The sequence below is a fragment of the Vulpes lagopus genome, chromosome 2 (assembly GCF_018345385.1).
Source record: "Vulpes lagopus strain Blue_001 chromosome 2, ASM1834538v1, whole genome shotgun sequence".
Classification (NCBI taxonomy): Eukaryota; Metazoa; Chordata; class Mammalia; order Carnivora; family Canidae; genus Vulpes; species Vulpes lagopus.
The window spans coordinates 160,337,291-160,481,469 of NC_054825.1; the positions used below are offsets into that span (position 1 = coordinate 160,337,291).

The window sequence follows — 144,179 nt, forward strand, 5'->3', positions numbered from 1 at the left end:
CTAGTAATTATTTTTAAATTATAAGAAAATGGTGTTCATGGTGCATGGAGATTATTGAGGCAGAGGGAGGAGAACACTACCTTTCTATAAAATAGGAGTTATCTTTAATGAGCCAAAATGAAAACATTATTTTAAAATGAAAAACACTTATCCTTCAGAAATGCATACTTTAAAAACTATGGAAGGATCCCAGATGTCCATTGACAGATAATGAACTAAGAAGATGTGGTATATTATATACAATGGAATGTTACTCAGCCAATAAAAAGAATGAAATCTTGCCATTTGCAACATGGATGGAACTAGAGGGTATTATGCTAAGCGAAGTAAGTCAGAGAAAGATAAATACATTATGATTTCACTCATATGTGGAATTTAACAAAAAGATGAACATAGGAGAAGGGAATGAAAAATAAGACAAATACAGAGAGGGACTCAAACCATAACAAATTCTTTATAGGAAACTGAGGGTTGTTGGAGGAGAAGTGGGCAGGGGGATGGGGTAATTGTGTGATGGGCATTAAGGAGGGCACTTGATGGAATGAGCATTGGGTGTTACATGCAACTGATGAGTGACTAAATTCTACCCCTGCAACTAATAATACACTGTATGTTAACTAAATTGAATTTAAGTAAAAAATTTTTAAAAAAAGAAAGTGAGTTTGGGCAAATCAATTAAGACAAGGCACGAAGACACACCAGCTAAATCGGAAAAGGGCCTAGACTGTTCACAAAAAGATTTTTAAAGCACTTATGAATTTAAAAAATTCATTAGTAAGCAAATAATCACTTTTTTGGCTTATCAAATAGGCAAACTTTTTTATTTATTTTAAATGAGTTATCCACCCATCGCTAGTAAAGTTGTTCAAATGCTTATTTATACCAGGCATGGTAAAGACATTGCATATACAAACTTTGCTTAGTTTGTCTTGTCTGTCCAGAGTGCTGTGTTGTGAAAGATTCTTCCAGTCCAGTGGACCCAGAGGGCAGAAGTGATGAGCAACACTTGTTATTGACTCAGGAAGGAAGACAATTTGTCACCTGTTTCACACCCCTGGACCTCCCTTTGCAACAAATGGCATGGCCCCTCCAATTTTAATATATGTGCTGCTGAAGCGAGCACGGCATCGCCCCTCCAGAAAGAAATTCATTAGGATCTTTCAAGAGACACAGGAGTGTTTAAATCACATCTCATATAACATCACTTTTTGGAAATCTGTCCTAAGAAAACTATAAATACAATCCTTTATTCTGTTAATCAAACCTTTATATAATTAGTCATTTAAAAATGTTTTTACAGAGGATACTGGGTGGGGCTCAGTGGTTGAGCATCTGCCTTCAGCTCAGGTCAGGATCCTGGGGTTGCAGGATCTAGCGTCAGGTTCCCAGCAGTGAGCCTGCTTCTGCCTCTGCCTATGTGTCTACCACTCTGTGTCTCTCATGAATAAATAAAAATAAAATCTTTTTTTAAAAAATGTGATTACAAAATGAGAAAAGGAGAACTTCAAATTTGCAACATGTATATGAGAAACCCTTACACACAGAAAAACTTATTTTATTCCCCTGCAGGGAGCCTGCTTCTCCCTCTGCCTGTCTCTGTCTCTCTCTGTGTGTCTCTCATGAATAAATAAATAAAATCTTAAAAAAAAAAAGTAAATGAAAAATACCTGAAAACAAAATATTCCATACTAGCAGCTACCGGTAACTGAGTACCTACTATGTACCATGTTACTATGTTAAAATTAGGGTTCTGGAGCACCTGGATGGTTCAACCAGTTAAGCTTCTACCTTTGGCTCAGGTCATGACCTTAGAGTCCTGGGATGGAACCCTGCATGGGGCTCCCTGCTCAGTAGGGAGCCTGCTTCTCTCTCTCCCCTGCTGTTCCCCCAGCTTGTGCTCTCTGGCTCTCTCTCTGTTAAATAAAGAAGTTAAATATTTTTTTTTTAAATTTTTATTTATTTATGATAGTCACAGAGAGAGAGAGAGGCAGAGACACAGGCGGAGGGAGAAGCAGGCTCCATGCACCGGGAGCCTGATGTGGGATTCGATCCCGGGTCTCCAGGATCGCGCCCTGGGCCAAAGGCAGGCGCCAAACTGCTGCGCCACCCAGGGATCCCAGAAGTTAAATATTTTAAAAATAATAAATAATAAAATTAGGGTACTAACAAACTACTTTTCCTGTCACTCTTTCTGAATCTGACTTTAGTCCTGTTATTAGATGGGTTCATAGTGCAAATTCTTCAAGAAGAAAAGTGGGAAAGAGTTGAGTAATTTAGTTGTCCCCCAGAGAAAAAAAATCACAACTTTTAGACTTTCCTGGGCTGAGGCCAGGAATGTTTCTAAAACCTTTCAGATGCACATACTTCTTGGTCCAGAAATTCTGCTGCTGGGAATTTCCTCTTAGGAAACATGACTATATGCAAAGACATTAGAGCAAATTGATAAGGGAAATGCTAAGACCGAAGAGAGAACAGGGAAATGTAACAATAGCAGTAATGTACACATACAAGATAAATTATAAGCAACCTTAATTTACAGTCTTAGAAGGCTAGTGTTAGAAAATAAATAAATCAGGACACATATATGTAACCAGGACTAGGCAGCTCTAAAAAACAAAAGTTAGGGGATCCCTAGGTGGCTCAGCGATTTGGTGCCTGCCTTGTCCCCAGGGCACGATCCTGGAGTCCCAGGATGGAGTCCCACATTGGGCTCCCTGCATGGAGCCTGCTTCTCCCTCTGCCTATGTCTCTGCCTCTCTCTCTCTCTCTCTGTGTTTCTCATGAATAAATAAATAAAAAATTTTAAACATTAAATAAATTTAAAAAATATAAAACAAAAGTTAGAGGCATAAATATGGATAGAAATTGGAAAGAAATTCATGATATATTAGAATAAAAATTACAACCTTCAAAACAGTGCTAATGGTACAATTCTATTTCATAAAGCTATTTTTATATAAAAACCTATATAGATCTATATATTGGAAAAATATCTGGACAATTTTATATCCCTTTTAGCAGCAAGTATATCTGGGAGAGAGAAATAGAAATATTCAAAGAAAAACATGTTATTTTCTAATTCTTCAAGGAATATGCATTACTTGTGTAATCACAAAAAATGCTTAAAACGTATTTCTAATTAAAACAAAAATTAACCTGAGTAAAAGAGCAGTGCCTTGTCAGATGTTAGGGGTTGGGTGGGAAAAGCAGGGAAGCAGAAAAGCATTATCCTTGGGAGCATACTAGAATAGCAGCAAGCTGAAAGCCAAAATAATAGTCTGAGGTATGTAACATCTCAGTCAGGTGAAGTTCGTAAAATACAGAGGCAGTGGCTTGTATATTTCCATATGTTCTACATAGTTCAGGGGTGAAAGGCAGAGTGAACTAGCTCATGTTGTCACCAATGCCAGTTTTCGCATGAAAGAAGCATCAGGACAAAGTCAGTCAAAGTTAGTCAGGTCGGGCTCCTTGACTTTCTCTAGTTAAGGCTCCTCAAGAAGTCTGAAGCCCTGGTCCAGGGTTCTTAGCAAATGGCCCACACCCAGATCCGTCACGGAGTCTCCACCACTTCTTAATTCAAGTGCCTGAAGACCAAACTGAAGTGATGGAGGAATGTAGAGAAAACCTAGAAGAGGTAATAAAGAGGGAACTAAAGCAGCTGGCCTATGTATAATCCAGGGATGGTAAATGCTTTGAAACCTCATTGCCTCTGACTGGTGCAGTGGCTTGGAGAATGACTTTAAAAGGTGGGGTGTTGGTAGGAGATCCCTGGATTGCTCAGTGGTTTGGCACCTGTCTTCAGCCCATGGGGTGATCCTGGAATCCCGAGATCAAGTCCCACTTCGGGCTCCCTGCATGGAGCCTGCTTCTCCCTTTGCCTGTGTCTCTGCCTCTGTGTGTGTGTGTGTGTGTGTGTGTGTGTGTGATGAATAAATGAATAAAATCTTTAAAAAAAATAAAAGGTTGGGTGTTGGAAAAAGCCAGCACCATATCGTGTTGGTAAAGCATATAAAACTACCTAAGAGGTATTCTTGCCAAAGAAGTTGAAGATGAATCTATGTCTCTGATATACTAACTACCATTTACAGAAAATACAGAGAGAGGAACAAGCATAAGGACACCACAGAAGCAAAGAGAAATATTTAGAATGGGAAACATCCCACAGGACAATTGGCAGTTTCTTTCAGTATTATTTACATGATCACACAAAGCTTTAACAGAAAAAGAATGCTGGAATGATGGTTGCCAGGGCTGGGGAAAGGGAGAAATGTGGAGTTACTACATAATGAGTATAGAGTTTTTGTTCTGTAAGATGAATAAATCCTGGGGAGTCTGTTGAACAATTATATGGCTATAATTAATAATACTGAACTGTATACTTAAAAATGTTTGAGATGGGGCAGCCCGGGTGGCTCAGCGGTTTAGTGCTGCCTTCGGCCCAGGGCCTGTTCCTGGAGACCCGGGATGGGGTCCCACATCAGGCTCCCTGCATGGAGCCTGCTTCTCCCTCTGCCTGTGTCTCTGCCCCTCTCTCTCTCTCTTTCTCTCTCTGTGTCTCTCATGAATAAATAAATAAAATCTTTAAAAAAAATGTTTGAGATGTTATGTGGGGTTTTTTTTTACCACAATGTAAAATAAAAAGTCTTTAAAAATAAGTGCTTCCAAATTAAAAATTAAACCAGAATATAAGAGGAGTACCAAAACTGTTAGATATATTAAGAACTGAGTGGGGAGGTATATTTCTACATTATCCTTGGAGTCACACAAGGCATTAAGAAAAGAGGAGACTCCTTTAGATTAAGACTCAAGAGATCAGACAACCAAATGCACTTTGTGGACCATGTTTGGATCTGGATTCAAATGAGCCAACTGTAAAAAGACATTTTAGTGGCAATCAGGGAAATCTGTTTATGGCCTGGGTAAAACCATTTGAGGTGATTTAAAATTTTCCTTCTAAAGTACATGTATTAATGTTTTAAAAACAGAGAGGAAACAGTTGGGGGAAAATGTGTTAAGTGAATCACAATCTGGGTAGAATATAGATTTAGCAAAAATGGTGAAGGGAGAAATGACTGAGATTAACAAGAGCCTGAGGAAATAGATGGCCCTGGGGAAAGAAGCAGATTTCACAAGATGGAAGGTAGAATCCAACAAAAGGTCAGGACAACGTTTACCTGGAGGAGAAGTGAGAAAAATTAAGGAGAGTGTAGCAGGTTAGACGTGTTCAGAAAAGGATGGGAGCTTGTCAAAAAGGCCCAGGAGCTAACCTGAAAGAGTTCCCAATGGCCAAAGGTGGAAGAATGTGAACAAAATGACAATAGTATTTAATTAGAGTCCATAGAACAAAAGAAATATCCATGAATTCATACTGATAAAAATAAATTACTGAATAAATAAATAGGGAGGGCAACTTTTCCTCACAGGAGAATTCTAATTACTAAATGTAGAAGGAATGAAAGAAGTAAAAGAGTCACTATTACAATACCACAGAGATCTGGCTGTAGGCAAGATCCACTTCCGAGATGCTAAAATTTAGTGGGTAAAAGTTTGAGGAGAAACTGGGTACAGGGCAGCACAGGTGGCTCAGCGGTTTAGCGCTGCTTCAGCCCAGGGTGTGGTCCTGGAGACCCAGGATTGAGTCCCACCCACATCAGGCTCCCTGCATGAAATGGAGCCTGCTTCTCCCTCTGCCTGTGTATCTGCCTCTCTCTCTGTGTCTCTCATGAATACATAAGTAAAATCTTGAAGAAAAAAAGAAAAAAGAAAAAAAGAAAGAAACTGGGTACAGATGGTCCCTGACTTGCTCAATTTTTGAGTTTTCAACTTTGCAATGGTGCAAAAGCAACACACATTCAGTAAAAACTGTACTTCAAATTTTGAAGCTTTATCTTTTCCTCAGTATGCAGTACAATACTCTCTCATGATACTGGGCAGTAGCAGCGAGCCCCAGCTTCCTGTCAGCCTTGCAACCACAGGATAAACAGCTGATATACTTACAACCCTTAAGTACCCATACAATCATTCTGGTTTTCACTTTCAGTACAGTATTCAATAAATTACATGAGAATTTCAACACAATCATAAAACAAGGTTTGTATTAGATAATTTTGCCCATCTGTAGGTAAGTGTAAGTGTTCTAAGCACTTTTAAGGTTGAATATGCTAAACTATGATGTTCAGTAGGTTAAGCATATTAAATGCACTTTCAGCTTACACTGAATAAGCTTGCACTTTTCAGTTTATTTTCAATTTATGATACGTTTATCAGGATAAAACTTCATCGTAAGTTGAGGAAGATCTGTACTTGCATAGTCTCAAAGTTCCTCCTGCAAGATATTTATTAATTACAAATAATAACTTTAAAGAACCCAGCAGACAGTACTTTAAATCAAGGTATCAAGACTAACTGACATCACCATCAATAAGATGCATTGACATCCTGTCCCTTTATGGGAATGGTGGCAGGATTAGAAACCAATTTACAGTAGGTTGAAGAGTAGACTGTTATTAGGAAATAGGGCCAGCCAATGAGGGCTATTTCATCAAGAACTTTGGAAATGAAGAGGAGAGGCTGTGAGGCTAACACTCATTTGGCTTCTCAGGTTCTGCTGAGTCATGTTTGTTTTTAATTTCATGACTTTGGGCCACACATAGTAGATCAACCTCAAAAATGGCTGGATGAAAAAAAGCAGGGTAGTGAATAACAACAGCAACAACTCACCCTACCTGGCAAAGAATCAGGTTCTGGGACTTCAGATCCAACTGGTTACCAAGTGTCTTTGTAATTGACCACCAGTCAAGGCAGTGATGGAGAGCTTTTAACAATACAGCAATATGGTATTCAAGAGATTTTTATGCAATTCAGGGCTCATACCTTTAAAGAGTGAAGTGTATTCTGCATCGAATTAGGATTTTAGATTGGCTGTGCTAATGATGCCACAGCCCAAGAAAGTTCTCAAACAGAATTTTTTTAAAGGCAGGAAAGTAAGAAACCCCAATCCCTCAAACAACTACAGGAAACTACAAAAAGACTCTCTTTGATCAGTAACTGTTTTACGATAACAATTACAAGCGTTTAGCAAAAATATACTTCTCTGAATTAGTGTCTCAAAAAATCATCCTCTAATCGTAAGTCTCAAGAGAAGTGGCTATCAATACTTCACCCTAAGAAAGCTTTCTGAACCTCTAATACTGTAGATGTCCTTGCCTGATTTCATGTGAAACAGTGCTGGGCCTACCACAGAGGAAGACAGCTGAAGTCAGTATAGTACTGTACCTTTTCTTCAGAAGGGATGTGGCAGGAATAAAGAAAACCAGGCTTGAACATCAAGATATGAAATAAATATCGCATGAAATCTCAACATAAAACAAAGCCTGAGTTCATTTTCCTACTTAATTACTTATAACCTAGGTCAGATCAACTGATAACTTGGGAGTTTCAAGTTTGCTTTACCTGTAAAAATAGAATAAATATGCTCACTAGGTACACTGCAACATTCCTTAAAAGATCAAATAAAAAAAGTACATGACAATATTTTGTAAATTATGAAGTACAATGTAATACATTACCAATTATATCAGCTTTGTGGATGAATCAATATTAGCACACCTTGAAAATCTTTTTAACATGGCTCTGTGTTGACACATCCCATGTGGCAAAGACACCATATTAAACACTTCTAAAAAAACTTGGGAACAGATTGCCTATTTGTAGTCCAACTGCCAAAGATGTTGAGAATGTTCTCTGGTTAGAGGTTTTCAGTAATAATTGCCCCATCAGGTTTCTCTTGAGAATGGAGTTGATAATGCTGAGTGAGGTATGAGGGTCGGCTGAAACATTTCCCACACAGCTGACACTGGTAAGGCCTCTCTTGAGCATGGATGCGATAGTGTTGAATGAGATGTGAACTCCGACTGAAGGCTTTGCCACAGTCACAACACTGACAGGCTTTCTCTCCAACATAGTCATGTTTCCGCTGATAGCGAATTAAATATGTCTTAATGCGGGGCAACCCAGGTGGAAGGGCTTTTGCTGCTTCATGGGCTTGGAGGTGTTGAAAAAGATGTACATCCTGAATAAAGGCTCTGCCACACTGGAAACATTCATAGTAGTCTTCCTGACTATGAATTCTTACATGGCCAGAGGTATTTGTATGCTGAATGAAAGACTTTCCACCTTCATTGCATCCAGAGGACTTCTCATTGGAATGAGTCCTCTGATGTCTGGTGAGGTGTGGCATGAGGTAGAAGGCTTCTCCACATCGTTTACATTCAAAGGGTTTCTTCCCAGTATGGATCTGCTCATGTCTCTCACAAGCTGTTTGGGTAATAAAAGTTCTTTCACAAAATCTACATCTGTTCTCTTGGTGGAAAGGCTCATCATCTGCCAGCTGGGGACTAGTGCAAATTTCAGGAGTAGTACATTCCTGGGGATCCTTTACTGGAGACCCTTCTGATTGTTTAGTAAGATCTGAGCTTCTCTCAAAATCATCACTGTCGTGGCTTCTTTCTTGAGCGAGGGTCTTGGGCTTACTCATTATTACAAGACTCAAAAGTTTCTTCTGGTTGTCCTGGTACAAATCTGATGGATCATCAGGAGAATACTCTCCTATGTTGACACTGCAGAAGTTATCTACCTTCAGATCCTCCATTCCTACCCCCAAGGATGACTTTTCCATAGGCAGGCTTTGCTCTGGAGTTAGATCTTTGGTTTCAGGTCTTTTCTCCCAATCTAAAAGAAATGTTAAAGTTCCTTCTATTCTTTCTTGACAGAGACATATCATTATAGCAGAAACAGAAGAAAGAGACCCAAAATAACAGAAAAGATCTTATGCAGATTGGGAGAGATCTAAATGTTTTGCTAAAAGTTTGGATTTTCTTTAGAGACTAGAAGTAGTTAAAACTTTGTGTTTTACAAAGGCAACTCTCTGTGTGGGAAAGAAATGGACAAGAGACAAAGATGAACATAATGTCCTGGAAGATACAAAGTATCTGAGCAAAAGGTTGTGTGAGCAAAGTACAGATGAAACAGTAGAGCCAGAATACAGCTTAGGAAATCGTCAGGAAAGGGATAACTGGACCCATCACAGCGGATTAGATCTTTAAAGGAAGTGGTCTTTGAAGAGAAGACAAACGTGGAAGACTAAGAGACAGCTGTTCTGCCAGTTCTCCTCATAGAGAATACCTCAAACCTGTACCCTACAATCACAGCACCAGCCTCCATCAGCTTTAGTCTGCAATAGCAGGCTCCCAGCTGGTTTCTCTGCTGGTCTTCCTAAAGCCCACTTTCCATAAACGGCCAGAGACATCTTTCAAAAACAGTGCTGCCCAGTGGAATGTCCTACAATGAGGTCAATAATGTATATTTTTTGTCACCTGATACATAGCCACTAGCGACATGGAGGTAATGAACACTTGAAATGTGGCTGGTATGACTGAATTTAAATTTATGTAATTTTAATTAGTGTAAATTCAACTATGTGTGTCTAATGACTACCACATCAGATAGCACAGTTCTAAGGAGTCAGTAATACTACCTCATTCCTGGCTCAAAACCCTCTAATACTTTTTTCACATCTCACTTGTAATGAAATCCACATTCTTTAACATATTCCTATGTGAGCTGGCCTATGTCTATCTCCTCAACATCATCTCCTATCCCCCTTCACTTGACTCAGGCCATATTGCTTTTCCTCCTTTTTCTGGAACACCCAAGCACATTCCAGACTTGGGGCCTCTGTATTTGCTACTCCCCCTGCCTGCAACACTCTTCCTCAAGATTTCAACATGGTTCCCCCTCCATCTGACTATCCTTTTTTTTTAAAAAAAAAGATTTTATTTATGCATTCATGAGAGACACAGGGCCAGGGGTGGGGGGCAGAGACATAGGCAGAGGGAGAAGCAGCCTCCATGCAGGAAGCCTGATAAAGGATTCAATCCCAGGACTCCGGGATCATACCCTGAGCCAAAGGCAGATGCTCAACTGCTCAGCCATCTGCTGAGTCAGGTGTCCCTGACTATCCTGTCTTAAGCAGCCTCCCATTTATCACTGTCTGCTTTATACTCAGACTCTATTATTTGTTTGTGTATCAACTATCACCCCCATTAGAATGCAAGCTCTGTGAAGGAAAGGATTTTGTCTGACTTGTTACTGTATCCACAGAATCTAGGACAGGGCTGGCCCACTACAAAGGCTCAGTAAGTATCTGTGGAATGACTGAATGAGTCAAAGAGTGCATGAACTAGATTAAAGAAGACAATGAAAACAACAGAGAGGCGAATAGAGGAGTCCCCTCCGTATGTCCTTGAATTTTGTTTGGACATCCACTTCTCTGCCCACACAGGAAAAGGCAGAGAGAGCTGTCCTGATTGGCATTAAACTGGGCACAATTACTGGTTCGGGGATGGGATATGACCCAAATGAACACTGAAAAAATGAGGTGAAGTGTGTCAAGGGCTTCTAGGGAAGAAGTGTCCTCGCTCTTGACAATGCTTCTTGAACATACCTGCTTGTTTGCATACGCTCTCTCCCCACCTCCCCGCCCTTGGATGGGAACAAGAAAGGACACCTAGGATTTGTTGGCAGCGTGAAAAGAAAAAATTAAAGTAGGCCCTGATAACATCTTTGAGCCCCTAAATCCAGCCATCCATGAAGCCTAAATGAGTAGTATCATAAGCGAATACAATCCTCCTATGGCTTATCCCAGTTTGCATGTGGTTTTCTGTTAATAGGACCTGAAAGGCAACAATGATCCTGGCTGATACACATAGTGACCCAATTCAGAGAAGGAAAGGATTTCATAAAGATGGCAAATGTTATCATACTGTAGTCACAGAGTTTGGAGAAGGGTAAAGTTTGGAAGGTTCTTGTCCTTGAGCCATAAGGATATTGGTAGGGAACTTCTGGGGGCTGTAGCACAGTGTGGCAGTGAGAGACTGTGTGTGTGTGTGTGTGTGTGTGTGTGTATTGGCAGATGTAGGGGGATGGAAACCAGATTGTGGGGGTTAAGGACGGAAGAGAAAGGGAGTCTCTGGGTGTCAACAAGTCTCAAGAGCTGGCAAAAGGAAAGCAAGTGGAAAGAAGAGTGGTATCACACCAAGGGTTTTTGTCTTAGTTAAAGAGGAAAAACCTAGGATTTCTAGCTGCAAGGCTAAAGGTCTGAATAAGCACAGGAGTTGAAATACCAGAGGAAAGGGAAATGGGCCTCCCTGGAACTAGGCAGGAGAGTCACTCAGACTGCAGGAAAAGAAGATGAAAGTAGTTGTAGGTGCACACTCAGTGGTGAAGCCTTGTGAGCCCTGAGATGAAAGCGTCGATCAGCCCTGTCTCTCCCTTGCCTGAACAGACAATCCCGAGTGACTGGGGGTGTCTTCCTATGATTCGTCTCCATGGGCCTCCCCCTCACTACTCACCTTGACATTTGTCTGTATTGATGTCTTCCTCCCTCACATGTGACTCTTCCTTTTCCAGCTGTGAGATAATGTCGGGCTTAGAGAACTGGTACCCTGTTGAAGAAGGAGACTTATAACTTGGGGGTTCTGCCCTGCATCCACAGGAACTCCCAGCCAAGGCTCTAAAGACTCTGAGATAATAAGGAAGATGCAAATTCACACAAAAGAAAAGTGAAGGGGATCCCTGGGTGGCTCAGCGGTTTGGCGCCTGCCTTTGGCCCAGGGCGCCGTCCTGGAGTCCCGGGATCAAGTCCTGTGTTGGGCTCCCGGCGTGGAGCCTGCTTCTGTCTCTGCCTCTCTCTCTCTCTCTCTCTGTCATGAATAAATAAATAAAATCTTTTTTAAAAAAAAAGAAAGAAAAGAAAAGAAAAGAAAAAAAGAAAAGTGAAGCCTGTTTCTAATGCTTTGGGCCCAAATGGAGACATTTTTGATCATCATAAATTCAGGGAGAGGAAGGAAGGCTATGGATATCTGATCTAGTACAGAGGCCGAGGATGTCGTTAAACAGCCTGCAATGCCCAGGACATTTCCCCACAGAAGGAATGATCTGCCGAAATGTCAGTTGTGCCAAGGTTGAAAAACTGCTCTGGGGAACCCTGGGTGGCGCAGCAGTTTAGCGCCTGCCTTTGGCCCAGGGCGCGATCCTGGAGACCCGGGATCGAGTCCCACGTCGGGCTCCCAGTGCAAGGAGCCTGCTTCTCCCTCTGCCTATGTCTCTGCCTCTCTCTCTCTGTGTGTGTGTATGACTATCATAAATAAATAAAAATTAAAAAAAAGAAAGAAAGAAAAACTGCTCTGGAGTAAAAAACAGGACAGTGTGCTGGGGTCTCTACTTCAGCATGGGGGATCTGATGTCATAGCTGCTCAAAATGTAAACAACATGCGGTTCTTTTCCTCCTATAATACCTTCATTCTCTTTGTCTGAAAATGCTCCTACTCCCTCTCCCCTAGTTCTGTTTTCCAAACTTCAGTCATTTGCAGACCACCTGCCATGGTGTTCTGCAAATGTTTGTATGTTTGTATCCCCCAAAATTCACCTATTAAAAATCCTAATGCCCACTGTGATGTTATTAAGTCGGCCTCTGAGAGGTGCTTAGGTCATGAGAATGGCACCCTCATGAATGGGATTAGTGCCCTTATTAAAAAAAAAAGGATTCAGGGAGAGTCTCTAGCCCTTTCAGCCTAGTGAGGAGACAATAAGAAGCCTGTGACCTAGAAGAAAGCCCTCACTTGGCGGTGCTGGCACCCTGATCTTGGACTTCCAGACTCCTGAACTATGAGAAATAAATATGTTGTTTAGAAGCCGCTCACTGTGTGGTATTGTTATAACAGACTGAACAAGCTAAGACACCACCTCATTATTTCCTTATTTATTATATGTCTCACCCTATTAGAATTAGTAATACCCACCAAAACAGGAATCCTCATCCCTTGTGTAACCCCAACACCTATACCAAAACCTGGCACACTGACAATTTCATGGACAAACTTATTAATGACCCTCACATTCTGGGGCTATCTATGTGCCACTCATAGTAACATTTAGTATTTGATACTTTTATTTAGATTATCTCTTTTAACAAAACTACACTTATTTAAATGGCAGCTTTTTATCAACTTTAAAAACAGAAACTGATGCCAATTACAAAAAAGAAAACAGCTCTGAAGATGATACAGCAATAAATTCAACTGAAATTAATTTTATTGCGCACTACCTAGTTTTGGTTGCCTATCTACAGCTCAGAGCTTGAGGTCTGCTCTCTTTACTAAAACATAAGGCCAATGAGAGATACTACCTAAAATAAACTTCTGTATAACCCACTGTACTCATTCCACACCTGGGAAGATAGAATCCTGAGTGACATGTAAGATCTCTATTAACCCAAAAACAACAGTGATACAAGAAGCCAATGCCCCACAAGAAGACAGAAATGCCTCCACATCACTGCATGAGGGCAAAAAAGGTAAAATTGATTTATTCCCTCTATTTAAGTCATAAATGTGGTAACTGAGAGAAGAGTTATATTGGAAAAGGCACTCCCCATTGCCTTCTTTGTGACCAATAGAAGTACCAGTTCAAATGACACACTCTTTTTAAAAATATTTATTTATTCATTCATTCATTCATCCAGGAGCGGGGAGAGCATGCATGCATGAGCTGGCGGGGCAGAGGGAAAAGGAGAGAAAATCTCATGTGGACTCTGCACTGAGCATAGAGTCTGATGCGGGGCTCAATCCCAGGACCTTGAGACCATGACCTGAGCCAAAACCAAGAGTCAGACCCGTGACCTACTGCACCACTCAGGTGCCCCTCAATTATACACCCTTGTGCCAGGTTTGAGGTAGGGCACTTCTATCTCCCCATACAGGTCTCTGACATCACAAGAACTAGAGCACCAGCGTGCTGCCATTGGAATTGTTTGGTTGCATGTGTCAGGAGATTTCAGGCCCCCCAAAAAGCCACTGAAATGAGGATCCTGGCACCAGTAACAAAAAATATTTAGTTTGTGGCAAGAGGTAAACAATCTTACCTCTGGATGTGAAGAGAGACTGGCTCTTAAACTTTAAGTCTAGTAGAAGACAGTGGAGGTCCTGAAATTTTAATCAATTCCTTCACCCATTCAAAAAGCATCACTAGGAGTCTTCTACTATGCCAAGACCTGATGAAGCCCACCCTTGTCTGGCAGTACAGTCAATTTAAGGGAGCAGATTCTAGAGCTGAATCACTTAGGGTCAACTCCCAACTTGCCACTTTGTAGCTGGGTGGTTTTAGAATAGTAACTTAACTTTCCCATGACTCTGCTTGTAAAATGGCATTATAATAAAAGTAACAGGAAATATACCTCCCCCTCATAGGACTAGTGCAACAATTTAAAGAATTAGGACATGTACAGTGCTCAGACTAATGCCTGATACATATTAAGTGTTAGCTTACATATTCAGTGTTAGCTCTATTATGAGTAACTGAATTTTTAATTCTTTTTAAAAGATTTTATTTATTTATTCATGAGAGACACCGAGAGAGGCAGAGACATAGGCAGAGGGAGAAGCAGGTTCCCTGTGGGGAGCCCAATGCAGGACTTGATCCCAGGACCCTGGGATCATGACCTGAGCCAAAGGCAGACACTCAACCACTGAGCCATGTAGGTGCCCCTAAGTAACTGAATTTGATATTAAAATATTGCCTCTGATTTGGGTTGATATTCACTGGTATGGTGAACCACTATTACTGACATTCCTGATGTGACAACAGAAGAGTTGAGAACCACTCCCTAGTGGGAAGAACCAAGTTTCATGGAGAAGGCAGCCTTACCTAAGAAGACCAGGTTCCTATAATTCTCTAGCATCACCTCCCGGTAGAGGTTCCTCTGAGCAGCACTAAGGTAGGTTAACTCCTCTGGGCTGAAGTCCACAACCACATCCTTGAAAGTCACCAAATCCTAAAATACCAGAAACACTTCAAATTATCAAAATCCAGAAATTATCCCAAGGAGGGTGAAGGATCCTCCTTCATGAGGGGGGTGAGAGAGGACTGAACATAAAGCATTCAAACTGGCAGAAAGCTTCTTATCCAAGTGTTTTAATCCAGAGGGTACAGGGACCTAGTACTGTACCTTTCTTTGTCTTACAGTAAGAAGGGGAATATTTCTGAGAGTTCTGCTGCTAATTACTACACATTTGGATAAGAGGCAAAAGATTCTTTTAAGCCACTTTATAAGGAAATAATGAATGTGCATCATTAAAGCTAAGCAGCCTCAGCCTCAGGAATCAGAGAGAGTTAGATTTAAGTCCTCACTCTGGTTCTTGCAATCTTTGTGAGTGTGGGTAGGTTAAGTCTCAGTGACTCATCTGTAAAACCCAAAGAGCTCATAAAGAAATTTTCCATCTTATTAATAAAAAGAGATATTCAATCTTATTAATAAACAGAGACATGCAAATCAACATGACAAAGAACGATTTATATTTATTCAACTGACAAAAATTTTAAAAAGTATCAGTAAGTCTGGCAATACCAAATGTTGTCCAGAATGTGGACCTATGGGATTTCTTATTAGATGCTAAGGGAAATGTAAATTGGTAAACCACTGTCAACCCAGAAATTACATTCCTAGGTATATTTTTGCTTGTGTGTACTTGAAGACATTTACATTCTTTTTTTTTTTTTTTTTAGCTAGAGAGAAAGAGAGAGAGAGAGAGAGAGAGAGAGAGAGGGAGGGTGAAAGCACATAAACATATGTGAAGTGGAGGAGGGGAGAGAGAGCGAATCTTAAGCAGGCCACACATCTGCTGTGGAGCCTGATGTGGGGCTTATCTCACAACCCTGAGACCATGACCTGAACCAAAATCAAGAGCCGGATGTTTAATCAACTAAGCCACCCAGGTGCCCCTGATGTTTATATTATTAACAATGTTGTTTGTAACATCCAAAACCTGGAAACAATCCAAATGTCCATTGAGAGTAAATATATTACAGTATAGTCACATAAAGGAATAATAGTCCAGAAATGTAAACCAATTAACTATAGTTACAATAATCTTGGTAACCTATGGTTAATTAATTTTTAGATTTATTTGTTTGAAAGGCAGAGGGAGCACACTCAGCAAGCATGCACACGTACCCTGTGTGGGAGGAGCAGAAACGTAAGGTGACTCCACAGTGAGAAAAAAGCCCAACATGAGCCCCATGACCCCCATGACCCCAAAAAGCCCCAGATCATGACCCGAGATCATGACCCGAGCTGAAACCAAGAGTTGGACACTCAACCGACTGTGCCACCCAGGTATCCTGAAGGTTGAATTTAAAAAGCAGATACTAGGGACACCCAGGACTCCAAGATGGCGTCGCCCATACCAGTGAAGGAAAAGAAGCTCATGGAGGTGAAACTAGGAGAGCTGCCAGGCTGTATACTGATGCGGGATTTCACCCCTAAGGGCATTGCTGGAGCATTTCAAAGAGGTTACTACCGGTATTACAACAAGTATATCAATGTGAAGAAAGGGGGCGTTGCTGGGATTTCTATGGTGCTGGCTGCTTATGTGCTTTTCAACTACTGTTGTTCTTACAAGGAGCTCAAACATGAACGGCTACGCAAGTACCACTGAAGAGGGCCCAGTGTGGAAGCACATTTGACATTCCTGACCATGACTTTTGCCTGGCATCCTTGAATCCTTCCATTGCTTAATTCACAATTAATATCCAATAAAAGTTGACTGGTACTTGAAAAATAAATAAAAAATAAATAAAAAAATAAAAAGCAGATACTAGAAGACTACATAAGAATTTGATATATATTTTATTAATATACATCTTCTATGTTTTCAGGAAAACATTATGCAGATCAATGGACAACTCATTTAAACTAGAAGTCATACATTGGCTGCCTAGCTCCTACAGAGGGTTTATTTGGCTTTTATTATGGGTTTATTTTATTATTGTATTTAAAATTCGTATTAACTGCCAAGCACAAAAAATTTATAGATTTACTATTATTAACTGGAGTTTTAAAATCAGAAATCAGAAGATCTAGAGTCCTGGACCCACATTCTCACATGGCACCGACCAGCTGAAGCTAAGTCATAGCTTCCCGTTGATGGACACTGTAAGGACACAGGGCTATTCTCAGGAGCAAGTCTTTTACAACAGTGTTTCTCAAACTTTTTTCCTTATCTCCTCCTCAAGAAGTCATTTTAGACAATTTCTTCTAATTGCCAACCTCCATGAGGTTTTTTCTGGTTCTAAAGGAAATGTAGCATATTAATTTCATTATCTCTTAGGTTTCAAAATATGATTTAAGGGGCATCTGGATGGTGCAATCAGTTAAGCATCTGACTCTTGGTTTCAGCTTGGGTTATGATCTCAGGGTCGTGAGGTCAAACCCTGTGTCAGGCTCTGCACTCAGTGTGGAGTCTGCTCAGGATTCTGTCTCCCTCTCCTCCTCCTCTCCCCCTCTAAAGTAAATAAATAAATCTTTTTTAAAAAATGATTTAACAAGAACGTTAAGGAGAACATTTTTGAAAAAAATAAAAAAACCTCATAACAGTATCATGTGCCTATAATAGCTGCCAATTGTTTCACATATAAAAAGGAGGATAACAGTGCAAACCACATAAGGATTGTTTTGCATGAGCCAACACTGGGTGTAAAATGGAATACTAAAACAAAACAAAACAATTCGAGATAGAAAAAAAGGGAAAATGTTAAGTGTGTGGTATGTGGGATGGTCTAAGTCCAAGAGAGAAAAATAAAGCAGAGAAAGGGGACATAAAGAGTCAGAAAAGGATTTTAAATAGGGTAGCCAGGGAAAGGTTAAGTGATATTTATATAAAGACTTAAAGAAAATGAGAATGTGGTTTAATTTGATAGGGAAAGTGAGATCCCCATATTGGAGAACCAAATCAGAAGAAAGCTTGACTTACCTGGGATCCCGTAGATACAGGACTGTCAGACATCTCTGTGTCCTCCTTTTGCTGTTCTTTGCTGTTCCTCTCTTCTGCAAGTACAAAGTCTTGAGGAGAGAAACCTGCAAGAGACAAAGGAATGACCATGGAACTGAGTCCCATCTGGCAGTACCCAGAGACATAGAAAGCCACCCACACCATCCTTCCTGTCGTGGAAGACAGCAGCCGTCCTGGACTTCCTATAAGAGAAAAGCCATAGACATCTTTTCTCCTCAGTATAGCAAGTTCCAAACAAGAGCTCTGGGCATTCCCCAGCTCAAAACTCCTCAATAGCTCCCCACTGCCTTCCAAATAAAGTGGAAGTTCCTTCTTTATGTCTGCTTGTAATCACCAGGGAACCTCAGTTTCTCAATTGTACAATAGAAATAATAGCTATACTTCTAAGGGATCTTGTAAGGATTAAACATTACATATATAAAGCACACAAGCATTTTTAAAAGGGGCTGCTCTTAAAGCTTTTCCTCCATCTTTGTCATTCACTGACCTACAAGATGGCTACATTCCCTACAGAAACCTGAACCTTGAAGCCCTTCCCTGCCCGTAGTCTTCCCAAGTGCACCTTTCATTAATCTGTTGTTTCATTCTCATATCCTACGGAGCTCTCTTTCCTTTCCCCCAAATTCCAGCTCCATCAATAGCCCAGGGCCTTTGGCCAAGTTTTTAACTTCTGGTACAATGTCCCCTATGTCCACCTGAGACAGTAGAACACCAGGATCAGAGTATAGATGCTGGAGCCACGTGCCCAGGTCTGAATCCTGACTCTGACAATTACTAATCATGGGGTCACGGGCAAGTTCCTCAACTTCCTTGTGTGTCTGTGTCCTCATCTATAGAATAAGTGTAACACCTATTTCAAGAGCTATTAAGAAAATGAAATAAATTAGTATTTATAAAATGCCTAGAACAATGAATATATTCAACATGTTCACTATTAGCATCTTCAAAATCCTTTTAAGAAATGCAGGTGCACAGAATTGGATTAATAATAATCCTTAATTCATAATATCCATATTAAATCATGTATGACCCTATTTACTTTAAATTTATTCATTTATATGTTTAAGTATAATTAAGAAATGTGAATTCACTACCCAACCCCCAATCTAGAAAATTCCCAATAATTTACATCCACCCATGTGCTTTTTCCTGTCCACCCCCAGCCTTCTCTCCAGAGGTAACTGTGGTCTCATATTCATATTTTTTTGTCCCCTTGCCTGACTCTGTCTATCCCTCTTTCTGTCCATCTCTCTATAAAATACCCCTAAACAACCCTTTGTTTTTAGTTAGTATCACTTTTATTCAAAGGACTAGGAGGAGTAAATATCTTTCTTCTATTATTAAAATACCTTTAGCCCAAGCTAATAACTTGAGTTTCCAAGAGGTCAAATTTTTGTAGAGGTTAAATTTCCAGGTCTCATATCTCCCACACTTTATGCCCTCCTTTTTTGGGCTGTGTTGTTTTATTTCATGTTGACACTAAAGTTTAGGCTGATTAAGAAATAGAACAGGAAGGAGCAAAGCTGGAGAGAAGAGGTACTCTCAGAGAAATAGTAAATATTAAAGGCAAAAGCCAAACCCCAAATTTCTTTCTTCTTATATAAGGCAGATTAGAATGGATTATAAAATTCATTCTTTTAGGGATCCCTGGGTGGTGCAGCGGTTTAGCGCCTGCCTTTGGCCCAGGGCGTGATCCTGGAGACCCGGGATCGAATCCCACGTTGGGCTCCCGGTGCATGGAGCCTGCTTCTTCCTCTGCCTATGTCTCTGCCTCTCTCTCTCTCTCTCTCTCTGTGACTATCATAAATAAATAAAATTTTTTTAAAAAGGTTAAAAAAATTCATTCTTTTATTTAGTCATTTGACAAATTTTTATTCATCTCCTATTGCATCCAGAGGATGTTCAATTAATGGAAATGGTTAGTTGCTTCCTTTCTCTCTCTCACCTTTCTCTCCACATGCTTGTATCAAATTGGCCACCAGGGTTCCTGCCTCCATGCTGTTCTTAGGCTGTTTTGACCTCACCCAGGTCTGAAGCTCCTCTGGTAGGGTGTTCAGAAACTGTTCCAACACCAGCTGCTCCATCATCTGCTCCTCGGTGTGGGTCTCTGGCTGCAGCCATTGACGGCAGAGCTCCTGGATTTGGCTCACAGCTTGGTGAGGCCCAGTCACTGAAAGATACTGAAAATGCCTAAACTTCTGATGAGAAACTTTCAGAGACTCTGGATTTCTTAAGGAGATGGCTTCTGGATTCTCTTCTTGAGCACGTAGATGGAAGAGCTGGGGATTCTTCAAGATCTCCAAAACGCCTGTCACGTGCAGCATCTTTGCAGATTGGCCCTTCACAGGATAGAGGTACTCTAAAAGGCAGGCTGCTCTAGAACACACTGTTGTGGAAGATGGTGGGTAGAGTTGTAGCATATGAAAAAAAGATATAGAAACCCAGGACCTGTAGAAATTACATAGAGAGACTTACATATGGACTACACAGTTAGGACTGAACAATGGGGTGGAGGTGATTTGAAGCAAAAGGAATTACTTAATTTCACACAAATGCCTAAATACACATTCACAGAAATTTGCACATCTCCAGATAAGATGCTATCTCAGTCCCATCCCCAGGTCTGGAAAATCCACAGGCACAGGCTTGAAATATTTCAAAAATAGCACTGAAGGGAAAAGAGACTTGAACCCCAAATAAAATACACTGAATTAATTTGATGAACCGCAGAAGAATTTCACTTTAAAAAAAATGAGTTAAAATGGTTTTGCATTATACAAAGTAAGTAAAGAGCCTTATAAAACATGTGTCCTACAAAGGACTGGATTCATATGCAAAATATTTAAAGAATTCCTACAAATCAGGAAGAAAGAGTCATATTAACAAGAGAAAAAAGTTAAAAGATCTGATCAGGTATTGCACAAAACATAGCTAAATGGCCGACATGAAATGGGGCTCAACTGCATTACAGAAATAGAAATTAAAACCACCATGAGTTGGGGATCCCTGGGTGGTGCAGCGGTTTAGCACCTGCCTTTGGCCCAGGTGCAATCCTGGAGACTCAGGATCGAGTCCCACGTCGGGCTCCCGGTGCATGGAGCCTGCTTCTCCCTCTGTGTCTCTGCCTCTCTCTCTCTCTCTCTATGACTATCATAAATAAAAATAAAAAAATATATTAAGAAAAAAAACCACCATGAGCTATCAGTACACATCCTCCAGAACGTTCTAATTGAAAAGAATCAGACAATAGTGTTTGAGGGGAGAAAGAACCATGGTAGAATAGTACATTCATACAAGGAAGGCTTCTACTAATTTTCTCTTCCAATCTCAATACATAAGATTACATAGCCATCTTGCAAGCCAATAGGCCAGCTTCATTGGCATGCAACCAATGTAGTCATACAAGGCCCTATGCTAAGAAAGGCCTCAAGCTTCGTTTAATGTTCTGCCATTGCTATCTTGAGATTTTTCATATTTTAAACAAGGGGCCTCATATTTCATTTTGCATTAGGTCCCACAATTATGTAGCTAATTCTGCCTAACAAGAACATTATCATTCCTCAAAATCTGTTACTAGATGAAAAATATCTTTTCACTTTTTAATTTTGCATTTCTTTAAATTAATAATGAAGCTTACCTTTTTATTCAGACTTAACTGGCCCTTTATAAATTACACCTATTCTTTACCTTCTTTCCACTAGGGTGTGTCTGGTGCTGATTGGTAAAGACTATATATAAATGAAGGATATTCCTGGGACACCTGGATGGCCCAGCAGTCGAGTGTCTGCCTTTGGTTCAGGGCATGATCCTGGAGTCCCGGGATCGAGTTCCACATCAGGCTTCCTGTATGGAACCTGCTTCTCCTTCTGCCTATATCTACGCCTCTCTCTCTATGTCTCTCATGAATAAAAAAAAAAAAAAAAACTTTTTAAAAATGAAATATATTCCTTGTCCTACTTGCTTTAAAAAAATTCTATCTATGCCACATCTTCTCTTTAGTCTTTGTAGAATTTTAACATTTTTTAAAAAATTTATTTATTTATTCATGATAGACAATAGAGAGAGGCAGAGACACAGGCAGAGGGAGAAGCAGGCTCCCGAAGGGAGCCCGATGTGGGACTCAATCCTGGATTCTGGGATCACGACCTGAACTGAAGGGCGGCGCCCAATCACTGAGCCATTCAGGTGCCCCAAATTTTAACATTTTAAAGTATAATTTATCACTATTTAGAAATAAATAGGCAATTGCATTTCATTATTGCTTTATTTAAACATTTCATTTTAATTCTTTGGCTGGAATCCATTCTGGGATAGGGTGTGAAAAGAGTGTCCTTCTTTTTCTAAAATCTTTCCTGCCACTACCAATTACCAAGTTTGCTATCCTCCTTCCTTTTTGGGATGTGTGATGCCCTGCCTGAATTTAAAGTACAGGTCTGCAGTTTCCAGGAAAGGATCCTGAGAAAGCATTACTGGAAATGAGTGTGAGATCACAACAGCTTGTCTCCCTAGACTAGCTAAGTTCATGGGCAATGGGGTGTAACAATCCTTTCTCCTGTACCAGAAAGGGGAACTACGACCATGAAAGGCCAAGGCCTCCAGTTCACAAGTGCTGAAAGGAAACCCATGGGCCTCCTCCTCAGAAGGCACCTTTAGCACTCCTTTTTCATACATTCTTAGCTCTGCTTCCCTTAGGTTTCTATATTTTGGATTTCAGTCTTATCTTATTCTACATCCATATCATCCAAGTCTTAACCACTTACCTCAGTAGTTCTCAACATTTTATTGTTCTTCCTAACATTTTTTTACCCAATCTTTATTTTCTAACTCTCAGTCCCACTGAAATAATCTGGACAGAAGGCTCTCTAACCAGTCAACCAATTGTTTCACAACTTATTTCAGTACTTTTCAATGCACATTGGTCTATTAAGGTTTTCCACTTTTTGACCTCAGTTTTAAGAAATCTTCTTCCAGAAAAACCATCCATTTGCTTGAAACTGAAATATACTAATACATGATTGAACATAGTATTCTTATAATATTAAATCTCTTAAATATGCAACTTTATCCTTTATTAAAGAATGATGTTGCTTTATTCCTAGCTTTAAAATTATTTCTATTGTTTGTTCTTTATTGCCACTTTTCTTTTATCCCAAAGAGATATTTATTCCAGCACTAGCTGCCAATTCCAATGCTACTATTTTTGTTTTCTCATATATTTATTATTATTTTCTTATTCCTGGTTTCTTTTTTTTAGTTTTATCAATTATTTTTTGTTCATTTATCTGTTTGGGGGACTTTGGGAACCTCCTGAAACAAATGTATATTTTCATTCTTCTTGACTATTGAAAGCTGTTAATTTGGGTCCTGTGTTAAAATTTAAAGGATGTCATCCCTCTTATTTTCACTATTTCTGTAATAATTCATAATTGCACTCCTGGGAAACATGGAGGAAGTCATGTGAAAAAGTAGTAATGGGGCACCTGGGTGGCTCAATCAGTTAGGCATCTGACTCTTGCATTTCAGCTCAGGTCATCTCAGTATCCCGGGACAGAGTCCAGGATGGAGCTCTGCACTTAGCTGAGAGTCATCATCCTCCTTCTCCCTCTGTCCCTCCCCCAAAATAAAGAAATAAACCTTTTTTTAAAAAGTAGTAACAAAAGTAGCTAACACATTAAATACTTAAAACAAACAAAAAGGGCACCTAAAAAAAAAGCCCGTATTTAACATGTTAAATACTTTTTAAAAAAAAAAAGTGCTTGATTTCAGAGTGGGGAAGAGCTTTCAGAGAAGGGAATGGAGCCAAGCCATCCTGGATGAGCAGAGGTTATGGTGGAAGGAGGAAGCAGGGACGGGAAGGAACAAATGGAAGAGAGGTTCCAAGGCTAGAGAATAGCAGAGCAAGGCAAGGCAGAGAGCAGGGGCAGACCTGAGGACTGGGGCAAGGAAGAGGGGAAGAGCAGATGGGAGAGGCCAAGCTGGGAAAGGAGGGGCGTGTCCAGGGCAGAGGGGAGAGACTGACAGAAGAGGGAACTGAGGTGGAGGGGAGCAGGGAGAGAGATGCAGGAGCAGCACAGCGGGGCAGGACAGAAGTGGGACCCAGGAGCCACCATGGGGAGAAAAAAGTGGGAGCGGGGGTCCTGGAGCGGGGCCTAGGGTGGGACCCTAGAAGGGTAGGGGTGTGGCCTAAGCTCAAGGTGGAGCCTGGAATCCAGGGGGACGGGGCCTGAGGTGTCATTCTTGGGCTCTGTGTGGGAACCGGGTCTGGGGCAGATGCCTGGAATGGGTAGGGGCGTGGCTTGAGCTCGAAGCAAGGCCTGGGGTGTCAGAGGCTCTGGGGTTCCGGGATGGGGCCTGGTGTGGGGGCGTGGCGGCCCCAGCCGACAGCCGGTGGTCCCACAGGCCCAGAGAGGGCGTTGGCCCGGGCCTGCGAGGGCTGCCCACGGAGGCTGGGGAACTGAGGCGCACCAAGGCGCGGTGAGGCGGCCCCCATGCCGGCGCTCCTCAGCACCACCCCCACACCCCGGTCTTCGCAGCCTCCTTGTCCAAGCCCTTTCCCCATAAGGGTCACTACTGCCGCTGTCTCCTCACGCGGAGGAGCACCCCCGCCCTCTCCCTGCACTGTCGCCAAGTCAGCCCAACAAGCCTTGGCCCCTCAGGGAGGCTCCACCGCCGGCCAGAGGCTCGCGCCTTCAGGAGTGCCCGCCCCTAGCCCTCAGGTCTCTTCCCGCCACGTTCCATCCCGGGCTGCCCGCGCGCGGCTCACACGCTCGCCCGGACGCCCCCACGCGCCAGCTCACCTCGTCCGCCCGGCGCCTCGCCACACTGAAAGACTCACGCTCGGACTTCGCGCCCAAGCCCCGGCGCATGCGCACTGCCATGTCTGCGCGTGCGCTCTGCAGGGTTTCTAGAGCCCGCGTGTGGCAGTCCGGAGTGCTCCCTGCCGGCTCCACTGGGGGTGCTCGAGGGCGGGTCGGCGGGAGGGTGGAGAAGGGGGGTGAGGGATGGGCGCCAGGTGGCCTACTTCCTCAAAATGCTTTCATTCAGGTGAATAGGTAATATATGGTTTATATGGGTTTTTAAAAAGATTTTTTCATGAGAGAGAGGCAGAGACATAGGCAGAGGGAGAAGCAGTCTCCCTGCAGGGAGCCCAATGCGGAACTCGATCCCAGGACCCCGGGATCACCACCTGAGCAAAAGGCAGACGCTCAACCACTGAGCCACCCAGGTGCCCCTGGTTTATATGTTTTTAAGTAAATCAACAGTATGCAGTGAAAAGTCTTACTCCCACGGTGTGTGCAGCATCCACTAATTTTTTATGCCCGTAAACCACATCGTAACCACTGCAATTAGTTTGTCCTTCCACAGATCTTTCATGCATGTGTGTATATGTGTATACTTATATAGCATACACACGCGTGCATAGTGTACATATGCACATACATGTGTGCGATTATCATTGATATTTTATACATGTATGTTCCCATTCATGCGTATATACCTCCAATGTAAATGAATTTTTAAAAATACAAGATTAATATTTTTATAACTACATAAAAAGTATAATACAATATTTACATATACAATATATAATAAAAACATATAATTATATACTTGTAATATATATTGTTATATGCAGGTTCATTCATATAAATATAAGAAATAATTTTAGGGGCACCTGGGTGGCTTAGTTAGACATCTGTCTGCTGTTCAGGTCATGATCTTAGGGTCCTAGGATCAAGTCCCATGTGGGGCTCCCTGCTCAGTGGGGAGGCTGCTTCTCCCTCTCCTTCTTTGGTCTCTCTCCCTCTCTCACAAATAGATAAATAAAATGTTTAAAAGAAAAAAAAAGACAATTTTAGGTCTGTGTAAGCATTCGTATTCTCATGTCCTCTCTTTTTTAGACAAAAGGTGGCACAATTTACACGCTGTTCTATGCCCTGATTCCTTTGTACTTACCAGTAAATCTTGGAGAGCTTTCCATATTAGTGCAAAGATAGTTGCTCACTGTTTTTGGACAGTTGTTTGGATGATCTTGTATGGTTATGACCTCACTTATTTAACTAGTTCCTGACTGCAAGATGGTTGAGTTGTTTTCAGTCTTTTTTCCACTACAACCAATGTTGAGCACATGCCCCTGACCTCAACAATTGTGCTGACATGTAATCTACAGGTAAGATAAACCCCCTGAATTGCTGAAGCAAAACATGTATGTGTCATTTTTTTAAGGTTTTATTTTATTTTATTTTATTTTATTTATTTTATTTTATTTTATTTTATTTTATTTTATTTTATTTTATTTTATTTTATTTTATTTTATTTTATTTTATTTATTTTAGAGGGAGAGGTGGGGGAGAGGGAGACAAAGAATCCCAAGCAGGGGCCATGCCCAGCACGGAACTCACACAGGGCTCCACCTCACACCCTGGAGATCATGACCTGAGCCAAAAATCAAGAGTAGGGTGCTTAACCCACTGAGTCACCCAGGCTCTCCAAGGTTTTGTTTTTAAGTAATCTCTACACCCACTCTGAAATCAAGAGTCACATGCCCTACCAACTGAGCCAGCCAGGTGCCCCATGTATTTGTCATTTTGATAGAGGTTTCTAAGTTACCTTTCATGAACTCTATTGCATCTTAGACCCCACCACCCTATGTGAGCTTGTCTGTCCAGGGACTCCACTCAGGTGAGAGAGGAAACCCCTGGCTGAACCAGGGCTGGGACAGAGCCGCCTTCTTGCCCAGGAAGGCCTTGAATGTCATAACCAGGCTGCATCTCACCATTGTGGGAGCACAAGCCCAGAGGAACCAAGGAACTGATGACTCTGGGATTACTTTGAAAACCATACTGATTTTGTGGATATCAAGAAACTGAGAGGCAAAAGACCCAGAATGGCCAATACGATATTGAAAGAGAAAAACAGGGGCACCTGGATGGCTCAGTGGTTAAGCATTTGCCTCCGGCTCAGGGCATGATCTTGGGATCCTGGGATTGAGTCCCGCATCAGGCTCCCCTCAGGGAGCCTGCTTCTCCCTCTGCCTATGTCTTTGCTTCTCTCTGTGTGTCTTTCATGAATAAATAAAATAAAATAAAATAAAATAAAATAAAATAAAATAAAATAAAATAAAATAAAGAGGAAAAACAAGGGCACCTGCATGGCTTAGTCAGTTAAGCATCTGCCTTTGGCTCAGGTCATGATCCCAGGGTCCTAGGATTCATTGGAGCCCCACATCGGGCTCCCTGCTAATTAGGGAGCCTGCTTCTCCTTCTCCCTCTGCCCTTCCCCTCCCGTCCATGCTCTCTCTCATGTACACACTCTCTTTCAAATAAGTAAACAAATAATCTTAAAATTTTTTAAAAAGAATGAAAGAAAGAGAAAAACCAGGTCAGAGGACTTCAGGACTTGACACTACTCAACTTTCAATTTTTTTTTAAATTTTATTTATTTATGATAGGCACACAGTGAGAGAGAGAGAAGCAGAGACATAGGCAGAGGGAGAAGCAGGGTCCATGCACCGGGAGCCCGACGTGGGATTCGATCCCAGGTCTCCAGGATCGCACCCCGGGCCAAAGGCAGGCGCCAAACCGCTGCACCACCCAGGGATCCCACTACTCAACTTTCAAAACTTAACTCGTGAGAAAATTAATAAAGGGAAACCCCACTAAAATAGAGTTAGGAGACCACAAGGGGGTGCTCTCACTCCGTTCCGCAGAAGCCAGCAGAAGAATGTCGCACAGGGAAGAATCAATTACAGGCCCCAACAGGAAAAGATGGACATGGCATCTCCTGCAAGAAATCGACCACCCTTGCAACCCAGCCAGTGAAAAAGCATCACCACCTTGAGCCCCTACTTTTTTCCCAATGGACTTTCATTCTAAATGATCCCTCTCAATTTCCTCTTTCTCTGTAAAAAAAAAAAAAAAAAGGACTAGCCTATGCTTTCTGCAGCAGCTTGCTTGTCTATTGCTATTGCTATTGTCTATTGCTTGAATTGCTATTCACTATTACCAAATAAGAAAGACCTTTTCAGTTGGTAAAATAATTGTTTTATTTTTAAGGTCAACACCAGAAAGCTATAGTAATCAAGATAGGGTGGTACTACTGGAACAATAGACCAATACATTGATGGAACAGAATAGAGAGCCCAGACATAGACTCACATAAGTCTGATCTTTTAACAAAGAAGCAAAAGCAGTACAATGGAGAAAAGATAGATTTTTCAACAAACAGTGCTTCCATATGCCAAGATGCCATGTTTAGGGGTATGTTATCCAGAACCCCATCACATAACAAGTGATTACATGCTGTCTGTCCCCACTACAGGCACTTTATGTGCTGCCTACAATTTTACCATTATTAGTGGGTAAGGATCAGGAAGCCTCTTTCTCCACCTTCTTTCATGGACCCCAGCTATCTTGGATCATTGCCCCTATAGTTGGGGTCTTCATCTACCCTCAGATATCAGATCTCTTTGCTTAGTGCCACTCCCCCAGAGTTCCACCCACAGGGTCTCAGCCAGGACTTACTAAAAGAAGTATATTACAGTTGAAGGCAACGAAAGATCAGAGAATGTCATACATCAGAGCAGCAGAGAGAGAACGGCCTAGACTCCTGGTCAGGGGTGGCTGGTAGAAGGGGCTGAACACTACATGATCATCCCTCATATAATTAATGACGCTCAGGCTGGAAGAGAGCTTCCTCACAATGTGCAGAATTCATATCATGAAAAATAACATAACTAAGATAAGGAAATGTTAATTTGGCAGGGATTATCACTTCAAGAAATATGCTTCTATAACTCATATTGTACATGTAAAGATGTACAATTTTATTCACCAAGGATAAATCAAAAGACAGAAAACAAATTAAATTTGCTTTAACTTGTGGAGACTCAAAGACAGAATTATAGCACCACCCTCCATTACCAACACCGCCGGCATGAAAACTGAAGGAGAGGACCCCTTTACCTAGTCGCACACACAAACGTATGCCTAGGGTGGGAAGAAATCATTGGCCATAAAGGCCTCTTCTAAAAATGGACAAACTGGGGATTCCTGGGTGGCTCAGTAGATTAGGCATCTCAGTTCAGCTCAGGTCATATTTCAGGGTCCTGGGATCAAGCACTTCATCAGGCTCAAGGAAGCAAGAGGCCTGATTCTCCCTCACCCTCTCCCTCTGCAAAACCCTCTGCATGGGCTATCTATCACTCAAATAATTAAATAAAATATATTTTTAAAAATTGAGATAATGGCCAACTACACCCACACATTCTGCACACCAGGGCAAAAACAAAACAAAACAAAACAAAAAAACACAACACATAAAAACACAAACATTAGTTGAACACTGAGGAAATCCACACATCCGGCCCCAACATGTCTGCAGAGGCATACCAAAGGCAAGCAGCCAGACACGCACACATACACCCACCAGCAGGCCTCCCCGGACTCCTAGACCCCTCTTCACACACACGGGCACGGACATGCATGCGCACACGCCCGGGGAGACACACACCTGCAACCGCGCAGCTCAGACACCCCTGTGCACACGCACACGCCCTTGGACTGACCCCTAGGGCCTATGCTCAGCGCCGCGGTTGCACCCACCCCCGCCCAGGGTCCCCTCCTGGTTGTACACCCCGGCAGGTTCCCAGCCCCACCCCAGTCGGGCATGCGCACATAGATTCGCTGAAGGCTCCAGAGCCTGTTTGTGGACGCCCTTTCCATCCTCAGAAGTTCATCCACATCCAACTCAGAAGTCTGATCCCCCTCAGTGCCCAAGGGCTCCTGGTGAGGGTGCATGTGTGGAGGGAGGAGGTCCCACCGGCCCAGAGGCCCCCACTTCTACTTCCCGGCTCAGTCTGATTTGGGATTATCTCCAAATTCCTTCTCCTGGGTCCCAGCCAGCCAAGTGAGCCACTGTGTCCCCTGATGGCTGGCTGACTTCTCCAGAGTCCCTGAGGTCCTGAAGAACCTCCGTCTCTGCCATCAGACTGCCTGGGACCAAGGTCTGATCCTCCCGCTTTCTCAAGCCCTCAGCCCCAGGCCCCAAGTCCCCCCGCCCTCAGGCCCTTCCTGGAGGGACACTGGGTGGTCCCCTTTGCTGGCCAGCCCAGCCTCCTCTGTCCCTGACACTCTTCTCTCCTGCCCTTGGCCTCAAGAAATCCTGGGAGCTGGAGTACATAGGCTGTTCTGAGGTGTTCAGACAAGGGGTCCCCTCCCTGCTCCACCCGCAGAGGTGATCCTGGGTCCTGGGCTGGGCTCAGGGGCCCGTGTGCACACTGGTCTCAGCGTCCCCTGGACACTGCCTCCTGTCCTCGCAGCCAAAGGCAACCACTTACCTACTCTGTCATGGGGCCATGTTCCCAGGGCCCCTCCGCCAAGGTCCAGCACCCCAACTCCCTGCACACATCCCCCCCTCCATTAGCAGAGCCATCAGCCCCTGGGAGATGCAGGTGCTGGACTGTGCCCTGGGCCGGCTGTGATTTAGGCACCATTGCCCTGCAGGCTGCTCTGCTCTGCTCTGCTCCCTGGCTTGCAGGGGTGAGGAGGACTGGTTTAGTGCGTCTCTCAGGAGCTGTCTCCCACCCCTAGGCTCACCCCATGCCCAGGAACATCCCTAGACAAAGACATCACCAAGGAAGGGGCTTCAGATACACTCAGTGACACATCTCTCCCCTCTCCCCACACACACCTAGGCACACATCCAAGAGAGGAAACCTCCCAGGACAGAGTGTGAGCACAGGATTCAATGACAGAGGACATACACGTTCTTTCATTCAGAGCATGAGACAGAGTTGGGGCACCTTCTGTGCTGCTACCGTTTTATTGTTCTTAGGAGCTGAGGATCAGAGGGGCTCTTCCCCCATCTTCTCTCTGTTCTGACTGCCCTCCCTCAGTGGTCCTGTGCCCAGGTCACAGAGAGGTCTCCCCTCCTTTCTCCCTCCCTGCCCTGACCCCCAACCCCTCCTTACCATCTATCCCCAAACATCCAAGGAACCTCCACCACAAGCACAGCCCCCGGAAGGACAAATGCCTTCCATAGAAGGGCAAAGGTCAGTTGCTAGGGGGGATGGACAGGCTCAGAACTTCATGCTCTGGAGCAACAGAGGCAGGGCCCCTGGCTCCATGGATCAGGGACAGCTGGGCTATGGGGGCCCAGCACAGGAGGATCATCAGACCTAGTGCCAGCTGATCCCCTAACAGAGTGACCTGAGGGTGTAGGTGCATGTGCACGCGCACACACACACACACACACACACACACACACACTACTGCTCTCCTGACCTACTTCTAAAACTCCCACCCACTCCTTCAGACTTCGAGAACAACCTGGAAGATTGGACCCCCGCTGGAAAATGCACACACAGGCACCTGCTCAGCCCTCAGGCACACGGGGCCAGCACACACACAGACACGTGCCTCTGAGGAGGCCCATCCTGAAGCTCCAAGTCCCCCTGCAGGACAAGCAGATGTCCTGCCCTCTCTGACACCCAGGGTCCATGCTGGCTCTCACCCTGGGGCCCATCCCCCCCCCACCCCGGGTAGCCCTCCTGGCTGCACACTCACTTGAGGGTCTCTCCCAGCCCCCATGCCAGGCTGGGTGCCCACACAAACTCACTGGAGGCCCGAGGCTGGTTTGCAGGTGCACTGCTCCTCCACGATCCTTCAGAAGCAGCCTCCAGGATCCTTCAGAAGCGGCCTCCACGGATGCCCCCAAAACCAGTATTCCACCCCCCCTCCCCGCCTCAGCCGCTCCAGTCACTCACCTCTACCCCCATCCTGCCAACTTCACACAGGACTCGCCTCTAAATTCCTTCTGTGCCCCAGCCAGCCATGTTCATAACTTTTTGGTCTGACTCCTAAGTGACCAGTCTAGCGTCTTGAACTCCTCCGGATGTGCCCATCCTCCCCCACTCACTAGCACACTAGCCTGGAGTCTGCCTGCAGCCATGTCCTCTAGGCTGGTCCCAGAATTCTGTGTTCCCTCTGTTCTTCTGTCCTGCAGGTGGCAGGAGGGATCCACACAATTCTGGGTGGCCTGCATCTGGGAAGTGGCTTGGAAACTGCCAGCAGTACTGGGGATGAGTCCCTGGTCCTCTGCAGGGCTCCAGGCCTCCACTCCCACTGCAGATGCTCTTAGGCAGCTAGCTGGAGCCCCCAGGGCCCCAAGAGCACTGGTTGTGCTGTACTGGTCCGCAGCTGTTCTGTTCTTCTTGAAGCCACCATGGGCAATGAGATTGAACCTAATTCCTATCAGGATCCTGGTCTTGGGATACCTGGGTGGCTCAGCAGTTGAGCTTCTGCCTTTGGCTCAGGGAGTGATCCTGGGGTTCAGGATCAAGTCCCACATTGGGCTTCCTGCAGGGATCCTGCTTCTTCCTCTGCCTATGTCTCTGCCTCTCTCTGTGCCTCTCATGAATAAATAAATAAAATATTTTTTAAAAACAAAAAGGATCCCAGTCTTCATCCTCATCCTCATCCCCACCATCACCCCCACCTAATCCCCCACCTGTTCCTGCTGCCACAGGACTGACCCCAGATCAGAGCCCCAGCTTTGAGCAGAGCACTGGCAGATCCCTTCAGAGCCAGGGCAGCAGCCTGGGACTGTCATTCCCACTCCAGGTCTGGGGTCTGACTTGGCCCCTTCTTTCCAGCTGGGCAGGGGCAGGGTGGGCTCAGAGCCTATCTAGTGGTCTGCAGAGGGCTGCCTGGGGAGAGGCCCAGAGACAAAGAGCATGGCAAAAGAACTGGTTCTCACAAAGCTTAGGGACACTCCCCACCCCCACTGCCCACATTTGTGCTCCTAGGACAAGTGATTCACACAGTGATGAGAAGGGCAGAGGCTGCCTTGGTGCTGCAAACAAGTTTATTGTGTTCACAGGTTGAGGGGCAGGAGGTCTCTTCCGCAACCTCCTCTCTGTCCTCTGGGTTCCCTGAAGTACTGTCCTGGTCGCTGGGGTCTTCTTAGGGTGCCAAAGTATAGGGGCTCTTCTCCCCACCACCCCTCCCTCAGGTGTCCAGCTCAAGGCCCCGGCTGGGCCTTCCAAACAAAGGCAGATCCCTGCCCGTGGAGAAGATGCCAAGGTCGCACACCTCATACCTGCCGGCTGCGCTTTCCCTAGGGTCTGGCTGCCTCCCAGATTGGGGCTGCTGGCCCCCAGGACAGGGCCCTGAACCATTATGAGTCACATGGTGACCCCAGCACAGGGCCACTCTCTCAGGCACTTGCATACCACAGTGGCATACTGTCCAAACTTCTGAATCAGCCCCTCAAGTTCCTGGGCCCCCTTGTAAGAAGAAAGACCCACAAATGACCACAGATGTGCAGGAACATCCACTTGCTCAGCCACACTCAGGCACACACACATATACACATGCACACACTTCCCTAGAACCTCAGCGACAATCGCTAGGGCTGGAAAGCCTTCTTAGATACTTAAGACACTCACAGACTTTCCCACGCAAATGTTGGATACATAGAGCTTTACACATTGGCACATTCGGGGTTACACACACACTATTTTTTTTTCCTGGAAAAGTTGTTTTCTTTTATTAAGGAATATATTTGGCTGGCATGTATTTTGTCCATGATAAACTAATTTTAAAAGATGAAATTTTATTAAATAAGTAGGTTGAATGATATTACAAAGAAGAATGCATTAGAAAATTCCAGCAGTACAACCTCTTCAAGAATTAAAATGACAGGCTAAAAATAATAAATAGTCCCTCAGGAAACATAATTTGCTGCTGGCAATCTATATTCTTCTTTGTTTTAATGGACGACTTGAATGCACATCTTCCAGCTTGTCTTCTGGAGGTTTTGGCACAGATGAAATTACCTCTTGAAGTTTATTCCGAATTAAATTTGCTGTGGTATTCAACGAATCGTCATGCATGTCCACTTTAGGTATGTCTGGTAACAGAGGCCCAATCAACACACACACACATACATACATGCAGACTCACTGGAGGCTCTGAGGCTGGTTTCAGGTGCACTTCTCCTCCAAGAATCTTCAGAAGTGGCCCCCATGGATGCCCCCAAAACCAGCATTCCTTCCCACTCCTACCTCACTGGCTCATCACCCACCCCCACCCTGCCAACTTCCCACAGGAATCTCTCCTAAATTCCTATTCCTGTGCCAGGCCAGACATGTCCACAACTTTTTGGTCTGACTCCTAAGTGACCAGTCTAGCGTCTTGAACTCCTCCGGATGTGCCCATCCTCCCCCACTCACTAGCACACTAGCCTGGAGTCTGCCTGCAGCCATGTCCTCTGGGCTGGTCCCAGAATTCTGTGTTCCCTCTGTTCTTCTGTCCTGCAGGTGGCAGGAGGGATCCACACAATTCTGGGTGACCTGCATCTGGGAAGTGGCTTGGAAACTGCCAGCAGTACTGGGGATGAGTCCCTGGTCCTCTGCAGGGCTCCAGGCCTCCACTCCCACTGCAGATGCTCTTAGGCAGCTAGCTGGAGCCCCCAGGGCCCCGAGAGCACTGGTTATGCTGTGTTGACCGGGAGTGTCCGCCTCTGCCTCAGAGCCTCCGTTGCTCTTCTGGTCTTTCTGAAGCTACCCTGGGCAGCAAGATCCATCTGGATTCCTATTAGGATCCTGATTCTCATCCTCATCCTCAACACCACCCCCATCCCCATCTGGATCCAGCTGCCACAGGACAGACCCCAGATCAGTGCCCCAGCTCTGAGCAGAGTGCCAGTGGATACCTTCCGAGCAAGAGCAGCAGCCTGGGACTGTCCTTCCCATTACTGGGGTCTGACCTGGAGCCTGCTTCTGTTCTTAGCAAGGGTGGATTTGTCTGGTTTAAGTCGTCTCCTGGGTTCAGTGAATGTCCTTCAGAAAGTCTGTGGACTTTGTATTTCCTGGAGTTCAGGCTGAATTGGGCTCTCACTTCTGGGGTCGCCAATTTGTTTTATTTTAGATTTTATTTATTTGAGAAAGAGAGAGAAGAAGAAGGAGAAGGAGAAGGAGGAGGAGGAGGAAGAGGAGAAGGAGGAGGAGGAAGAGGAGGAGGAGGAGGAGAAGGAGGAGGAGGAGGAGACGAGAAGAAGAAGAAGAAGAAGAAGAAGAAGAAGTAGTAGTAGTAGTAGTAGTAGTAGTAGTAGTAGTAGTAGTTGTTGAGGGAGGGGCAGAGGGAGAAGCAGACTCCCTGCTGAGCAGGGAGCCCCACATGGGGGCTGATCCAGGACCCCGGGATCATGGCCTGAGCCAAAGGCAGATGCTTATCTGATTGAGCCATCCCTGTGCCACAGCATGGCCTATTTCTTGTGTATTGTTTTAGAGGTAACATTTTTTATTTGTTTGCTTATATTTTAAATTTATATGTGTTTGGTTCTATATGCTATATGCATGGGTATTTAAATATATATATTTTTTTTCCATGTGTCCCTCTCTGTTCCCATTTTTTTTTGTTTATATATATATGGTATCTTACTGTACATGCTTTTGCCTGTGTTTTCTTTTCTTTTTTTAATTTAAGTAATCTTTACCCCCAGCATGACCTTGAGAGTAAAAGTTGCAGGCTTCTCTGGCTGAGTCAGCCAGCCACCCCAGTGTTTTCTTTGTTTAGCTAAAAAAGTAGTATATTTTGGAAACCTTGCCTTATCGGTACATAGGGAACTGCCTCATTCTTCTTAATAGTGATAGAATATTCCTCGGAATGACTCTACCATAACCTCTTCAAGCAGTCTCTAATGGACATTTAGGTTCTTTCTGGTCTCTTCTTACTACCAGCAACACTGGAATGACCATCTTGAACAAGTGTCATTGTACACAAGTGGAAGCTGACCACAAGTTTTAAAAGGTAGTTGCATCAAGGGGTATTTGCATTTCTAATTTTCCATAGCTATTACCAATCTGCTCTCCACAAAGACTACAAACTTAGACTCCAACTAATGATGTATGAGAGTGCCTTTAGAGAGGTGATATCAGTATGTTAGCCAATTTTTAAATCTTTCCCAACTGCTGGATGAAAATGAGGTTAAAAACACTTTCAATTTTGACTGGGTTGTTCATGTGGGGTTTTTTTTTTTCTTATTTAGTTGTAAGAGCTCTTTACATATTTAAAATGCTGATCTTTTATCTGTAATTTATTCTGAAAATATTATTTATCAGGTTTTCATTCATATTTTGACTTTGTTTATGGAAGAAATGGATGAAGGACTTTTTTGACCATCAAGTACAATTTTGACCTGCAAATCAGAACTCACTGGGTAGTGCCACATCTGCTGGGTAGTGCTGCATCCACTGGGTAGTGCTGCATCCCATTCTTGTTTGAGCCGGAATCCAGAGATTCATCCAGGACACCTACCCCTCCTTGGTCTTCCACGACCAATTGCTAGCACACATATTGGCTCAATCTTGTAAATATTTTTCATGAAACCCTCCACTTCCATCTATCCCCACTATCACCAACCTGGACCGGGCTACCATTACTTCCTGCTTTGGTGACCACATCAGCCCTGTCAGGGGTCTCCATGTTGTACTCATTGTCCCCCTCCAGTCAGAGTGATTGTTTATTGTTCCTTGTTAAAGTCCTCTTCAAGAGTGAGAGAAGTTGGGACGCCTGGGTGGCTTAGCGGTTGAGTGCCTGCCTTCAACTCAGGGCGTGATCCAAGAGTCCCAGAATCGAGTCCCACATTGGGCTCCTGTGGGGAGCCTGCTTCTCCCTCTGCTTGTGTATCTCCCTTCTGCCTGTGTTTCTCATGAATAAATAAAATCTTTCTAAAAAAGTGACAAAAGTGTCACATCTTTAATACAATCACCCCAAGAAAAAATTGAAAAGACAAATAGTTCTTCTAATTGCTCCACCAGATTATAGTAGCTTTATTGGTATTCAGAGTCTGTGGGGGAAAGAAACTCTCTTTTTCCCCTAGGTTGGACCCTGGGGCCTCCAGTAACTGTGCTTCCTGGCTAATAGAGAATGCTCCTGTTTGCTGAAAGAAGGACAAGACAAAGATTTGCAGAGAGGACCAGAGAGGAGATGTGCCAGGGAGTCCTGTTGGCATCAAATTCTCCATTCCAATCTCTAAAGTTCAAAGATAACTTTGAGCAAGGAAGCTTCCCAGTTGTGTGAGCCAACTTTTTTTTTTTAAGACCTGAGCCAAAGGCAGATGCTCAACCGCTGAGCCACCCAGGCGTCCCTAACATTCCTTTTCTTGATTTTGGTTTCATTTAAGCTAGTGTGAGCTGGGTTCCTGTTATTTGCAACCACGAATGTAGTGAGTATGTCCAGACGCATTCTTCCCTTATACTAGAGGAATCTCCAATCTCCTCTACTCCTCTCACTTCCACAAATGTCTCACAGACAACAAGAATGAGCATCTGCCAAAGGTCCTCCTCCGCATGCCACCCAGCCCAGTCCTGAGGCAATTTGCAGGAGGATGCAGCCACATTGCCAAAGATGGCTCCCTCTTAAAGCCCCACATGAGTTCTTGGAGATCCTCATACAAGCTCTCTCCATCCTCACCCTTAGTCTAACTCTGGACCCTCCAGTCCTCCTAATGCCAGGAAGGAAATGTTCTTGAAGTTGTAGAAGCAATCCAGAGAACTAGGTCTGTCTATCCTCCAAGCTGCTCTGGGACCAAGCACAAAGTCACACCCTCAACATGGTGGTGCTTTCCACATTCTACCTTCTGATAAATTCTCCAATGGTGATGCCAACCACAGCCTTGCTTGGAGGCCTTCGACTCCAAATCTCTCAAAAAGGAGGCAATATCTCACACTGTCCTGCCATGATGGCAGGGCTTTTCAAGCTGGGGGTTGCACACCACATTGATTAGTGAAATTGAATCATAAGGTTGTGATCAGCACTTTTCAAGTGAAAGAATCGATGTGGGCACATGATAAAGGTAAGTAGTGGTTCATTAAACTTGTCTTTCACCTATGCACACACATATGTTCATACACACATAGAAAATACACAATGTGCACTGTAGTGCAATACAAAATATATTTTACTCTTTGAGTCATAGTCACAAACATTCAAGAGTTTATCTCTTTCTTTGCCAACCACTCACACACTTCATCCTGATTCACTTCAATTTGTCAGCTATTCAGAGCAGGGATCACTCAACTATTTTTGGTCAAGGGTCTCAGAGCAAATATTTTAGGCTTTATGGACCATCTGGTCTCTGTTGTAATTATTCATCTTTGCATGGAAGCAGTCATAGACAATAGGTAGCTGTGTGCCAATAAAACTTGATTTATAACAACAGGCCATGGGCTGGGTTGGCCATAGTTTGCCACCCCCTGATCTAGAGTCTCCTCTGTGCTAGCTCCTGCCATAGATAAAGCCAAGCTGCTCTCTGCCCAAAAGGGCAGTCTGAACATAAATGTAAACAGTGATATGTATTTTTAAAGATATATTTTGTGAAAATGTGAATCCCATGAATTTGAAAGCACGTAATATAAAAATAGCAGTACTGCCCTGATTTATGTGCAAAATTTTAAAAAAAGCTCTCCTGAGCCCCATTTTCTCAGCTATAAAATGGGATCACATGAGTTCCTATTTCATAGGATGCTAGAGAGAATTCCAGGAGGCTATGTAATGTAAAGTGCTCAGCACCATGCGTGGCAGGGGAGGTGCTCAGGAAATATCAGCATTTATCAGTAATGTCATCAATGACTGATTGTTTGTTCTGCCCCAGGTAGAAGGAGGTGTCTGCCTCCAATCCTGGCCAATCCTGGGCAGCCCGGGTGGCCCAGCAGTTTAACGCCGCCTTTAGCCCAGGGCCTGATCCTGGAGGCCCAGGATCGAGTTCCACGTCAGGCTCCCTGCATGGAGCCTGCTTCTCCCTCTGCCTGTGTGTCTCTGCCTCTCTCTCTCTCTCTCTCTGTCTGTCTCTTATGAATAAATAAAATCTTTTAAAAAAATAGCCAATACAAAAAAAAAAAAAAAAAAGAATAGCCAATCCTCACATATCAGAGTGCCCACAGAACCATCTGTGGATGAGCCGACACAATCTCAAAGCCATTCATGGAGTGCTACATTTGGTTGTGCTGCCCTCTGTCTTCCTCTGGCAATTGAACCCCTACTCACTTTCTTGGGGCTATGCTGGCCCATAGATAATTTTGGATAATTTTGATAAAAGATCCAAACCAACGCCAAAACAGAACCTTCTGTAACAACAGACATATTCTTTATCTGTGCTGATTTGGCACCCGCTAGGAAATCTGGCCACTGAATCCTAGCTGTCTGTGGCTGAGAAAACATTTTGAATTTTATTTCTGTTTGATTCAAGTAAATGTAGAGCCATATGCAGTTTAATGGTTACTGTACAGGATGACACAGAAAACTATTTCTGAACTCCTCAAACTCTTAGCACCACTGCTGCTATTTGGAACCAGAACCTTCCTTGTAGAGGGAGGTGTCTGGTGCAACATAGGGTTTGGAGGATCCTTGGCCTCTATCCATTACCTGCCAGTGGCAGCAACAGGTTGGGACAATCAAAAGTATCCACAGATACTTCCCAAACGTCCCAGGTTGGGGCTGTGTAGAACTGTCCCCTGAATGAGGAACCCTGGTCAGCTAGGTAACCTTTCTGGTGAGAGGTGCAGCAAACCTCCACTCACATACTTCTCTGGGGGTTAGGAAGGTGTGGGTCCTGGCTGAGGGCTCTGTCACATGCAAGTTCACTGTCCCTTTCCAGCATGTGCTTTCTGGTGGAGCATCAGGGATGAGAGGTGCCTGAAGGCTGTCTCACATTTGGGGCAAGGGTACAGTTTCTCTGTGCTGTGAATTTTGCAGTGATTGTTAAGGGTGGAGCTGTCACTGAAGGCTTTCCCACACTCAGGGCACATGTAAGGCTTCTGTCCGGCATGCATCCTCTGATGTCTCTGAATGCTTGACCTGCACCGGAAGGCCTTTCCACATCCCTCACACTGGTAAGTATGCTTCTCTCTGTGGCTCTTTTGGTGCTTCAGAAGGGCAGCCCTGCGGCGGTAGGCTCTCCCACACTCTGGGCATTGCTCTGGGGGGCCCCGCTGGTGCACCCTTCTGTGTTCCGACAGGTGGGAGCCGTTTCGGAAGTACTTCCCACATTGCTCACACTGGTAGGATTTTTCCTCCTGGTGGATCCGCTGGTGCTCAGAAAGATGCGAGTTGCATCTAAAGGCTTTCCCACACACTTTGCAATGGTATGGCTTTTCTCCTGTGTGGATTCTCTTGTGCTCTGTTAAGGAAGAACTGCGGCCAAATGATTTCTCACACTCACTGCACTGGTAGGGCTTCTCTCCAGTGTGCACCCTCCGGTGACGAGTAAGCTTCGTGCTCTGCTTGAATGTTTTCCCGCACTCCTCACATCTGAAGGGCTTCTCCCCTGTGTGAGTCCTGTGGTGGCTGCTCAGTGTGGAGCTGCTGTTGAAGGCTTTCCCACACTCTTTACACTTGTAGGGCCTCTCTCCAGTGTGAATTCTATAGTGTGTGAGGAAGTAGGAGCTGTGCCGGAAGTGCTTCCCACACTCATCACATCTGTGGGGTTTCTCTCCTGTGTGGATCCGCTCATGCTCAATGAGGTGGAGGGTCTGGTTGAAGGTTTTTCCACATTCTTTACATTTAAAGTGTGCCTTCCCCCTTTGGATTCTTGGACGACCTTGTCTCAGAGAGCCTGGTGCCTGTGTTTTTCCATGAATATCTCTTTTGGGGGTCTTCTTTCCTTGAGAGGTGCTCTGCGATGTTGTCATCGGTGGTGGACAACTCAGGCATCTCCTCACGGCCGTAGATTCATGCCTTTTCTTTCTAGGGAGAATTTTTTTGCATGAGTCTGAGGCCAGCCTGGGGCCAGATTTTTGCCTGCTCCTCAGTGGCCTGTCCTCAGTTTCCAAAATCCTTTCTGTCCTGGAACCCCTTTGGACCACTTCCTTTGCCTTTCCCGGGGATGGCCTCATAGAGATGCCTGGCTTTGGAAATGTCTTCAACACAAGCCTTCTCTTTTTGTCTGAAAAGGAATCAGAATGTAAATCTCTCTCTTTTTTAGCGCTATTGTTTTTATCTTTGGCTGAAAATGTATTGTTGAGTATAAAAAACATACAAAAAAAGCACATGAATCATAAGTGCATGGCATGATTAGAATTCACATCATGCGGGATCCCTGGGTGGCGCAGCGGTTTAGTGCCTGCCTTTGGCCCAGGGCGCGATGCTGGAGACCCAGGATCGAATCCAACGTCAGGCTCCCAGTGCATGGAGCCTGCTTCTCCCTCTGCCTATGTCTCTGCCTCTCTCTCTCTCTCTCTCTCTCTCTCTGTGACTATCATAAATAAATAAAAATTAAAAAAAAAAAGAATTCACATCATGCCACCAAAAAAAGTGGTAATTATGTGAAGGGATGAAGGCATTTTATAACCTTATTGCCATAATCATTGCATAATATATCCACGTATCAAATTATCATGCTACACACCTTAAGCTTATACAATGTTCTATCACAATAAGCTCACACAATCCTACCCTAATAAGACTGGAAAAAGAAAAGACAGCCAGCTCAAATGAAATGGAAATGAAGAAGGAAAAAGAATCAGTGAGAAAACATTTTGGCATGGAAAATCAAAAACAAATCCTGCATCAGAATAATTACTCAGAGATATAATTCAGGAAATGTTCCATAAATAAATCAAGATCTATAGATTGAAGGAAAAAGGGATACAGAATGTTCCATACTAAATGTAACTTTTATTAGCTATCACTTACAAAGAACCCAGCGCACTTGGACAGCCATGCACAGAGGAATGGTCAGTTCGTATGTTCCCTCATCACTAAAACGATGTGATACTATCTGTAAATAAGTGGAATAATGTGTTTTGTGAGTCTAGTTAGGGGAGGAGAGAGAATCCATAACGTGAACACAGTCATGTGTGCAGCACAAAGATTAAGATCAAGAAACAGAACCCCAGAAGCACACTACCTGAAGCCTGCCCACAGTCCCTTCTCCTTCAATGTCTCTGTCCCTCTCAGAAAATTGAGATCTTGACTTCTAACAGTGGAGATTGGCTTCAGGTTTTTGTACACTATATAAATGCAACCTTGTAGTATGCACCATTTTGTGTCTGGCTTCTTTTACTCAACCGTTCCGTGAAATCCATTCAGATTGCTGCATGCAATTGCAAATCATTCATTTGCATTGCTTGTAGGGTCCCATGTGTGACTATACCACAATGCATTTAACTATTTTATTTTTGATAGGCATTTGGGGAGTTCCCGCTTTGGGACTATTAAGAATTGAGCTGCTATGAACACTGGGGGGTATCCTTTGGTGAGCACAGGTATGCATTTCTGTTGGGAATATACCCAGGGGTGGAGTGACTGGGATGGGAATGTGTAGACATGGAGTTCTAGCCAATGAACCCACGTGCACTTCTGCAAGCAACAATGGAGTGCCAATTGTCCCATGCACTCACCAGCGCTCATGGTTTTCATTTGGTCACTCTGATGGGCATGTGATGGCACAACTGGAAGTGGTTGTTTGAAAGTACAAACTTTTTAAAGAAATTCCTCAACCTGGACAGGTAATAAACACTAACAAAATTGAAACTAGGCAGGAGGGTAGGGGCACCTGGGTGGCTCAGTTGGTTAAGCATCTGCCTTTGGCTCAGGTCACGATTCCAGGGTCCTGGGATGGAGCCCCTCATCAGGCTCCCTGCTCAGCAAGGAGTCTGCTTCTCCTCCCTCTGCCCCTCCTCAGCTTATGTACTCTCTCTCTGTCAAATGAATACATAAAATCTTAAAAAAAAAAATTGAAACTACTTCCGGGAAGTATAAGCCGGAATGAAACAAAGGCATATTATTTTTTTTAATGAAAATACTTGGTTACTATTTTGGATTCTTATTAAAACAAGGTATTATCTTTATTTTTAAAATTTTTTTTAATTTTTTATTTATTTATGATAGTCACAGAGAGAGAGAGAGGCAGAGATACAGGCGGAGGGAGAAGCAGGCTCCATGCACCGGGAGCCTGATGTGGGATTCGATCCCGGGTCTCCAGGATCGCGCCCTGGGCCAAAGGCAGGCGCCAAACCGCTGCGCCACCCAGGGATCCCGGTATTATCTTTATTTTTAAAAGTTATTTGAGAGACAGAGAGAGTGCTCAAGAGTGCACAGAGGGGAGGGGCAAAGGGAGACTAAGCAGTCTCTGCACTCAGGGGGGGCTCAATCCCATAACAAGAGATCATGGCCTGAGTGAAACCAAGAGTGAGATGCTTAATCAACTGAACCACCCAGGCATCCCTAAATTCATGCATTATCTTAAAGAAAAAACTCTCTCTCTATTCTTCTATATTCGTGAGGTTCAGAAGCTGATGGGGGTTGGTTTGCTGCCCAGAAACATCCTGTTGTTTTTCTAAGTCAACAGGGGGCTACCCAGTGGTGATAATCTTACGGATTTAGGTTGAGTGCCGGACCAGCATGCAACAAAGAACTGCTGTAAACATCTTTGTAACCAGGAAGACATCAACCCATGTATACAAGGAGGAAAGTGAACAGATGCTGTCTGAAGCAGTTAAGGGAAAATGAGATCCCAGGAGGCCAGAGGAATGGAAAAGCATTCTTGGAAGGAAGCATGCCCTGCAGCCTTCTCCCTTCTCCTGCTGCCACTCGTTGGGCTTTTGGGGAGAAGCTCCTGTGGAGGCTGCCACGGTAGCTCCTCCTGCTCACCTGTGGAGATGCAGCTCCCACTGATTCCAGCACTGCCTCGCTGGGGAGCTGGAGGGATGTCTCTCTCCTTGACACAGGGCTCATCTCCTTGCTCTAACCTGGTGATCAGCTTGGGTTTGAAGAACCAATGCCCTGCTCCACAGAAGAAAAGAAGTTCTGGATGCCCCCCAGACCCAGATTTGCACAGAGAAGTGTGTTTCTATTTCTGCTCCCAATTCCAGAGTGTGGGTCCTACCCCTGCCCCCAAGCAATTCTCTCCAACACTGCTGGGGTCCTATAATTCAACTCAATTCTGACACTACCTACCTGGAGGTGGTATCCCATCCCACAGGTGGAGGGCTCAGTCCCACAAAGCTGATCCCCTCCCCCAATTCAGACATCAATCACAAATCCAAGTTGTCACTGGTACCTCTGACTGGCAGGCTATGGATCAGAGGTTGCAATGATCCCCTTCTTGGGTTTGATGAATTTGCTGGAGCAGCTCACAGAACTCAGAGAAATGTTTTACTCACAAGATCACTGATTTATTATAAAAGGATAGAACTCGGGAACAGTAGGTAGAAGAGTTGTCGAGGGCCAGGTGTGGGGAAAGGGTGTGGGGCATCCATGCCCTCTGAGGCCACCTCTCTCCCCGGAGCTTCACTTGCTTACCAACCTGGAAGCTCTGCAAACACTATCATTTGGGGGTTTTATGGAAGCTTAATTACATAGACATAGTTGATTAAATCACTGGCCATTGGTGACTGATTCAACCTCCCTGGAGGTCAGGGGTGAGACCCAAAGTTGCTTCCCCTAGCAACCAGCTCTCATCCTGAGGGGTTTTCTCAAAGTCACCTTACTAACATAGCAAAAGATGCATTTATCCCTCTCACCACGTAAGAAATTCAAAAGGCTTTAGGAGTTCTGTGCTAGAAACAGGAGGGAGACAGAATATATCTTTCTCATTATAAATCACAACATCACAATGATACAAAGACCCTCCAGAGGAAGCACAGGGCTTCTGCCTCACCAGCCTCCACCTCCCCCATCACACCTGCCCAAATTCCTAGTAAGGGGTACACCTGCAATTCCCAGAGAGCAGAGCCCACCCTCAAAGAGGACGGCACCAATCAACCTCTTCCTGTTGCACTGGCCACTGTGATTGGCTTAGCAGCAGTCATATGACTGAAGCCAGTTCTAATGGGAGCAAAACTCAGACTTTTGGAGGGAACACCAATACCAATCATTCTACCACTTCTGTTGCAAGTGAACTACATTGAGGGCCTATTGGTGGCCGCTGGCAGCTGTCTTGAGACCATGAGCAGAGCCAGTCTTAGAATGAAGCCACCAACCCTTAGCGCATGGGACCAGTCCTAGGGGTAAGCTCATCCAAGTCTTCTGAACTGTGCGACTTGTCCTTACCCAAGGATGCCAGGTGCCCATAGTTCTCCAGCATCACATCTCTGTATAGGTCCTTCTGCGCAGGCTCCAGCAGCTGCCACTCGTTCTGGGTGAAGTACATGGCCACATCCCTGAAGATCACAGGTTCCTGTAACCCAAACCCCCATTCCTATTCACCAAGGGCCTGATCCTTCGTTTGGCCCAGGACACTAGGAGGAAAGCCAACAGAAGTTTGGGATGTGTTCAGAGCTCAGTGTTGTGTCAGCTTGCAAATAAGGCCTGGGCTCTTCCACCCTGCCCCATATCCAAACCCTTTGCTATGTGGCTGTGCAGTGCATTCCTGTTCCAAACCTTTACTTGGCCTTGGAGCTTGCCGTGGCCAGTGTGGTGTTGTTGGTGGTATGATAGAAGCAATCAGCACTCATGTCTTTCTTGTGCCTCTACTGCCTCCATGAGTGAGGATGTGCCCCAGCTAGTCTCTGGAGGATGAACGATATGTAGAGCAGTGCCAAGTCACCCCAGTCCTCTGAGAAAAGCCACCCCAGGTCAGCTGACCAGGCACCTGTCCAGCAGCTGTCCACCAGGGTCCACCAGGCATGTAAAGGAGCCCAGCAACACCAGCAGAGCCACATAGCCAAATCCTTATTGCTGTGTGCTCCTGATGTTCTGTGTGTTTGTTGTTGTTCACACACCATTACTGCAGCCACAGAGCACACTCTGAGTGTTCACGTGTGATGTGAAGAGATGAATGAAGGGATGCTATGAATGCTGAAAGTGGCCCTTTCACTTACCAGTTGTATGGCCACCTGGGAATCTCTGTTTTCACTGAGTTAGGTTGATACCACGACAGTTAAGAGCATAGGCTATAGGGTCAGACTGCCTGGATTCGAATCTTGGCTTGACTACTTAGTATGTATGACTTCAGACAAGTGACGTGAACTCTGCACCCCCATTCTCTTATCTTGAAGATGGAGATAATACAGTACCACATCCTAGAGTTGTGAGGCTTAGGTGGATGAAAATAGGTAAAGACATTAGCTCTGTGCCCAGTACATGCTTGGTGCTCAAGAAATGTCAATTATTCTAAATACATGTTTAAAAGGGGAGGAGATGCTAGTCAATGGGAGAAAGGATTGCAGGCTTGGAGAGTAGCTTTATTCACTCATGTGCTCATCACAGCCTGGCGCTGGGATAGATTAACATAACAGACCAGGTCAGTGGTGGACATAATATCCATTTTTCTTTGCCATAATAATGGAAGCTACAGTTGAGCCCAGGATTACACAGCCAGACTACTTTTCCCAGCATTCCTTGGAGCAGAGGCAGTCACGTGGCTATGCTCTGGCCGATGAAGTGCAAGCAGAAGAGAGGCGTGTCTTCTGGCCTTTGGCTTTTGAGAAACTAAGCACGTTCCCCTTGGAATGCCCCTGAATGTGGATGGGCCACGCGGGGCAGAGGCACACTCCCGGGCTGTCCACACACTGTCACGGTGAGGAGTAAGTAACGTCGTTTGAGTGAAGCAGCTGTGTTTTGGACTGTCATGTTACTGCAACCAGACCCGTGTGGTTAGAGGTCTCCAGCCCCAGGCTGGGATACGGAGGGCCACGGGGCACAGGTGCAGAGGGCGTAGGTGCAGAGGGGCCTAGGGGCTGTGGTCGCAGAGATGCGACCCATGTCCATTTCCTGAAATGCTAGGAAAGGCTACAAAGCCAAGGCCCTGCAGAGCTGGAGCCACGGTGTGCAAGGAGGAGCCAAAGCAAAGGGAGCAGCTGCAGGGGGAGAGAGCAGCAGATGGGACAGTGTTCACTCCGGGGGTGGGGTCTGCGCCCCTCAGTGTGGGAGCCAGGCGGGTGGCTGAGGACTTGCCTTCCCGTGCCTCAAATCTCCACATCTGTAAAATGGGAAGAATAAAGAGTAGTGCTGCCTCCTGGGACAGGAGGAGTGTGAGCATTCAAGGGGATAGTCCAAGAACACAATCCGTGACAGTGCGTGGCACTTAATAAGGGCTGGAAACTCAGCTGCTACGACTCTGCCTTGGCTGGTTTCTTAAAACTATCTGCTTTCCTACTAATGTAAACGCTGCTTTTCCAACATGAAGCACCAGGCTGGCTTTACTGGCTGTGAGGCACAAAAGGGCCACCAAGGTTGTGCCTCCTTTTCTTTGCAAAACCAGCCTTCCCTATTCTGGGTTTTCTGAGATCATCTGCAGGACAGAGCATTCTTTGCTGTGGATTACAGGGTGCTGAGCAGCATCCCTGGCCTCTACCCTCCAGATGCCAGCAGTACCACCCCTCCAGTGGTGACACCCAAACATGTTTTCAGCCATTGCCAGTATCCCCTGGGGGATGAACTGTCTCTGACTGAGAATCACTGCCTTGTCCTACCCTTCTGTCTTGTGGTTGCATCACATAGTGATAATGACTCTGAAGAAAATTAAGCAAGGGGAAGGGTTAGGGAGTTATGAGGAGGAAGTGAGCAGGGAGGCTTCCTGGAGGAGGCAACATTCCAGCAGAGGTGGAAATTATGAAAGAGAAAGGCAGGAAAGAGGCAGCATCCCCAGGAAAACCATCCCTCATGGGATGGGGCCATATTCCTGCCACCCTAGGGTCTCTGCTGGGCAGAGAGGGTGGCAGATGTGCCTGACCTCTCTGAACTGTGGGGCCCTCTGGTCAAAGGGAGAAGGCTTACCATGCTCCAGGCCGGCAGGGACCTGACTGGTATTCTTCCCTTCTTTTTGGAGAGCTTCTCTGAAGTAGGAGCAGGCCTCTGAGAAGGCAGAACTGGGAAGGAAGAACGAGTAATGAGGTCACCCTGCCCTCTGTGCATATGGAAATGCAATAAAATCTTAATAATGAGACCATAAGAGCTAACATGGATCAAACTTGCTGTGTGCCACATTCTGTTCTAAATACTCCACAGGTATTTTTTTTATTTGGTTTTTCTTTTTTTAAAAAAATTTTATTTATTTATGATAGTCACAGAGAGAGAGAGAGAGAGAGAGAGAGAGAGAGAGAGGCAGAGACACAGGCAGAGGGAGAAGCAGGCTCCATGCACCGGGAGCCCGACATGGGATTCGATCCTGGGTCTCCAGGATCGTGCCCTGGGCCAAAGGTAGGCATCAAACTGCTGCGCCACCCAGGGATCCCCTTATTTGGTTTTTTATAATAACCTTTGGCTACTATCATCATCCCACTTTACAGATGAGGACACATGTACAGAGGTTAAGACACTTGCTCAAGGTTGCACAGGGGTACCCTTAAGACATGCATTAAATTGCATCCCAAAGGTCACGAGGGAACAGGCAGGAAATGTCAGTGAGTGAAGGGGCTGGGGTAAGACAACTGGGGGGCATTGGAGTCTGTGGAGGACTGCGACACCCATGCCGAGGAGGAGGTGAACCAATGTGCAGCTGCCTGGGAGAATGCCAGCTGGAAAATAGTCCAATTTTTTTCAAAGAAGCCAGATATCTAGATTTAGAGTGAAATCTGATATTTAAAAGCTGGCAACTGGGGCACCTGGGTGGCTCAGTTGGTGAAACGTCTGCCTTCGGCTCAGATCCTGACCTCAGGGTCCTGGGATCAAGCCTTGTGTCACGACTCTGCTCAGTGAGGAGGCTGCTTCTCCCTCTGCCCCTCCCCCAACTCCTTCACACGTGTGTGTGCCCTCTTTCTCTCTCATATAAGTAAATAAAATCTTTTTTTTTTTAAATAATAAAATCTGGTAACTCATTAAATATTGTCTTACAGACTCCCACGTGGCCACAGGGTCTGGAAATTGGTCTCTCTGTGGAGGACCATTTGGCCGTACTGTCCAGATTACACATGCACATGGCCTTTGATGCAGCGAGTGCTTCTTTTGGACATCAACTCATGGAAGTGGTCCCCCATGTGCAAAATGACCCAGCTATAAGCCTATTTGTAGATGGCTGGTCATCATCCCCAAAGCCTGGAAATAACCCAAAGGCCCCCCTGCAGGGATCTGGTTAAGTAAATCAGCGTGCAGCACAGACAGACAGCAGGCTTCCACACAGCCAGGAAATGCACTTGGCACCTCGGGGGTAAGCATCACCCAGACTGCCAGGATTCAGATCCTCACATGGGCAGATCACTCACACTTCTCAGTCCTCCAGTTTCAAATGTGCAAAATGGGTCTAGTCACTGTTCCTATCTCACAGAGTTATAAAGCATAGACCAGCAGATGCAAGGAAAGCAGCTGCGAGCTGAGTGGAACACAGTAGGTGCTTTATCAGAGTTAAATAAAACAAGACAAAACAGGAACCCGAAGAGTCTGCTATTACTGGTGTGTGTAAAAAGAAATTATTCGTAAATATATAGTAATAGATACATGGGTGTTTTCATGAGTGAGCATAGAATATTCTGGAAGGCCATACATGAAGCAGGAAAGTCGCTGCTTCTGCGGAAGGAACTAGGAAGCTGAGGAAGGGAGAGGCCAGGTCAAATTTACAAACAGTGAAATGGATACATCTCAGGAGAGTAGTTTCTAAGGTTTTCAACATGCCTATGCCTGTGAATGAAACTCCTATTAGATACAGACCATTATCCTTGTGCCTGCTTAAATTCTGTCCATAAACAAAACTTTCCAATCAAGAAGTCAAATTACATGGAACAGGTTAAGAGATTATTTAGTTGCAGGGCTAGATTCATATACACCCTCCTAGCATCATGTGGTCCACAGCAGGAAATCCCACCGGGTTGTGTATGGTCTTGATCTTGACTCCCGGGATCACCAGTGCTCACATATGTGAGAGGCAGAGAGACCAAGACCAAATCAATACACTAGAAAATACTAGAGAGTGACAGACATCAGGATCAAGACAAATTAGGTTGGAATGAGGGCAAATCCTGGGGTAATGCTTCAGCTAGGACAGTCCAGGGTGGCTTCTCTGAGTTGCTGATGACTTAGTCTTGACCTTCATTTTGAGAAGGAGATGGCCAAGTGAACATATGAAGGAAGAGCATTCTGGGGCAGGGAAACAGCACGTGCAAAGGCCCTGAGGTGGATGTTAAAGGCAAAACTAGGAGGCCAGGGTGGCCAGACCTCCTTAAATTGGAGGGAAAGAGAGAGGTATGATGCAGTCAGGCCAGTAGGGCCCCTGTATGGAGTTTGTACCATTTTCCACATTGAGAGGTCTGCCCAGACGTGATTCTCATTTTTATAAGATGGCTTGGCCTGCTGCATGGGGAACAGTTTGAAGGAGGCAGGAGTGGAAGCCAGGAGGCCACCCAGCACAGAGTAACAGTACTTTGGGCCGTGTTTCTTCCTGGATCAGAACACAAGAGTTCTGTGAGGATATGAGGGAAGCACAAGAGTTTCCTGAGGATATGAGGGAAGGTGGTTTCTTAGATTTTTCTTAGATTTTAAAACACAGCATCACAACACTTTTTGTGTGTCTAGCTAATCTGTCTGTGAATGGTCACAGTCCTGAGCACCTCTGCCCACGAAATGAAAACATACATTCATGCAAAAACCTATACTTGTGACAGCTAGCACCTGGAAACAACCCAGATGTCCCTCCAGACATACAGCCACATCACAGAACCTCACTGAGCAATAAAGAGGGATGAAGTGTGTGTGCACACAACACCGTGATGGCTTTCCAGGGCACTGTGCCAAGGGGGGTAAAGCAAATCTCAGAAGGTAGGCACCAGATTCTGCCGATACAAGTTTCTCAAAATGACAGAGTCACAGGGACGGAGAGGGTCTGCCACAGCCAAAGGGGGCAGAGGATGGACAATGAGGGGCAACTTCAGGGAGATCTTGGGGTGATGGGACAGTGTGTGTGTTGATGTGGGTGATAGTTACACTCAGCTACAAACATGAGAACCTGACCCTGGAAAACACACATGTTGTGTCAGGATGGGCTTCCTAATTCACTGTTGTGCTATCGCTGCGTAAGATATGGCCATCTGGGGAAATGGGATGAAGGCCCATGGGAACGTCAGTAGTCTACTATCATGGCAACTTAACGTGAATAAGAGTTATTTCCACATGAAAAGTTTTAAGACAGGAAGAATCCCAGCAAACCCAACAAGCCCTCCCTCATCCAGGCCAAGCTGCCAGCAGGACTTGATCCACTGCCACCCATCCCCTCCACTGTGTCCTTGGGTCGGACCTTCATCATCTCCCACTGAGATGACTCCATGGCCCCCTGAATGGGAACCTTGATTGCAGGGCACAGCGAGGAGCCCAGATTGACTCTGGCTCCCAGAACACACCCCTGCAGGCTCTGAGCAGGGCTTCATCAGGATCCATTGACATGATATCAGTGTGGGGGAGATTCCATCCCGGGTGCCCTCTGTACCCTCCTGCCCAGGACCAGCCCATGGAGCTGTGTCTCCAGTGTGTAAACCCTCCCACCATCACTGAGCCTTGGCAGCCTGCCCCCCCCAACGTGCCCACAACTTTCCACCCTTTATGTCTCTTACCTCCTATGTTGGGCAGCCCGGCCTCCACCTCCACGGCACCCCTGCCCTCCATGGCACTGAGATGCAGCATCCTGGGCCTCCCTGGGGGCAGAGACCTGAGCAGTCAGTGTGTGGGCTGTAGCAATGGATGGGCCGGGTTCTAGTCCTAGTGCTGCATTCAGAAGTCAGGTGGTCTTGGGCAGGTGATGTCACCTCCCCAATTCTGTGTCATCAACTGAAGGGAGTGTTAGCCACACCTCCCTCCTGGAGTTGCCTTCTAGACCAACTGGATGGTTTATGGAGAGTGTCTGACTGGTGCCTGGCAAGGGCATGGCCGGGGCTCATACGGATTGGGGCTTGTGATACAAGGTGCTGGCACTCTGACGGTGAAGCTTGGTTACCCAGGCATCAAATGGGCCTCTGGTGCCCAGCATACATACAGCAGGCACTCAATAAATGTGACTCTTGGGGAGCACTGGTGTTGTTGTGTTTCGGGCCCTGTTCTAAAGCTATCAGGCAGCCTGATGAAGTGCTTCAGAGCTGGACCTCACCTCGCCTGGCATGATGCCTGCCCTTCTGACATAGGAGCCTTGTCCCAGGGGGATGGTGAGGATGAAGCCACCGGTCCACAGGACCCCTGGCCACAGCCCTGGGGAGAGGCCTGTGCTGGTCCACCCCATCAGCCCTGGGGTCCTGGGCCCTGGGCCTGAGCTGGGCAAGAAGGCCCAGCAGTGAGGCAGGGCTGGAGGGCAGTCTCTCGGGAGATGGAGAGAGGATTCCAGCCTGTGGTCACCAGCTGTGAGAGCTCTAGCTGGCCACATTTCCTAACAACAAGTTCACAGCAACTGGAAATTTGAATTTGAGAGAAATGAATATTTTTTTAATATATGTATATCCCACACACTGCATGGGATATGACCATATTAAAAAAATCATTTTTGGGAGGTGCCTGGGTGGTTCAGATGGTTAAGTGTCTGCCTTCAGCTCAGGTCATGATCCTGGGATTGTGGGATCAAATCCTGCATTGCATAGGGCTCCCTGCAGGAAGCCTGCTTCTCCCTCTCCTTCTGCCTACAGCTCCACCTACTTGTGCTGTCAAATAGATAAATAAAATCTTTTTAAAAATAATTTTTAAAACTTACTTGAATAAATTTTTTCTTTTTTCAAAAAAATTAGCTCTATGCCCAACATGGGGCTTTGACCTCTGAGATCAAAAGTTGCTAGCAGGGATGGACAGGCTCAGAACTTCATGCTCTGGAGCAACAGAGGCAGGGCCCCTGGCTCCATGGATCAGGGACAGTTGGGCTATGGGGGCCCGGCATGGGAGGATCATCAGACACACCATCATACCTGGTACCAGCCGATCCCCTAACAGAGTGACCTGAGGGTGTAGGTGCATGTGCACACACACACACACACACACACACACACACACATACACTACTGCTCTCCTGACCTGCTTCTAAAACTCCCACTCACTCCTTCAGACTTCGAGAACAACCTGGAAGATAGGACCCCTGCTGGCAAATGCACACACAGGCACCTGCTCAGCCCTCAGGCACACAGGGGCGAGCACACACACAGACACGTGCCTCTGAGGAGGCCCATCCTGAAGCTCCAAGTCCCCCTGCAGGACACACAGATGCCCTGCCCTCTCTGACACCCAGGGCCCATGCTGGCTCTCACCCCGGGGCCCATTCCCCTACCCCCGGGGGAGCCCTCCTGGTTGCACACTCACTCAGGGCTCTCTCCCAGCCCCTATGCCAGGCAGGGTGCCCACAGAGACTCACTGGAGGCCCCGACGCTGGTTTGCAGGTGCCCAGAAGCATCCTCTCTGGATGCCCGCAAATGCCTCCTAGGGGGTCCTGCTCCACTTCCCCCAAAGTCCCCTCAGGGCTGGCCCCCGGTTTTTACATGCTGCAGCTGGCCAAGTCAGTTACCCTCATCTGACCTCTCTAGCATCCTGGAGCTAACCTGCCCCCCATCAGACCAGCATGTTTCAAGGTCTGGCCCTTGTACCTCCCACATGGACCTGTGCTCCCCAGGTGGTCCTGGAGAGAGTCACCATAGGAGCAGTTCCAGCATCCTCTCCCTTACATTTTTCTCCCTAGCAGGGACAGAGGAAATCTTTGAGATCCAGAGGCTCAGAAAGACCTGAGCATGCCAGTGGCCCATGGGGCTAGTACCTGGTCCTCTGCTTGACTCTAAGGCACACCTGCCACACCTGCCACACCAGCTGAGTTTCTGGGCATCGGAGTCCCCTGTGTCTCCCCAGCCAGATCCCTCCCTGCCAGCGCGCATCCTGCTGGGCACCTCCTCCCAGGCCCAGGGTGGCGGGGCCTCAGCGCTTCAGCAGTAAACATGACTGCCTGCCGGGTGGAAGCAGCAGCCATGGGACTGCCCCCTATGCCCGGGGTCTGAATCACAATGGCTTGCTCCACGGCAGCTGGTCCAATGGGCACATGCTGGGTGGGTAGGCTTGATCAGTGTGCTCCTTGGAGCCTGTACGGATCAGGCTCAGGAGATGCCCTGGGACCGCCCTGGTGAAAAAGTGCGGGAATGAACAAACTTACGTGTTCAAACAGACTCGGAAACACAGATTGGGATGCCTGGGTGGCTCAGCAGTTGAGCGCCTGCCTTCCGCCCAGGGTGTGATCCTGGGGTCCCAGGATCAAGTCCCGCATCTGGCTCTCTGCATGGAGCCTGCTTCTTCCTCTTCCTGTTGCTCTGCCTCTCTGTGTCTCTCATGAATAAATAAATAAATAAAATCTTTAAAATTAAACAAACACTAAGACACACACTCAAATACACACACTCAACCCTCACCACAGACACACTCAGATGCACACAAACTCCCACAGGCACAAACTCCCTCAACTACACAGACATGCTCTCAGAGCCACAGAGACTCCCAAAGTTATACCACCACACAGACACAGTCTTCAATCACAGCAGCTCAATCATACAGAGGCAGGCACGCTGACAGAGCAAACACAACCTCACATACACAACCATATATACGCGGAATGAGGTACACAACCAGACCTAGTCACGCCCAAAAGTCAGACACAAACTCACACACAACAGGATACACACAGTCTCACACAGTCATACCTTGGCCACACAACTGGACAAGAGGTCACGACCCACCAAGATGCACAGACACACGACCACACATGTTAGGCTACACACAAGTGGCCGACTCGTGACATGAACTTACACCCCCACAGGGATCAGATGGCAGGTACCCGGGTTCGGACACCACGAGACAGAGGTGCGGGCAGACATTCTGACACGGAGCAGGCAGCACGTGCGCAGGGCGACAACCTGCACCTGCCGCAACCTCGGACCCGCGCTGTGTGGGTCTCCCGCGCTGGCACAGACGTGGCTCCACGTGCCCCGGGTCGGTCACCCCCACCCCTGCACACTCACTCACAGCCGCCCCGCAATACCCAACCATGGCGGGGTGGTGAGGAGCGTACACACACCTCTCCCTTCCCCTAGCTCCTGGTCCTCTCCCGCCGCGAACTCACTGCGCCTGGTACAGCCCGCCTTCTCCCGAAGCCGTCTGAGGCTGGGCGGAATTCAAACCCCGTTCCAAGTGTGCGCGAGCGCCGCCCACCAAACTACCAGTCCCAGAAGGCCCCGCGCCTTGTCACGCCCGCCGCTCCGTGTCCGCCAAGGAGCCCAAGTCCGAGAGGCGCGCGAGGATCGCTGGGAAATGTAGTTCTGAGACCGATGGGGGCGGTGCCCGGCGCTCCGCCTACATGGGAGGTGTTAGCGGGGAGGTGGCAGGAGGTTCCATTCCTCCCACTGGACAGCGGGGAAGGTCTGGGTTCCCGCAGAGGGAAGGAGCCTTCTGGGAGGGGTGGGCTTCGCGCTCTGCCGCCCATCCCTTGACCTGGCCGTCCAGGTGCAGAAGGGTCCGCAGCGACCCCACCTCGAAATTTCCAGCATCCCTCCGCAATCCGGGGAGCCAAGATTAACGTGTGCTCGATGAAAAGCAAATTAATCAAACAAACACAAAACCCCTACTTTCAACAAATTTTACTTTTTGTGGCTTTTATATGAGAGGAACATAAACTTTTAAAACCAGTTTGTTGCTTCTGTTGGAAAAATTTAAGCTCTGGGTATTTGGTGATATTAAGAAGTTATTTTCTGGCGCCTGGGTGGCTTAGTCGGTTAAGCGCCAGACTCTTGGTTTCAGCTCAGGTTTTGATCTCAGGGTGGTGAGATGGAACCCACTTAAGGGCTCCCAGCTGAGTGGAGAGTCTGCTGGAAGATTCGTTTCCTCCCCATCCCCCATTTGCTATCAAATAAATATTTTTATAATTTCTTACATTATTTTAGGTTAGTGATTTTATATATTATATATATATTCAGTATTTATCTTTGATATATACTGGGACACAAGGATGGTTTAACGACAAAAAGATGGTTTAACATATGCAAATCAATAAATGTGATACACAGCATTAATAGACTGAAAGATAAAAACCACATGAAAATCCCAGATGTGGAAAAAAACATTTGACAAAATGCAATACCCTTTCACTATAAAAACTCTTGACAAACTGGGTATAGAAGAAACATATCTCAGCATAATTAAGGCCAGATGCAATAAGTCCATAGCTAACATAATATGACCAAAAGAGGTCAAACAAAAGCTTTTCCTCTAAGATCAGGATGGAGACATGCATGCCCATGCCCACCACCCCTATTCAATGCCTTACTGGAAGCACTAGCCAGAACAATTAAGCAAGGACAAAATAATAAAATAACAAAAAGCACCCAAATCGAAAAAGAAGATGTAAAATTGTCTCTGTCTACAGATGACATGATCTTTTATAGAAATACTAAGGATTCTACAAAAAATAGAACTGTTAGAACTAATTCACCTATTTAATAAAGTTGCAGGATATAAAATCAGCATACAAAGAATCAGTAGCATTTCCATATACTAATAAAGTACTATCCAATAAAAAATTAAGAAATAATTCTATTTACATAACAATCAAAACAATAAAATACTGAGAAATAAGTTTATCAAAATATCTATACACTGAAACTATAAAACACTGATGAGAGGAATTGAAGACACACATAAATGGAAAGATATCCCATGTTCACGGGTTGGAAGAATTAATATTGTTAAATGTCCATTCAGCCAAAGCAATTCTCAGATTCAATGCAATCCCTATAAAAATTCCAATGGCATTTTCACAGAAATAGAAAAAAATCCTAATATTTATAAGGTATCAGAAAAGACCCAAATAACCAACACAATCTTGAGAAAAAAAAAAAAACCACCAATGCTGAAAGCATGACACTTCCTGATTTAGAAATATATTACAAATCTACACTAATAAAAACAGTATGATATGGGCATAAAAACAGACATGTAGACCAATGGAACAGAATAGAGAGCCAGAAATAAATTATGCATCTTTAGTCAACTGATCTTCAACATAAGTGCCAAGAATACGTAATGGGATATGGAATTCTTTTCAATAAATGGTGCTAAGATAACTGGATATCCAAATGAAAAAGAATGAAATTGGACCCTTATCTCACATCATGTACAAAGATCAACTCAAAATGGAATAAAGACTTAAACATAAGATCTGACACCATAAAATTACCAGAAGAAAACAAATGGGGCACCTGGGTGGTTCAGTTGGTTAAGCATCTGACTCTTGGTTTCAGCTCAGGTCATGATCTTGGGTGCTGAGATCGAGGCCCCTGTTGGGTTCCCAGTGGGGCTCTGCTCTCAGTATGGAGGCTGCTTGAGATTCTTTCTCTTTCCTCTCTCTACCCGTCTGCTCCTCTCATGCTCACATGTGCACACAGAGAAACAAACAAACAAACAAATAAATAACAAGAGAAAATCTCCGTGGTCTTGGCAATGTTTTTTTGTTTGTTTATTTTTTTGATGTAACACCAAAAGCACAAGTAACAAAAGCAAAACTAATTAAGTGGGATTGCATCAAACTAAAAAGTTACACAGAAAGTAAACAATCTGTAGAGTGAAGAGAACCTATGGAATGGGAGAAAATATTTTTTAATCATACATCTGACAAAGGGCTCATGTCCAAAATATACAAGGAACGCATACAATGCTGAAAAAATAGCCAATTTAAAAATGGGCAGAAGTTCTGAATAGATATTTCTGAAAAGAAGACATACAAAGGCCAACAGGTATATGGAAAGGTGCTCAACATCATTAAATACCAGGAAACTGCAAATCAAAACCACAATGAGATAATCACCTCATATCTGTTAGAATGGCTATTATCAAAAAGACAAAAGATAACAAGGATATGGAAAAAGGGAACTTTTTTACACTGTTGGTGGGAATACAAAGTGTAAAGCCACTATGGAAAATAGAATGGAGTTTAACATTGCATGATCTCACTTATCTGTGGACTATAGGAAAAGTTGAACTCTGAAGTAGAGAATAAAATAGTAGTTGCCAGTGGCATGGGGAGTGTAGGGGAAATGAGGGTACAAATTTTCAGTTATGCAGGATGAATGAGCTCTGGAGTTCTAATGTACAGCATGGTGGCTAGAGTTATTAATATGGTATTGTATATTTCAAATATGCTAAGAGAGTAGATCTTAAGTGTTCTCACTGCAAAATAAAATGGTAACCATGTGATGTGATGGATATGTTATAAATAACATAATCAATATCTTGATTGTGGTAATCATTTCACAATGTGTAATGAATTTCAAAGCATCACGTTGTACACCTTCAAATAACATAAACAATTTTTATTTGTCAGTCATCTCTCTTTGAAGCTGGAAAAAAAACAAACAGAAAGGAAACACACAGTGGGTGTCTGGGGGTAGGGTGTGTAGCTGTGGTAGGAATAGCAAAAGTAACCACCACTTATGGATGAGTAGCCAGGCTATCTGAATTTCTTTGAACCATGAAAATAACCCCCTTTTACAAATGAGGAAACTGAGGTCAAAAGGTTTAAAATATATACCCACAGTAACATAGTGGGCCAGTGACAAAGTGGGGATCCGATCCCAGGAAGAATAAATCCAGAGCCCAAGTCCCTGCTCATTTAACATTTACTGAGTATCTATTATGTATGCCAGGCACTGAGTTGGGAAACCAAGCAGACGGAGATCCCTGAATTTGTGGCATTTCCTTGCTAATGTAAAAGAGAGACAGTTAAACTAAGAAAGGTAAGTAGTGAATCAGATGGTAGAAAGTAGTATTATAGAGAAAAATTAAACAGGGGTTATGTGGTGGGTGGGACGTATATTTGAGAGGTGCTACAATTTCACAGTGGCCAAGTAATGTATCCCTAAAAAGATGACATTTGAACAAAGCTCTTAAGGAGCCCAAGAAACAAGATAGACTGATATCTGGAGGAGGTATGTTCTCGGCAAAGGGAACAACTGGTGCAAAGGCCCAGAAACGGGTACATGTGTAATGTGTTTGAAGAATAGTGAGGAGGACACTGGCTGGACACTTTTCTGTTGCAGCAGCAGAAAACAGCTGACCCTAGGAAGCCTATTGGGGATTTGGTTCAAGAGGGCCCCTCAACCCTTTGTCCTAGACCTGAGGGACTGAGTGGAGGTGGGTATCCCTTCACGTCCAGAGTCACTGCCTGGAGAAGTCTGTTCCTTTCATCCAGGACTCTGCCCAGAGTAGGGGCAGGGAAAGACTCCTGTTCCCTCTCTCACAGGTTGGTTGAATGATAGTTGCAGACCACTGGGACTCCCTGTTCCTGGCCTGGCTGAGGAGGGTAGGGAGAGGGGCCTATGCCTAGGGCTCACTGTTCACTAGCACCCCCGGTCATTGCCAAGACCCAGAATACCCCTTGCTAACGTAAAGAGACACAGGGGTAAAGGAGTGGGATTGGAAATGTGTCCCGAGGTAGGTTTAATGCTCTGCTGTGCACGTCTGAAATTCTTAATTTTTTAGCATGGGCTCCCATTGTTAATTGTGCAATAGGCCCCCCAAGTTACATATCCTATTCTGGATAGATATTATTTGTTTTATAAGAAGTGAAAGCACAAAGCTGTTAAAAGAAGCAAGTAGGGAATGGCGAGCTGGGATTTGAAGCCAGAGCAGCTTGGTTCAAGGGTGGGTGCTTTTAATCACAGGTTTAGGCAATATCTGACCTTATTAGACCTCCTTAGTAGAAAGTAAGTTGCTCTTCTTCTCATTCCAAAAGAACAAAGCAGGCAACACCCTGTCATTTCCCTCTTTTCCAAACTAAGGGAGGAAAATTTAGGTAGAATAATGGCTCCCTGAAGATGAAAGGTGTCCACATCCTAATCGCCAGAACCTATATTCTCTTCTGTGATGGCAAACACACACACACACTCACACACACACACACAAATTTTTCTTCTTCCTTTCCAATTTGGATTTCTTTTTCTCGCTCAATTGCTGTGTCTAGGACTTCCAATACTATGTTGAATAGATGTGGTAAGAGTGGTCACCCTTGTCTTGTTTCAGATCTTAGAGGAAAAGCTTTCAGCTTTTTTATTATTAAATATGTGAGCTGTGGGCTTTTATATGTGGCCTTTATTATTTTGACATTGAATTTTCCCAATACCTCAGGGATGAATCTCATTTGATCATGGTGTATGATACTTTTAATGTGCTACTGGATTCAGTTTGCTAGTATTGAGGAATTTTGCTTCTGTTCATCAGGGATAGTGGACTATAGTTTTCTTGTGGTACCCTTGTTTGGCTTTGGTATTGGGGTAGTGCTAAAAACTCATTGTAAAATGAGTTTAGAAGGATTTCTTCTAGTTCCTTCTTTTTTTTGTGGGGGGAGGGATGGAACCGGGGAGAGTTTGAAAAGGATCAGTGTTAATTCTTTAAGTATTTGGTAGAATCACCAGTGAAGCCATATGCTCCTGCAGTTTTCTTTGTTGGAAACTCTTTGATTACCAGTTTAATCTCCTTATTCATTACTGGCCTGGTCAAATTTTCTTCACAATACAGTCTTGGTAGGTTGTGCATTTCTAAAAATTTTCTTCTAGGTTGTCCTACTTAATAGCATGTAATTGTTCATAGCAGTGTTAAAATTTTGTTTTGTAATTCTGTGATTATCAATTATAATGTCTCCTCTTTCATTTATACTTTTATTTACTTGAGCCTTTTCCCCCTTTAGTCTAGCTAAAGTTTTGTCAATTTTGTTTATATTTTTAAAAGTCAGCTCTTTGTCTCATTGATTTTTTCTATTGTTTTATATTATGTTTGAAAAAGATAGATGATGTGGCTTCCATCTTCCTAAATTAGTTAAGCCTTATTTTGTGGTCTAACATATGTATCTAGAGGAATGTTTTGTGTACATTTGAGAAAAAGGTCTATTCTGCTGTTGATGGAATGCTCTGTACATCTGTAGGTCCATTTGGATAGTGCTGATCCAATCTGCTGTTTCTTTATTTTCTGTCATTGAAAGTGAGGTGCTAAAGCCCCTACTTCTGTTGCATTACTGTCTCTTCTTTCAATTTGGTTAATATTTACTCTATGTGTTTAGGGACTCTGATGTTGGGTGCATGTATAATTGGTGAATATATCTTGGTGAATTGGTCCCTTTATCATTATATAATGACTGCCTTGGTCTCTTGTAACAGTTTCTAACCTAAGGTCTACTTTGTCTGATATATGAATAGCTACAGGTATTCTCTTTTGGTTACCATTTTGTTTACATGAAATCTCTTTTTCCAACCTTTCACTTTCAGCTTATGTGTGTCCTTAAACCTAAAATATGTCTCTTGTAGGCAGCATATATTTGGATCATGTTTTTGTTTTTTACCTGAGCAGCTATTGTCTTTTGATTGAGGGATTTAATCCATTTACACCAAAAGCACTTACTGAAGGGTACCTGGGTGGCTCAGTCTGTTGATCATTTGTTTTCAGCTCAGGTTGTGACTCAGGATCCTGGAATTGAGCCCTGTGTTGGGCTCCCTGCTCAGCAGGGTGTCTGCTTCTTCCTCTTCCCTGCCTCTCCCCCTGCTCATGCTCTCTCTCTCTCTCTCAAATAAATGAAATCTTAAAAAAAAAATAGAGCACTTACTGGTAGGTTGGACGTATTATTGTCATTTTGTTAACTGTTTTCTGATTTTAAAAAATAGTTCCTTGGTTCCTTTCTTTCTCTTGCTGTCTTCTCCTGTCATTTGATAATTCTATGTAGTGGTATGCTTTGATTCCTTTATTCTTTATACTTTGTGTACCTATTTTTTTAAATCTGTGTTTATCATGATGCTTACATAAAACATCATATAAAACAAGTTTTAACAGTCTACTTTAAGCTGAGAACAACTTGACTTTGATTGCACAGGAAACTCTATACTTTTACTCTCCCCCCATGCATATTGTGATTGATGTCAACATTTACATCTTTTTATATGGACTACCTAAATTAGTGTCATTATAATTTTTAAATACTTTTGTCTTTTAATTAAATTAATTAATTAATTTATCCATTCACTCATAAGAGATGCAGAAAGAGAGGCAGAGACACAGACAAAGGGAGGAAAAGCAGGCTCCATACAAGGAGCCTGATGCAGGACTCCATCCTGGGAATCCGGGATCATGCCTGAGCCAAAAGCAGATGCTCTCAACCACTGAGCCACCCAGGCATCCCTGTCTTTTAATTTTTATACAAGAATTGAAAGTGATTTATCCACCACCATAACAGTATAGAGTATTCTGATTTAACTATATACTTCCCTTTACCAGTGAGTTTTATTTCATGTGTTTTCATACTGCTAATTAGTATTTTTCTTCATTTCAGCTTGAAGAATTCTCTTTGGCATTTCTTGTAAGGCAGTTCTAGTGGTGATGAAAGACTTATCTGGGAAAGTCTTATCTTCCTTCATTTCTGAAGAACAGCTTGTCCAGGTATAGTATTCTTGATTGGCAGTTTTTCCCTTTCAGCACTATGATTCTGTTATCCCATTTATTTCTGGCCTCTAAGGCTTCTGCAGAGAAATCTGCTGACTGTCTTATTGAGGCTATCTAGTTTGTTACAAGCCTCTTTTTCTTTGGCTTTGGAGAACTTGATTATTTTGTGTCTTGATGTGAGCCTTTTAAAATTCAACCTATTTAAAATTATTTAAGGTTTATGAATCTGGATGTTTATTTGCTTCCCCAGAATTGGGGAAATTTCAGCCATTATTTCCTTAAAATGGCTTTCTGCTTCACTCTCTCCCCTTCCCTGGACTCCCATAATGTGTAGATTTGTTCATTTTATGAAGTCCTATTAAGTCCTTTAGACTTTCTTCACTTTTTTTCATTCTTTTTGTTCCTCCGACAGGATCATTTTGAAAGACTTTGTCTTCAAGTTCACTCATTTTTTTTTCTTCTATTTGATCAAGTTTGCTTTTGAACTCATATATTTTTCTGTCATTGTATTCCTCAGATCCAGTGTTTGGGTTATCTTTGTATTTTTTTATTCCTACGTCTTTGTTGATATTCTGTTTGTTCATGTATCATTTTCCTGATTTCATGGTCTATCCATGCTCTATTCTCAGTGAGCTTTTTAAAAAACAAATTAAATATATATATATAAATATGATAAATATATTTTATATATTTTATAAATATATAAAATATATTTATTATTTAATTATATTATATATAAATATATAAATTATATAAATTTATATAAATATTATTTATATATTTATATATATATAAGGAGTTATATATATATATATATATATATATATATATATATATAATAAAGGAGGTTATGACTCCAGTAGAGTAGTTCTTGTCCACATTTTTCAAACCTATATATATAAATATATAAATATGTATAATATATATATATATATTTTAAATGTAATCTCTACCCCCAATTTGGGGCTCAAACTCAAGACCCAGAGATTATGACCCTGGATCCTCCAACTGAGCCAGCCAGCACCCCTAACTCACTGACCTTCTTAAAGATGATTATTTTGAATTATACTTCTGCTACCACCACAAGGAGGTAGTCCACTAGTCTCAGGAAGTTAAGAGACATGTAGCTAAGAGCCTCACATCCCCAGCTATAACTAGCTTACACTGGCTGACAACCAGCCAATTACCAAGCAAGAGAACAAGCCCAACTAAGATAAGCAGAGCCTCCCACCCAATTCTGAGCTGATCTTAGTTAGATGTGTGAGAAACAAATACTGTTATTCAGGTTTCATGGTTGATTGTTACACAGTATTATTGTGATTGACAACTGCTACATATAGCACAAAAGTGGTGTGTGCAAGCCCACAGATGTTGAGAAGAGGTGGGGGGGTGGGCAGGGAAAGAAAAGCGTAAATCAAGAACAAATTTCTGTTCCATTGAGGATAAAACATTGCCCTCTCAAGATGAAAGGTGCTCAGTGTGATCCACCTGCCCCCAGAGGTCTGGCTGGTGTGGGGTGGATATAGAATCAGTCCTGGCTTCTTTCTCATTCATGTCTTCCCAGGGAAGGAGTGATTTAAACCAAGTGAAGAATTTGGAAGATGTAAATAAGATGTGCAGAGCCCAGGGCACCTGGATGGCTCAATCAGTTAAGTGTTTGCCTTCTACTCAGGTCATGATCCCAGGGTCCTGGGATCCAGCCCCACATCAGGTTACCATGCTCAACAGGGAATCTGCCTCTCCATCTCCCTCTGCCCCTCCCCCATGCTCATGCTCTCTCAAATAAATAAGATCTTGAAAACAAATGCTTAAGATGTGCAGAGCCCAGTTCTCAGTAGCTGGCTTGCCCACAGACAGCCTGTTATATTTTTAGCTTCTCTTCAAGTCACAATGTTCTGATCCCCAATAATTAGTTTCTTTAGGTGCAACATCCACTAGTCCTTGGGAGGTTTGTTTGTCAAAAAATGGATTATCTATGTAAAAGGCTGCAAGTCCCTTTGCAGAAGGCTAGGTGGAAGGCAGAATTGTCATAGCAAAGTCCTTCCTCAAAGGTCCCTGGACTCTCCCTTAAATGTCTATAAACTGACTAAAGGAGGTTATGACTCCAGTAGAGTAGTTCTTGTCCACATTTTTCAAACCTACATGTTAGCTTGTTATATAAATAATTGGGGGAGGGGCATCAAGAAACCCAAATTTCTATGTCCACTCCCCCTAGGATCTCATTACAGCAGCCATGTCTCCTATGAGAAGCGGCCCCCTTTTCAATACTGTTTCCTCCCACCACCATGGAGATCACAGAACATTTCAAATGCTGCCCCTCCCACAGGCACCCCCTCAACTTATCTTGTGTGGGAGAGAAGTGATAAAATGGGGAGTGTTTTGGGACACCTGGGTGGCTCAGGGGTTGAGCATCTGCCCTTGGCTCAGGTTGTGATCCTGGGTCCTAGGATTGAGTTCCACATCGGGCTCCCTGCTGGGAGTCTTCTTCTCCCTCTGCCTCTCTGTGTCTCTCGTGAATAAATAAATAAAATCTTTTTTTAATAAAATGGGGTGGGCAGCCCCAGTGGCGCAGCGGTTTAGCGCCGCCTGCAGCCCGGGGTGTGATCCTGGAGGTCCGGAATTGAGTCCCACGTCGGGCTTCCTGCATGGAGCCTGCTTCTCCCTCTGCCTGTGTCTCTGCCTCTCTCTGGCTCTCTCTGGATAAATAAATAAATGTTTTTAAAAAATGGGGAGTGTTTCAAAGGGGTTGGAGCTTTGAATGTCTCAATCTTTCCAAATCTCCTACACACCATCATTCCAACTGCCAGGATCCTATTTCCCTAGGGCCACCCGAACTTTTCATGTTACAAATAGAGCAAGGCTACTAATTCAGCTGAGTAAGTCTGACTTGCAGGATCAAGGTGTTTGTAGAAACCCTTCTATATCTCTGATCTGGACACTCCTCATAGTTTCTGAATTTGTCTATGATGACAGCTATTAAGCCCTTCACCCCAGGAAGAAGATGATGCACTCCAGAAGGCCAACCACAGGCACTAATTAGTTATTTTACTGCCACATGCCTTGGTCTTCTAGCTTCCCATCCCATGACTCAACATTGAATTCTAAGTATCCCACATTTCCCTCAGATTTATTATCTTCAACACATTCTCTGGTATCAATTTCCCTATCAGGGCCCTTTTGGGTTGCAACTAACACTGGATAGTAAAGCAAATAAGGCATAGACTAAGATACTGGGTCGCCCAGAGAATCAAAGAAGAAACTAAACAGTTCTCAAGGACAGTTACCAGAACAGCTCTATCTATACAGGAACTAATAACAGTAAATGCTATCACTGGAATGACTTCTTGTGTGTCCTGCTCAGGGAGCCCAACAGAACCAGGCTCAGCCTTTGGTTGAGGTAGGGGCAGGACATTATGGCATACCCACACAACTGAGTAGTCTTCAGAAAGAGAAAAGGATTTTTTTTTTTTTTTGGTTGGTAAAAACAGCAAAAACCATACAATAACAAAGCCAGCTCATGTGAGAAAGGTTAAAGATACAGGAGTTCTTAGGAAACCTCAAAGTGGGCAGTTCAGCCAGGATCCACAAGGCACTGGGGTAGGTGAGGCACCAGGGGCCAAGCTTCCCTCCAGCTATAGGGCCTTATTCCAGGCCTGTTTATTCATCAGCACACCAAGTCCCAACCTATGACCCATCAGGTAGCACATCATCTGAGTCTGACTGCACACTGGGAGTACAAGATCACCAATCAGTTGAGATCAGGGGGGAGTCAAATTTCATGGAATAGGCTGGGGCATGGCTACCTAGACTCTCCCTTAACTTTTTAGTGACACACAGTGGAGGAATTCCTTAAGACTGAACATGCTGGTCACGCAATCCCAAATGACTGTCACTTAATTCCCTTCCTCTACTTCCTTTTGTAATATACTCTTCAGGAAATCAATCTTAAAAGAGAACTGAAGCTCACCCTGAACTATGCTGATACCCCTTCACCATAGAAGGGTCATCAAAGCTGTGACCAAGGAATCAGACTTTACAAGAGATAACCGTAATTCAATGGACTTTCATTTAATACAAATAAGCTAACCTAAGAATATGAAAGAACCCAGGACTCTGCCACTGTCAAATTCCAGAGTGGTTAGAACTAAATGAAAACCACATTTTATCTTAAGGAGAATTCAATCGTGTGGCATGTGGATTATAAGGGGTCAAGTATATAACCATCTCCTTTGTGTCATGGAGTCAAGGACACAGCAATTCCAAATTTGTTGGGATGCAAACCACAGTTATACCCAGTTAGCAGCCTGGCCAAAAATCTCTGGTCATAATGGAATTACAGGCGTGTTTAAAAATTACCTCCCAATTTACCTGGGATGGTAACCTACTAAGTTGTGTGAGATGTTTTAGGTGGTGAAGTCAAGTTAAAATAAGGGAAATGACTCCTTTGAAAATTTTTAACCTCCAGGAAGAGTTAGGAATAGACACTTTAGAGATTCTACCGGCACCTGGGTGGCTCAGTCAGTTAACCATTTGCCTTTGGCTCAGCTCATGACCTCAGGGTCCTGGGATTGAGCCCCACATTTGACTCCCTGCTCAGTGGGGAGCCTCCCTATCCTTCTGCCTGCTGCTCCCCCTGCTTGTGCTGTCAAAAAAAAATTACTTTTATTTATTTAAAAGACTTTATTTATTCATGAGAGACAGAGAGAGAAAGAGAGAGGGGGGTGCAGAGACACAGGCAGAGGGAGAAGCAGGCTTCATGCAGAGAGCCTGATATGAGACTTGACCCCGGGACCCCAGAAATCACGCCCTGGGCCAAAGGCAGGTGCCAAATCGCCGAGCCACCCAGGTGTCCCACAATTTTTTTTTTTAAAGAGATATTCTTGGATCCCTGGGTGGCTCAGCGGTTTAGCACCTGCCTTTGGCCCAGGGTGTGATCCTGGAGTCCCGGGATTGAGTCCCGCATCGGGCTTCCTGCATGGAGCTTCTCTCTCTGCCTGTGTCTCTGCCTCTCTCTGCGTATACACTCTCATAAATAAATAAAATCTTTTAAATAAATAAATAAATATAAATAAATAAATAAATAAATAAATAATTTTCTAAACCACAGTATTAACTTTTTTATCTAAGGGGTCACTTTTGTTTATAGTTTTTTGCTTGAGAGAATCTCATATTTGAGATTAAAAATTAAAAATGCTGACTTAAGTAACTGAAATATATTTGTGTTTATATCAAGTTTAAAAACACTACTGGAATAGAGTGCAGTTAAAAATGTGGTGGTACGCCTGGGTGGCTCAGTGGTTGAGCATCTGCCTTTGGCTTGGGGTGTGATCCCGGGATTCGGGATAGAGTCCCACGTCAGTCTCCCTGCAAGGAGCCTGCTTCTCCCTCTGTCTCTCTGTGTCTCTCATGAATAAATAAAATCTTTAAAACAATTTTTTAAAAATGTGGAACTATGTAATATTAAAATATCTAAGGAGGAGTTTTTGAAAAATGGAGTAAGACTTGTAAGCCAAACTTAAAAGGCCTAAGGGGGCACTAAACTTTTGGATTTATAACAAAAAACCCTATTTACCAACCCCAAACACTTAGAATGGACAAAAGAAGAAACTGACACATACCTTATTTTTAACTTTATTTTTATTGTTGACACTATTACAGATAGATAGAACAACCACAACCATATTAACAAACCAAAAACCTGTGCACAGAAACAAGATGAAGAAAATATATCAAGATGTTAACCACAGTCTTTGGATGGTGAAAATATGGGTGAGTTTCTCTTCTACATTTCTGCAACTTCAAAGTTTCTATAATGAATACATACAGTGTTTATAATGGAAATATATGTAATAAAGGTAGATTACCAAAACACTATGATAAAGACCATTTGAGGAAACCAACACAAAATATTTAACCATAATCCCACAACCACCACCCAACTATTTAACTGTTTTCCATATTTCTTCCCATCTTTAAACTCTATGTATACTTCTCATTAACATCCTAATTATCATAGACTGGTGCACAAATCAAGATGTTAACAGCAACTGTTGCTGGGTGTTGGGAATATGGATGAATTTCTTCTTTTCTTCTAGTTTACTGAATTTTCCAGTTTGCTATGAGTATGTATTACATTTGTGATGGAGAAAATACATACATAAGATTTAATACCAAAACACCAAAGGTCATTCAAGGAATTTGAGACAATATATTTAACCATAATCCCACAATGACAACACTATTTTAATTATTTTCCATATTTTTTTAGACTTTATGCATACATATTTAATACCAGTATAATCACAAGCTTGTGCACTAAAACAAGATGGAGGAAATAGATCAAGATGTTAACAGTAGTTGTTGGGTGTTGGGTATATGGGTGACTTTTTTCTTTTCTAATTTACTGCATTTTCCAATTTTTCCTCTGGGTATGTATTATGCTTGTAATGGAAACAAACATAATAAACTTTATTATCAGAACACTATTATAAGGAACATTTGAAAACATTAAGATGAAAGTATTTAACCATAATTCCACAAAGATAACGTAATAGCTATTTTGAATACACATTTTGACACAGTTATAATTATAAACCTGTGCACAGAACTAAGAATAAACAAGATGTTGAAGAGTGTATTTGTCTTTGGATGGTTGGAATATGGATTTTTTTCCTCCACTTTTCTGTATTTTCCAAGTGTCTGATAATGAGTTCAAATTATGTTCACAATGGAAACGTGATTATAAACCTTTTGGTAACACTACCATAAAGAACATTCAAAGAATTTAAGAAAATAATGCTCAACTATAAGCCTACAACAACACAACAGCTTTTGACTATAAGCATACATTTTTAATCAGTTATAATTGTAGTATAAATATAATTCTGTGTCCTGCTTTTTCCACTCAATATTCTGTAAATATATTTCCACGTTGCTACATAACTCTTCATGATTATCATTTTTAAACAGCTGCATAACAGCCCATGGATACCTTCATGTAATCATTCTGCTGTTTGGCATTTATGTTGTTCCTAATTTTTCACTAACATAAGGTTGGAATGGACACCCTGACATTAAGCAAGTTAATACTGCCAACAGTGATAAACCCAAATTCACCCCAATAATATCAATGCTGGTTCCCACCTAAAGGGTCCTCCTGTGATGTGGGGCCTCAATGCTCCTTGGATGTCTATTCCGACCTCAGGTCTTTGTATGCAGCTGGCTCTTACCTACACTGAAAAGGCCCCTTCTTAACTGCCCAGGGGATCCTGCTCAGTTCATTCTCACTAACCTGGCCTTCTAAAGCCCTGCTTTCCATGTTTCCTTCTGTCTGCTTCCTTACCCTCCTAGATCTGGTGATGAATTAGGACCCCCTTTGGCTTTCCCATCTCTGCTTCATGCTTTCAACACAACCTCCCTCGACTTTGGCATTCCCTGCAGCTCTGACATACACTTCCCAAGCCCCAACCATTGTGGATCTAGGAGAGTGAGATTTAGACACATTCCTCCAGCAATGTGGGAATTAATAATTTTGCTTGCTCAAATTATCTGCTGTTATCTTTTGCTCACTTAATCTATAGATCCACTTAAATTAAATTTTTTTTTCCAGCCAACTCAAAGCCAAAAAATTTAATAGTCATTATGCAAGGGGAGGGGAAGCAAAAGGAACACAAGAGGTCCACAGAACAGGACACAGGAAACCTCAAGCTATGAGGTCGATTTGTGATTAAGTGGAAAACTGAGGTTATCACACAAACGTGACACTAATGGGTAGCTCGGAAATACTTAGAAGGGTTGAAAGAGGGAGGAACGGATGGTAAGGAAACAAATTAAGGCTGCTGGGGAACCTGAGTCCATGTTAAGCTTAAGTTGACTGTAAAGAAAGTTTTTTTTTTTTTTTTAATTCTTAAAATGGAAGTTAGACAGGGGGTGGAGGGTCAGACAGGTGAAGACAATAATTAAGCAATAGAAAGCTCTAAGGATACTAGCTCCTGGGCACCCAAGGTGCAAAATGATTTGTGGCAGTATAATACTAATGAAGCCACACTGCTACTTGTCTCTTAAGGCAGGAAGCGCACAAAGGAAGTGATGGAAGTTGTAAGCCTGCATCCTTATTTACAACATGAAAGCCTCTCCCTCTGGTTCTCAATCATCAGTAGGCACTACTGTGATCTAGTGATGGTTGCAATCCACTTTTTAAAGGCAAAAGCATAACATTTACAGGGAAAAGTTTCAGCTTTTGTAAATTTGCTATCAAACACACATCAAGTTGGTTTTAAAAAAACAAACTTGTAATATTTTTGCATGACAATCACTGCAAGGTACAATGTGGCAACCAACCACTTTGGGTCACAAAAGGCCAATCCACATATTGTAAAAGCTTACACAGCATTAGGTTCCAAAGCATAAGGTTCCAAAGGGTTGGTGTAGACAAAATGGTTGAAGAGGAAGTTCCAAGTACTTCTCTTTTCAAACAGCAAAGAATAAAAGACACTTTAACCTTTCATGCTTACACTTTTACAGGAATACTTAAGGGTAAGGAACAACACAATTACTCAAAACAATACTGATGGGGTTCAAATAATGTACAATAAGTCTTTCTCAGAATCTAAGATACTTAGAAATATATTCTAATTTGTTGCTCTCTTCCTCCTCCAAAAAAAAAAAAAAAAAATTCAGAGTACCAGGTAAGGTACTCTGCACAGTAAACTGTAACTGTATATCATAATAAATCCAAATATATGTGACTACTGTTTTGCTATGATATGCTATTTTATATACATTGCAGGGAACATTATATATAGGTTACAGAAGTGTCATTTACAGTTGACTGGGGCAATTTCTGTAATCTTGAAAGCTTCTAAGGTTTTCCCTCAATATGATTACTCAGATGAAAAGTAGGTGCTATAGCTTTCCCATATGCCTACACCAATGTTTGATGGGAGAGAGCTAGGACCAAGGGAGTTTCCACCTTTGGTCTCTTTCTAGTCTGAGTTTTCTGATGTTAAAAGTCAGGTGTGTATACGCCAAGATAAGTTTCCTTCTGACGTTATTATGGATTGGTTTGAAGTATCTGGTTTAGTAAGGGTCAAGTTCTAAATGAAAGTTTTCTAACCTTTATACTTGTGTTCTCAGCCAGTATGAGTATTCTGGTGTCTAGCAAGGGACAGGCGATCACTGAAAAGCTGCCCACAGACATCACATTTGAAGTACTTGTCATCTGCCCTATCATTGTCACTAGTGCTGGTGCTGGCATGTTCAGTGTAGCGTGAGCTTTCCCCATAGACATTTCCAGGCTCAAATATTATCACCCTGGCATGGGTTTTCAGGTGCTCACCATAGGCTGAGTTGGAAGTGAAGGTTTCTCCACATTCCCTACAGTCATAGTATGGTTCTTCAACCTGAATCTCTTGATCTTCACCTTCTTCTTCTGGGTCTTCGATCCCTGCCCCATCTGGCTCATCAGCATCTCCCTCTGGCTCTTCAGCCTTTCCCTCTGGCTCTTCAGCTCTTTCTTCTGGGTCTTCGATCCCTGCACCATCTGGTTCATCAGCATCTCCATTGGGCTGTTCAGCCTCTCCATTGGGCTGTTCGGCCTCTCCATTTGGCTCCGCAGCCTCCCCATCTGGCCCTTCAGCCTCTCCATTGGGCTCAGCAGCCTCCACATTAGGCTCAGCAGCCTCCACTTCTGGTTCAGCAGCCTCTACTTCTGGCTCAGCAGCTTCTACATTTGATCCCTGGATTCGTAAAACTTCTCGTGGAACAAGGACATTGGCTTCCACCTCTTGGGCTCCTTCTTCTTCCTCTTCTTCAAGATGAAGCTTCTGATGTTTATTGAGAACTGTGTTATGAATAAAGGACTTCCCACAGTCCTTGCATTCATAAAATGGTGAATCTCTTTTGGGAGGCTCAGTAAGAAATGAGGTGTGAACAAAGGAGGCCCCATAATCATAGGGCTCATCCTTCTCATGAATTCTCATGTGCTCCCTAAGGTCTGCCTGACTGAGGAAAGATTCTCCACATGTTTTACACTCATAGTGTTTCTCTTCGGTTTGGCTTCTCTGAAATTCAGTGAGGGCTAGGCCTGGACTGACTGTATCTTCACTACTCTGGCCCTGCTCTGGTAAATCCTCTCCAGTATGAATTCTCATATGTTCACTAAGGACAGAGCCATGAATGAAGTCTTGTCCACACACATGGCATTGAAGAGATGTTCCTGCAGGAGGATTCTTCTGTGGGGCACGAGGCCTCCGTGGGTTAATGACCAAGGGTTGCACAAAAGGCTCATCATACCTTCTATGGCCATAAAATTGATCTTGCTCATGGATTTTCTGATGCTCAAAAAGGAATGAGCTATGAACAAAAGATTCCCCACATGCAGGGCATTCATAGAGCTGCTCTCCGATATAATCTTTCTGATATTCACTGACAGAATGGGTATGGATCACAGAATGTGTGTACTCACGACTATCGATGAGATACTCTCTGCCATGTACTTTCTGATGATCCTTAAGGTCTGCGCGATGTGCAAAGCCTAGCCCACAGTCCTTACATCCATAGATTGTGTCTTCAGGCTCATCCTGTTCATCTGGCTCTTCCTGTTCATCTGGCTCTTCCTGCCGAGGCTCTTCAGGCCGAGACTCTACCAGCCGAGGCCCATCAAGGCCTACGCCCTGAATAACAGAGTTTCCAAAGAGCTTCCGACCATGAAATTCCTCTCGGGCATAGATTTTCTGATGTGCACCAAGCTCTTCAATGGTGGCAAAGCATTCCCCACACTCCTTACATTTGTTGTGTACTTGCTGTTCAGCAAAACTCGTCTGTGCTTGCTCTTCAGTGTAACTCATCTGTGCTGGCTGCTGTGTGTAACTCATCCGTGCTGGTTGTTCAGTATAACTCATCCGCACTGGGTGTTCAGAGTAACTCAAATGCACTGGGTGTGCACTGTAACTTGCCTGTGCTGGTTGTTTGGCATAACTGGCCTGTGCTGGCTGTTTAGTGTAACTGGCCTGTGCTGGTTGCTTAGTGTAACTTGTTTGTGCTGGTTGTTCGGGGTACCTCATCTGCCTTGAGTTTGAGTGTTCAGCATAACTTGTCTGTGCTTGCTGTTCAGCGTAACTTGTTTGAGGGTCAGTAGAGGCTAAGCTGCGAATTACAGATCGTTCATAGTTTTTGCTTCCAGAGGGCTTCTTTCTATCGTGAATCTTTTGATGCTCAGTGAGGTCGGAGATACGAACAAAGGATTCTCCACACTCTGGACATTCATAGAATTTCTCTCTAGGGCGAAATGTTTGAGGTTCACCAAAACGTAGGGAGTGAATTACAGAGGTCTCATAGTTCCTATGCTCGATGTTTTTTTTCTTAGCACGAGCCTTCTGATGTTCTCGGACATTTGAGCTGGGAATAGAGGATTCACTGGACCCCTGACTGGGAAGACTTTTCTGAGGTTCGATACGGGATACACTTTGTATGACAGAGTCCTTGTGGTTGTTACTCTTAGCCCCTTCATAAGGGGTCTCTCTGGCAGGAGTTTTCTGTTGCTTATCACAGAGATTTGAGAGGTAAGTGGAGGATTCTCCCTTCTCATCACATTGAACGACTTCGTTTCCACTGCAATTTTTGGGAGGTTTGAAAGCAGCTAAGGTATGGATAACAGATCTCTCATATTTCTTTCCTTCAGAATTATCTCCAGCATGGACTTTCTGATGTTCAATAACACCTGAGGTCTGAGTGGCAGATTCTGCAATTACTTGTGGTTTACTGGGCCCCACTGCACTGTGACAACTTTTCTGAGCTTTAGCAAAGGCTAAGCTATGAATAACAGACCTCTCGTATGGTTTCCTCTCACAGGCATTTTCTTTAGTGGGAATCTTCTGATTGTCATCAGGGTTAGAGCTAATGGTGAACGCCTTCTCATCCTCCTCATTTTCAGGTGGTCTTGTTATGGTATGACTCTTCTGAGATTCAGTGAATGGCACGCTATGAATGACAGACTTCTCGTACCCCCTGCCTTCATATAGGTTCTTTCGAGAATGAATTTTCTGATGCTCACTGAGGTCTGAGCTTTGCCGAAAGGCATCCCCACCATCCTTAAAATCATAGAGCTTCTCTTTTGAGTAAGATTTCTGATGCCTTTTAAGGGACTGACCAGGAATAAAGGTCTCCTCGCACACTTTACCTTTATTTTCAAATATGTTTCCTCTAGTATGGATCTTCTGATGTTCTTTCAGGGATGAGCTGTGATGGAAAGTCTCCCCGCACACCTTACATTCATACATTTTCTCTTTACCATACATTTTCTGAAGCTCATTAAGGCTGGGTTTAAAGCCTTCCCCACGCTCATTATCTTTGTCATCTCTACCATGTGTTTTCTGGTGGTCAATCAGGGCAGAACTATGAAGGAAGGTTTCCTTACACACCTTACATTCATAGAATTTATCTTTTCCATATATTTTCTGAAGCTCACTAAAGGTTGGGCTAGGCATGAAGGGCTCCTCATACTCCTCATCGTTACATTCTGCAAGATGCTCTCTAGCATGAATTTTCCGATGTTCAGCAAGAGCGGTACTCTTACTGAAGGTTTCCCCACACTCCTTACATTCAAAGCGTTTCCCCCCAGCCTGACTTTTCTGAACCTCACTGACAGCCACACTATGAATAAACGATTCACCGTACTCATAGAGGTTCTCTCTAGTATGCATGATCTGATGTTCGACAAATTCTGAAATCACACTGAAAGACCTCCCACACTCATCACAGACATAGGGCATTGCCCCAAAATCAAATGGGTGCGACTCAGTAAAGGAGGGTGCACTAAGGCTGCTCATACTCATGGCTTTTCTCATTTCACTACATTCAAAAGGTCTCTTCCGTGCATAGCCTTTCTGCTCATGAACTGAACCCTTCCCATCTGTGTCAAACTGATAGCGCCTTTTCCTTTCAAGAACTCTCTTTTTGGAAACGAGACTCGAATTCATATTAAAGCCTCCCCCAAAGGCATTCCCTTCATAGCCCCTCTCCTGAATCACTGACTCTCTCTTGTTGAATGAAACTCCTTTCCAGTCATTTTCTGGCCTTCTGGGGAACCTCTGTGACCGATCATTAGATTCTCGGGCCCTTCCCGATTTGGAGTTACGTGAAACATCCTTGATGAATTTTTCCATTATCACCCCGTGCGAAGATTCATCTTCACAAATCCCCCGCCGATGGGCCAACTTTTTGGTTTCAGGTGTGGTTTTCAGCCCTGGAAAGAAACCTCAATGTAAATACGCCCTAGTCCCTGCACCTGCACAGAGTAAGAGTGGGACTTGGGAGATGACAATAAGAGATTTACCAATATGTATGTATAGCTCCCGTCTCACTAACCAAAGTAGCTGCTAGCTGTGGTCTGCCTAGGGCTTACCTCGACTGGTGCTCGGGTAGGCGCCTCTCTTTGATCTCGATGAATGGCCTTGTGTCATGTGCGAGTGGCCATCGTCCTCGGCAAGCTGAACCCCTGTTCACAAGAATAATATGACCTACAACTTAGACAGCTATAGTCAAGCTGGGTATAAGATTCATTACCATAAGATGGTGCCTACCTTCCTACAAACCACTGACAGGAGGTGGCCCACACCCAACTTCCTGAATGTCTTCTAGGTGCAGCTCAACATCCTATTGTTCACTTCCCAGCTGATTCTAGCCAAAATTGTAATTAAATCTATTGTTTCCACCTAGAAATATGTACAGGGATGACCCATGTCCTGAAATCCAGTGCATCATTTTTCGTCTTCACCCTCCTGTAACCACCTTTTAAATCTGACACCCTCTTTTTCACTGGCCTCCATGGTTCTCTTCTTCCTTGACTCCTCTTTTTTTCCAGCTGTTCTCTGAACACCAGAGCTCCTCAAGGCTCCACTGCCTTGGACAGCTCTCTCTTCCCAGCATCAGACCTGCACAGCCAACTGCCCACTACAACTAGAGCTAGATGACTTCGAGGACAGTCCAAACGTGAACTCAGGATCCCACTCTACACATGTATTTAAAAATCTTCACTGCCACCTCTCTAGAAAAAGTACCAACTCTTGTGGCAAGAGACACCTGGTATAATACACTCTTCCGCTAAAGCCAGAATGATTTCTCAAAACATAAACCTCATCAATCTACTTCTCTGCTTGACATATTTCAAAGGCTTCTTTTATTATCCTTAAAGTCCAAATATATGAATGTCAACTCTAATATCACACAGTTTTAAGAATAAAGGTGACGAGAAGCTCCAATGACTAGGTCTGGAGTACGTGACCGAAGCAGCTGCTTACCAAGAGAGAGCAGCTTCCTATAGTTCTCCATGTTGTCCTGAATCGGGTTCTGAGGCTTCCTGTCCTCAGTCAGGTTCACAACGTCCTGGTATGACACTGCATCCTAAAATACCAAACACAGACCTCTCAATGGAGTTTTTCTATGAGCATCTGAGAGAGAATTCTGGCACCATGGGCGCTACACATACAAAGATATGTAGAAAGTGCTCACAATGTTTGGGGTTCTGAGTGATCCAAGGCAAGTTTTACTACGGACCTACTTTGTACCTACCTTGGCGCTATACTCTGAGGAAGATCCAAAAGACGTATGACACATATTCCTTGCCCTCATGCAGCTTATAATTTGGTTGGAGAGAAAAGACTCATGAAACAATTAGAGAACAATAATCAATAAAGTGGGGTACAGATAATAAGTGCTAAACAGGTTCAGCAGAGGGACAGTTTAGGATTTTATAGAGGGGCTTGGGTGGGACCCTAAGTGGTTAAGACTCTGACACAGAGAAAAGGAATTAATGGGAGAGCTTCAACAGGCCAAACATTAACCATGTGTAGCATGTGCAGGGACAGAAGGAGAGCGTGTCTCAGCAGACATCTGGTCACAAGGTGCGACTTAGGCATCTGTCTACAGTCCCACTGTGTCCTGTGCTCACCTTCACCGTACAACATGGATACATGGTGAGCTCTTCCAGAGGACAAGTTCCAAATAGCCCAGATGGAACTCTAAGCATGGAATGCCTTCATTTTATAGCTGCCTCTTCTGATTTAACAACTACATCTCTAAATAATTTTAAAATTCTCTGCATTACTCAGAAGAGTCTTCTGTGTAGGATCTTATGGGACTTTTTTTTTCTTTTTTTATTATTTTTTTTTTCTTATGGGACTTTTTCTCACTGCTGCACAAAGATGTCACTGGCCTCAGGGAGGTGTGGTCCCATGGAGTACTGCACCAAGGCCTGGAGACAGACTTAAGGATGGACACGCATCATGGGAAGCCCACGTTTTGAAGCCAGAGGAAACTCAAGGGTCAAAGGAAAACTGTACCATTTATGAGCATGCAACCTTGGGAACAGAAAACTTTCTGAGCCTCAGGTTCTTCATCTGTAAAATGGAGAGCTAGGCACCAACCTGCCTTGCACTATTGTGGGTGAAGATTTTCAGCAACATGATGCATTGTTTAAAAATCAAGAAAAATTATGTAAAGAAAATGTAAATTACTATAGTACTATGTAAAAGATATTTTGATATTAAATTTATTATAGTTAGTTGCTGAGAAGCAGCATGGACATTACAGCCATGTAAAATATATCAGAAAAAGTATGCGCACAATTAGATGGATCTCCTATGGAGAAAGACAGGCACATACACTGGGATTTAAAAGGAAAGCTTCATTTATGCAACTGCCAATATCCAATGATAAGAAACAAAAACCACAACCAAAACTAAGCAGAGCTTCAAAAATGGAATTCTTTCTAGGTCCAGGCTGAAAATTCCTAACAATGAACAACCTACATAGCCCAAGAGGCACTGCAAACTCAGTACAACTGTCACCCTATAAAGCTAATTGCATCATTTTTGCTGAGTGTCAATTTCCTTCTGTCCAACAGCAAGTTCAATAGCAAAAGCTGCGCTATGTTCCAGTTTGTGAGACTACTTCCTAAGTCCCAGCACTGGTTTATCATACTGTGAAGGAAAGAATGGGTAGGAACATAAATGCATTTGTAGTGAGAGGAAGGAAACCAGGGCTCCTAATTTGGGGGATTAGCAGAGGAACAGATGAAGTCAAGAACATGGACACAGAGAATCAGAAGGTTCACCACGCCTGGTGTTGACAGACCCCCAAGGGCAATGGCAAAGAGAAGTGGCTATTTTTCATATTCTTCTCTCCATTTGCCTGAGTAAAATAAATGCATGTTAAATTGTGAACTACGTTGTTCCTATGAAAGAAAAATGATGCTCTGATTTAAAATGAAGTTAATCTATGTAAGTGGCCATCTCTAAAGCAGTTGGCCAATTTATATCTGTAATCAAAATGGCATCTAAATTTGTACAAGATGCAGTCAAGTACCACCTGAATGGGCACCGCCCAGAGAGCAATGCAGCATAGCTTCCCTTTCATGGCAGAATCCACACCATTAGTGATTCAGAGATCTACAAACACTGGTAAAAGATGATGAGGATTTTCTGTTGTGCACATCCTCAAGATATAATTTACATCTGCTGCTGCTGCTGCTGCTATTCCTACCACACTAAGTTAGGAGCAATCAGTGGCTTCTAGACTTTTAGATGACAGCCCTAGAGCGAACTCTTCTCTGTGTCAAAGAAGGGCATTCTTTTTTTAAGTAGGCACCATACCCAGGATGGAGCCCAATATGAAACTTGAACTAAAGACATTGAGACCAAAACCTGAGCTGAAATCAAGAGTTGGATGCTTAACCAACTGAGCCATCCAGGCTCCCATCAAGGAGGGGCATTTAAAAAGCAAAATAAGACAATAGCCAGGGGATCCCTGGGTGGCGCAGCGGTTTGGCGCCTGCCTTTGGCCCAGGGCGCGATCCTGGAGACCCGGGATCGAATCCCACATCGGGCTCCCGGTGCATGGAGCCTGCTTCTCCCTCTGCCTGTATCTCTGCCTCTCTCTCTCTGTGTGTGTGTGACTATCATAAATAAATAAAAAAAAAAAAAAAAAAAAAAGACAATAGCCAATTACTAATCTATCACCTTTATTTCATAATTTTAACACTACCAAAATAAGGACACTTATATTTCTCATTTCCCCACATATCACAGTGAAAACTTAGTTCCCATCTGGCACAGCAGTGCTCAGAAGTCACTGATATTCATCACAGACCACCTACATGGGTGGCAAACGCATATCAATTAGACTTTTTTCATCATCAAAAGAGATGAGTCTATGATTTTTTTTTAATCTAGATTCCTAAAATTTTGGTCAATTTGGTTTCTCTCAAAGAGAGAGTCTATGATTTTTTTTTAATCTAGATTCCTAAAATTTTGGTCAATTTGGTTTCTTCAAATAAGGCACAAAATTAGCAACAAACTAAGTGCATCACAAACTTCAATTGTTTCCCTGACATATGGGCATCTGGCCTGGAGGAAGTGAGTCACCTCTGACCTTCTTCCACATCCCCTCCCCTGTCAGTTACTCTTGCTGCAGGAGCTCTGCTTTCAGTATCTGGACCCTATCCTTCCTTCTCATACAGACCTGTGGATCCTTGCTTGCCTTTAGGACAGAGGACAAAGGAGAGACCTCTCAGGGTAAGATACAAAGCCCTCTGTCAGCTGATCCCAAGTCATATATCCCACTGCAGGAACCATTATTAATATATCTCAGTGCACTGGGGATAGAACTGAGCTCTTTGCTTGGCTACAGGACACCAGTGACCAGGCCTACCCGTGCCTCAGGCTATCTTGGGTCTCTTGCCCTCTATGTTCTGCCCAACCTGGTCTTTGTTTGGTTCCTGCCTCAGGGCCTTTGCCGGGGCTCTGACTCCAACACTATACCCAGCCAACTGTTCCTGTCTTTCAGATGTCAAATGTTACTGCCTTCAAGATATTTTCTTTTCAAATCTAAATCAAGACCCTCATGACAATTTGTCATAACCCCCAATTTTTCCTTAGCAGCAATCTGTATAATGAGCAGTCATATATGGTATTTATATATAAACTTATTACTTATTTGTGGGATGGTTGAATGCCCTTCTCTGTTGTAAGGTTCAAAGTTTCCAGGGCATTCAGGGACCCTAATTATCTCAACCACCACTGTACCCCGGACATGGGGGAAGTCCTTATCATTAATAGTAAGATCAGATGCAGGCTCCACACACTCAGCCACCCCCTTCCTCTCAGAGCCCTTTCCATGCTATGGCTCCTCTTCATAATGCCATGTTGTACATCACCTTTGTTATTAAAGGTCAGCTCAAATCTCAAGTCCTTTTTTCCTTCACCAATTTTCTAGCACATCACCTCTTAAAGTTACAGCCATAACCACTGACAGGTAGGCTGTGCCAACCACATGCCAGACATCATATTAAGTACTTCACAAGTACCTAAGAATCGCACTCACTCCTCCCAGCAACCCTGTTAAGCCAATCGCCACATCCATCCTGCAGATGAGGAAACTGAGGTTCAGCTTGCTTAAGTAAATGGTTGGAGGCTGCACACCCAACAGGTGGCAGAGTTGGGCTTCGAACCCAGCTCACGTTGGCTATAGAGCCTCTGCTCTCCTTTGCCAGTCTGCTGTATGGCTTTGCAACTTCCCTGGCTCCCCACAGTGGGCTGGCCAGAAAGATCTCCAGAACAGTTCTGCTTCTCTGGCCCCACAGGGAACAACTGACATGACCAAAGTACCACATGACCCAGATGCTGAGCGGATAAGTGTTCCTTCTGACTACATGGATAAATGAGAAAATGGGAGTCACCCCAGCCACTTGCCACTTCTGGGAAAGGGCATGGGCTCTTTGCAGGGAATAACTGGCCCCAATCCCTGCTGGGATTATAGGGAGTGGATGAATTATAGGGAGTGGATTACCCTCTCTCGGTAAAGAAAGGCATTTCTGCCATGAAAGGAAGATGGCCTTTCCAGAAAGAGAGGAAGCCTAAGCATACCTGGGATCTTGACTCATAATCCATCACAGAGTCCCTACGTTTGCGCTCTCTTTCCGTCGCAAAACTTGTTTTCTCCATCAGAGGAAGGGAAAGATCCCGTTGAGGAAGTCCTGGGAAGAGAAAAGGCATTGGGAAGGAACAAGAACCAGTCTAACCCTGCATACTCATCAAGGACATCAGAGTGTGGGACTTACTGCTTCTGGGATTCCTGGTATATGGCCAGCGGTCTCGAGACTCCAGGTCTCTGCTTCTGCCTCTCCGCTCACTCTCCCGGTCCCAGTCTAGCTCCCAGTCCCGTTTCCGATCTCGGTCCCAGTCCTGGTCCCATTCCCGGTCTCGGTCACCTGAGAAAGCCAGACACTGGTTAACAAGTGCTTGGACACCTGTGCTCTCCCTCCACGTACACACATAGCACTTGGGAAAGGAACACTCTCCTTGCTCCTCCCTTAAGGAAATGGATCCCACTCTGAGGTCTCCAGACTCCCTAACAGGATCTGGGCTCTTCCTATTACCCTACACTTGGAACCCCACCCATTGCTGGAGGCTTTGCCTAAGTGGGGCACATTGCAAAGCAAGTTCCAAAGGCTGGCTTAGAGGTTAATTCTTCTTCGAACACTTCTGTTGGTTTCCCAGTTCCTACACAGACAAGCCCACACTCAGGACAATGACTTTAGACCCTCTACTGTTGGGTTCACCCCTGACAATCTTCACAGACACATTACACTACTTCAACAAAACACATCCCCGACCCAAAAGCAAGCCTCCTTTTAAAAAGGTCACTGAAGAACCTTTAGCCAAAAAAAAATCAGCTTTTAGAGAGAGTAGTGATGAACTTTGCCCCTCACAGTGGGGAGGCTGTGGACATACCTTCAAACAGCCTGCTACAAATTTCCAACAGCTTTAAATACTGTCTCATTATTTAAAAAGAAAATTGTATATCATGCCACATACTAGTGTCTTTGATATTAAAAATGTCTCTTTAGGTCATCAATTAATTTACTTTCCCCTCAGACCTGTGAGTAGCAGCAGTGGCCCTGGGGAAGGAGCTGCTGTCTTCACTGAAGGTTTCATGCCCACTGCTGTACTTCCATGCCACGTGGCAGGCTTGGTGAAGGGAAGCTAGGTTGAAGTCTGGAAGCATGCCCCAACAGGGGCATATTCTGACAGGGTTACTCACTGCAGAAAGAAGAGGCGGAGCGTGGTGGTGGGGACTCTGCTCCCTTTCGGCTCATGCTGTCTTCACTGTGGATGTCACTGTTGTTGTCGTCTGAGAGGACACCAGACAATGACTTAATGCTTTATCACCTCTTGCCTGTGTTCTCAAATAGTTCCTCCAAGTGGAGTCTGTCCTTGCCCCCACCCCACTACCCACCCTCCAGAGCAAGCTAGATCTGATCCTAGAGGATCAGATCCTCTCATTCCTCAGCTTCCTACTGCTCCTTGGTGGGCAATGTGACTGCAACTCCTCTCCCATCTCATCTCTAAACAGCAGCCACAGATACGTCTCTGGGATAACACACCCTCTGTTTCACAAAAGGGAACCAGGCCCAGGGCTGTGAGGCCCACAGGGGCTCACCAGTTCCTCACGGAGGCCCTCACTTAAGTATTGCTCTTCCTTCTCACACCACCTTGGGGTGGGTGGTCCTTAACCAAGGCATTCTACTTCCCAGGTGACATTTGGCAACATCATGTTGTGGCTGTCACGGCTGGGGAGATAGTGCAACTGGCACCCTGTGGGTAGAGAGGGGCAAGAGGTGTCACTGTACGTCCTATATCGAGCTGGCCCCCCAGAAGAGAATGATCAAGCCTCCAACACAAGCAGTGCTGAGGCTGCGAACCCCAGGGAGCTCACACTCCCTGACTGCCTCCAACATGCTTCTACAAAGTCTCACCTCCTGGCTCATACATCCCCTTGTAATTTTCCAGCAGAGTAACTAGCTTCTCACAGTTCTCTGGCTTTTTTGCCCGCACCCAAGGCTTGATCTTTTCTGGAAGGATGGTCAGGTATTGCTCAAGGACCAAGAGCTCAATAATCTCCTCCTTAGTGCGAGTCTCCGGCTGCAACCAATCGAGGCAGAGGTTTCTGAGTTTGAACAGCGTCTTCCGAGGCCCAACAAATTCCACGTAGAGGAAATTCCGAAACCTCTGATGAAAGAATTCAGGGTCAGTTGCACCTTCTCTTATGGTGGCATCCGGCTCCTTAGTCAAGTCACTGTCTAGCTCATACACATCTGGAACCCAAGACTTCTTGGGTTTGGTGGCAGACAAGTACTTTGGAGGCAGCATTTTTCTAAGTAAAATTTTCACTGGAGGAACCAAACATGAGTCAACAGGAAAGACGCAGCAGCCTGTGACAGTCAGTACTCAGGGACCTGTAGATCGTAAGGAGATATACACATGTCCCAGAAGTTGAGGATCAGGCAGCAGAGTGGGGCTGCCCTACATGGGGCATCAACAATGCTTTGTGAACAGGCCAAGGGGGCTGGGATGCAAAAACCCGCAATAAACAGACACACACATAACATACAAAGTTGGCCTCACATGGGAGCTACAACCAGGACCTCTTGGCACCACTCAGACCCCTTTCAAAGTTAGCCCTGCTACTAACTGGTTTTGTGACCGTGGGCAACTATTCAATGTCCTGGAGTCTGTACCCTTATTTACATATGGGGAACAAAAGCCCTCAGCGCCTTTAAAACTGTGAAATTAAGTAAGTCAATATACCTAAAGGCCTAACTACCCCATGTCTACACATGGGCAATGCTCAAGGTAGCCATTACTGAAACTGGAGGTCAATTTTTTTCTCAGCAAAGATGGAAAGGAGGCTATAGGGAATGGGGACCAAATTGCCATTTCTGATTATTCCTGAACATCTCCATTGTTGTGGAAAGTTCTACTGGCCAGAGTGGCACAGTCTGCATGTATACTTAGGAATCCTTCCATCAGCACCGCACACTCTTCTGATGAGTGCGAGTCCCAAAACCCAGTCTGAGGCTCTGCTAACGGCACTTCCTCAGGTAGGCTTCTTGATGTACTTCATCTCTTCGGTGTTGCAAGCACTCATCACATTTATTTTTAAATAGTTAACATGCCCCTCTCCCGATAGCAAACTGTAAACTCTATTAAATGGATTGATTAGAGATTAACTTTTCTATTCTTGTGTCCTCTAGTGCCTGACACAAAGTCAGGTATCAACACTAAAATAACATACTGAAAATAACAAACACAAATCCACTTTAGAATTGGTTTTAGATAAAGGCATATGTTACTGTGTGCCTGCAGAAACACAGCAAAGTTTCTGGGGAGAGAGAACATCCTGGGTTAACCTCTCTGCCACTGCTTTTAAAAGACATTCTGGTGTGTTGCCTCCTCTCAACCCCCCCCCCCACTTTTCTAGCAGCCCCTTCTTGGTATTCCTAGACAACTGGGTGGGAAGCCATTGGGGGTATACATGAAGCTCTCTTACAATGCTGCCTAGTACACTGGGGGAAAATTAAATGCAATTTTGATGAAGCTACAGAAACCCTATACAGGTGATAAACACATTACTCTGTAAGAATATGATACAGTGGCCATCAAACTTCTTCATGCAATAGCCTTGATCAATCTTGCCAAGGTTTATTTGTCTGGAAAGAAACAGCTCTGATAATCCTCTGTAGTTTTTCATTTATTTCCCTCATTGTCTTCATTTTTATTATCTGACCATCTTTTTTGAAAAATCCTTTAAACTGAGTATAACATAACCAGTTAAGGCTACACATTTCTCGCTGTGGACAGCCACAAATAGTATGAGGGAGTAGGCACTCTGGGAACACAACAGTCTAGGCTTGGGTGGGTCAATTTATTCACCTGACAGTTTTGTACTTCTGGCTTTACTTCCAGAGAAGAACTAAAGCATATGCAGCATAGTCTCTGCTTTTGTTTTAAAAGGAAACCAGCACATTTAAAAGTAAGAGGTCTTTTTTAAAAAAATATCTAAAGAGAAAACAAGGTGTTTATTATTTAGGAGTAAATGTAGAAAGCTATGCCATGCTGGGTCCCCCTGGCAGTGATGGGCTTGCACTCTATTCATGTACACACTGTTCTCCCATGCCCTCTCCCACCTCTGTCCTCGGGAGCACCAACCTCACAAACACACATCCATCACGAATGTGAATGAAGCACTGCCTCCCTGACTGCCCTGTCCTAGGGCAGGTACCAACAGAGAGAAGGGTACTAGGTCATACCCCTCTGGGCAGAAGATTCCAAAGCAGGGGAAGGAAAGGGGCAAGTGTTCAGGTTCTGGGGAACCGGTGTGATACTCTGGCAGAAAACAGTCAATTTCACACAGGACTTGGCTAAAAGGTACTGTCTTTGACAAAAGCACCATTCTCAAAAACCAGCATGCCTGAATGGCAAAGACACAAGGGCAGAAAGCCCAAGTCTGCTCTTGGCATCCAGATTCCAGAGGAAACCCCAGTCCCCTAGAAAACACTAGTCCAACTTCCTGGAGGCAACAGGATACCTGTTTGGGAATAAGATCCTTTCTGGAACTTCAGAACAAGCAGCTATCCACAGGAACAGAGTCAAAATGCCAGGGACCTGCAGACATTTTAAAGAAAAAAAATACATGGACAAATAAACATGAGAGAAATGTAAAAAGAGTGTCAGAAAATTAATTCTCCAAATGTCTGTGAACTCAGCATTAGAGATGAGGCCTTATATATCCTATTCAAGAAAAGGCCAATTCCCACGTCATATAATCGAACCAAAGAGAAAGAGAGAGCTTTCAAATTATCTTTATGAAACCAGAGTAATTCAAAAACCCAAGACAAAGCTAGCACTAACAAACCACAGACCAAAGTCAGTTATAAAAGCAGACACAAAAGTGTTTAACCCTATCACTGTTGAACATGATTCTACAGAGTTCTAGCCAATTACAAGGCAAGAAAAACAAATCCGAAGCATAAAGATCTAAAACTATCATTCAGTCATATAAGACTGTCCACTCAGATACTGTGATCAATGGAAATAGACCTTACAATAATAAGGAATCACTGATAACAGACTCCCTAAAATGTATCAGCAATTACAAATTTTAAAAAATGGGAAGAGAACTACTATTGTAAAGATAGAAAAGATTTAATAAAAGGTAATGACAACCATGTTAATAAAACTACAAATTATATTATAATAATAAAAGACAATAACTGAAAAGACACAATATAATTATGGGAGATATATGGATCTAGTATATTAAAGTTCTGAAACCTCCCCAAAATTAATCTATACTATTTAATGGAACCTCAAAGAATATTAACTTTGACAAACTTGGCAGTGATTCTAAAGTTGACATGGAAGAATTCCATTTCTATCAATATTTTACAAACTCATGTATCAAAAGGCCAACAAATCATACATAACATTTAAAAAATATTTTAACATAATCTCAGGTAAGAAAATTATTTTATAATATGCCTGAAGGCAGAAAAACTACATAAAAATAACAAATGATGGTTTTGTTTATACCATCAAAGCCAATGAAATACAACAAAAGAGATGCACTAGTAATTTATGACAAAAGAAACGGATTCATTTAGGAATTTCTTAGTCTGAGTTGACAATACAGTCGAGTGTTCAGTATTGGCATGAAAAGTGGCATTTACAAACTAGTAAGGAATGTATGAGTTACTTTAGTAAAAACTAGCCAATCATTCACTTAAGGGAAAAAGTCATACCATATATAAAAATGCTAAAACTAAAATCAAAGTAAAGTAAATAAAAGATTACTTTTTATAATTATGGAACAAGGATGGGCATTTCTAACCTGACAATAAGGGGTGCCTGGGTGAGTTTCTGCCTTTGGCTCAGATCATGATCCCAGAGTCCTGGGATCGAGCTCCACATAGGGCTCCCTGTTCAGCAGGGAGTTTGCTTCTCCCTTTCTCTCTTCCCCTCCCCCTGCTCACTTTTTCTCTCAAATAAATAAAAATCTTAAAAAGAAAATAACCCAGGGCAGCCTGGGTGGCTCGGCGGTTTAGCGCCTGTCTTTGGCCCGGGGTGTGATCCTGGAGACCCGTTAACTGCAAAATGGGACACAGCAAAGTGTATAGCATTCTAAGAAACTATAAAAACAGATCCATTTACTTAGACGATTTCTGTAATGATATATAGGAGACTATTAATAGTGATTGATAATGACTGGCCTCTGGAGAAGGGAACTGGGGGCTGCCAGGAAAAGAAGGGAAACTTACTTTTTCACTGTATATTCTCCTTTTTTTTTGTTTTTATTTTATTTTTTTTTTACCATGAGCATGTATTACCTAGTCAAAAAAATAAATCCAAAGTTAAAAACAAAACAAGAAACAAAAGAACTAGTAGAGGCCTTATAGACTGTGCTGCCCATTGAATGGATGCATGTAATACTGACATCTTAATGCTGAGGGGGGGTCTCCTCCCTTCCCTGCCCATCCCACCCTACTGGAGTCCAAGGTCACACCATAAACCAGATGGCGGGCAATTTAGAAAACCCCAAAGAATCAACTTTGGAACTTCTGAAACCCAGAAATGACATGTAGAAATTGCAGCTATAAATTGAATATACTCTTCAGGTCTCCAGCAATTATTATGCCATCCCCTATCCTAATGATTCTCCCTCTGAAACCTAACTGACAGACCTATCTGCCCACATGCACAAAGATACAATTCTCAAATATGTTCACAGAGGCATCATTTACTTGCAACAGCAAAGAATAGGGACAGGGAGAATGCTCAAGCAGAATTCCAACAGCAGACATGAAAATAAAAATTTTCTGTACTATAAAAAACAACCAGAACAAACCAGACAGGAGGAGGAAAAATATTTTGCAACACAGGTGATAGTTAATATTCAAAACGTGAAAAGCTCTTAGAAAGAGCAACAGAAAGATAAGTGTCTCAACATAAAAATAAAAACACAGTTCCTAAAATCAATGGTAAGATCCAACACAGTTATACCAGAAGTCAAAGATATGTAAAATATTACAGTGAATATTTTTTTGGCTTATCACTTGGGCAAGTATTTCAAAAATAAAAATCAAAAAGAAAAACTGACATTGGTGAGAAGCTGCCTGATGCAGACATGAACCATGTTTCCAGATGCTGTTTCAGCATAATGGTTTAAAAACATTAAAAATGCCCATTCTTGGGCAGCCCCGGTGGCCCACTGGTTTAGCGTCACCTTCAGCCCAGGGCGTGATCCTGGAGACCAGGCATCAAGTCCCACATCCGGCTCCCAGCATGGAGCCTGCTTCTCCCTCTGCCTGTGTCTCTGCCTCTCTCTGCCTCTTATGAATAAATAAATAAATCTTTAAAAAAGAAGAAGAAAAAAAATGCCCATTCTTTTTGAACTAGCAAGTCTCTAGTTAAGGTCAAGTAGATAAAATATTAGTAAGGGGAAAAAAGCTAAAAAGTCAGCTGCCCTCTACAATTAAGTCCTTATATGTATATCTAACTTCCAGTTTATAAAAGGTAACACTGGCAGCACAAAAAAGCTACCCCAGTAAATGATGGCAGGTGACATTTTACACATGGAGCCATGGAAAGAGACAAGCGCATGTCAGAGAAGTGTTATGTTGTCAATGTGCTACTGTATAACTGCAGTCCTATCAGTCATCAAGAGTCAAACTCAGGAAGAGGAACTACTGGTTGACATCCTCCTACAGGGGTACCTGATAGCAGGTGAGCCCTGTGAGACAAAGTGAGGTGCTCTTTGGTTGAGTGACCCAACCCTTGCCCCTGACTCAACTCTGACCTCCAGAGCTGCCTTTGCAGCTCAAAGGGCAACTCAAATATTCTGAGTTAGTACCTGCTAGGGCTACATACTCACCTTACACTCAGGAAGACTGAAATCCCAGGTGAACTCATCCTGTGACAGTGCCTCTGGCCAATCAAAAGCGTAACTGCTCTACCCACTTCGCCCCCACTTCCCCAGTCCAGCTTCTGCCTCCATGGCAACAGCCATGTCTACCGTTGAAGAAAACAGAAGATACAGGTTTGGATGTGGCTGATACGAAAGCATTAAAAAGAAGCTGGCTAAAGGTTTGCCTGATACGATCACATGAGATGTTGAAGCTGAGGGGGAAGCCCTCTAAGGACAGCCCAGAAAGGCCAACAGTAACAATTTACACATATTATGAGAGATGTGCTTGAAGATACAGGAACCCAGTAGAAATGAGAGTTCCCATACTTATCCCCAAAGTCCCTGAGGGCAAGGAAGGCCATTTTCCATCATCATACTTTATCTTCATAGGACTGGAACACAGAGGGGTCCAATAAACATATTTGTACTTAAATGCAAAAATGTTTAATAAATCCAACCTAGAAAAGCCTAAATAGCCCATGATCATAAAAGCCTATACTAGGAACACAAGGACGATACCCCAATTCTAGTGGACTATTCTAAATGATCGATTAAAGGGGGAAAGGGGATCCTGTGAACACTGTTACATGTTAAAAAGCATTTGCTAACTTCAATAGCTTCTTATATATTCCTAGCAAAGGCTAAAAACTCGGAGACCATTTAAGAATAAAGATCTCAAATAAATGCAAGCAGACTGAACACTAAAAAGTATTCCAACTAAAGGTGGGAACACGGAAGGGTGGTCCTCCACAACCATCATTCAACACTAGCCTGGAGAAAACCTACCAAACACAACTGATAAAAAGAAATGAAAGGCATCATGTGAAAAAAGCATTTTGAGCTGAAAAACCCGGTCAATAAATACAAGAAAAGAATCCCATTAATAACAAAATAAATAAATTCCCATAAATAAATTCAACAAAATATTTGCAACTCCAAACAAAAATTTTAAAAATTTATAGAAGGATATAAAACAAGTCCTAAATAAATAAAAATATATGTTTTAGGATGGGAATGTGGAAATTATTGTTAATCCTTTCTTGAACATAAACTGAAATTCCGTAACAGGGTTGGGAGCTTTGACAAATTGAGAATCCAGTTCCTCTAGATAAATATATGTACAAATATATCAGGAGAATTTTGAAGAAAGTATGTGTGTATGATGGGAGCAGGGGGTTGTCTGTAAAATGACCCAAACATATGATAACAAAGTCTTCTTCTAACACAATGATGTGTTAGGACAAATACACTAGCAGGGCTAATACAGTCCCCAAACTAACTTGCCTGGAAGTATTTACACATGTGGGATTTAATTTATAATAAAGTTTTTTCAGTCAAGAAAAGCATTAACTTTAAATACAAACTATGAACTTTCTGAGGACTAAGCAGTAAGGTAATTTTAATAAAAGTAACAAGAGGAGATGGCCAACACTTTAATTTCTGACCAGTTATTCAAGTATGCATTTCTAAGATGGTTGGAGATAGCCTTTAACATTAGGAAAGAATAATAAAACCAGTGTTGGCCTCCTGACAAGAAATTCTGTATTTCAGCACCAGTATTCCATCCTGGAAGCCTAAGGCCACTAAGGTCAAAACAAACACACTTTATTCACATCAAAATAAATGAGTGCACTAAAAACACAGCATTCCTCCAAAATTTTCATCAAATAGGAAGGAATGAAAACAGATAAAATCTCTAATGAATGTTATGTAGTCATGTTTTCCAAAAGTTTTATAACTTTACGTTCTGATTAGAAACATAAAAGATAGTACAATGTTCAAAGACAGGGTATTTAATGTAGAAATTATAAGCCACATCCATTGATCAAATTTGCAGATATACTAACTTTAACATCCATATAGAGTAGCATCTCATTTTTACCCAAATGAGATCACATTAGGAGTTCTGCATTAAATGTGCATTTTATATCTACTTTTATTTTTTTAAATAAATTTTGCACCCAACGTGGGGCTCAAACCATAACCCTAAGATCAAGAGTCACAAGTTCTATCCACTGAGCCAACCAGGTACCCCCTTGTGTGTGCATTTTAAAACCTAGTAATCTATTATGGTTAATCCTTCTATACTAGCACATAGAGATCTACGTCATTCTTTCTGAAGGCCACATAGTATTCCATTCTATAGACACACTGGTTTATTTAAACTTCATGGAAACCATTAATATAAAAAAAATTTGGAAACATTAATTTAAAATAATAGGGTATAAAATTGTACAGCACACATGGCTCATATATGTACACGAAAAAATGAAAATGTCCACACAAAGAAATGTAACGTGTTTTTTGCAGAAAGCAAAGCTATAGATGAAAATGTATTTATATGGAAATTCTCGTAGACACTGTTAAACAGCCACAAAATAGTACATGTAAAAACACAAAGAAACACATACACACATGTAAATGGAGACTGAAAATGTGGTGGACCTATTCTATGTGCTCTCCAGATGATGTATCACATGCTCCCCCCAACCACTGTCTCACATCCTATGAACCACTCTTGTAGCTTCAGTATGAAACATTAATGAATTGTGCTCTCATTTGTGTTAAAATAAAAACATATGCTAAAACAACTATATAGATATTTAAACATATGGAAGTACATATAAACTAAACCAGAAGAAAAGTTCCATATGAACTTGTATAGAGACTATTCATAAACCAGGGAAAATAAAAAAATAATAAAATATACTTCCATTTCTTTTTATATTTTAGTTTAAGTATTATCCTGAGTTCACAATCAAAAATTTTTTGAATAAAAAATTTGGAAGTAAATTCAATTCCTCTTTGTCTTTCCTTTTCCTTTCTGCTTGTTACTGTTTATCAACATTCCCTCTGTTGTGATGGTCCTCGGTCCATGGCCCCTGCTTATTCTGACACTTCATCTCCCCCTCAGGCCACCTCACATTGCTCCCATGGAGTCCTCTACTATCTGTATACCGCCCCACTCAAGCCTGTGCACCACTTGATGGCGCTCCACACAAAAGCCCTCCCCTCTGTCTCACAACTCAAACTGAATTCTGGCCATATGCCCAACCTATCACCCTTCATTTCCTGACTTGGAGGTGGACCCTCACAGGCCCCTAGTTACTGAACATTCTGCATTTCTCTCTGCTCTCTGTAGTAAGTGGGTTAAGTAGTAGTCAAGGGCAGGATCTTAAAAGGTCTGACCACATTTGGCAAACAGGAGCCAAGGTAGAGACACAAAGGGACCAGGTGCCAGGGAAGACCACCAATTCCAAGAGGAGGGAAAGAGAGGAGACAAATGACAGAAACCAGTCTCACTCCCACCCTGGGCAGAAGAGCTTATGGATTTCTAGCTATTCTTTAAGCTCCAAATATCTGTTCTCATATATATTAGATATCTAACCAGGTAATGTGATATGCATAAGCATCTGAGTAAATTCCAGACATGAACTTGATCACCTAAAACCATAGGACTGTGGTGCTGCCAAGACAAGTGTTGCCATTGTGGTTTTTGTGCTATTTAAATGTTTTAAAACACTTTACTTTTCCATTTCATGAACAGAAAACAAAAATATGGGTCTCACAACATAACTGAAACAAAGATGGAATTCATCAGGCATGAATGGGGGTGTCTTTCGCCTCAATCAAAGGATCACTGGGTCAAGCGTTCAACTCAACTGGGAAGAACTCAATTAAAGAACACAGAGCAGAGGCTTGGAGATGTGAGTGGGACATGTAAGGAGAGATCAAGGAATCCCGGGACCCCACTGGTTTGACCTTGGGCTTCCCATATCCCATCAGTTGAGACAGAAGCTCCATGAGAGCTTCTCCAAGCCCATCTATACTTACTTACTTTGATCCCTCTCATGGTGCACCTAGATTCAGCCCCCTCACTCATTCTACCTACCTCATCCGAGGGGGCTGGAATTGAGAACTTTAAAGTCAGGAAGCGAGGCAGTTACTTTCTTCATTTCTCAGGGACAGCATGGTGTGCGGTCTCCTCTCTCTTCTCGTTTGCTCCAGTCTCCTGCCTCTTTCTGCAGACCGACATTCTCTACTTCAGCATGTATATGGGTAAATGCTGCCCCCGACCCAGTCCTACCTCACCTCCCGGTGAAGCACCCAGGGCCAACAGACTAAGCAACCCAAGCTTTCCAAATCTATAAGCGCACACCATGGCTCAAATTCTTCTAGGGTAGTGATTCTCAAACTTGGTGCCATCTGAGATACTTATGAAATATGTACCTCCCTTTCCAGGTGTTTCGATTTAGGAGGTCTGTGCTTCTTTGAAAGAGGAATTCCAAGAAGCACTCAAGAAGCTATACTTTTGAGAACCACTGCTCTAGGCTTAGGGGTCTGGTCTTGTTCAATCGACCATGAACAGGAGCATATGGACAACAGGGGCTGCTGGGGGATGAATTTTATATGGGAATGTCAGCAAAGAGGAAATGACCACTCTTCCTACCACACTGGCCACGATCTCCACCCTCTGGTCTTTTGGATGGCTTCTGTCAGGTAATCTCCACATTACCCTGGGCTTACCTCTATCACATAAGCTCAGCACTTACCACAATGCAGCGAAATTTCCTTGTTGTTGTCCATTCTTGTGGGGTTTCCCCAAAAAATTTCAGAAGAGAGGAAAATAGTATCTAAGAGTTCAGTTTAATGATCAGATCCCAAATAGTTGCAAATGAATAAAGCTACTTTAAAGAGAATGTCTTCTTAGCCAGGTTGACTTATCTAAATGTATTTTAATGTCAGTAATTAGCTGATCAAATTTTTTTTTCCCCCTAAAAGAGGAAGGGCATGAAAAGGCAGGACACAAAGCACAGTTCATCTAACCATGTACAGGAAAGGGCTACTCTGTTCAGACCTAATTTGAATAAAATTAGGGAGGGAGGGGACTGTAGATAGGGGGCCTCTGATGTCCTAGTAACCCTACCAAGAGCTTCAATGCAACCAGATGGTGGCACCAGGCTACCTCATAGGTCAGTGCTATTAAACCCTGTCCACATCCTCTCATTGTCATTCCATACTCACCCAGCAACCTTTTCAAGGTTTCGTTTCCCATATAGGTCTGCCTACAGGGAGAGCATCTGCTGATCATACGTACTTCTGAGCATTTGGGTCACTACTGTAGTTATCTCCCACCATAATTTGATGAACCAAAATTGAGAATAAAGGAACGTTGTACTTTAGTCACACTATTTTTCAACGTAAACTAATATGTCAGTAGTAGTATCTGTAAGTCTCCTGAGTTTCATTCATGTGGACTTACTAATGGAAGATGAGTCCTTAGCTAAAGTTAGGTTTCTGAGTCTTCACAGGCTTAAGTACCAGACATTGGATACTTGGAGCATACACTGAGGCTAGGAATAAACTAATCCATTCCATGGGGCCCACCTGGAACAATATGTGAGCTTTTCTCCAGATGGTAATATACCATCAGCATAGACACCTGTGTTGGTAAGCATGTTTCCTTACTGTTCATTTAACTAGAGTTCTCATTCAGTAGACACTGAGGCCAGTGATTATATTACCCACTTCCAAGGACACAAAGTCTAGCACAGTCCTGTCCCAGATTGGGCATAATGTCCATGTTTGGACATATGGATGTCCAAATGGACATGGAATGTCCATTCTGATGGAATGAACCTTTGTTATTTTTCTCACTTTCCCACACAATATGATTCACTATATCTCATCTGCAAGCCATGAAAGAAAGTACAAGCCCTACTGAGTCTCCTAGTACCTCTCTCAAATCCATTCACTTCACTTATCCCCCCTGCTCTGACCTGAAACCAAGCCATCATATCTCACCCAGACCTGAGGTGGTCTCCCTGCAATCACTGTTTCCACACTCCCCCCTTCTGGACCCCACAACCATATGGTATGTTTAAAACACAAAGCTGATTCCCAGGTTACTTCCATGGCTAAAACCTCAATGGTTTCCCACTATGCTTCATATCAAGCCCATTTACTTACCTCTCACTGCAAGGTCTTTCACAACACAGCTCCAAATGGCTTTTCTCCACTTTGATTAAATGCCACTCAATTCTTTCCTTTGCTCCAGGTATTCTAGACTTTTGGCTCTTATCTCTAGAATGCCTCTGTCCCCCCTGCTTAAGACTACCATCCTCCCTCTACAGAGCTCAGACTTAGCCTCAATGACCTTCTCAGGAAGGCCCTACATGGCCTTTTTCGGGTTAACTGTTCATAGTCAATGTTCTCTCTCAAAGACATGAATGATACAATTATTTTTTCAACATTTTTCATTACCCAATAGACTACAAGCTCCAGGAAAACACTTCCTTTCCCACTCAGGGCCATGTTTGATAGATGAAGAGATGAATCTCTCATACTTCTTTAATCACCCAACAAGAGAGAAAGAGTAGGCCTGAAGGTGCAGCTGAGTATTAGAAATAGAAGTAGGAAACTGAAAAGGATAGCATGAGGCCAAAGAAAATTTCCGGCAAACACAGAATTCACCAGAGGAGTCTGAATTTTCAGAGCACAAATGGCACTTGCATGGCTATATGGAACACATATGCAGCAGGAAAGTGTCAGGATGAGGAAGAATGTGTTCACTCCAAGGATGAGTGCAGCACTGTGAGAAGGGAATTCAGCTCACCTGGGCCTGGCCACCTAGTATTTGCACCTAGTCCCCTCTTCCTCTTGATGGCTGTCTCTGAGAAGGGCAGAAGCTGGAAAAGGCAAAGCTGCAGAAGAAAAAGAAAACATGAGACACCAATTTACTTTGTATATATACCAGATTCCTCAGGCTGAAAATGACTGCACAACAAGTGCATCTTCATTTCCTCCAGTGGCAGAGGTCAGATGAGACCAGGAAGGAGAACTCTCCCTCCCATGATGGAAGGGCCCACTGGGACTGCTCCCTGTGTGACATGTTGTATCTTGGACTGTCATTACAGCCTTTTCCCAATGAGGTTTTGTCAATGGGTATGCAAGTCAATTTCTGAGTATACCAGAAGCCTTTTTTTAAAAAAAAGATTTTATTTATTTTATTAATGAGAGACACAGAGAGAGAGAGAGCGGCAGAGACATAGGCAGAGGGAGAAGCCCGCTCCAGGCATGGAGCCTGACGTGGGACTCAATCCCGGGACTCCAGGATCACACCATGGGCTGAAGGCGGCGCTAAACTCCTGAGCCACCCGGGCTGCCCCCAGAAACCTTTCTAACAAGCACAGCAAAATAGTAAAGACATTAAGAAACCAATCCAAGAATCCAACTTCCCATTTATTAACTATGTGACACTGTCCCTCTAAAAGCAAAGGATGCATGTTGTAGGCAAAAATTGGGAGGAAAAATAGCTATGGTATCATTACTTACTAACTACATGCCTTATAGTGCTTAACATCTTATTTTTATTGTCTCTGTCACTCTTCACCACAACACTTAACTTTCTGATTCTCACTTTAGAGAAAAGCAGATGCTCAGAGAACTCAATCATACATCTCATGACAGACTGTTATAAATCAACCTACTGTCATTTTGAAAAACAGAACATCTACTGACATTTTCCATGGAGTCCATATGGAATAGCAAGAATATGTAGAATTGTAACTCCAGTTTTGCCATTCAATAGTCAATGATGCAGGACCAGAAACTTAACTTTACTGCAAATTTAAGTAACATGAAGATATTAACTTCTATTAGGACTTTAGTACCACTATCATTAGGTAGTAACATCATGCCTTAACCTTATATAACATTTTAAAGATTATCAACATGCTCCCAGTGGATTAATACTTCCTATTTCAAGTCTTACTGTGCCTGAGCATGTGTTCAATCAATTAGAAGCACCTGGAGGAAGTATCTTCACGACTATGCCTTTACTATATATCAATAATAATATTCACCAGTGGATGTACATACTTAATCTTCCCTCACCACCTGGTTGCGAAGGAAGAATCTAACATGTTACCTTCCCTACTACATCCAAAAAAAAAAGGGTGGGGACTAACAAGCTCCTTTGTTGGAGCTAGGACTAGAAGAGACCCCCCCCTTCTGGAGTCCAGGATGTATATAAAGAAACATGGTGAAAGCTAATTCAGTGTTGGAAATGTTGCTCTCCTCCAGAGAACGTGGTGACAGTGCCACAAAGGGCTCTGCACATGCGCAACCCTGCCCCACAGCTCCAGGAAGCTCCGCCCCTCCAGAGGTCCCACACCCTCCCTCACCAAACCACATACTGACCTGCCAAGGGAGCCTCCTCTCCATAATCTCCCATGCCACGCCCCTCTTCTAACGATCCTCAGCTCTGAATTGTCCAGTTAGTTCATAGGCGTTTAGACCTTTTTCTCTGTGTAAACTCCATATTGCCCTCAGACCCTCCAAACCCCAAAACTTATATCCACAGCCCTCCTTCTGTTTTCTTACTTGAGACCCTGCCCTTCCCCAAACCTATTAAAATATCTAAATCTGAACCCAAGTATTTCAGACTGATTCTCAGAACTGCACAGGTGAGCCCTGCCCCAAACGCCTGAGTATGGCTTTGGTATCCTTCTGAGGAAACACTGTGCCTGCCGCCATGCTGTTTGGCCACTGCAGCAAATGCTCTGGGCCAGCCACATTGGCGCCCGCACAGCAAACCTCAGACTCCTCTAGGCCAGGAAAGGTGGGCAGGGCTCCGTAGCTGCCTTTAGTCACTCAAGGACAAGGCAGCCCCACCCTCAGGCCACTCCCAGCAACTCCCTGGTCATTCGCTATGGCGCCTGCAGTCAGCCTCGGCAGCCACCTACTGGCCAACACCACACACGGATAGGCAGAAGTCTGCAGTTCCATCAATCAGGACGAGAAAACACCTCCTTTACCACTGCCCCCTGCAGCTCTGCCAGTCACTCAAGATGGCGCCTGCACAGTCAGACTCGGCAGCCAACTACTGGCCAAACAGAGCACTAGGGCGGATGTGTGTCGGTAGACTGTCGGTCTTGCTGGACAAGACAGGCCCTCCCTCAGCCCCCCCTACCCCCTGCCGCAGCTCTGCCATCATTCAAGATGGGGCCGATACAAGAAGCCTCGGGGAACCACCCCAAGCCAACAAACCTAACCATCCAAAGGGTAGGACTTTACAGTCTTCTGTTAGTCACTTAATACACGAAAGCCCTCCGCTGGGTCAGCTCCCAGCAATACCATCGCTCATGGTGACATCCGCGCAGTAAGCTTTAGCTGTCACCTGTTGATCAACATAAGTGCGCGAGTGGGCAGAGCTCCGCAGCCCCTTCCCTTGGGTCTGCCCCCCATGGCCAGCGGCAGTCAATCAAGATGGCGCTTGTGCAGTAAATCTTGGCCGCCACCTGTTGGCTAACAAATAGTACTAGGGTGGGCAGAGCTCTCCAGCACCCTGGACCCACCCACCCCTCACGGCCAGCCCCACTGTCACTCAAAATGGCGTCTGCGCAGTAAGTCTTAGCTGCCACCTGCCGGCCAACAAATAGTACTAGGGGCCCGCGCCACCCGCCCCCCCCCCACGCCCCGCGGGCAGCAGCACTGTCATTCAAGATGGTGCCAGTGCAGTAAATCTCTGCTGCCACCTGTCGGCCAAAAAAACCAACTAGAGTGGGCGGAGCTCTGGAGCCCCTCCCCTTGGATCCACTCCTCCTCCTGCGGTCAGCCCCACTGTCACTCAAGATGGCGCCTGCGCAATAAGTCTCGGTGCCACCTGCCGGCCAACAAATGGTACTAGAGTGGGCGGAGCTCTGGAGCCCCTCCCCTTGGATCCACCCCTCCTCCTGCGGCCATCCCCACTGTCACTCAAGATGGCGCCTGCGCAATAAGTCTCGGCTGCCACCTGCCGGCCAACAAGCAGTACTAGAATGGACAGAGTTCTGGAGCCCCTCCCCTTGGATCCACCCTGCACCCCGGGGCTAGGCACACTATCATTCAAGATGGCGCCTGCGCATTAAGTCTCGGCTGCCACTGGCCAGCCAACAAAAAGAATGCCAAAGTGGGCAGGGCCTCGCAGGTCTGACCCCACCCCTACAGGGCCTCCGCAACACATCTCCAGCCAAAAGATAGGGCCAGACACACTCAAGGTGAAAACTGTCCCCAGACAATAGGTGAACGGTGGCCCGGGACAAGGAGAGGGCATCCCGACGGCCTGTAGCCCTGTCCCTCAGGACTAATGGTTTTACGGCGGTGTCGGACGCCGCAGCAAACTTCAGACACAATGCCTGGCTTCTCCAGACCACACGCAAGGACCCGGCCAATAATACGGCCCCCCAGTCACTAACCGTGGCCCATTCTCAAAAGTCTGAGTCCAGATCCCACATCACGGCAAGTCTTTAAAGCCAGACCCTCAACTAGCAAAGAAGGCGCTACATAGTCAAAACCCTGCAGCCTTCAATCACTGCTTAAAACACAGGATCACCACGGCCACCAGAGCCCCTTAGCCCCACCCCCCACTGTGGCCAGCCAGCCACCATCGCGCCTGCGCGGCAAACCTCGGCCACCCCACCAAAGATGGCGCCAAAGTGGGCGGGGCCCAACAAGATTGCCGTAGCCCAGGCGAGCCGCAGTCTCCACAGCCCTTGGCCCCGCCCCAGCCCACAGACAGCCAACGAGAAGAGCGCCTGTGCAGCCAACTTTACCGCCCAGACCGAAGATGGCGCCAGGGCGGGCGGGGCCCAACGAGACTGTCGTAGCCCAGGCAAGCCGCAATCTCCACAGCCCTTGGCCCCACCCCAGCCCACAGACAGCCAATGAGAAGAGCGCCTGTGCAGCCAACTCTACCGCCCACACCGAAGGTGGCGCCAGGGTGGACAGGCTGGGAAGGGGGCTCCCACCCTGTCACCACGCAGAGAAAGTACCCTGGAGGCACGAAGCCCTCAGCCCCGCCCCCTGCAGCCTGTGGCTCCTCCCGCCGCCACTGCGGCAAAACAGGCCCCGCCCCCAAGGACGGGCAGGGATGCAGGGACAGCCCGAGGGACCCATCCTGTCAGGGATGCCGTGGGATGGATATAGTGGCCGGCAGCCCCCAGACCCAGCCGAGGACGGAGGGAGAACCCTGAGACTCGGCCGCCCAGCAGTCCCCCAGCGCCCAGCCCGACCCTGTCCCCACCTCCACCAGGCAAGATGGCGCAGCAGTGCCCCCGCTCTGCGGCCCCTCAAAGGGAGGGCCCATCACCAGGACCCTGGCGGGCCACGCAAGATGGCGCCCGCGGCAAGTGCGGCAACCCGGACCTTGGGCCCGCGGAGGGAGGACCCCGCCAGGCAAAGTCCGCCGGCCGTCCACCGCACCGCTGACCGGGGCCCTGGACGGCAGTGTGTGACCGCCGTGCCGCCTCCTGACATCATACTGATGGGGACTGGCCCGACTCACCTCCCCTCACCACACTGCCTCAGGGCCGACCGGGGCGCAGCCCGCGTGCACGGTCTAGCACACCCACAGGGCTCCTGGCGCCCTGCGGCGCCACCAGCCCAAGGTGGACATGCCCGTTCTTCCACTCCGACCTCGTCCTCCCGCAGCTCCCGTCGTCTGCACCGAGCCTCTGCGTGCATCTCCTTGTCGGGCTCTCCGCAGAGGCGGGGCTCCAGTGCAGGCCAATCAGCGGCCGAGCTGCCCACTCCGGGCCCCTCGCCACGCCTCTGGACCCTGCCAATCAGGCTATGGTTGCCGTGCCGACAGCTTGGCGCGAAGGCAGGAGGTTGACGTCAACTGAGCTGACACTAGGGGCCCCAGAGAGGATGGGGGGGGAGGGGGCGAGTGGATGTGACCCCTACACAAAGTGGGGGGGCATGGAGAAGGGCCAACTAACGACTCCCAAACACAAAACCAATGAAGAAAATGAAAAAAACATACATTTGTCCAAAAAGTGAAAATCCGGCGGGCAAAACCGTGTATGTCGAAAGGTAAAGACAAACGAGAAAGTGGGAGACGGCACTTTTCCGCCTGGGACACTGGACAGACACGGGGCTAGCTCCCTCGGTAAACGAAGAGCTCTGGGAAACCAGTGCGAGAAAGAGCAACCACACCAGAAACCTGGGCAGCCAGGAAGGATGCTAGCACTTCGCGGTAAGAGTCAAATGGCTGGCAGACCCGCCACAGAAACTCCCACTGCCTCCAAGCTGGGCGAGGCGGACAACGCGGATGAGCCGGTGCGTGGATCCCCGCTTGGATCTCCCAGAGGATACCCCACAAATCCCCCTGCGGATCCCTGCCAGTGCCCCGCAGAGACCTGTATGATCTCCGCACGGATTCCCCCATACATCCCCGCCAGCGCCCTGCACAGACCCCCCTCCAAGATCGCCACACGGATCCCCCCGACAGACCCCTGCAGGTCCCACCAGCGCCCCGCACAGACCTGCATTGATCCCCGCAGACCCTACCCCACATAGATCCTGCACAGACCCCTGCAGACGCCACCTGCACCCGGCATTGACCTGCAGAGAGCCCCGTAGACCCCTCCGGCACCCCACACAGATCCCCACAGACCCCGCCGGCGCCCCGCACAGAACCTACAGACCCTGCCCCACACAGGTCCCTGCACAGATCCCCGCAGACCCCACCGGCACCCAGCACTGACTCCTGGCAGACCCCGCCGGCACCCGGCACTGATCTGCACAGATCCCCGCAGACCCTGCCCCACACAGGTCCCTGCACAGACCTGCACAGACCCTGCCGGTGCCCAGCACTGACCTGTACAGAGCCCAGGACAGACCCGGGATAGACCCCGCAGCTCTCTGCAAGCCGCTCCGCAGACCCCGCAGCGCTGGGCAGCACACCTCCGACCCACAGATGACACCAGGGAGGGGTCGGTAGGTCGGGACAACTGTGAAGGGCAGCGGTTTGGGACTAGGAAGGACCGAGGATTCCTAGAGTTAGATAAACACACAAGTTGCTCAAGTTGTAGGAATGAGCTGGTAAGTGTTTTCATTTGTTTGTTTGTTTGTTAAGGATGAACACATCTGCAGATAAAACTTGCACAAACGAATACAAGAAACCTCTAACTGGTTACCTGGTGGGAAAAGGAATTGGGGGGGAGGGGGTGAAGGAATGATTTTTTTTCCCTTCTCCAACCCATACTGCTTGAATATCCTTGACAGAAATACGAATTTCATTTCTAATAGTAAAATCAATGAATTATATGAAGTTAATTAATATATTCCTTGATCCAACTATTCCACTCACAAAGGACTAAAGCAAAGAAGATAAACAGCAATGTATTAAAGATTATATGCAAGCATATTAATGGGGCATCATTTTTTTTAATAGAAAAGCATACTCTGCAGAATTAAATTGTATCCTGGAAAATCAATACACTGCAATGTTCTGTGGCAAGTAAAAATGTAGGATTTTAATTTTTTAAAGGAAAAATTCGCAAAATAATTCATTATAAAAAGCAGGTTACCTATAAACACACAGAATATGATGCCCAAAATTAAATTTTCTGTTTATACTTAGTATAAATAGAAATCAGTGGTTGCTTGTTACATTAAGAAGTTACTGGCTGGGATGGGCATGCTTTAAACTCCAGTCTTCAACAGTTCTCAGCCAGCCATGCCACAGTAAACATAAAATCTGAATTAAAACATTGTGTTTGCTATGCACCTTTGAAACATTCCCCAGCAGCCTCTACAAAAATTCTAGAGGCACCGGCTGCAAGTGAATGTGGTACTACCCTCAGGTCAGAGGTTTTCACAACTCGTTATCCATTAGGATCACCTGGGGAGCTGTTACACACTGTAGCTACCCAGGGTCCCACAGAAGTGTTTGTTTTGGAGCTCCCAAGGTGATGCTAATGTCTGGTTAAGGTTCTGAAGGTGATCTTTAACACATTCTATGGACTGGACCCCATCCTCTCTTTCCTCAAAGGCCTCTATCTGCAATATAAGTATCTCTCTGACACTGGATCATTCATTCCCTTCAGATACCACATGCCTTTTGAGCTCCTCCAGCTATGACCCCTTTCCTCAGGAACCCCTCCTCCCACACTCTCCCAAAACTCTTTTGATAGAGTGGACTTCTGTAGCTAACTCAACGGTCTTACTGCACATTCTCTCCCTCTACCGTGCCTTATGCTTCCATCCCCTTCCACACCGCTAAAACTTCTGACCAATTCTCTATACAGCAAGGGAACTTGATTTTCATCTCACCTGATCTTTTTTTTTTATATACAAGATTTTTTTAAAATCTTTTTTTTTTTTTAATTTATGATAGTCACAGAGAGAGAGAGAGGCAGAGACATAGGCAGAGGGAGAAGCAGGCTCCATGCACCGGGAGCCCGACGTAGGATTCGATCCTGGGTCCCCAGGATCGCGCCCTGGGCCAAAGGCAAGCGCCAAACTGCTGCGCCACCCAGGGATCCCTCATCTCACCTGATCTTTCAGTAGCATTCAATATCCTCAGTAAAAGCAACAATAACAAAAACCCATGCTATCTTATTTTTGGTGACACTGCACCACCCTGGCTTTCAATGGCCTATTCTCCATCATCTTAGCTGGCATCTGTTCTGTTCAACCTCTAAATGCTCAGAACTCAGTCACTAGTCTTCCTCATCAATGTCCACTCCCTAGGCAGCAGTTTCAGCGAGTGGCATGGTTTAAATATCACTTAGATGCCAACAGCTCCCACATTTAAATCCTCTGCCACAGAACTTTCCACAGAAGCTCAATCTCCTCTGTCTGTTGAATAACTGACTGCTCTACCTGAATATCTAACAGGAACTGAAAGCATTTAAAACAAATATTTTTTAAACAAATATTTAATTTTCTTTTTTCTCAATCTATAATTCTATATATTTCTATAAACAGCACCAGATTTGGTAGCCAAAAATCTCATAATTGTTCTTGATTCTTCTTTGCCTGTCACCATCTAATTCATCAGCAAGTCCTGCTGACCCTACATCTAAGCCATCCCACATTTGTCCAATGTTTCCCCTCTGTGTGATAGTCCTAATCACCATGATTTCCTCTGGTTATTAGCCTACTCACTTGGATCACCTAATTCTACTCCAAACTCTTCCCTCCTTATATTCTGTACATAACATCCAGGGTGATCTTTAAAGGCAAGTAAGATGTCATTTCCAGCTTGAATTATCTCCTGTTCCCTACCCCAGTCGCACTTAAGTATGTCTAAAATACATACCATAAACAAGTTAAAAGAAAAGCAATCAATATCCTTTGTTATGGAAGTGTTAAATACTGGTGCTATAAAATTTAACAATCTTTTCCTTCATATTTCTGCATTTAATACCTTAAGAAATCCCTCTCCACACTGAAATCATAAAGATACTCTAATAGCCTGAAGTTTTTATGTTTAATTTTCTGTATGTTTTGTGATAGGGATCTAATTTTTCTTCTTATATATTTCTGTATATGGGTAGGCCTGTTTTTAAACTCTGTCCCACTGGCCCATTTGTCTATGTCTGTGTGTTAACACATCATAGTAATTGTGATAGCTTTCAATATCTTGCTATTAGGTATCTAACCTACCTTGCTTTTCAAGTATCTTTGACTATTAGCTTTCCATCTTCAAATGACTTTTAGAATTAGCTGGTCAAGTTTGATGAAATACACTATTGTAAGGGCGCCTGGCTGGCTCAGTCAGTGGAGCATGTGATTCTTGATCGCTTGGGGTTGTAAATTCAAGCCCCACATCGGGTATAGATATTACTTAAAAAAAAAAAAAAAAAAACCTAAGAAAAATATCCTATTGGAATTTCATTTGATTTTAGGAGGTCTTTTTTCCTATTACTTAGCTAATCAGTTATTCTGGTGTTATAAGGTGGTTTAACTTTTTAAAAAAAAAATAACTTTAGGTCTATTTATTCACTTATTTATTTTCAAAGATTTTATTTATTTATTATGAGAGACACACAGAGAAAGAAAGTGGCAGAGACACAGGCAGAGGGAGAAGCAGGCTCCACACAGGGAGCCAGATGTGGGACTCAATCCCGGGACTCCAGGATCATGCCCTGAGCCGGAATGCAGACACCCAACCACTGAGCCACCCAGGCGTCCCATAACCTCAGGTTTATAGGAAAGTTGCAAAGATAGTATAAAGATTCCTCACCCAGTTTCCCCTGATGTTAACATCTTACATAACCTCGGTTCACTATGAAAACGAAAAAATCACATTAGTACAGAACTATTCATTAAACTACAGACCTTATTTGGATTTTACCTGTTTTTCTATAAGTGTCTTCCTTTTGTTCCAGGATCCTATCCAGGACACATTGTTACTCCTCCTTAGGCAACTCTGGGCTGTGACAGCCTCTCAGTAGTTCCTTGCTTTTCATGACTGGCAGTTTTGAAGTACTAGTAAGATATTTTATAGAATGTCTCTTGATGAATTTGTCTAATTTTTTCTCATGATGTGTCTAGGATTATGAGTTTTCAAGAATTTTCTGCTATTGCTTTTTATATGCTGATTTTGGATCCCAAGAATTTGCTTACCAATCCTGTTAGCTATAACACTTGTTAGTTCTGACTATAGATTTTCCTGGATTTTTTGTAATATCAGTATCTTTATTAATGATAATTTTTTATTTACTCTGACAATCATAACTCATTCCATTATAACACATTGGCTAGGACCTCTGAGGTGGGGATACTTGTAAGAAGTACTTTTACCATCAAGTAAAAATGTTCACAAACTTTTTTGTAGAGCCTCTTTTTGGGGGGGTTTACGGAAAATTCCCTTAAGCTCGTTTTCTAAAAACTTTACCATGAATAAGTTTAATTTCATACAATGACTTTATCTATTGGGAAGATTATACTTTACTATTTTATATAATCTGTTAATGTGGAGAATTAAGGCTAATTTTTCTGATGTTGAAACATGTTTGCATTTCTAAAGCCTACTTGAGCATGATTATGAGGGTCTGATTTATATACACATATAGCTGAATACTATGGTTTATATTTCACCTTTGTTTTTTGTTTGCATCTAAGTTCTTAATTATACTGTCTTTACCTGGTTTCCGTATTAAGGTTATGCCTGCCTTATAAAATGACTTAGATTGTTATCTTGGTGCTTAGATTCTCTAACAGTTTATTAAAAATAGGGTCTTCTGCTTTTTAAAAGGTTAGTATAACTCACTATAAAATTAAATAGATATGATGTCTTTTTGCATGAAATATTTTAGATTTCATTTCCTCATAAGTCTGGGACCTATATTTCTACTTTGTCTTGAGTTATTTTGGTCATTTATATTTTATAAGAAAACTGTCCATTTTGCTTAAATTAGCACAGAATTACTCACAGTATTCTCTTTATAATCTCTTCGTACTGTTAACATGTCACCTTTTCTAGTACTAATATCATTTAATCTACTGATTTTCTTCATCAGTTTTATTAAAGATTTGACAATTTTACATTTTTAAAGTGACTTTTGGTGTTTTAACCATATTCTTCTTTTCCATTTAATTAATTTCTGTTCATTTTATTATTTCCTTTCTCCTACTTATTTGGGTTTCTCTTCCTAGCCTCTTGAGTTGCTTATTTAACTCATATAATTTTAATCTTTCTTAATTTTGTAACAGATACACTGAAAGCTGTAACTTTCCCTCCAAGTACCACTTTGCATGTATTTCATTGCTGTTTAGTACCGTGTTATATTGTTTTTATTACGCTTCCTCTTCATGACATTAAAGAATGCCTTTAGGTTTCCAAGTTCTGCAAAAGTCTTTTGATTACAGATTCCTAATTTAACTGCATTATAGCCAAATGACTTTGCCTATATGTTACTAATATTTGTTAAAGCTTCCTTTGTGATCTTGGGATATAATAAATTTTTAATTGTTTAATGCATTAGAAAAGAATGAGTATTCTGTAAATGTTACCTACCAGCTTCTATTTATGTTCATAGAATCAAATTTATGAACTATGTGTCCACATCTTCAGGATTCTTACTTTCTCTCTGCTTATGTATCAATTCTAAGTAGTTATAATAAAATCTCCCAAAATGCCTATGGTTTTATCCTGGTCCTGGGAATTCTTTACCTTATGCTTTATGTTTCAGGGCCTTATTTTTAGGTAGAAACAAGTTCATGATTTCCTCTGTTAAGCTGGCTATCTATCAAAGAAATTAAGGCAGCTTACTTTTAACAGAGTTTACTTTTAACAGAGGAGTTAAACTGCTTGCATTTTTAATTTCTGATATATTTGCTTGTTGGATGTGCCTTTTCCTTTGCTTATTTTTTCCTTTCTTATTTTCTACTGAGTAGATCAAATTTTCTTTACTCCTCTTTTTTTCCCTCTCCTCTCAATTATATTTTAGTTACTTTATTGTCTATCTTTAAATTCCCAACTTATGGGCAACGCAGGTGGCTCAGTGGTTCAGTGCTGCTGTTGGCTCAGGGCGTGATCCTGGAGACCCAGGATCAAGTCCCACATCAGGCTCCTTGCATGGAGCCTGCTTCTCCCTCTGCCTATGTCTCTGCCTCTCTCTCCTCTCCCTCCCTCTCTCTCTCTCTCTCTCTCTGTGTGTGTGTCTCATGAATAAATAAATAAAATCTAAAAAAAAAATTCCCAACTTATACTCAAGTATATATTTTTTAACAGTATAAATAATAAAGGATATCTGGAATACTTTAGCAACTTATCAAATTTCCTACTCCCCCTTTCTAGTTATGATCTAGAATTTTAGTTATACTTTTTAAACAAACCAAAAAATTTTTATATTTGATGATTACTTATATTTATTGATATTTGAATAATTTGTTCATTCATTATTGTTTCTTAAATTTCACTCCTCTCTAGATTCATCTTCTTGTTTTCTCATTAAAATAATTCCTTAAATAAGTCTTTTAGTTAGTATATAAGATAGTCTATATCTCTAAAAATGGCTTTAGAAGACATTTCTAAATGACAGTTTACTTAGGTATGGAATTCTAAGGTGACCCTTATCTTCTCTCCTTATTTTGAAGATATTATTCCATTGTCTTCAGAAACTGCTGAGGAGAAGGTCTACTATCAATCAAAATGTCCCCCTGGAGCCTTTAGAATAGGTGGTATGTATGGATTTTTGTTTATCCTGCTCAGGACTTTCTTTCTTCCCTTTTGGAGAATTCATGCCAGTGTGTCTTGGCCAAAATAGCTTTTCTGCCATTCCAATTCTCTTTCCTTCTCAACCAATTGAAGGATACTGGCTCTTCTTCATCTATCCTCCATTTATCTTAAATTTTCTTTTTCATATTCTTTTCTGGGTTGCTGAATAATTCCTTTCCTTTCTTTCTTTTTTTAAACACACACACGTACATATATTTTTTTTAAATTAAGTCAACCCTGTGCCCAACATAGGGCTTGGACTCATGGCCCCAAGATCAAGACTTGCATGCTCTATAGACTAAGCCAGCCAGGCACCCCTGAAATTCCTGTTTAACTACATCCAATATACTGTTTCCCTTGATGTGTTTTCACAACTGCTGTATTTTTTTCACATCTAAGATATTTATTTATTTATTTATTTATTTATTTAAAGATTTATTTATTTATGATAGACAGAGAGAAAGGCAGAGAGACAGGCAGAGGGAGAAGCAGGCTCCATGCCAGGAGCCCAATGTGGGACTTGATCCCGGGACTCCAGGATCACGCCCTGGGCCAAAGGCAGGCGCCAAACGCTGAGCCACCCAGGGGTACCCTAAGATTTTTAATTGGTACTTTTCTTTACTCATCTTCCTCAAATGGATGAACATTTTATGAATACTACTGTTTATTTTTTTAAGACTCTTAAAGTTGGGATCCCTGGGTGGCTCAGTGGTTTAGTGCCTGCCTTTGGCCCAGGGTGTGACCCTGGAGACCCAGAATCGTGTCCCACATCAGGCTCCCTGCATGGAGCCTGCTTCTCCCTCTGTCTGTGTCTCTGCCTCTCTCTCTCTGTCTCTCATGAATAAATAAAATCTTAAAAAAAAAAAATTAAAGTCACACTAAAACTATTTGCTTTGAATTGTATTTTGTCAGGAGTGAATTCATGCCCTAGCTGTTAATTTTATTATCTTGCTTATTACAGGTTTTCCTAAGTTTAACTCAATGTTTTGCGATTTTAGTTTCTAAGTATTTCTGCTATAGGTTATCTTTATCTCTTTATCCCCTCCTCTCGGAACTTCTCTTCCCTCCATGTCTAGCTTTTTTTTTTTTTTCTGGTTAACTCTACCAGCCCATAAGAAACTTAGTCTTAACTTAGTTTTATATTGTCCAATGGGGACTCTATGCCATGTGATAAGAGCATATTACTCACTGAACAAGATTTAAACTTAGGCTGGGCCCTCTCTACATGGCCATGTTTTTCCCTACTACCACTACTCACAATATAAGCTGGAGTCCTGTGTAACCATCACTAGTTTTTTCCAGTCTCATTTCATGTCAGGACAACTCACCACCCAGCCTGTTTGACAGTGAACCTGGGGCTTCAATATGCATTGGATGCTCCTGAACCTCGTTACTCCAAAGCAAATTGTTAACTTCGTCTGCCTATTTCAAGATCAAAAGTCCTACAGGATTATGTCTTTGAACCTCATATATCCTTGTGTTTTTCTGTTCAGTTTTTGATCCACAGAGATGTCGTAAATATCCCTATCATTGCAAATTCATATTAAAAAGAGGTTGAAGGGCAGCCTGGGTGGCTCAGCGGTTTAGCGCTGTCTTCAGCCCAGGGTGTGATCCTGGAGACCCAGGATTGAGTCCCACATTGGGCTCCTTCTCCTCTCTGCCTCTCTCTCTGTGTCTCTCATGAATAGATAAAAATATTTTTATAAATAAATAAATAAATAAACAAATAAATAGAGGTTGCAGTGTGAACACATAAACATCCAGCACCATCTCAAAAACAGTATCTTCTAAATTAAATTATCTCATTTCCCTCCCAAGCATAGAGTGGAGTTCTCCTGTGGCTGACAGAATACCAAAACAGATGAGGATTTAGCTATTTTCATTTAAGCCAGATGTTAATGAGATGTGCAAAAATGTAAAATTATGCTGCTCTCCTCAGTAAGCTTTTGTTTTGGGAATTAAGACATTTTCAGTAAAAAAAAAAAAAAAAAAAAGTGTTGCTTCTATTAACATGTAATGGATTTACTACCATTATTTTTAAAAGAATATATATTTATAATTTTTTGTTTTAACTTCTAAAATTCAGGGATCCCTGGGTGGCTCAGTAGTTTAGTGCCTGCCTTCAGCCCAGGATGTGATCCTGGAGTCCCCGGACTGAGTCCTGCATTGGGCTCCCTGCATGGAGCCTGCTGCTTCTCCCTCTGCCTGTGTCTCTGCCTTTCTTTCTCTCTGTGTGTCTCTCATAAATAAATAAATAAAATCTTTAAAAAAAAACTTCTAAAACTATGCATATTGACAGGTACCACCCATATAAACAGAATTCTTTGGCAGCCTCAAACATTTTCAAAAGTATGAATGGCTCTGAAGACTAGAAAATTTCAGAACCCCTGGTCTGCAATAAATACATTGGGCTAACTGGGTATTATGATCCCATGGCTTATACAGATCTTAAATATATGGAAGTCTCTCAGTAAATACTTATTCATCTGGGACACCTGGGTGGCTCAGTGGCTGAGCATCTGCCTTCAGCTCAGGGCATGATCCTGGAGTCCAGGATCAAGTCCCGCATTGGGTTCCCTGTGAGTAACCTACTTCTCCCTCTTTCTATGGCTCTGCCTCTCTCTGTGTGTCTCTCATGAATAAATAAATAAAATCTTAAAAAAAATACTTATTCATCCATGCTTTCAACAAATATTTGAGTGCCTCCCACATATAAAGGCCAAGCTCATGGTTAATGGTGAGTGACAATGAAATGGCCCCTGCCCTAATTCATTTATTTGATAAATCTGTCTTCAAGCTTCAGTCTAGCTGGAAGATACATAAAATAAATAAGTTGACAAAATAAACCTTTAAAAATTGTGGTGAAGGCTTTGAAGAAAAAAAACCAGGATGTGGAAATGAGGAAGGGTGTGTTTGTATGGTGGTTACAGAGTATTCAGGGAAGGCTTCTCTGAGGAAGAGAAACAAAGACTAAATTGTAAGAAAGATTCAGCCAGAAAAACAAGGGAAATGACATTCTAGACAGATAAAATAACAATATACAAAGACCATAAAGGAAAACAATAGAAAGACACCAGAATGAGTAGAGGACAGCAAGGATGGGGTTGAAGGGCATAAAATGAGGTTTACAGATGTGCAAGAGCCAGCACTTTAGGAACTGTAGGCCAAGATGATCTTGAATTTAATCATAAATGTGATGGGGAGCCATTATAAAGACTTCTAGGTCTGACTTACTCCATTACTCCATTATAAGAAGATATGTGTTGCTGTGCGGAGTACAGGAGATGGGAGGAGAGGAGGTAGTGGTCTAGGCAAAGGATGATGGTGCTCTGAACTAACATGGTGGCAGCAGAGATAGGGAGAGTTGTACAAATAAAAGATGTATTTTGAAAACAGAAGAAAGCAATCTTGCTGATAATCTGTGTGTGTGACAAGGAAAAAAGTATCAGAAATGATTCCTATATTTCTTGTTTGGGCAACTTGGTAAATGGAAGTGTAATTTAGTGAGTCTCTGAATTACATTTTTGGGTGGTGGAGGAGCTTAAAATCAAAAGCTCTCTTTTGGAGGTGTTACATTTGAAATGCTTATACTCCTCTGACATGGAGAGGTTAAGTAGGGATTCTTGAGAGGTCTCTGTTGGAGCTCTAGGTCTAGAATTCCACTGCAAAGAGCTGGGTTGTTATATGAATACTCAGGTTAAAATAAACACTACTTTACAAAATAAAGAAATCAGTTATTCAGTATTTAGGACTCTTATGTATATATTCACAGCTGAATGGGTAAATATCTTAGTATACAAATTTGTATCAAATTCCTCAATGCAAATCTAATCACTCTTCCTTAAGGGTAAACTTACTTTTATTTTTTAATCCTCTCAAAGGATGTCAGGACAATGAAAAACCAAATATATGTTTGAGGCAAACAGTTCTTTCACAAAAACTGCTCCTAAATTCAATTATTAAAATAATAGCTCCCCCCACATTAATTACATATAAGATTAAAACTAAACAAAAACAACTCTGTCAGAACTCAGAAGTTATAAAAGGAAACTATGTCGAGTCTGGCATACAGTATTAAGGTTCAGAACTATGAACCTGTATGCCAAGAAGGCTCAACTGCCTACTCAGTGTTCTGCTCACATGTACAAGAGGGCACTGGGCACCTTCTCTCATTGGGAACAAAAACATTCAGAAGTCAATGCTAATCAAAATACTGATTTAGAAAATGTGGGGTTATTTACATACTTTTTTCTCAAATTGGTTTATCAGCCAAAAAGCTCCTGAACTGGCAAAATGCTAGATGCCCATTTATTCAATCATTCAATAAACAGGTATGGAATATCAACTACATCCAGACACTTGGGATACAACGAAAAAGGAAACACAGTCTCTGCTTTCATGGGACATATGGCCCATGGATGAAGCCAAACCATCAAATAACCACACAACTTGAGTGACAAGCAGTAAATATGTTAAAGATACACATGTACAAAGTGTCCAACCCGGACCAAGTGCTAAGCAAAGGCAGCCTATGCCTACTGAACAGTGTGTACAGAAGTTAGGAGGCAGAGAGGAATATGGAGAGCCACAGAACTAGAGTACAGACTGGCATAAGACAAATGTTAGAGAAGTCAGATCTTGTAGGGTCTTGTAGGCCATTTAAGGACTGGAGGTTCCTGGCAATCACAATCCAGCATATTGCAGGAATTCCTCTGAGGGGCAACCAACACTCAAATCTCACCCATGTCTCCTGAAATATGGCACAATTTCCACACATACTCACATGTCAACACCTCAGGATGTGACTAAAATGATATGGAGAGGTGATCTGTCTTCCACAGCATAGATTATAAGGCCAGGCAGCCTGGTTGGCTTCCCTAAAGGCCCATCACAAGATATATCTGAAGAGAATAAGAAAAAGACCATCAGTGAGATAAAAGTAGAAAATGACTTAGAAAGCAGAAAAACAGCTAGAGACAAGAGATACAGATTTTACAAATTCTATATGTAATAGAAAATCCCACATTATTTTACATATAATAGAAAATGCCCAAAGGAGAGATATCTTATGGAATGATGTCCAAGATACATTGTTAAGTGAAAAGCCAAGGAGTTGAACGCTTCATTTGTTAAATTAAAAGAGAAACATATATTTGCTACTATATGCATGGAATAACTTTGGAAAGAGTATTCACAAAACTAGTAACACAAGCTATCTTCAGGGAGGAAAACTGGTGGCTCTAGACTGCATGTGGGAAAGAAATTTTCACTATATACCCCTTTCTCCTTTTTGAATCACAGAAATATATAACTTATTAAAAGTCAGAGCAAACACATTAATATTAAATAAGACTTTAAACTGATACATACGAAAATTTAATGAAAAGGAACATTTTCAAAGAAAATTAAAATGATCCAAATTGACTACCAAAAGGATAGAAAAAAAAAAAATAGGAGAAATCTTCTTACAAAGAATTCCTGCGTTAAGATGCTCTCCCCAAAACATTCTAATAATAACCTAGCACAGGGATTTTCAACTACATAAGCTCTATGAGATTAAAAAACTAATATTTATTTAGCACTCCTTGTGTGCTACCTACTGTATGAAGCATTACATGTTTTGCAGCTTGTCCTTAAAATAGGTGAGATAGATGTCCTCATCTGTTTTACATATGAGGAAACTGAAGTTCACAAAGTCTCACTCAAATTTGCAAACCTTGTAAATGACTCCAGATGTCAGACTCTTCAACCATTATGCTATGTAATTCTACGCTAACAAATTGGAAAACTTAAAGAAATGCATCCTTTTCTAGGGAAGCAGAAATTACTTGAAATCTCAGCTTGACTGGAAGTGTCCTTCAAACTCCCAAGAAACTAATTATTCTTTGTCCACACAAATTGTTACAGGGCATTAAAAAAAGCAGAATGCTTGCCAGTTCATTTCACTAAATTAGGAGAGTGGCTTTCAAGAACATTTTTCTTAGAATGAAAACATATTACCAGAATAGCTATCTTGTTAAGGTACTTGCCTTGTGGCAGGCACTGGGTTAAGTGCTTTATTTTTTTTTTAAAGAATTTTATTTATTTATTTGACAGAAAGAGAGTGAAAGAGGACAAGCAGGGGAATAGCAGAGGCAGAGGGAGAAGCAGGCTCCTCGTCGTGGAGCAGGGAGCTGGATGTGAGGCCCGATTCCAGGACTCTGGGACCATGCCCTGAGCTGAAGGCAGATGCCCAACTGTCTGAGCCACCCAGGAGCCCAGGTTAAGTGCTTTAAAAATGATCTGGATGCCACTGGAAAACAGTCTGACAGTTTCATAAAAGGTTAAACAGTTACCACAGGACCCAGCAATTTCATTTATAGATGAAATGAAGGCATATGTCCACAAAAAACTTCTACATGAATGTTCACAGCAGCTTTATTGTAATAGCTAAAAAGTAGAAACAATCCAAATGCCCATTAGCTGATGAATGGATAAATAAACTGTGGTATATCCATTCAACAAGAGCATTTGGTGGTAAAAAAAAGAATGAAGTGCTGATACATGCCACGACATGGATAACTTTGAAAACATTACGTTTAGTAAAGGAGCCAGTCCTAATAGCTCACTTCCATTCACATGAACCATCTAGAACAGGCACATCTGTAGTGATAGAAAGTAGATTAAGGGTTGCCTAGGGCTGGGGAAGAGAGGAATGGAGAGTGAAGACTTCTCAGGGTAATGAAAACATTCTAAAATTGCTTGTGGTGATAATTGCACAATTCCATGAATATATTTAACACTAGAGATTTGTAGTACTGATTTGTAGTACTGGGTGAATTCTCCCAGTAATCTTTTTTTGTTGTTGTTTAATATTTTATTTATTTATTCATGAGAGACACAGAAAGAGAGAGGCAGAGACATAGGCAGAGGGAGAAGCAGGCTCCATGCAGAGAGCCTGATGTCAGACTGGATCCCGGAACTCCAGGATCATGCCCTGAGCCAAAGGCAGACGCTCAACCACTGAGCCACCCAGGTCTCCCTCTCCCAGTAATCTTAATGAAACCACAGAGAATATATTTTATAGATGAGAAATCTGCAGCTCAGAGAGGATGATATCTCCTCAAAGTCATAATCTAATTGGTTGAGAAAGCCAGGATTCAAACCTAGGTCTTTTTGTCTATACTGCTTACTACTTCCCAATACAAGCCTATGCAAATACAATGAATATCTTCAAGAAATGGCCACCCTGGGGTTCCTACTTGGTTCAGTTGGTTAAGCAGCTGCCCTCAGCTCAAGTCATTATCCTGTTGTCCTGGGACTGAGCCCCACATCAGGCTCCCTGCTCAGTGGGGAGTCAGCTTCTTCCTCTCCCCACTCCTTCCCTGCTCGTGCTCCCTCTCTCAAATAAATAAAATATGTTTAAAAAAAAAAGAAATGGCCCCCTTTGTTAAGAAAAATAAACTGATGACTCATGAGTTCATGAAGGCAATCTCCTAAGAACACTAATTCCTATAGTAATACTAAGCATTCCAAACCTAGAATAAGAGGGAAGGCTGTCCTTTTAAGAATCTAGCAAATGGTTTTCAATCTCAAATGGGTCTCACTTTAAGAGTGCCCTGGAGAATAATAAATGTAATAGCTATCATTTATTAAATTCTTACAATGGGCAAGGCCTGGCACCAAGCCTTTACGTGCATTATGATGTTTAATCCGCATCACAACTCTGTGAAGTAGATACTATTATTATTGAAGTTTTATAGATCAGAGGCAAGCCTTAAGAGGTTACTTATCTCGTCTCAGGTACATGCTAGTAGGTGGTAGAGTCAGGAATCAAATCCCAATCTGTGAGATGCCTGAGCTCTAGGCTATTAATGTCTAGGCTATTAAATTTGAAAGCCATAATGAAATGTATCATTCCTGAAAGGAAGGCAGATAATAAAAACTTGGCAAATGTCAAGGGAGTACTTTCTTGAAATACTTCTCTAAGCCCTTGCCTTTTTCCGGGCAACTTTCTTTACACTTCCGAGAAACAAATAACTCCTCTGCTTTATAAATTGTACCACTTCAGTGAAATAAAAAATCTTATGTTTTAACAAAACAGCACAGGGGATTTCAACCCCAAATATATCATATTGTAAAATAGTAATAGCTAATGCTAATTGAGAATTTAAATGTGCGAGGGATTTTTCTAAGTGCTTTATAAAGTGTTGGTTTATTTAATCTTCAGGACAACTGTCTGAAGTGGGAACGATTACAATCTCTATTTTAGGGATGAGGAAAAGAAGGGAGAGTGGTTGAGTGACCAGCCAGAGTCACATGGCTAGTAAATGGCCAGGTCATTTATTTCACCCAGATTTAAACCCAGGTCACCAAGTGTCAGCCTGTAACACTTAATTCTAGTCAACTAACTCAGAAAAGAATGTGAGATAGCTAATAAGTGATTCACTAGACTCCCAACACAAGCAAGACCTTTTATATACACTACCTCAATCTAACAGCCCAGGGAGGTAGATATGTTGGAATAATGCCTATCTGCAAGATGAAGAACATAAAGCTCATAGTGCTGAGTAACTTACCCAAATACATACAATGAACACATCAGAACTGGCACTTTCTGACTCCAAATCATACCACTCACTAGTCACTATGCCATGAAATTCTATGGTGGGGTCAGCAAACTACACCCTGTAGGCCAAATCCAGCCGTCTGTTTTTGTACAGTCCACATACAACACAGTTGAATTAAAAAGTGGTTAAATGGCTGAAAAAACAACCAAATGAAAAGTGTTTCTTGACACACAAAAATTACAATGAAATCCAAATTTCAATGTCCATAAATAAAGTCTTATTGGACATAGCTACATCCATATTTACATACTACTATGGTTGCTTTTGTACTACAGTGGCTGACTTGAGTAATTTCAACAGACATCACATACCTCACAAAACCTGAAATATTTATTATTTGGCCCTTTACAGATGGTTTGCTGACCCCATTCTCTAACATTAAATTGAAAACTCTTAGCAAAATGGAAGGAGAGAATACAAAAAGTACTTTCCAAAAAGAAGTAAAAGCATAACTTTTCAAGAGTGCCTGGAGTAGGAATGGAAACTTCCCTCCAACTTTCAAGGAACAAGTAATTTCTCTGTTCCATAATGTGTTCCAAGGCCTAGAAAACAATGGAGGGCTTCCCAGATCCTTTTAATTAACTAGTTCACAGAGGCTTACAATCCCTAAGCTATTTTAATTGGAAAGAATTCTGCATAATGAAAATAACAGCTGATAATTATGGAACTTTTTCTATGCTGCCAGGTGCTGTGTTAAGTCAAAGATTTCCATTTAATCCTCTTGATAAGAGAAGGTAGGGTGCTATTGTCCAATTTTGCGCATGAAATTGGAGCCTCCAGAGGTCTAGCACATTGCACAAGTCACCAAAGTTGGTAAGTGCTCAGGCCTCTAACCCTTGTTTCCGCCTTCAGAGACTACACTCTTAACACCAAGCCACTGAATTTTAACCTAATAAATCTGCAAATATTGAGGAAATGCACAATTTCCTGAGAAAATATAAACTACCAAAACTATCAAAATAATACTGGTGCTTGTTAGGGGGTGCTTATAAACTTCCAACCAATACCCAGGGAGCAAATAATTATGAGCCACAAAATGTCTCAGTCATAAAAAAAACAAAAAACAAAAACAAAACAAAACAAAGCAAAACAAACAAACAAACAAAAAAACCCCACAGGTTTCTTAATGAATTTTATGCCCTAGCCCATGGGTTGCAATACCATCCATTTCTTGACCCATCACCCTCACTGTCCCAAAGAGGAATCCCTACAAGTTAATAATAGCTAATATTTTTATCTGGACTATGTGCCAAAACACTGACTTTCCGTGAAATAACTCCAATCTAGGGACAATTATCTCCTCCAAAGAGAGACACAGAAAGGTTGAGTGGTCATCCAAAGTCTCACATTAGCAAATGAGAGAATCTGGATCCAAAGCCCAAGCCAGGCAGTAACCAAAGTCAGCATCTTTATTAACTCCCTATGATTCGGTAATAAATCTGAAGGAAATCCTAGCTAAATGTACTTGACTGAGAGAAAACAGAAATTGGCAAAACTAAGCCAAACTTACGGTGGCAGGTAGGAGCGACGGCATTCCCACAGTACCTGAGTAAGTCTTGACAATTTACCTAAACAGCAGCAGAGCAGTTCTGAACCCAGACTACCTTCTTCGAAGGGAGGTGGGACCCCATGTGGGGTAAACACTTTGACCCCCAAAAGTGTTATGCTGGGCCACCTGAGTGGCTCACCGGTCGAACAGATGTGGGGTCCTGGGATCGAGTCCAGCAGCCAGCTCCTCCGCTCCTTGCAGGGAGAGAGAGGGGGGGGGAGAGAGAGAGAGAGAGAGAGAGAGAGTGTGTGTGTGTGTCTCTGTTTCTCACGAATAAATAAATAAAATCTTACCCCCAAAAACTCCAAAAAGGTGTTATAAGTGTAAGAAGCCAGCCACAAAAGACCCCACATTGTCCCACCTGTTCTCATGAGAGGCCCAGAAGAGGACCTGGAAGGAGACATTTAAGGACATGATGGGGTTGGAGCCCCTCGCCGAATAAGGGCGAACAGGGGGGGTGATGCGGCGGCCTAACTCGGCACACGTCCTCCAGGAACCCTCGGAGCTGCGCACTTAGCAGAGGGTGAACTTTCACTGGGGACACTCTCGCCTGGGAAAGCTGCTCAGCACAGGTGAGGCTGGACGCATCAAAGGCTTCCCTCCGAGACTCCCGCCCGGACTTGTATCTCCTTCAGGTGCGCTGCGGTCCCCACAAATCCCAGGCGCTAAGAACGCGCTGGCCTGCAGCGGGCGCCGCTCCTGAGCACCGGGCTACAGGTCTTCAGAGATCAGGCCCAAGTGGCGAGGGATGCGCCAAGAGTCACCGCCAGGGCAGTGTGAGCCCTTGCCTTCAGGGGGCCTCACGTGCCCCAAGGGGAGGCACGCAGGGACCACCCAAGATGGCGCCGCCCCTAGCCCAGACGGCCTTCCCGGTTAGGCCCACGCCGTGCCTCCAGAGTTCTTTGCATTCTCTCATGGCCACGGAGAACCAAAACATCATCATGCCACATTCTTAAAGTCGCAGGTCTCTAAGCCTTCCCTTGCTCCCAGCGGTGGGGCCCATGGAACAGGTATTTCCGGGTCAGGGCGTGGGTAGTAGCTGCACAGCGCACCTTGCAGCCTCTGCGCAAGGGTGCCTGGGAAACCCCCAGGGGCCGGAGACCTGCGCTGTTTTCGAGGGTTGACGGGTGGGTCAGAGGGTCATCTCCTTGTCAGACCCAAGGCACCCAGGACACAGCACGGGCTAGTGTATTTTCAGACCCATTGCCTTTATCTCATGACCTAGACAGTGTGCTAACCCTTTCAAAGTAAATTTCAGTTTTAGAATTTATTTTTTAATAATTAATTAATGTATTTATTCACGAGAGACACACAGAGAGAGGCAGAGACGTAGGCAGAGGGAGAAGCAGGCTTCCTGTAGGGAGTCCGATGAGGGACTCGATCCCACAACCCCAGGATCTGAGGCGAAGGCAGACACTCAACCCCTGAGCCACCCAGGCTCCCCTGGTTTTAAAATTCTAGTAGGCCACATTTTTACTGGATTGATTGTATTCTGGGGGAAAAGATAACGGATTCTGTCTGTCCTAGAATGACAGCCCCGTGGCGGGGGAGGGGCATGCTGTGTGTCTGGACTCAGAGTCACTGGTAGGGGAACCATCTGATAGATGGGCGGATAAAACCAACTTTCCGTTTGTCGCAGAGTAGCCTAGGGTGAGAAGGACGGTTGCCTGATTTAGCAAGCGCAAGTACGGACCAACCGGGTAAATCAATTTCTGATAAATGACAATCTTTTTTCAGCATTAGGTAGGTCCCATTTGGGCACACTGGGTTTCCTATATTTTATCTAGAACTTTAGTGACAAGGCAACATGATAAGATGGGGAGGAAAAATGACTGCATTCCTCTTAGAAGAAGAAAAAATGGTATCTGGAATTTATAGATGAGCAGGTCTGAAGACCACCCTTGACAAGCTTTGATTTATAAAGTACTTGGCCTTCTGCTAAGGGTTGTTTTACATTATCTTAATTGAAACCTCCCATGCAGTGGGATAATCATTCTTACTTTACAAATGAAGAGAGAGATAGGAAGTCACTTGTCCAAGTTGCTACATTTGTATTTGGTCACCCCCAAAATATTGAGAATTGACTGTGTACTGATTCGGTGTTTTGACTCCATACACAGCCTCCTGAACTGGAAAATCCCAGTCCCTGCCCACTCCTCAGCCTCCTTGCCTTTCCTCACTCCAGCTGCAGTTTCCATGGTAACAGACCGAAACTGCCTCTATAGCTAACAAGAGCTAAGAGCTCTTGAAGGTGAACACGCCAGAATCATTGACATCAACCTAGCCTGGCTGGGGGATGGGGAGGACTGCCTGAAGCCCTAAGGCCTCCTCCACCAGTGGTTTATGCAAGACTTTTGTATGTGTTAAAATCTGTCATTGAGTGGGGGGTCTCTGCAGAAGAACATAGTGTCAACTGTGTGAACCTCTGCAGAGTCCACAGTCATAGGTTTTCAGTTCAGAAGCTGCCGCAAGCAGCAGTGACATTAACATTATGCATTATTTATCATTTATTAATTCATTCATTCTATCATTCAACCAGTAATAATTGGATGGGCAGTGGCATTCTGTTGTCAGACACTGCTAGATCCTAAAGATATAATTGCTGTTAAAACAGTCAGGGTCTCAAAAAAAAAAAAAAAAACAGTCAGGGTCTCTACCTTTCTGTTGCCTAGAGTCCAGGAGGAGAAACATGTACATATTTGTTCATTTTTCAGTGTATTCTGGGAAGCCAGTATGTGTGAGACTTATGTTAGAATCTGGAGTTTTGAAAACAAAACAAAACAAAACAAACAAAACGCTATGCTACATGAAAATGATTTTGGTGGGATTGAGGTCAGATATTGAACAGATAATCACCAATATAGCACATATTTACTGAGTACTGACTGTGGTGTCAGGCACTGTTCTAGGCAAAGAAACAACAGCAGTGAACAAAACAGATTTGGTATCTGTTCTTATGGAACTTACATTCTAGCAGAAAGAGAGAAAAAATACATAAATGAATCAGTGTTCTTTCTTACAACAAATAGCATATTCAACTTACATTGACTTAAATAAAAAGTATTTATTGGCTGAATTAATTGAAAATGCCAGAGATTTAGTCTCATCAACATTTATAAACATAATTTATATTATTGCAGACATCTATAGTTTTTCTGCCCAACACTATTTCCCCCTGCTTCTTGCCACAGCCCTCTTTTATATGGGGAAGTGATTAGTATATTAGTATTCAGTGAGTCTGTCCATTGCTGTGCCCATAGTGATTGGTTCAGGGATGAGTACATGATTCCAGATGAGCCACTCAGAGAATCACCTGGAACTTTTCCCTGGGAGCTATGAGCTATGAGCTATTCTCTTTGGTGGAGTGCTCAACTTGTTAGAAATGTGCCTGAGCTAGGGCCATCTTGTCTGCCTACCAGGGAATAAAGCAAGAGGGTTAGAGTCCCCTACTTTCTCTTCTGCTGCTTAGATTAGATAACGTACATAATGTGTTTAGCACAAAGTAAGCTCAATAAATGTTAAGCAGTGTTGTTAGTGGCTTACAAAGCGAGCAGTGGGAAGAAATTCTTTGTAGGATCTGGAAGACTGGCTTGTTGACCACTTCAAAGTAAATGTAAATCAGGGAGTTTCTTGGAAGTCAGGGAATGAAAACAAAGGGAGATACACAGTGTAGAAGAATGTGTTCTCCAGGCCAGGGTGAAGTTTTATGAACTGTCCCAGATTCACTGCAGACCCCAATTCCCTGGATTCAAAATGTTGAACCAACTCATTCAAACTTTAATTGACACAGCCCTAATATGTCTGGGCTGCTATAAGGGAAGTATCATAAATTGGATGGCTTATAAACAACAAATACTTATTTCTCACAGTTCTGGAGGCTGGGAAGTCCAAGATCATGGTGGTGGCAAATTTGGCATCTGGCCAAGGCCACAAGGGGGTTGGGGGGCGCTGCAGTTTGACCCACAGTAGCAAGTGTACCACCCTCTTTGCTGGTTTTCCTGCTTCCGCTTTTCCTTACTTCCACACATTTCCGAACCTAGGCCAGGATGAACTTTCTAAAATACAGAAAGGACCAGAGTCCTGCTCTGAGTTTGGGGGCTCCTTGGGGTCTGCTTTTTTTTTCTGTATTTCAGGAAAAAGGCAAGCCACCTCAGTCCCCCTCCGCCCTCCTTCTGGGTGGTGAACATGGAAGCTTTGAGAAGGATGCCACGGGATGGGTGAGTCAGGGTGTTTTAGTCAAAGCTTGTTCTTGCCTGTCTCCCTTCTCCTCCCCTAGCTTTTCTTTCTCAAAGATGCAATTTTTCTTGGAGAGGAGTAAACAAGGCAAGAGGAGAGGAGATGTATTGCCAACACTCTCTGACCGAGTTGGCCTTTTTCTGTTTCAGGTAGGGGCCAGTGTAGAGGGTGCAGTGGTAGCCCCCAGAAAGATACAGCCTCACCCAAATCCACAGAACCTGTGATGTTCCCTTGTTTGGGAAAACAGTATCGGCTGATATGATTGAGAGTTTTGACATGAGATCATTATGGATTACCTGAGTGGACCCTAAATCCAATGATAAGTGTCTTTGTAAGAGTGAGGCAGAGAGATTAGGTGGAAGAGGAGGTGGCGGCAGGTGCATCCAGTGGGCAATTTGACAGGGGCAGGACTCTCACCCATCCCGATTCAGACCTTCAGGAATCGCTCATCCCCTGAATATTGGGATGTGATAGGGAAATACTTGGTTTACTCCCCTGCCCTGACCAGGGCATGATGCTTCACTCTGGCTCAGATGGGAGGGGGAACCTAGCAGCTAGTGGACTCTACACACATTCCTGAGTCAATTGCCTGGGAGGGTCTGCACTCACTACGCAGCTATCTGTCTACAAGGAAACATGGCATTAATTAGCAAAAGAAAAACCCCAGGACCGGTCCTGAGGGAGACCCCAAAAAGAAGGGATAAGCATTATATTTTCAGGCCTTCATTGCACACTTTTTCCTGTGTTTTGAGCAATTTTCATTTTGCACCAGGCCTGCAAACTATGCAGCCAGGCCTGCTTTCAGGAATTAACCTCTTTCCTCCCAGAGGGTGGATACAACTGGCTCTACCTCCCTCTAGAACTCCTCTGCCCAGAAATGTCCACTTAAACATGATCCTGGTCTTGCAGAGGACTTGTCATCAGCCTATACCGAAGCACAGCTCTTCCCAGAGGCCAGAGCAGAAACTTGGCTTTTGTCCTTGTCAGTGTCCTCTGCACACCTGGTATATCCCATCAGTCATCAGCCCTGCCAATTCTGCCTCCTGAAATAGCTCTTTCCTCAGGCCTGATCTCATTGTTTCCAATACAGTGAAGGCCACTACTACCACAGCTTGGTTCCTACAATCGAGTACTAACTCCCTTGCATTTTTACCCCCTCTGAATCCATTCTCCATGCCTCTTAAAAATGAAAATCAGGCTGTCATACCTCTACCTAAAATCTTCCAAAAGATTCCTGCAGTTCTTTGACTGAAGACCCAACTCCCCAACAAAGTTTGCCTAGAGCAGAGACTCCCAAGTTCTGTTCAGAAAGTCCAAGGAATGGCAGTTGGCTTGGGAAAACAGAATATGTCTGGAAGCTATGTTTGCACCACCATGTGAACAACTACATCATATTACTATTCAAAAAAAAACAATGTTCATCAATATGTGCTTGCAGTGTGTGTGTGTGTGTGTGTACACCTTGATATAGATATAGGAAGGTGACAAATAGTAACCATAAAAATATTCCCACTCTCTAATGGTTTCATTTAGGATATATTTTGGAATTTTGGCATTTAGTTCAATGGACAATACACAGGTGGTTTCTCTGTACAGATCACTGTGAAAGGGATTCAGGACACTGAACTGTTTTATCAGGACATGAAGAGGAATAGAGTGTCAGCCCCTGAAAATGGTACTAACACTGTTGACAACAAAGATCCAGGGATAATCAGTGGGAAAGACTAATACCAGGGACATCTTTTTCTGGTTTGGAAATGTGGCTTGAATGTTGGACATGTGCCCTTTCTAAGAAAAACTTCCACCCTCTCTTCTTTGCACCACACATCCCATAGACTGCACTGCCTATATTGCTTGGTCTCTGCATTTGGCTCAGAAATCCAGGGAACATTCTGAGGCGGGGCGTTGGAGGGAGGCCTCTATGAGCCCATGTGACCTTTCTGAAGCTCACTTTCCTCAGGAGTACAAGCTTCAGCCAGAAAGCTCCCTTTCATCTGTCTCCAAACTCCTATACCTATGCAAAGGTTGATTGTCTCTCACCATCTCAAAACCTCTCAATTGGGTCCTTTTGTACCTGTTTCATCTCCCTCCACATGGTGTCTATGTTGCTACCATGTCTCTCTTGGCAACTGTTCTCCCTCTTCTCTCAGGTCACCTTCCACCCATCCCACGTGGCAGCCAGAGTGGCTTCCATTGCCCTTAAGATAAATTTCAAGTCCCTCAACCTGGATCACATGAATACTTCTGAGTGTGCTCTTTGTCCCAGACTTCAGCTTCATCTTCCTACTCCTCTCCTAGCACCCCACACTTTGGCCATGATGACTTTTCTTTCTGTTCACTCTGGAGCCCATATTCTCTCTCAAGATTTGTCTGAGTTCATTGCCCGTGTGTTGTTCCTCACCTTCTATTTTGTATTAACCATGTTTCTAGCATCTGTAAACTTGATGCTTTTTTAAAAAAAAAGATTTTATTTATTTATTCATAAGAGACAGAGAGGCAGAGCCATAGGCAGAGGGAGAAACAGGCTCTCTGTGGGGAGCCCGATGCAGGACTCAATCCCGGAATCCTGGGACCAAGCCCCAAGCCAAAGACAGATGCTCAACCGCTGAGCCACCCAGGAGTCCCAAACTTGCTGCTTTAATATCTGCTCTATATACCTATGCTGGACACACCTTTTCTGGACAACCCAACAATATGCCAGTGTCACCTTGCGTGGCCCTCATGCCTCCTCATGACTCCTCCGCTGGAGAAGTCCTCTTCTTGGGGGTGTGCTCTTCAAATGCAAATTCGTTAATCCAGAGTCTACACATTCCTAACCACACCCTTACCAGCCTTCATGCTCTGGACCACCATTCCTCTGCTCTACTCACCCCAGAGCCAGGGACTAGGGACATCACCTATGCCCTAGAACCACTGAAATGATTCAAACTAGCCTATCCTAGCCTGGCTTACTCTACCTCACCTGTTCCTTCTCTCAGGAACCACGGTAAAGGATCTTACCCATGTTATGCCCCCTAGCGCCCCTGCCCCTGCCCACTGCCTCATGACTGGTCCATGGGGCCTTCTTGGGAATTGTGAGTAACAAACAATCTTTTTAATGACAGTACTCTTCTGATCTATTGGCCTTGCTATACCTTAAATTTTCTATTAATACACTATATTTTAGAACACGTTCTCTCACCAGGTCCTTCTAAATAGGCTTCCATTCACCCCACACCCTGAAATTGCTCTTCTCAAAACTTACTATGTTATCCAACGGTCATGTCTCTGTCCTCACGTTATATGGCTTTACCATGACTATCAACACAATTGACCTCTTTGTCCTTCTTAAAAATACTTTCTTCTAGTGCCTTCTTTGAACCTCTGTCCTCATAGTTTCCTGGCTCTACCTTCTCATTCCAGCTCCTCCTCTTTTGCTTTTACCAAAGCTGAAGATGTGCACATCCTTGACCAGGCCATTCTCCCATTCTAATTCAAAGAGCCTAGATGATGACTCCCAGGTAGGCACACTGAGCAAGGAATAATAATAGTTTCCAACATTTACTGAGTGCTTAATCTATACCAGCCATATTCTTAGGCACCAGGATGTGTATGGATGAGCAATTCAGATCATGCTTCTCTTTACACCGAGCTGACAGTCTTGTGGGGCCAGAGTCAAACAGGTTGAGAATAAGGAAGTTCCCACAAGCTTGGGAAAATATGCATTGGTTCATGGCCAGGGAAACAAATAGCCATCAGAATCAGTTTTAAACCCATTCAACCAATCAATGACAACTTGCCTCACAGAATGCACTTTTTGCAAGCCAAACAGTGTCAGCACTTTGCTTTAGAAAGTCAGCCACTGAAAGAGCCCATCAAGGACGGACTCACTCTGATAAGCATGCCTTTCAATGCCAACCAATCAACAGAGGTCTCACTTCAGAGGCCACAGTTCTATCAATGATGTCAACCTGTTTGTGTCCTGGAAGGCCTGCCAACCCCTGAATTCCAAATTCTGTATAAAATCAGTCCATTCTGCAACTAACCCAACTAGCATTGCTTTCTCTTCCTATGGTAAAAAATAAGTTCAGCATCGTCGTTTGATTTCAGATATTGAGTTGTATTAGTCTGCTAGGGCTGCCATAACACAGCATCACTACAATAGAAATTTACTTTTGTGCAATTCTGCAGACTAGAAGTGCAGGGTTCTAGGTGTTTGCAGGGTTGGTTTCTCTTAGGTCCTCTTCTCTCCTTGGCTTGTAGATGGCTGTCTTCCTCCTTTGTCTTCACATGTTTCTCTGTCCCCATACCTGTGCAAATTTTCTTATGGGGTGCCAGGTAGATTGGATTAGGACCCACTCTAATGACCTCAATTTATCTTAACTATCTCTTAAAGGGTCCTATCTCCAAATACAGTTTCATTCTGAGGTGCTCGGGTTAGGACTTCAACATGTGGATTTGGGGGAGCAGGGCCATAATTAAGCCCATAACAGAATAGCAGTCTCATTGTATTTTGACAAAGTAAATACAGAGCTCCAAATATAATTATTTTTTGTGCATTTCTAAGCTTTCTAGGAAATGTGTACTTTCCTAGGAATGTGTCTGCAATAGGAGCTACAAAGTCCTTATTACCCCTAGTTTTTGGTCACATGCGATATGTTCTCCATATGAGCAAAATTCATTTCACATAAATTCTCTATATTCTGGATTGCCCATTTATTATTGCTTGCCTGCCCCTTCTACCTGGGACAATGTCAACTTGGGGAATTTAATGTTCCTTTAGCAAAGGTGGAGTGGAGAATAGTGAACCTGTAAATAAATCATGCTCTAGCTTTTTCCTCAGGATATTAGCCCCAGAGAGTTGGTGTCACTTCTCCCCCATGTGTCCTGTCCTCCTACTGGGAAGGTAAACACCAGTGCTGTCCACTTCTCACTGGGCTCAGGGTCTAGGCTGGGTGAGGAAAGTCTCCAAAAGTTTAAGAAGACACCAAAAAACTCAGTGCTAAAGATAAATACTATTTGAATGCAATGTTTTAAAGAATCAAAGTGAATGCAAACAATCCATGATGAAGGGTACAAACATTTTAAACAAAGCTAGTCAATATGGCTGATTTTTCCTTTAGCCTCAAGCTCTGACATGATATGATGTGGCACAGTACTCTTACTCATCCTGTTTTTAGAATTCTTAATAAATTAAATTAGATTTTAAAATCACAAATCAAAAAGTTTTTTTTGTTTTTTGTTTTGTTTTTTTTTTAATTTTAATTTATTTATGACAGAGAGAGAGAGAGGCAGAGACACAGGCAGAGGGAGGAGAAGCAGGCTCCATGCACCGGGAGCCCGACGTGGGATTCAATCCCGGGTCTCCAGGATCGCGCCCTGGGCCAAAGGCAGGCGCCAAACCGCTGCGCCACCCAGGGATCCCCAAAAATGTTAATTAAACATTAAAATCTAAAATTTAAATGAGGTGAAACTTCTTAAACCTAAAAGCTTAGTGAAATTAGGATTTTAAAAATCTGAAATCTTAAAGTTTGATAGTTTGGGCACCTGGGTGTCTCAGGTCATGATCTCAAGGTCCTGGGATCAAGCCTAGTGTTGGGCTCCCTGCTAAGGGTGGGGGGAGTCTGCTACTACCTCTGCCCCTCCAATTCTATCCCCTCAAACTCCCCCTGCACATGCTCTTGCTTTCATGCTCTCTCTCAAATAAATAAAATATTTTTAAAAATAAAAATAAAAAATAAAAGTTTAATATTTTGTTCACCATGGATTCTTTTACATTCATTTTGATTTTCCAAAAAACAATCCACTAATATGTTCTTATCTCAATTCCTGAGCTTTTGGCATGCCCTTAAATCTTGCATATGAGGGAAATGCCTCACTCTCCTCATGCTGATCCTGGCTTTGCTCATCCTTCCCTATGGCCTTGTCCTTCTCCAGCCCAAACCTCTGACTAGAGTTCTAAAAGCTGACTTCTGGGCCTTCTTGCATGGATGGCTTTGAGCACCTAAAGTACAGCAAAGCTTTTAAGAAATCCAATCAGGTGTTTTTCTCAAACAGGATCTTCTTCTTATAGCAATTCCCAACTCAGCAAATGGGCCATCCACTCAGTTTTCAAGCCTCAGAGCTGAGAAACATCTCTGACTATGTCTTATGCCTCCCGCCTATGGGCTTCACCTTCTTCCATCCGACCTCCTCCCCTCTATTGCTCTCTCAACCTTCCCATTTTCTTTATTCGCAGCACTGCTCATTCTTTGTCAACTCTGTTCTTTAATACTTTTTTCCAGTTTTTTTGAGATTTGTAAAAAATTCTAAGACTCTACCAAAAAAAAAACAAACAGTTAAAGCAAGGAAGTTAGTAAAGTTGCAGGATACAAAATCAACATACAAAAATCAGTGGCATTTCTGTACTCTAATGATTAATTATCTTTTTTAATCTTTTTTATTTATTCATGAGAAACACGGGGGGTTGGGTGGGGCGGCGTACAGAGACACAGGCAGAGAGAGAGGGAGGCTCCATGCAGGGAGCACAATGCAGGACTCGATCCTGGAACCTCAACCGCTGAGCCACCCAGTCATCCCTAATGATGAACTATTTAAGAAAGAAAGAAAACAGTCCCATTTATGATAGCATCAAAACCAATAAAATACTTAGGTATACATTTAACCAGGGAGGTGAAAGATCTCTACACTGAAAACTATAAGACACTAATGAATGAAATGGAAGACACAAATAAATGGAAATAATCCCATGTCTATGGATCAGAAGAATTAATATTATAAAAATGTCCATAGGACCCAAGCAGTCTAAAGAATCAGTGCAATTCTTTTGTCAACTCTTGCCTCCTCAACAAGGCTTGTCCTGCCTTCCCTATTTAAAAATGCAACATCTCCTCTCTTCCACTGACAAAGACCCCTTCCTTGACCTAACTCTACTTAGACTATCTGACAAGGCCCCCAACCTCAAGGCCAAGTCAGTTTGGCAAAAATTCCCTGCCATTGGTCTAATCACTTTCAGTATCTTGTCAACCTGGACAGCCTTCAGCCAGAATCTCCTCTCCCCCTGATCACACTATAAACAAACAAACAAACTCTTTTTAAAAATTAAAAAAATTAATTTACCTACCTCTTAATAATTTTTCAACCATTGACATCCACCCTACTCCTTGGCTATAAATCTCTGCTTTTCCTTATTGTATTCAGAGTTGATCCTGATCTCTCTGCCCTACTGCAAAACCCCATTGAATATTCACTCTCTTGAATAAAATATTCTTTACCATCTTTAACAAGTATCCTGAAGGGATGAATAGAGGTGTTAACTATGGTGGCAATCATTTTTGCAGTATATGGTTATCAAATCAACACACTGTACACCTTACACAATGTTTTATGTCACTTAGATCTCAATAAAACTGGAAAAAAACTGTCATGAATAAGTTTTTCTTTAATATTGCCTAGCATATTTAGGCAGTAAATATTGCCTACTCTTTAACGTGATTATATGTCACTCGCTAGAACACTATATAATCTCCTTAATGATTCTGTTTATGTTTTTTGGCTGTCCTCTCCTGTTAGATAAGTTATTTTCAACTTGAGACAATGTTATACCCACGGGACATTTGACAATATCTGGAGATGTTTTTGGTTGTCATAACTGAGGGGGAGGGGATGTTATTGGCATCTAGCTGGCAGAGACTAGGGTTGCTGCTAAACATCCTACAAAGCACAGAGCAGACCCCTACAATAAAAATTATCCAGCCCAGAGTGTCAGGCATGTTAGGTCGAGAAAACCTACAGTAGAATTGCATTCTATGAGGGCAGAAATTTCAGTATGTTTGTTCACTGAGTTAGAACAGTGCAAGGAGGACATTCTCCATTAGTGAATTGCCTCCTTAATGGCCTCCCTGACTCTATATTGCCTTCTTCCAGCCCACTCTTCAACATCAGCGAGAATATCCTGGTGCAGACTTGAACAGAGGCATGCCAGAAGTCCCCATATAATTCAAGCCAAAGTGGCTTGGCAGCAGGAACCTGGCTCCTTTTGTGACCCAGAGAACAGAGTGGCAGCCCTGGCTCACACTTCCAGGAGAGATTTGTTTTTGCCCATTTCCAATTCTGTTTCCCCAAATGTGCCTCCTGGAGGCCCCAGCCCTTCCTCAGGAGGGGAGTTTGAGGGAAGTAAAGAGATGGAAATGGCCCTGCACTGCTCCCTAACCTGCCTGGCTGATCTGATCTTCCTTCCCTGTAAATAATTGATTTTTGTGTTCTCAGGGAGTAAAATCTTGGCTGGGTCATTAGGCTTCACATCTCTTGGGAAGGAAAATGCTTATCATAGTTGTAAGGCAGAAGCATGGATATCAATGCAACCCTGCCCCTGATCATAGTTCCTATATACCACAAGCCACAAAGTCCTGTCCATTATGCCTCAAAAGCACCTCCTTCTTCAGATGATCTCTCCACCTCCTTTGCTGGCCCCCTGACCTATCCCTCCCTCATCCTTCTCCTGGAATACTCCATTGATCTCCTGATGGTACTCCTGCCTCCATTCCTGCCCACCCTCCAATTGACTCCCCACACAAACAAGATTTTACCACTCCCTTGCTTCAAACAAACCAATACAGCACCCCCCCCCCCAACTAACTGCTATTAGAAAAAGAACCAAAGCTCCTTTATTTAAACCATTAGGCCTTTAAGCAGTAGAAGATCTAGAATTTCCATTAGGAGGGTTGAGGGGAGCAATTTAGTTACATAGAAGCTGTGTTTGTACATTTTTTTCCAACTATGATGCAATATAACTCACTGTGAAAACAGATGGTGGCTGTGAATGTTGTGGGCAGTAGGGTGTGGCACATGTGTGTGTAGGTACCTACGGACCTGGGCTTCTCAACCTCAGCACTACTGACATTAACATCTGAATATCCTTTGGTGTATCCTTTGGTGTATGGAGGGCTGTCCTGTGGATGTTGGATGTTGAGCAGCATTCCTGACCTTCACCTGTTCCATACTGGGAGCAGTACCCACCCCCAGGTGTGTGACCAAACTTTTCTCCAGCCATTGATTGCCAAACAGCCCAGATTGCCTCCCCCACACACATTTGAGAACCACTGCTATAGAATGAGGTGATAAAGGAATAAAAGTGACATTTTTTCATTGCTTTATAGTAAAACATGGCTTTTCTTCAGCTCAAGAAGCATCCTTTATGGACCTACTTTTGTGAGGTGATAGGAAATATACTCACAGAGGTAGAAGATGTGAAAGATGATCAGAATCCTGAGTTTTAGAGGACACTCACTAAAACCAGGAACCAGCGATATATTTACAAAACAGATGGCTGGCCTTTCACCTTTTGCCATTCTGGAAACAGACATTCTCTGGAATATGGGGCACTATGCCCTTCCAAGAAAATGGGTCTTTTCATTGATTTTTAGACATTGATGTAGATCTAGCTTGGACTCCAGCAGATGTTTAGCTCATGAATTGGGGAAATTCCATGGAAGGTTGTTGACTTGAAATTTCCATCTGGACACTGGGTCTTATGTTAATGTCCTGGTGAGATTTTTCAGACATAAATTTCTCTCTTGTCATTTTTTCTATGCCCACCATTAACATCAGTTTCAGATCTTTCCCCTTCTCCCCATCCCGCTTGTCCTAACCTAGAGCCAGCTACCATCTTCCCCCCCAGTGATGGCTATAGTAGATTCCTTTTTTTTTTTTTTTTGGCTATAGTAGATTCCTATTGCAGCAGCTTTCCTTATTCCCCACAGCCATTCTCCAAAATTCAATCAAACAAATGTAAAAACACAGATTGTGTCTCTCTCAGCTTGGAACCCTTCCACGGCGCACCACTGTTCCAACACCTCACAGCATTGGGATAGCTTACTATCGAAACAAAACAAAAACAGACATAAGCGTTGATAAAGATATGGAAAAACTGGGACTTTTATGTCAAAAATACAAAACTTTATCATTCCATTTCTATGGGGGTACTTAGAGTGGTCAGATTCATAAAGACAGGAAGTAGAATGATGGTTACAGGGATTTGGGAGGGAAGAATGGGGCATTCTTGTTTAATGAGGACAGTTTGTTATAGAAGATGAAAAGAGTTTTGGAGATGGATGTTAGTGATGGTTGCACCACATTATGGGTGTACTTTATATCGCCAAACTGTACATAAAAATGGCTAAGATGGCAGATTTTGTAATGTGTATTTTAACACAATTTAAAAATTAGAAAAAAAAGAAATATGTAGCCTTCAGTCATCTGAAGGTTTGACTAGGATGGGGGATCCACTTCTGGATGGTTTGCTCAAGGGCCTGGCAAGTAGTTGCTAGCTGTTCTCAAGAAACCCCAGTCCCTCCCCTACATGGGCTGCCTAAAGCCACCATGTTGTTAAAGATACTTAGAAACTGCATCATGTCTGAAATCTTGATATCACACACCCTTGTTCTCATCACTAGCCCCTTTCCTCTAGTGTTCCCCCTTTCCCCCAAAAGACATTATTGACCCATTCCTCCAGAGTTCGTCTCATTGAAGAAAAAGCAAGGCAGAAACTACAATGTCTTGTATGACCTAGCCTAAGCAGTCACACACTGTCACTTCTGCAATATGCTATTGGTGACACAGGTCATCATCCCTTATCATTGTGGGAGAGTCTTTACAAAGAGGTGAGGATCACTGAGTGCCATCCTAGAGGCAGCCTACTACAATCTATAATGGCAAAAGAGGGGTGTGGAAGTGAATTCTTAGAACTGGATTCTTCCCCAAAGCCTTCAGATAAGAGCACAGCTCAGCCCACATCTTGATTTTGGTCTTCTGAAATCCTAAGCAAAGAACACAGTAGAGCCTGCCTAGACCTCAGCCCTATAGAATGTTAAGCTACTAAGTTTGTGGCAATTTGTTACACAGTAATAGAACACTAATACAGAGTTATTGTCAGAATGGACCATAGAATGTATATTAGACAAGGAAGAACATGAAGTCAGGTGTAGCAGGTTGAAGAGCCAATAATGTCTTTTAGGGGAGAAGGGGAAGACTAGGGGACAGAAGCTAGTGATGAGAACAAGGACTGTGTGTGATATCAAGGTTTCAGACATGCTGCAGTTTCTGATGACAAAGTCTAGGTTGGTAGGTAGAGAGGTAGACAGAGGGATGGATGGATGGATGGGTAGATAGATAGACCAATAGAAAGAAGGATGGATGGATGGATTGATGGATGGATGGATTGATGGCTAGGCATGTGGATAGATGAATGGATAGATAATAGATAGATAGATAGATAGATAGATAGATAGATAGATAGATAGATGATGTCTATAGAAAAAAAGAATGAAGTAAATATCTCTAAACCTTAATGGTAGTTATCCTCATGTTATCTGATGATGGAGAAGAATTTTTAACTTCTGTAGAGAATTCCATAGAGAATCTTCAACTATTTGTTCTCATTGGCCAAATACCTCTTACTCCTGGGATTTTCCATTAGGAAGGAAGCAGTAAGTCATAAAACAACATATATACAGAGATTTTCATTACAACTCTGTTTACATCTACACAAAAAAAAACGAAATGAACTGAAAGTCCAATCATTTCTGAATGGCAGATGTATTTTGGTATGTCCATACAATAAAAATGTAAGATGTCATTGTAAGGCATGTCTCTAAAATTGGTTTGATGAGAATAGAGGCATATGTTCCTGGAAGAGGAAAAAGTGGGAAAAGCAAAGTGTACACAGTGCAGGATGTCAGGCCCACAAGGCAGGGAATTAATTTTGTCTGTTTTGAATGCCACTATATCCCTAGTGCATAACAGTCACTCAGCTAAAAACTGTCAAATGGATAGTACCCTCACAATTTCATTAAAAGTGGCCATTATGAATATATTTTCACAGGAAAAAAATGTGTGAAAATACACCAGAATGCTTCCAGAATTCATCTCTCATTGGTCTTCTGGATAATTTTAATTTTTTCTCTTAAATTTTTCATAATTTTGGAATTTAGCCCCAATGGACACCTATTCCTTTTGAGCATGGGAAAAATGAAACACTCTTGTATGGAAGAGAGAACTAGGGAATAGGCCAACCTGGACAACATATTCCTTTCAAAGCCAGAACAACTGTGGTGGATTAAGTCCAGGCCCTGTTCTTCCTGCTTCTTCCTACCACTAGCCCTCTCCACCCCCACAGCTGTCATTTGATCCAAGGACACATCTGCAGGCTCAGCAAAGGGGGAAACACTTGGCTGCCCTCCCTTGAGGAGATCCCTGCCCAGCAACTACTAACCATTTCTATTTAAATGTGGTCCCATTTTTAGGGACAGGTTATCAGTCAGCCATCTGATATGCAGGATGGGAACTGGAAAGCCCTTATCTTGCACATTAAGTTGTGCCCAACTGTCCTGTAGATATCTTTCAAACCATTCCTCTTTCTCCCCATTTCTATGACCATACATTAGCTCCAGGTCACTTTGGATTTGAGTGACTCCTGATGTGCTCTGCTTACAGTTGGAAGGATCTTCGCTAGAGAATAATCTGATCACATCACCCTCCCTGCTAAAAACCAGTCAGGCCCCTTAGGACGAAGACCTCCCCCCCCCTTAGCATTGATTGGAAATTCCAGTAGACCCAAGGATCTGCCCACAAATCCTGGTTCTCTTGCAGCTCCTCCCATTCAATTGGTTTCACTTCTCTGACCTCTGTGAAATGGATATTATAATAGGTCCTACCTTAAACGAGGTAGCTTATATGGTGTTCTTGGCAGATGCTGGGCATACAGTACCAAGATAGTAGGATTCTTCCCACGACCTTTTTCTAGGCACAGGTCAGTATCTCCCAAGACCCTTATGAGTGCCAGACATTATGCTGGGGCAAGAGTAATGTGCAAAACAGGCTGGGTCTCTACCCAGCAATTCTACTTCTGACTATATACCCAAAAGAATTAAAAGTAGGATTTCAGAGAGATACTTGCACACCAATGTTCTCAGCAACATTATTCACAATAGCCAAGTGGCAAAATCCACTCAAGTGTCCATTGATGAATAGATGAACATGTAGTCTATCCATACAATGGAATACTATTCAGCCTTCCAAAGGAAGGGCAATCTCACAGGGGCTACAACATGAGTGGACCCGAAAGACATCATACTAAGAGAAATAAGCCAGTCACAAAAAGAAAAATAATATATGATTCTACTTCTGTGAGATCCCTAGAGGAGTCAGATTCATAGGAAGTAGAATGGTGGGTGCCAGGGGCTGGGGAGATGATGTTTAACAATACAGACAAAGTATTTCAATTTTACAAGATGAAAACACTTTGGAGATGGATGGCGGGAATGGCTGTACAACAATGGGAATATACTGTACACCACTGAACTTAAAAAATTTATTAGATGGTAAATTTTAAAATTTACTTAAACTTAAAAATTATTTAAGATGGCAAACTATATGCATTTCACCACAATTACCCAAAAAAGGCCAGACTGGGTTGTACTCTCCATGCTAGTCACATCACCTTTCTCAGAGGCCACACTCTCGAGGGCCAGACTTGGAGCTGTGGATCTCTTGGCCGGAACACCTTCTTTCTCATTGCCTCTCCATCCTGGTTTTGTCTAGACTTTTCAGGACACTTCTTCCAGGAACCTTTCTCTGATTCTCACCCAGAATAAGAGAAGTCCCAATAGTGGGCTGGTGTTGGCCTTCACGGGCTCACAAAGGCCATTAGTGTTTATCTTTTCCCAATTCCACCACATTGAGTAACATGACCTCATTAGCTTGCAATCAGCTTCAGTGGGAATATTTTCACAATGGAAATTGGCAAATGCTACAAACTATGGTTGTGTTCCCCCGAAGAGCTGGTTGTGAAGTGTTCACCTGCCAACCACGGAGTGGTTTCTTCTTCTGTTGCTGTTTAGGCATCCTATCTGTACCTCATTATCTCCTCCAGCTCATTCACATGATGTTGTTTTGGATTGCAATGTCTCTATGGCCTCTTGCCTCTGCAAGACCCTTCCCCCAGCCAGAGTGACCTCCTGTCACCTTCCACATCATATGCAATGGTCCAGCCACACCAGGCTTCTCCTGCGCCTCCAGCATCACTCTCTGCAGGGGTTCACACTTGCTCTCCTTCTTCTCCATGTGTTCTTCACACAAATCTTCCCTTGACTTCTCATTTAGGCTTGGGCTTAAATGTTGTCTTGTTAGAGAAGTCTTTTTCCAAGAACTCCAGCTAGAATAGTCCCTTACACTGTCCAAAAATGTCTGTCACCTCCTAGGTGGCCCCAGCTCCACCACTGACACCCATTCTTTGATGTGCATAACTAAAATCTTCTGTAGGTGATTTATAAAGTGATGCACTTACCAGCTACAGGGTCCCTCCTTCTCACTCTTCTGAAGCCTCTTCTCTGTAGAAATTACTGGGGAATTTCTTATCTCCAGTCTTTAAATTGAGGTAAAATACACATAACATAACATTTACCATCTTAACCGTTTTTAAGTGTACAATTCAGTTGCATTAAATTATATAAACACTTTTGTGAAACGTATCTCCAGAACTTTTTTATCTTACAAATCTGGAATTCTGTACCAATTAAACAACAACTACCCCCACCCCCACCCCTGCCCCAGCTCCTGGTAACAGGCAGTGTCCTTTGATTTCTGTGAATGTAAATACTCTAGATACCTCACAGAAGTGGAATCATACAATATTTGTCTTTTTGTGACAGCTTTTTTCAGGTAGCATAATATCCTCAAGGTTCATTCATGTTGTAGCATGTGATAGGATTTCCTTGCCTTTTAAGGCTGAACAATATTCCCTTGAATGGAATATCTACTCATCCACAGATAGACACTTGTGTTTCTTTCACCTCTTGGCTGTTGTGAATAATGTTGCAGAGAACATGGGTATATAAATCTCTCTGAGACCCTGCTGTCAACTTTTTTGAACATATACCCAGTAGGATTGCTGGATCCCAGGGTATTTCTATTTTTAGTTTTTTGAGGGACTTCCATGCTGTTTTCCATGGAAGTTCCACCATTTTATAATCCCACAGGTAGGGTACAAGTGTTCTGATTTCTCCCCGCTGTAATAACACTTGGTATTTTCTCTTTGTTTTTTTTTTTTTTTCCAGTAACCACTCTAATGGGTGCGAGATGCTATCTCATCATCAGTTTGGTTTACATTCTCTGATGATTATGATGGGAAGCCCTTTCTTTCTTTCTTTCTTTCTTTCTTTCTTTCTTTCTTTCTTTCTTTCTTTCTTCCTTCCTTCCTTCCTTCCTTCCTTCCTTCCTTCCTTTCTTTCTTTTTTTTTAAAGATTTATTTATTTATGATAGACAGAGAGAGAGAGAGAGAGAGAGAGAGAGAGGCAGTGACACAGGCAGAGGAATAAGCAGGCTCTGTGCCAGAAGCCCGACGCGGGACTTGATCCCGGGACACCCTCCGGGATCATGCCCTGGGCCAAAGGCAGGCGCTAAACCGCTGAGCCACCCAGGGATCCCCCTGGGGAGCCCTTTCTTACGTAGGTGTTGGCCATTTGCATATTGTCTTCAGAGAAACCTCTGAAGTCCTTCGCCCATTTTATTTTATTTTTTTTATTTTATTTTTTTATTTATTTATGATAGTCACACAGAGAGAGAGAGAGAGAGGCAGAGACACAGGCAGAGGGAGAAGCAGGCTCCATGCACCGGGAGCCCGACGTGGGATTCGATCCTGGGTCTCCAGGATCGCGCCCTGGGCCAAAGGCAGGCGCTAAACTGCTGCGCCACCCAGGGTTCCCCATCGCCCATTTTAAAATTGGGTTATTTACTTGTTAAATTTAGAAGTTCTTTATCTATATAATTTGAATATTAATCTATTCTTAGCTCTACCATTTGCAAATATTTTCTCCCATTCCATAGGTTACCCTTTTGCTTTATTGATTGTTTCCTTTGATGTGTTGAAGTTTTAAATTTAGTTGCAGTCCCACTTGTGGACTTTGGCCTTTGTTCCCATGTTTTTGGTGTCACATCCAAGAAATCATTGCCTATTGTCATTAATTATTATTATTTTTTAAAGATTTTATTTGAGAGACAGAGGGCACATGAGCGAGGGAGGGGTGAAAGGAGAGGGAGAAGCAGACTCCCCGCTGAGCTGGGCGCCCACAGGGGGCTTGATCCCAGAACCCCGGGATCTGACTGTGCCACCCAGGTGCCTTGCCATTAATTTTAAGTTACCTTGACTTTGTCAGATTTGCTGTTCCCTTCTCCACCCCTTCTGGGAGAAAAAGAGCAAATCTTCATGAGCTCCTGTGACTGCCCCGAATTTAGCACAGTGCCTGGGACATAGGCATAGCAAATACTTGTTGAATGAGAGAATGCTCCCTTGTGGACTTCTGATAGAATTTTATTTATAGTTTACACCTGACTGTCCCAGGAGGGTCTCTGAATTCCTCTCCTTCAGCACCAAGGAGGGAGGGCAGGGGCTTCCAGAGGGGACCCACCTGTCACTGTCCTGTAACATGGCATCTCAGGGACAGACTGTAGCTCCTGGCACCCCAGAAGACTCTATACAGGGCTGGGACCTAGGAGGCTTCTTGCTCTTTGATTTGCAAGGTGAATGGGGTGGGCTTCTCCTACCCCTCCCTCCCTGCCCCCCTCCTTAGGGAAGGTTGAATCTGGGGCTGTAAAGGAGGGTGCAGGACATTCTGGTTCTTGCCTGAATCCTTGTCACTGCCACTGGAGCTAAGCTGCCCCAAAAGTGGCTGAACAGAGAGGTAGGGTCTCCATCTACCCCCTTCCTAGATTATGGAAGCACGATCAGAGTCAAACGGTAACACTTTCTTCCCCTCCCTAACCGGATTGTATCCACCAGATCTTACTGGTATACACATCCTTTCACTTGGGGACAGGGCAGGGGCTCAGGCAGGCCCCTGTGCTTCTGCTGAGTCTGAAGCCTTCTTCCCATTTCCCAGCCATGGCAAGGGCCTCCAGCCCCAGCCGGAGGGATTAGGGAAAGGAGGCTCCTGGCGTCTCTCAGTCTGGTGTGGCTGCTTGGGAGCATCCCAGGGGAGGCTGAGTGGACGGGAGAGAGGGGGGGTGCTGGAGGCTCCAAATCAATTGGTGACCTGAAGGTCACTAGAGCTGTGGCCTTCAAATTAGGTTACTTGTAACCCTGGAGGCGTGCACACCCTGCAGGGCAGGGAAGAAAGGCAGAAGAAAGGCTGATTGTTTAAAGAAAGTGATTTCCCAGAGAGGCACCCTGTGGTTCTCCTTTCATCGAGGCGCTTCTGCACTTTACAAATGAATAGCATACCTCTCCCCTGCCCCCCAGTTTTACCGAGGCCTATTGTCCAGGGCTAAGAAAACCCTTGGGATTCCAAACTGGGAGACAATTAGAAAGACTGTTTAAAGCTGGAGGGAGTGAAATGGCCAGAATTTGCTCTGACAAATCTAGGTTGATGCGTGAAGTAAAAGGAATACTTGGAAATAATGTGGTGTCTTCGTGCCTTCTGTTTTCTAAGACACTTATCCAGACTTGTAGGAGAAAGGCTTTCATTAGCTTCTGCTGAAAGATGATTGCATAGTGTAGCTCCATCTTTGATCAATAAACACTCAATTCACCATTAATCATTTCCCGGCTAGTTTATTCCTTCCAAGCCTTATTTCAGAGAGTAAAAATAAACAAACAAACTGAAACAAAACTGAAGAAGAAGATATATGGGGACATATTCCTTTTGTAAGCTCTCCCCTTTCCTGGTACCTTTCTTCTTTAATTTCATTGAATACTGTCTCATTCTAAGCAGTAAGTAATATTCGGCAAAGTATGTGAGCTAAGCTTCATTACAGTAGGTGTTCACAATAAGCTTTTGGCTGGATACTTTCAGAGATGGTTTTTTTTTTTTTTCTTTTTCCACTTAGGAAAACTGAATCAGGAAATGGAGAGGTAGTTTGTCCAATAGCCAAGATTTAAACCAGGCGGTTTGGGAAGAAGAGTGCTGGGTCTGCAGCTCTGTAAAGCGCTGCCTTATTCCTGAAGACTTGCAGGAGTAGATGCCAAGGTCAAGATGTGGCTATGTGGTGCTGCACTTAGTGATACAACCTTTTAATGAAATCTTAGAATCAAAAGGGAATGGCCACCTTCTTCTCACACTACCTTCATGCCTGCCCCTGGGCCTCGTGGTCTTCCTTCCCCTGTTGCTATGCCTAGATTGCTAGGTTCCTCCCCACTTGGATCCATTACCCTCTCCCATCAAGGGCCCCATTCTCACACTCTCCTCCTCAGAGCAAATCTTGCAGCCCCCTGGATGGCTTCACCTGACCTTCACGACGATGTCCTCTTCTGACCCTCTTTCCACCTCGGTGATTATGCTGGAGTAGCCCAGCCTCCAAGATGGTCCCATAATCCACACCTTCTGCTCTTCTTTCCCTTGTGACCTTAGTTGGGGGATATACCCATCCCTGAACCAATCACTTAAACCAAGGGGGTATACCATTCTCTCACTTTGACTGGACTGGGTCCTCAGCCCATTGGGGTGGGGATCAGCCCCACCTGAACCTATGACAGGAGAGTGAGAAAAGATGCAGTCTCAAAAGAGACCTAGTGAGTGCTTGGGAGCAAACACAGCCTCTGGGGTGAGATGCATGGTAGCCATTATAAGAAAAGTAAGGAATGCACATGTGTTCAGACAGATTCATGTTTTCCCTCATCACTCACATGTTTCTAGCAAATATTTCTGCTTGGTTCTTTCTATGCATCACTCAGCAAGTAGATCTCTTCATATTCCACACTTATTTCGGGGTGCTTAAATGTGAGGCATAGTTTGTGTGCTTGGCATAGATTTTCTTACTTTATCTTTCACAATCCTATGAGGTCATACTTACTTTTTTTAAATCATCCCCTCTGCTTCCTGAGGTGAAGGAACAAGAACAGAGAGAATAAGTAACTTGTTTAGAGGCACATGGCAAGTGATGGAGTTCAGGAAGCATGACCTCCCTTAGCTGCCATATGTTACGCTGTGTCTCTGGAACTCAATTTGTTTTGAACTGATTTCTCATCAAGCATGGCAGCCTAGGTACAAATGTCCCTTTTAGGTAATTATACCAAAGAGCTGCAAGTCTTACACGGACGTCCATTTGTTAGTTGTGTCTGAGAGCACATCACTATGCTGGTGTTTCCCTCCACAGGGCCCTATGGGACAGTCCTGTTGCAAGGGAAAGGTACCCAGTCTAGTTCACCTTCAGCCTTCTCCTTTGAAATGAGAGTTTCCAGCTGGCACATTCAGCCACTCTGGAGAATGGCAGGGGCTCAGCTGGTCTCAGAGGGTTGCTAATGACAGAAACAACTCAAACTAGTTCAGGCAAAGGGGGGGAATTTCTTGGCTCTGGTAATCAAATCCCAAGGATGGAAGGGCTATAGCCATCTTCACGGTGGTGGAATACAGCCAGCAGCTGTCTCTCTACCTCTTGAATGTTCATGTTGGCAACAGATTGTCACACAAGTCTTCCCCATGAGGTCAGAACGGTGCTATTCCTAGGTTATCCATCTGTGAGGAGGATTCTTGCTTGTCTTGGAAGCCTTAGAAGCCTTAGAGCCTTCCTTAGAAGGCTCTTCACAGGCCTGGGTTGGGCCACACACAGAGAATACTATAATAGGTCATCTGTGGTGGGAATATGGATAGAGGAGAAACAGCCCCCAAAATAAGGGGCAGGGTTAATATCCTCAAAGAAACAAGGAGAACTGCTACATAGAGTAATATCCACCCTGGACACCAAATCTCATTTATAGGGTCTCAGGACCTCCTTCCGAGAGGAAGTAACATTTGGGGCCTTAGAGCTGAGCAGGATCTTTGATTTCATTGAAAAGAAAATGAGAGGGATGAGTATTGGGATTGGGTGGACATGGGCAGAGAAATCCAGGGATGAGAGAGTTGAGGGAACTCAAAGTGGTTTATTCTAACTAGTGTGTGGAGGGGAGGAGGTGAAGTGTGGGTGCAGAGGAGACCACAGGGAGCCTAATGGAGCTAGAAGTTGATCTCGAAGGTACTGGTATGCTTTGGGTGGATATAAAGTAGTGCTTAACCAACAAAACCCCCTTCTCCAACCCTCTCAGTGGATGGTGCTCCTGTGACCTCCACCTAGTCAATAAAGCCACCGTAATTGGCTCCAGGATGGACATGGGAGTCAATCTGGGCCAACAAGGGACAGCCCTAAAAGCTCTGTGGGAGGTGTTAGGGAAATCAGAGCCTAAGGAAAGAATGGATGAAAGGATTTGAGGACCTGAATCCATTTATGCTTGAAGCAAACACCCCTGGGCTTTTCAGTGACCTAATTCAGTACACCACCTTTATTTCTATTTGTTTGGTTTGCTTCATCGATTAGTATTTCTGTCTCTTGTCACTGAAGAAAGGTTGCTAAGCAGGAGAGAGAGTTAGATTGGTGTTTTGGAAGGATATCCTTTTTGAGATTGGACGATGGAATGGAGAGAACCGAAGTAAAGGCAAGCAAGCAGTGGAGAATTAATGGTGGAAGACTAGAGACTTGGGACAAGTGTCTGTGTGAAGCATGTGAAGTAAATAGAGGCATAAGCATGGAAAATATGAGAGCGATGGGGACACATTTATGAGGTAGGTGTCACAAGACATGGCAGCTCTTTAAATGTGGAGAATGGAAAAGAGGGAAGAGTCAGGGATGACTTTAATGTTTTTAAACCAACTATTGGCAAAGGCTGAGGATAGGGGTTTTATATGTCACACGTATTTCTGATGTAAGTGACAGAAAAATAAACTCTAAAAGTGAGTGGGAATGTATTGCCTTGACATCTGTAAAGTTCAGTGGGCTTCAGGTATAGTTGGATCCAGCATTTCAAATGATGTCAAGCTGTGAGCTTTATGTCTCAGGCTCTGGGGCCCTCTTTCCTCTGCTCTGGCTTCATTCTGCCATAGGCTCTCCTCTCAGGGTGGTAAAGATTCTACTGACAGCTCCAAGCATAGGTACTACCAGCCTAATGGTGGAGACGAAGCGCATCTCTCCCAATTGTTCCACCCCAAGTCCCAGGCCCATCCACAAGTCAATCCCTACAGTGCTGGCTACCCAGGCCTGAGATGTATATCCATTCCTGAATCAGAAAGTGATATCATTTCCACTCAAACTGCAAGGGCTAAGAGCGTGGGTGGCCTCGCTTCTCAAATGAAATAGCAAGCATTATGACCAAAATAAAGGAGAGTGTTGGGTGGCTGTTGGGTGGTTTGTTTCTTGGCAAACCAACAAGCACCTGACTCAATTAGTATGAGATAATTTCGAGTAACTTGGTGTTGGGGTGGGGTGGATTTGGGGAACTATAGAATGTATGGGGGAGGTGAGGTGGTATCTTCAGGAAGCCCAATGGCATTGAGGATCTGGGGTTGAGGGCAAGGATTTAGAGGCCAGGATGTAGCTGCTATTTTAAATGGAGCAATTGAGGAAAGCCTGTTTGAGGAGATGGTATTTGGTGTGAGCCCCACAGCAGGAGAAGCAGCCTGCCCTGCTGATCAGAGGGTGGCTTGGAGGTGGGAATTACCTTTCTATGATCAAAGAACCAGATGAAGACCAGTGAGGCTGGAGCATGGTAAGCAATGGGACCCGGGAGGCAGAACCTCGCAGGCCTGGAGTACTTTGTTGAACACTCAGACTGGAAGCCATAGCAAAGCCATAAGCAGAATCAGCAAGGTACAGTGTCACTGAAGCCACAAGGGTTGCCAGAAGGAGAGCAGACCTGTTGTAAGTATGCTAAAGGAAAGTGAATGGGGGAGCAGCAGCAG

General features: G+C 43.6%; 4 protein-coding genes across 12 annotated transcripts; 1 reads left to right on the top strand and 3 right to left on the bottom strand.

The window, feature by feature from the left end:
* Positions 1-7,747: 7,747 nt before the first annotated feature.
* On the bottom strand, positions 7,748-20,230 carry ZIM2 (zinc finger imprinted 2). The gene is made up of 5 exons (XM_041734035.1): positions 19,852-20,230; positions 17,868-17,971; positions 14,764-14,890; positions 11,412-11,504; positions 7,748-8,730 (listed from the first exon to the last, which is right to left on the bottom strand). The coding sequence occupies exons 1-5, from the start codon at positions 20,228-20,230 to the stop codon at positions 7,748-7,750; spliced, it is 1,686 nt and encodes a 561-aa protein (XP_041589969.1).
* LOC121484473 (ATP synthase subunit f, mitochondrial-like) lies at positions 16,279-16,664 on the top strand. The gene has a single exon (XM_041743789.1). It carries the CDS (start codon positions 16,287-16,289, stop codon positions 16,551-16,553), a length of 267 nt encoding a protein of 88 aa, XP_041599723.1. The 5' UTR covers positions 16,279-16,286; the 3' UTR covers positions 16,554-16,664.
* A 19,105-nt stretch (positions 20,231-39,335) lies between the features above and the next one.
* LOC121484448 (zinc finger protein 883-like) lies at positions 39,336-54,073 on the bottom strand. Its single transcript, XM_041743730.1, has 6 exons — positions 53,940-54,073; positions 51,388-51,468; positions 47,630-47,721; positions 44,963-45,089; positions 43,543-43,693; positions 39,336-40,840 (listed from the first exon to the last, which is right to left on the bottom strand). The coding sequence occupies exons 2-6, from the start codon at positions 51,455-51,457 to the stop codon at positions 39,550-39,552; spliced, it is 1,731 nt and encodes a 576-aa protein (XP_041599664.1). The 5' UTR covers positions 51,458-51,468; positions 53,940-54,073; the 3' UTR covers positions 39,336-39,549.
* Positions 54,074-67,870: 13,797 nt separating this feature from the next.
* PEG3 (paternally expressed 3) lies at positions 67,871-100,566 on the bottom strand. 9 transcript variants are annotated; one of them, XM_041743691.1, is made up of 12 exons: positions 100,377-100,566; positions 95,667-95,754; positions 93,604-93,638; positions 92,943-93,072; positions 85,676-85,752; positions 83,064-83,543; positions 82,349-82,438; positions 81,366-81,515; positions 81,172-81,281; positions 76,549-76,651; positions 75,654-75,746; positions 67,871-75,494 (listed from the first exon to the last, which is right to left on the bottom strand). In XM_041743691.1, the coding sequence occupies exons 6-12, from the start codon at positions 83,455-83,457 to the stop codon at positions 71,383-71,385; spliced, it is 5,052 nt and encodes a 1,683-aa protein (XP_041599625.1). In that variant the 5' UTR covers positions 83,458-83,543; positions 85,676-85,752; positions 92,943-93,072; positions 93,604-93,638; positions 95,667-95,754; positions 100,377-100,566; the 3' UTR covers positions 67,871-71,382. The 9 variants fall into 9 exon arrangements, with proteins under 9 accessions (XP_041599625.1, XP_041599631.1, XP_041599629.1 ...); XM_041743697.1 differs by having other exon boundaries at positions 83,064-83,229; positions 100,377-100,565; XM_041743695.1 differs by having other exon boundaries at positions 83,064-83,316; positions 100,377-100,565.
* Positions 100,567-144,179: the final 43,613 nt, after the last annotated feature.

Bases quoted from the DNA above. Each gene is read 5' to 3' on its own strand.
- LOC121484448 (XM_041743730.1), bottom strand. From the start codon at position 51,457: ATGCTGCATCTCAGTGCCATGGAGGGCAGGGGTGCCGTGGAGGTGGAG. The intron at 47,722-51,387 runs GTAAGAGACATA...CTTCCTTCCCAG, and splicing joins CGGGCTGCCCAACATAGGAG to TTCTGCCTTCTCAGAGGCCT. The intron at 43,694-44,962 runs GTAAGGACAAGT...TCTGTGGAGCAG, and splicing joins TGGGCACCTGGCATCCTTGG to GGCATTGGTTCTTCAAACCC.
- PEG3 (XM_041743692.1), bottom strand. From the start codon at position 83,457: ATGCTGCCTCCAAAGTACTTGTCTGCCACCAAACCCAAGAAGTCTTGG. The intron at 81,516-82,348 runs GTGAGTAACCCT...TGGCTTTCTCAG, and splicing joins CTCCGCCTCTTCTTTCTGCA to GTGACCGAGACCGGGAATGG. The intron at 75,495-75,653 runs GTAAGCCCTAGG...GTTTCTTTCCAG, and splicing joins CTACCCGAGCACCAGTCGAG to GGCTGAAAACCACACCTGAA.
- ZIM2 (XM_041734035.1), bottom strand. From the start codon at position 20,230: ATGCTGCACGTGACAGGCGTTTTGGAGATCTTGAAGAATCCCCAGCTC. The intron at 11,505-14,763 runs GTAAGGCTGCCT...CTTCTTCAACAG, and splicing joins TAGGAACCTGGTCTTCTTAG to GGTACCAGTTCTCTAAGCCC. The intron at 8,731-11,411 runs GTGAGTAGTGAG...CATTTCTTTTAG, and splicing joins CAATACAGACAAATGTCAAG to ATTGGGAGAAAAGACCTGAA.
- LOC121484473 (XM_041743789.1), top strand. From the start codon at position 16,287: ATGGCGTCGCCCATACCAGTGAAGGAAAAGAAGCTCATGGAGGTGAAA.